The sequence below is a fragment of the Saccoglossus kowalevskii genome, chromosome 12 (assembly GCF_978046115.1).
Source record: "Saccoglossus kowalevskii chromosome 12, keSacKowa6.1, whole genome shotgun sequence".
NCBI lineage: Eukaryota > Metazoa > Hemichordata > Enteropneusta > Harrimaniidae > Saccoglossus > Saccoglossus kowalevskii.
In genome coordinates this window covers 18,423,867-18,568,045 of record NC_140652.1, presented here as the reverse complement: position 1 = coordinate 18,568,045, position 144,179 = coordinate 18,423,867, and the positions used below count along the sequence as shown (strand labels likewise).

The following is a 144,179-nucleotide window of genomic DNA, read 5'->3' as shown; positions in this document are numbered from 1 at the left end:
AAGGCTCACAATTTGCTGACAAAGATTTTGTCGATACTTTAGAATCTGAAATGTTAATTTATACCAGTAAATACGAGTGTAATATTATAATTGCAGGAGATTTTAATGGTAGAACAGGTTGCAAATCTGATGGTATTGATCTGGATTGCACATACTTGCCAATGGAGGGGTTTGAAAATATGGGACAATTTCAAAAGATGTGGTAGTAAATAATTATGGGATGGAATTACTTGAATTTTGTTCAGTGACTGGATTAAAAATTGTGAATGGGAGATTATTTCAGGAAAGAGGGAGTGGCAATTTCACTTTTATATCAGAACTTGGTACGAGTGTAATTGACTATGTGTTAACAACAGAGGAGGTTCTAGGTAAATTTACTGATTTTACAGTGGGCAATAGAGTTGAATCTGACCACATGCCTTTAGAATTTGTTGTAACTTACCAAAATGAGGTGGGGGTAAATCCAACTAGGGATAGTTCGGACAATTGTATTGTTAACAAAAATGACACATCTAGGTTAAGGTGGGAGCAACAGAAAAAACAGCAGTATCTTCATAACTTTCAAACTGAACCAATTGAACAATTAACTCTTACTTTTAACGATAGTATTATTATGGGAAACCTCGAGGAAGCAGCAGCGGGTTTGGTGAACATTGTCTCTTTGTGTGCCACTGACATAAAAACTGAGACCAACAATAATATTAAAAAGAGAGAAAATTTATGGTTCGATAAAGAGTGTTCGGCAACTAAAAAAGAAGTATTACGTGCACTAAATCAGTTTAGAAATTCTCAAAATGGGAAAAGTTTGGAATATTACTTAAAATTAAAAAAGAAATATAGAAAATTGATTAAAGAGAAAAAGTTAAATTATTTGGAAATAAGACAAAATGAACTTGTAAACTTAGCTGCTTATTCAAACTCACGGCAATTTTGGCAGAAATTTCGGCAACGAAACGAAAATGTGTCTAAAATTATTACCCAGAAAGAGTGGCATGATTATTTTAAACATCTGTTTAATAACAATTTTATAGGGGATGAGGATATGGCGGATTTATTTTTTTGATTCAGTAAATGATTATGTAACAAGGTTAAATTTTGATGACATTGAGAACACAGAGGTTGATAATACTGACCTTGACTGCCCTATCACACAAGAGGAAATTAAAAAGAGCATAAAGAAACTAAAAAATAATAAAGCCCCTGGGCAAGATGGAATTTTTTCTGAATTTTGGAAAGATGCACCACAGAAAATTGTTGAAATGTTATTTATTTTATTTAATGTATTACTTGAACAAGGTTATTTTCCTGAAAAGTGGGCAATTGGATTAATAACACCAGTGTATAAAAAAGGGCATAAGGATAACCCTGAAAATTATCGGAGCATTATGCTTTTAAATGTTATTAGTAAAATATATGTGAATATCCTGACAGAAAGATTGACAGTATGGTTTGATAAATATAGTAGAATTGTTGAAAATCAGAGTGGTTTTAGAAAGAAACGAAGCACATTAGATAATATGTTTATTCTGAGCACAATTATTGATAAATATGTATTTCATCTCAATAGTCGATTATATTGTGCTTTTATAGATTATGAAAAAGCATTCGATAGGGTCCACCATATTTCACTATTTTATAAATTAACAAAGGCAGGAATGAGAGGCAGACTATTAACAATTTTGTTCTCAATGTATACACATGTTAAGGCAGTAGTTAAAACCCCACATGGTGTGACTGATCTGTTTAAAATTGGAACAGACCTGCAACAAGGCTCAGTTATTTCCCCATTACTTTTTTGTTTTTATATAAATGATATAGAAAAAGCTCTTACACAAGGTGTTGAAACTGTAATCTATGTAAACACTTTAAAATTAATGTATTTATTATATGCTGATGACCTCGCATTATTTAGTAAATCTCCCATTGGTCTATAGCGTCTTCTAAATAAATTAGCAAATTACTGTGAAAGATGGAGGTTAACAGTAAATTTGAATAAATCAAAAATTGTTGTTTTTCGCAAATCGGGTAGACTAAAGAAATCTGAAAAGTGGTTTTGGAACGGGAATGAAATTGAAATAGTCTCAAAATATAACTATTTGGTTTTTGTTTTGTTTTCTAGTTCAGGTATCTGGTATCAGGCCCAAAAACACATTGCTGAACAAGCAATGAAAGCCATGCACAGTATTACCAGTATTCTTTATAAATATGATGGGTTCAAACCAGCTATTGCGTTTCATGTTTTTGACTGCAAAATTCTCCCAATCCTGCTTTATGGCAGTGCAATATGGGGAACACATAAATCTTACGATATAGAAACAGTACATCATAAATTTTGTAAATTTGTTTTAGGGGTACACCCAAAGGCCACAAACTCTGCTGTGAGGGGGGAGTTGGGAAGACATTTAATTAGAACACATGTGAACAAAGAAATAATTCGGTATTGGTTAAAATGTATAGGTGGTGATTCCTCTGTTTTAGTAAAAGAATGTTATGGCTATCAATATGACAGGGTACAGAGGGGATTTAATTGTTGGGCAACATGTGTTAAGGATTTGTTATGTAATTTTGGTTTTGCACACGTATGGGAAAGCCAGTATGTGAATAACCCAAATTGTTTTCTGCTACAGTTTAACCAACGGTGTCTAGATATTTCCCAGCAACAGTGGCATGATCAGATTGGTAATAGTTCAAAATTATGCACTTATTCTAAATTTAAAAAATTATTAGCCGGGGAAAAATACCTGGATTCCATTACTATAAGTGTTTTTAGAAAATCTCTCGCTTGTTTTAGAATATCTGCTCATGATTGAAAAGGGTAGTGCATTGGGAATACCACTTGACCAAAGATTGTGTCCTCTTGGTTGTAATCTCATTGAAAACGAGTTCCACTTTCTATTACAATGCCCCAAATTTGAGGAAATTAGAACTCGTTTTATACACAAGTTTTACTATTGCCCAGCGCTTGAATGGAAATTTATTTTGCTACTGCAATCTGAAAATACACATACAATACAAAATCTTGCAAAATACGTATTCTACTCTTTACAAAAACGTCATAGTTTGTTGGAGGGAAATTTAACTGAAATATAAATTTAATTTGGTATTCATAGGTGAAGTATAAGTTTGTAATAATCAGACAAGCAGTAGCAGTGATTATTCTTGTCAAACGATCTATTTATTTATTTGTGTTACATTTAAGTGTGTACATTATGGCCTATGGCCAATGGTACTGAATAAATATATATATATATATATTCTAATAAACTGTTTGTACAAGTTATTGTACTTGTCAGCACTTCTTTAGTCATACTGGCACATTTCTCCCCTGATCTTTTCGTTCATTTTGTCAAAATCAATTTTTAACTTACTCAAGTTTTAATATGTTTTGTTAATATCTCAATTGTTTTCTGTGAATGTTTTGTATTTGTTGTTTTTGCTGCAAATATTGATTCGCTAAGTCTTTTAGTTGTTTTGTGTCCCTTATTTTACTTTGTTTTGCCACCAAAAGTTTAATGTAATCTGTTACCATATTACTCCTATTTGCAGCCCCCTTCATGACATTTGTGATATGACCTCAAACTTAAATGACAGATTGGTACTTGACATTCCACACAGTAAAATCCATTAAGTATGTTTTATGAGAAGTGCCGTGCTATATAAAACAATTTGTTATCTAGTCTTCAAATACTAGAGAATGCGTTTTTTTTTCAAACTAAGTGTGAATGTCACACATAACAGAATTATAAATATATAGACTGCAAACTAATATTTAATTTAAACACGCCTGTCAATGCCTGTCTCGTATTAATTGTGGCAAATTTATTGAACAAAGTCAAATGAACTTGTGAATATAACTTTCACAATTGTATAATAAAAGGCAAGTTTATTGGAAGTAAATTATTGATATAAATGAATAATAATTTACTTTTGTCCTAAACTCTTACTCACGCGCTTGAATTTTTACAAATCTTACATCTTACAAGCAAAACTCATAATTGATTTTCTTTTTCCTTTCTTATCAATTAAGGAGCTACCAAATTCATTGGTTGCGAGGGTTTTGCATGTACAGGTCAATAAGTGAAAGCAAGAATGCGAAATGGAACTAAATTCTCTTTTCGGTGCGTCAGATTAAATAAGAATAAAAGAGAAGGAATTATCATACTCCATGTATTATGTAAACGGTCTACAGTGCAATTAAAAAAAACTATAACTATGAATCTCTGATCAATCTGTTGTCAAACGGCAATTAGTTGTTTCATCTGAGATAAAAAAAATACTTCGCAAATAATGATAACATGCTAAGTTAGAATAAGAGTTCACAATAGAAAGTGGAAAATCTTGCATAGCAATTCTGGAGCAGTTGTCGGAATGATTACTATTCCCAGCAGAACATAATACACAAAAATGAATTATCATGGTTTGCGAAATCTCCCTTCAAGGAGAGGATCAAATGTAATTGAGACAACAGAATATAAACAGAGATTAGTCAGAATGTTTAATGTTCAGGCAACAACCAAGAATGAAATGTATACAGAATAGAAGGAAAATCAACTTTTGTATGCGACTCACTAATATGGATTTAACTGTTAGACTGAGGTTTATTTGTCCATCTTAATGATATGCAATTTTTATTTTATTACCATCATTTAATCCTGTCTTATGAGTACCCAAGACGTGTGGATACATGAACAGTTAGTAGCTGTATATGACTTATATTAATACAATCTTTCATGAGTAATTAGGAGTGAGGACAACCTACGAGGTGGAGTTATTTTGTGTGCATGCGTTTCTCCATCGGCGCCCTCGGTGGTTGGCATTGACACTTGTTTTGAATAACAATGATTTTCTCTGCCGTGCATGTTTAGAATAATCAGTTGTATCTTAGACAATTTTTGTGTTATAAGTGAAACTTTCTGGGTGAGAGTGCAGTGTGGTAGTGCTGTTGCCCCCCCCCCCCTTCAATATCTGACTGCCGCCAAAACTCGCTGTTGTGTTGTTGCTATGGATATCTATAGATATGATATCTTTGTACCTGTTCAGAGTTTTATTTACTTGCAATGTTATCTAAGCTGATTGGTATAATAGTTGACATGATGATGAAACATTGTTACAAGGTCCAACATTAAATATATTAGGTCACACTGCCCCAGTTGGTATAGCATATCTACTCTACGTGAAATATATACTGTTTAAACGAAAAAAAAGTTTATAAAAAGCCAATAAAGCGAAAATAACACAACATATATGTAGGTGTGAGCTTATACTTTATAGTTAAGTATTATAGTAAAACTTTATAAATTAATTTATTGTCATAGTATAAATTTATCACAACCCACAGGTAGATTTTACAGCCCAGAAGGTAGACGCATTTGACACTACACGAACAGAAAGTACATTCTGTTATGTGACCTCAATGTCAAACATTGACAAACTGGACGCGTATGCGAGTGATGAATAAACAGGTGTCGCGGGCAAATTAATGACTGACACGATTTCCTGTGTGACCTCATGATATTTAAAACTGAGACAGTGTTTGTCTAGGGGGGAGATTGCTGCTCGAGATCTTGTCCAATAGATATCTACGCTTGGCATGACCCTGAAATCTGGCGGGCAGATCCATACTACCTTAGTCTAACCTGGCGTTTAACATCAGTCTGGAGTCCAAATTAGTAGGCAGTCTTGGCGTTGTAGATGCGAAAGTAGAGTTCTACGTTCATCTCGTTAGTTCCAGTCGCTGCCTATCTACAATTCACCGCCGACGACACCAACGAATACTCTCCGAGGTACTCACTAAAACGAAGGACCGTGAAGGACCGAAGGACTTAAACGGGTGTAATGATTATAAAACGCTGATACGAATTACGTTGTTATACGTTGCATTTGTTCACAAATTATGCAGTAGCGATTAAATTTACAAAAATACCTTAATAAATACATTACATGATAAATATAAAAGCGGAGGACCACAATTATATTATAAATATGAGCGAAGGACCTCGTTTTTATTGTAAATATGAGCGAATGACCGTAATTACGTGGCTAATATGAGCGAAGGACCACGTTTATATTATAAATATGAGCGAAGGTCCGTGATTACGTGACAAATATGAGCGAAGGATCATGATTACGTAACAAATATGAGCGAAGGACCACGTTTATATTATACATATGAGCGAAGGACCACGTTTATATTATGGATATGGGCGAAGGACCACAATTATATTATAAATAAGAGCGAAGGACCATGAGTACGTTATAAATATGAGCGAAGGACCACGTTTATATTTTAAATATGAGAGAAGGACCACGTTTATATTATAAATATGAGCGAAGGACCATGAGTACGTTATAAATATGAGCGAAGGACCACGTTTATATTATAAATATAAGCGAAGGTCCACGTTTATATTATAAATATGAGCGAAGGACCATGAGTACGTTATAAATATGATCGAAGGAACACGTTTATATTATAAATATGAGCGAAGGACCACGTTTATATTACAAACATGAGCGAAGGACCATGAGTACGTTATAAATATGATCGAAGGACCACGTTTATATGATAAATATGAGCGAAAGACCACGTTTATATTATAAATTAGAGCGAAGGACCATGAGTACGTTATAAATATGAGCGAAGGACCACGTTTATATTATAAATATGAGCGAAGGACCACGTTTATATTATAAATATGAGCGAAGGACCACGATTATAATATAAATATGAGCGAAGGACCACGTTTAAGAGCGAAGGACCATGATTAGGTGATAAATATGAGCGAAGGACGACATTTATATTGTAAATATGAGTGAAGGACCATGAGTACGTTATAAATATGAGCGAAGGACCACGTTTATAGTATAAATATGAGCGAAGGACCACGTTTATTTTATAAATAAGAGCGAAGGACCGTGATTACGTGACAAATATGAGCGAAGGACCACGTTTATATTATACATATGAGCGACGGACCATGAGTACGTTATAAATATGAGTGAAGGACCATGAGTACGTTATAAATATGAGCGAAGGACCACGTTTATAGTATAAATATGAGCGAGGGACCATGATTACGTGATAAATATGAGCGAAGGACCACGTTTATTTTATAAATAAGAGCGAAGGACCGTGATTACGTGACAAATATGAACGAAGGACCACGTTTATATTATACATATGAGCGACGGACCATGAGTACGTTATAAATATGAGCGAAGGACCACGTTTATATTATAAATATGAGCGAAGAACCACGTTTATATTATAAATATGAGCGAAGGACCATGAGTACGTTATAAATATGAGCGAAGGACCACGTTTATATTATAAATATGAGCGAAGGACCGTGATTACGTGACAAATATGAGCGAAGGATCATGATTACGTAACAAATATGAGCGAAGGACTACGTTTATATTATACATATGAGCAAAGGTCCACGTTTATATTATGGATATGGGCGAAGGACCACGATTATATTATAAATAAGAGCGAAGGACCATGAGTACGTTATAAATATGAGCGAAGGACCACGTTTATATTATAAATATGAGCGAAGGACCACGTTTATATTATAAATATGAGCGAAGGACCACGTTTATATTATAATTATGAGCGAAGGACCACGTTTATATTATAAATATGAGCGAAGGACCACGTTTATATTATAAATATGAGCGAAGGACCACGTTTATATTATAAATATGAGCGAAGGACCATGAGTACGTTATAAATATGATCGAAGGACCACGTTTATATTATAAAATTTAATATGAGCGAAGGACCACGTTTATATTATAAATATGAGCGAAGGACCACGTTTATAGTATAAATATGAGCGAAGGACCACGTTTATATTATAAATATGAGCGAAGGACCATGAGTACGTTATAAATATGAGCGAAGGACCACGTTTATAGTATAAATATGAGCGAAGAACCATGATTACGTGATAAATATGAGCGAAGGACCATGATTACGTGATAAATATGAGCGAAGGACCACGTTTATTTTATAAATAAAAGCGAAGGACCGTGATTGATTTAAATTTGCATGAGAAAGAACACGACTATCGTAAATGTTTTATGGCGCGAAATGTTAGTGTGATGAAAATGATATGCAAATGAGCGCGCTCCCAGAAAGTTAACATTGAGATTTTCGCTAACTGAAAACGTTCAAATACATAAAAACTAAACCCGAATCAACCATTTTATTTTGACAACGACGCATGTTGATTCAGGTATGCTGGTCGCAGGTAATTTTACGAGATCCGAATCTTGCTCTCTTGATAGTTAAGAAGCTATTTCAGAATACTTATGTCGTAAAAACTGAACCACTATTGACAAACAACTTCTAGCGCGATTCAAGGGTGATCGCCCTGTAAATGATGAATAATCCTTCTACGCAGCTATTTTCAAGATCATACTTTCGAAGAAAGCGCTTCCTCCAAATATTGAACTATTTATTTCCCAAAACTGTCATTCAAAGACTAAACTAACATTTGATGGCTTACAGGCGGTAAATAATTAACGCACGTGCAGTATGTGTAGTCGATTATAAAAACATGGACTTTGTTCAATATGACTTCCAAAATTTTTAGATTTTCCAAGTTGATCATAGAATCTTGGGAGAATAAATAGGTCAATACAATTCAAATTAAGAAAGTTCACAAACTATTCAAAGAAACTTAGTTTACAACTGGCCACCGTCGTGACCTCGATTGCTAACAGGCTACCGACTAGACAGCAGGTTAATACTAACATATTAACAAATCTGTTGCTCAATCGTGAGATATTATTGCACAGGGACATTTGATGCATCAGCACTTGCATGGCTTGACTTATTCGATAGAAATGCTGCAAGGGTAAATAGTACATGTAACTATCTCCTCATTGTGATCTAATGTCAATATGCAAAAGTGAATAAAAATTAAGTGTGTTTATAATTACATTATCGTACAATTGTTAAAAACGGTGCCATCCACCCTCATACCTTAATGTAATCACCTGAAATAAAGCATACCTCATAAATCTAAGACCTATTTACGTGCAGTTATACAACGAAAACAGATTGGAAGCGTTCGCATGTGTGACATAAGTGTGTATAACTTTTCAAGAAATATATATGAGAAACGGTAAGTTAAAACCTTTTCTAACTTTAGCTGCATGTGTAAATAGAAAGTATGTTGTGTAATTTGCAAGTAAAATAAGGCAACTATTAGTAATGTAGAAGAAACAGGTTATATATTTCGCGAGTGTGTCTCGATATACGGTGTTCGAGTTTGGCACAATATGGTTACGTGATTGCAAATCGTTTCGTTGTTCAAAAGTACGAATGTTTGTTACAGTTATAGATTCACGGCTCTGAGAATGTAGATGCACTCATTCTTGAGTTGTATTTTAGTCACGAATAAACATAAGAATACTTGCAGCTGACCCAGCTTTACTACCATAAATGATGCTCGTTTTCCATTGTGTTTGTGTGACAACACATAACTGATCGAGACCAACGCATGTTGTCTTAAAATGGCCGAGTCCAGAGAAAAACGCACACTGTTTGCTGTTGGTCAGTGAGCCCAACTAATTGTATTTTACAACAATGAGAGTCTAGTTATTTTTTTTTACAGCCGAAATAATTTTACAGGAAAAGGAAAGCATAATTAAATGAATAATCAAGACATTCTCACTAGGCTTGTGGTCTGCACATGCTTTGTTGCTACTAATATACGACCCCAAGCCCAACGCATGTTGTCTTAACATGGCCGAAATCCAGAGAAAAACTCAGATTGTTTTCTGTTGGGCAGTGAGCCCCGCTAATTGTATTTTACAACGAGAGTCTACTAATATACGACCCAAAGCCTAATAACTATCATCCCATTTGTTCTGTGATAAGTTGTGGATATTCGATAATCGCAATTTTAATAGGTTGAACTATGTAGTCCCACAAATCTCAATACTAAGTTACTGGTTAGTATCCCTTAGTATTTTCACAATAATTTGAACGGTTATTTGAAAGGTCTCTATTGTAACATTTTTTAACAATAATGTTGATGTCCAGTAAACAAGTAGACTTCCCAGCCCGCTATATTTCGTTGGATTCAGTTAGATATTTACATTTTTCAAAAGTTCGCGTACTTACGCATCAATAATGATAGACAATGATTGACTTATGGTTTAGGTCTAAACTCCACAAATCAAAATGTTATGCATGTGAGATATACGTCGAGCAACCTTGTATATACATGTCTCTCAAAAATAAGTCACCCTATTGTATTTGGCACAATAATAATGGCTACTGACTGGCTTGTCCTGGTAGACAAGAAAAATGCTGTTCAATGCATTGAAAAAATCCATTTTGAAATCCAGGTCATTCCCATTAAATCTCAGTCAGTGTGACATAAGACAAAGTAAACAAACAAAGAAGCCTAAATTCCATTCCAAAATGATTTAATAAAACAATAATGTCACACATGCAACATCTGTTACCAAGAAACCAGAAATACTATGGTGCATCTTGTCAGACAAGACATGGAACCACTGTGAACATGTATCAGAAATCCTGTCAAACACCAACTGGTTGCACGTAATTACACTCATCAGAACTCAAAACCACCCATGTTGCTGTAGCTATAAAGAATCTCAATCACAACACAGGGTTATATTTATTAAAAAATGGTTTAATATATATAATGCGTAATATATATATTGATTGGTAAATGGAAAATAAAGCATAATTTCAGTAAAATTGACACCTGTTGTTGAGAATAGACTCCAGACGAGTGGATAAGTTGCCTTGTAGACATTAATTTAATTTATAGTGGGGTGAACGGAATAGAGAGTGTGTGCTTATTTTGTATTATTGATGGTATGTTTGAACACCGAGTTTGCATTTTACCATGATCATTCCCATATATACAGAGGCTTCGACCAATGTCAGACTTGACTACCAGTTCGAAGGTGGGTGTTTTGAAAATGAGTGATGTGGCATGTGGCTAATTCCGAACTCTTCTTGACAATACAATCTGCTAGACGACCAGCAGAAACAGGCAAACATGTACAATAAATATTGTATAATTTGATTCAAGCAAAAATAATATTTTCTTGGAGCACTAAATGTGATAGTTGCCCAACTCCCTGTTCTGACATACCGGCATATAAACTGTGTTCTATCTTGTAAACATTTTTGAAACCATTGATTTGGGGAGCTCTCGTATACGATATTATTTTTTTTTTTTGTAAAAGAAATTTGTGATTGATAGTATCAAATACTTTGGTGAAGTCAATAAATATACCAACTGTTGTGTTTTCCTCGTCAAGTGTTTACCAGGTTTATTAGGAAAGGTTTTGTACTATAATTAGTACAAAAACCATAATGATACTCGTAAAATATATTATGTTTTCCTAAATCAAGAGGAAATTGGGATTTTTTTCAAGCACCTCGCAGTGATATTGTGGACTCCTTTTTTAAAAATTACGATTAACGATTTTTAAGGCATTTGAAAATTTATCAGTTGAAAAAGACAAATTAAAAATATAACTAATAGGTTTTGAAATTATTGGCTCACACAAGTAGTCTTGCTGACAATCCACCGTAGCCACACGTTTTTTAGGGTAAAAATTTCTAAGCATTAGTTTCACCCTATCTTTCGTTACCGGACTGAAAAAAATGAATGTATTTGAAAGCCGTTGAGGTAATTCTAGAAATTTGTTTGGGTTTTTTTTTTTATATATTTGTTGCAAGGTTCGGGTCAATATTTACAATATTTATTAAATGATTTGACAACATTCCTTTGAGTAAGTAAGATTTGCCCGTTTCAATCTTTAATTTCCTTGGTAAAGTTTTGTTTTTCGTAAATAATTTGTGTTTTTTTCCCCAATTAATCTTGCTATCACTGACGTAATTCATGACTTCATGATATCTTAGAGAGATGCAAGGAATGTATCTGAAATATTATTTCCTTTTGAAATATCTATATTAAAATCGACATAAAATAATGATTATACTATTTTCAAAATCACTAATATCAGAGCCAGGTTTTCGGTACACACAATACCTACAATTACTTTCTTTTTTACCAGATAGCACTTCAAACCGGAGACTTTCACAGTGGTTTACATCATAATTTAAAATATTGTACTCAAAGGATGAATGAATACACGCAATGCCCCCTCCAAATAGTCTACAATTGCATACAAAGAAATATGACGGTATAATAAATAAATTGGGGTTATTAGTCTGCCACGTTTCAACGACACTGAAGTGTTTTTATACACGTTTCATAAAATACTTGTAAGGCAGGAGACTATTATTTGCATACTTGTTTTTATATTCTAATTGTGACTAAATAACTACAAAAAGTCCCAGGAAAGTATATATTTTTGGAATCCCCAGACTACTAACTTTTCAAAAGTGTGTTTTTCACGACTGTATCTGCATTCTACGATGCGTTACTCAATCAAAGGTAAAAAAAATACTTCTTCTGTAAAAAAAAATAATTATACATTTATACTAGTGTTAAGAATTTTTTTTCTCACTTTTTCTAGTTGTTCAATAGTCTGGTAATTGAATGTGTCTTGTCAGTTTTATTCAAGCAACGAGTTTTAACAAGTAATGTGCTGAATTCTAATTTAAGTTTTAGTCACATTGTCGAAACTCAAACCACAACACGTTGGTAAATAATCCACGAAATAGTTTGTCTGAACACATTTAAGGTCGTCTCATTGCCACCTTAAAGCTGTGAAAAATTGGTGTTAATCCGACGAAAAGAAGTATACGTTATTGTTTGCAAAACATAAACTCCTAGAAAACGTGGATGAAGTCACAGCAAAGATTTTTAAGGTTGTTTATCGGCACAAGCGATTTGTTTTCACATCAAGGTCAGTTTTACATCTGTAGAGGCATCCAATTGTATAAGGTTTTGAAAACCAAAAAATAGGGGAATAGGATAGCTATAATTCGATAACATCGGCAGATCAAAACACCAAAATCAATGATTTTTTTAGTGACTGTGTGACCTTGTGTCTGACACAATCACAGGCAAATGACTAACCTGTGAAACAAACAGAGGTGCAGATCGATCAACGACTCAAGTGTCTGTAAACACTCATTGTGTGTCAGATAGCTACTGATAACACATCCTAACTTTATGGATTACATGAGATGGCGAAAAAGTGCAAGACTCCCCAAATGCAGACGAGTAACAGTTATTTTAGTTAAGAGCACGGTACAATCAAGCATATGCCGTTACTACCCCATGTGCGTTCCAAATTTAGCGGGAAAGCGGGGTGTTTTTCACCTTCTAAAGCGGGCCCGTGCGGGAAACAAGGCCCACTTTAAAATGCAAATATCTGCAATAAGCCCCAGGAATAAACTTGAAGGGTTGCTGCGTACGCTGTTGGCCCCTCTTGCAACAACCACTCCCATACACCGCCCTATGCCCCAAGAATTTGCTGACCCATAGCCCTGACCAGGTCGCAAACGCCCGCCCACCGGAACTATCCCGCCACTTCCAACACGAGCATATGGAAAGTCACCCCTTGGAGTCATCCACCCTTCCTAAATTCTTTTCGCGCCTTGGCCTCATTCGTATTCAGCTTCTGCTTTCTTAAGTTTAGTTTTCTGGGTTTTCTGCCCTGTGTTTATGCCGAAGTCACTCGAAGCCGAACACAAAATTTGGTACTGGTATCTGATGGAATAATAATCCTGGCAAAGTTGTGGGCATTGTGTATTAAACTATCAAATAAATGATCACATTGACAATCATGTCAATAGTTCTCATCTTTCGTCATCAAACAACGAATGACACCAACAGGAGTTGCATACACAGTAACCATAAGTAGCTTGTTTGAGCTGATCTCACTCCACTTGAGAGCAAAAAACGGCAGAGAATGCTCGCAATAGGAGGTAGCATGTTCTCAATATATGTCTGAAATATGGGGTGTTTTTTTTCTTCAATATGAATTTCTGAATACAGTTAGTATTTATAATTTTAGGTGGTACTAAAGTTACATTGCAATAGGGGGTATGGATTGCCAATATGCTGCCTATCATGCTAGGTGCCTATTATGTTTTAGTAAGAATGCACATGGTGTAAGGTTTTAATATAGGTGACCTCCACGGACCTAAACCCAAGGGTCGATCAGTCACAGCGCTCTCAGGTGTACCACAGACGCTCCCAGGACGGATAGTTTTGAAAACAATGTTCAGGGCTCAGATTACAATAGCATGGACGTACTAACACGTTTATTACTAGAGATGGTAGTCTGATTTCAGAGTAAGAACAATAACATTCATAATTCTTAGGACTTTTCAATACGTACAGTCGGATGTGTGTGTGTGTGATTGGAAATTGAATAATCCTGAATCATGAAGGTCATATTTTCGCATTAGTGTTTTTGTCTGAACTCTGTCTCAAAATGGAAGAACGCCATTTCCTATTAATTGTTTGCGCTCACTTGAAGAAAAGGGATGCGAGTATCAACATAACGAGGGGTGGTGAATAAACGATGCATTATCTTGTGTTAATCTTTAAAACTTGTGTTGTCGATTTTGGCAAACAGTTTGAGTTTGAGTTTGAGTTTGTTTTATTTCACCAGAAAATATATAATATACACAATAATAATAATTATAATAACAGTAATTCTGGTGAGGACCACAGATATAGTTCATACAAACTAGTCTAGTCTGTGGCCCCATAACACCGATGTTATTATTTAAATGCATAGCATACTTAACTTAAAGATAAATGAAAAATAATTATATACAGACTTTTGAACATGGCACGCTTAAACATTCATGAGATACAGTTTTAACGTATTTTTAAATATGTATCTGCTTTTGATAATTGTTATGGAATCAGGAAGTGAGTTCCAGTTTTTGGCTGCTGTATAGGTGATACTGTGTTGATTAGTAGTAAGATTCATTCTTGGAATATAATAATTGGAACTAGTAGCTTGACGTGTTGCATAGTTATGAGGAAAAGGTTTAAAGTAGTGGTCAACATTATGGGCAAACGAATTCTTATTAAGATCAAAAACAAACAGACAGGTGTGAAACTTACTGAGTTTATAGATGTCTAACATATTTAGTTTTTGAAATAGGAGGGCCGTGGGGCACGAAAATCTGAAAACGTTATCAAGCGAACAATTTTTTTTCTGGAGTAGTAGAATTTTGTCAAGAAAGGTTTTGTAGGTGTTACCTCATATTTCAATACAGTAAGTAATATGTGGTAAAATGAGAGAGTTGTAAAGCAGGATCAGAATAGATCGTGGGACAAAATGACGGAGTTTAGACAAAATACCAATTTTAGGTGAAATAGTTTTACAAATTTGTTCTATGTGTTGTTCCCAATTAAATGTATTATCAATTGTCACACCCAAGTACTTTGTAGACGAGACGCCCTCTATAGTTTTATTTTGGATCTTAACGTTACCACAAGTATGAATTGCTTTCTGGGGTGTTTTAATGAACATATAATTAGTTTTGTCTGCGTTGATGGTTAATTTATTTGCATTGCACCAGTTGCACACTTTCTGGAATTCAATGTTAAAGTGCCTGTGAAATGGCTGCTATTTTAACGCCTAACATTATCCATTGATACATAAATATTATTAATTTATATGTTTCTAAGCATAAATTATTTTTTTAAGTGAAAAAATATGTTTTAAACGCAGTCTACGGCAACTATATTGTTGTGTATTTTAAAACGAGGCTCCTCATTAGCTTCTCATTTGCTTACAGAAATTCCCCTTGTGACGTCAGAAGGGGAAGTCGCTGGGCAGCTTGCATTGCCGATACGTGTAACTAAGGCAAATTTCTTGTGCTGTTTTCTCATCTTTGACTAAATTGTCACTTATGTACGTGTTCGTCGAGGAAGAATGGACCATAATGAACACATAGTATCAAGTTTGTTGCATGGGGTTGAGTTAGATGCCAAAATGTGTTCGTTCTGGTGTAGCGGGTCACCGTGATTCTCACCGGGGATCGTCACCGGCGCACGTTTGTACACTGTCGCTGAACAAAATCAGGTTACTAGGCACGTCACTACACTGTTTTATTTCATCGATCGTCTGAGTAAAACAAAAAAAAACTTTCAAAGTTAAAATAAAAAGAGAACATATTTTGACATTCTAAACATTAAACTATAGTGATCAATAAATAAAATAATTAAAAAAAAACGAAAAATCACAGTTACTAAATAATGACAGCCGCGTGGAAATAAATTGACATTTTGTTGAAATAGATGAGCGCGTCGGGTCACGACGAGGATAAGTGCGTTAAAGGCGGCGTTTAATTGGATAAATTCAGAGTGGATTCGAGTTAGCGTGATCCATGGCGTGATTGTCATAATTATGACATCATATTAAAACTTTATTTGGTGGAAACACATTGACAGCACAAGCCCGGATTATTATTCCATAAATTATTACGCAGATCAAGCTGCAAGTAAAGGTAACAGAAATGTGAATTCGACATTCAACGACAATCACCGAACAATTCAGAAACGTTTGGCCTGCGAAAATGAAAACAATTAGCAGTGTGTAAGGGCTGTGTAATTTCCTGTTTGTCCGACTCATCGTTTTTCGTGTCACTGTCAAAATTATTGCTACCTTTTCCTTAAAACGGACTAAATGGTCTCTATAAAACGATAATCAGGATCGCAAAAAGTCAAATCATTTGAAAAACTTGCCCGACGTCTCTCCCTCTACTGAAATCCGCCTCGGTGATCATGGGCTGGTCCGGAATCTATTTCTTTCAAAAGTGCTGCGTCAGGTTGTCGGCGTTTCTCTTTAAACCTAGTTGTTTTTTTCATGGACGAGAACAGTTTTTAAAAAAAAAAAATCTGAAGTTAAGTGGACATTATATATGACGCTGTAAGGAGAAGGTCCACCCCAACCATTTCTCGTTGCTTTCACGGCGTTCGTCCACTGATGTCGCACCTTCGGATCGATTAGAAACGTGTGAATAATTACACTATGACTATACGTATCACTGCAACTGCACACAACACAACATCTAAAAACTCTCTCAAAAAAATAAAATAGAAAAAAAAAAAAAAAAGCCGACCGAAAAATATATATCGTTTAAAAGTATATTGAATGACCAGTGTTATTACGGCTCAGGGGTATGACTTCCTCTCATAGTTTGGCATTTGGTGCGCACTTTCGGCGAGAGTCGGAAATCCAAAAACAGTCGACTGTTTCAGGATAGGTGGGCGTGGTTACAACACGAGAAATATCATTTTCAGCCAAAAAATCAATAACTGCCCATTTCAGTGGGGCACAGATCTAAAATGGGAAACGTGTGGGTGGCCATTGCATAGGCACTTTAATGTTGTTGAGATCAATAACATTATCTCTAAAAACTTTGAAAAAGTTTGTGTCGTCCGCAAAAATGCGGAAATTGAAGACGCTAGAAGAGTTAGCAATATCATTTATATACAACAGAAATAAAATAGGGCCGAGAATTGATCCCTGTGGAACACCGCAGGATATATTTCTGGGGGGCGAAGTGCTCGTGTCAATTACAACATACTGTTTGCGATCGGAGAGATAGTTTGTAAACCACCGTAGTACTATACCCCTAAATCCATAATTTTCGAGTTTTCTGGTTAATATGGTATGGTCAATGGTATCAAATGCTTTTTTTAGGTCAATAAATATACCAATAGTGATATATCCACTGTCCAGATTTGTAGCTATGTCTTTGACCAAGTCAGCCAGGGCCAGTTTAGTATTGTGTTTTTTCCGAAAACCATACTGGAATTTTTGGAGTATTTCATATTTTTCTAAGTAATTAGTTATTTGTTTGCCGACAATTGTCTCAAAAACATTGCTAATGACAGGAAGAATCGAAATAGGCCTGTAGTTTCCCACATATGTGCTGGATCCTCGTTTAAATACTGGAGTAATCCTGGCCATTTTTAGCTTATCTGGGAAAATACCTTTTATAAATGAGCAGTTAATGATGTGAGCAAGGGGAGCTGAGATGATGAAAGATGACTGAATTACAAGTTTTGAGTGGATTAGATCGTAACCAACAGACTTTTTTGGGTCTAAATTATTGATCTCGGTGAAAACATCAGAAACAGGATGGAAAAAGAAAGAATTAGACTGGCATCTATTGAGATATTTGTTATGATCACCGTTGTTAGTTATGTTAGCAGCTAGATTCGGTCCAATATTAGTAAAGAATTCGACACATTCTTCGGCGATATCAGTGTTGTTAGTTAGAATGTTGTCATCAGCAGTGACGAGCTTTTGTGGAATGTTATTAGTGATTTTATTGAGAATTTCATTGATCACCTGTCATTTCTTATTATTATTAGCAGAGTTTAATTTATTAGTGTAGTAACGTTTCTTTGAGCAGTTTACGTAGAAGATTCCTATACTTTCGATAGTAAGTGCGTATCTGGATATTATGTGGATTTTTTTTTTCATTTTTGTGAAAAGTTTATATTTAGTTTTGGTTGATTTTAGCAAACCTTTCGACAGCCATGGCTTATTGGCATGTTTTTTGTTACAGTTAGCTGTTTTTTTCTACAGGTGCTCAGAGGAAATAGTGTGAAAAATCTCATAGAATGTGTTATACGCTTTGTTAGGATCCAAACAGTCATATACGGGTTGCCAAGAGACTTTGCCTAAATCGGTCAAAAATGTTTCCGAGTTGTAATTGTAAAAATCGAAAATGCCAGATGTAGATTTCAATATGAATACGTGATGTAGGTTTTTTATGGTGCCAAAGATCGGATAGTGATCAGTAACTTCGCTTTCGATAACCCCACATTCAATAAAAGAGTCGGAGATATTAGTTAACAGGTGATCAACGATAGTATTTGATGTGTCCGTTACTCTGGTGGGGCTGTTAATCAATTGAGTGAAGTTATATAAATTTAGAAGTGCAAGATAATTAGTAGCAGATGGGGAGTTAGTGGATGTGTCAATGTTAAAATCGCCGAGAAGAATACATGATTTACCTTTGGCCGACAACTGGTCAAGACATTCTTCCAAGCTAATTAAGAATTCGTGGTAGGGAGTGTTTGGTTTGCGGTAATTAACACCTACAACCAACTTTTTGTTATTAATGGTAGTTTCCACAAGGATCAATTCACAGTGCATAATTTTGATTGTATCTATGGTTTCAAAGGACAGAGAGATGTGTATATACAATGCAACACCTCCACCCCGTGAGTGTTGTCGATCACTTATAACTAGAGTGTATGATGGCATGTTGCAGAGGGAAGAATTAGAAATCGAATGCAACCATGTTTCAGTTAATCCCAAAAATAAAGCGCTTTGTTTTGTAATATTCAAAAAGGAAATTAATTCATCGTAGTGTTTCCCAAGGGATCTGATGTTGAAATGCATGAAAGAACACGGGTTTAGTGAAGTATTATGAATACACTGTTCAACTGAGAAAGATTGGCTGTTGCGATTATTATGATTAGTGTTACTATTTACATGGGTATCCATTAAAATGGTGATAGACAGCAATTAAAGTACAAAAACTAATTACATTATGCGCTAGACATCAGCGAGCTTGGTTATACGAACTGCGGGATCTCCAATGTTCTTTTTGACGAATATTTTTCCATTCACCGACCATATAAACCTCCACTCTTTGGATTTCCGTTGTTTGTTTGCCATATATAATAGTTCCGTATTTTCTTTGGTGAGGTTTTCGTTTATGTAGATCGGCGCTGCTTCTTCATAACCAATGTCACGAGTGTTCTTTCCCTTTAGATTTTTCCTGGCATCGTAGATTTCGTTTCTTGTTGTGCGCCTCATGAATTTTACTATAATTGTTGGTGGACGGTTGTTTGTGTTTTTGCGGGGGAGTCGATGTGATATATCAATGTCGTTGGGTGTGATGGTGACACCAACGACCTCCGCTACCTTGACTGCAATGTTATCAGTGTTCTCGACATCGGTCACAGGTATGCCTGAAATTTCTAGGTTGTTTCTGCGTGAGTATTGTTGCAGTGTTGCGAGTTCCTCTTTTGTTTCACTCAACGATTTTGTTAGGCGCTCGTTTTCAGTACGTAGTTGAATGATCTGCGTTTTGAGCTCATCAAAACAGTCACAGACAAAGGTAAAGGTAAAGATGTCTGGAGTTCTGTCACTTTGCTTTGCATGCCTGCCAAGCCATCCATTTTCTTTGTGAGAGTTGACAAAGTTGTTAGTATGCTGTCCAGTTTCATACCTTCGCTAACGTTGTAAAGGTGTTGTTGGTCGGTTTATTGATGGGGTCCCTGTTGTGCTTCTGTCCGCCATATTGGTAGTCGGTGATAGCGCTGGATCTTGGTTGAGTGGAAGTCTTTGGTTTTCACACTTTTTACACAAATTCAAATGCCCTTGGCATAGCTTCACTACACGGGTTTTACGGCAGTCATCGCAACGCATTTTGCACAGTAAAATTTGCAGAAAAACAGGATTAGTTTTACTTGGAACGGAGAGCCGACGTGAGACACGTGCTACCAAGGTGCGTGCGCAGGTGATGTGATGTGAGGCTGCCTTGCTTCCTTTCAGAAAATCAACATTTTAATCAATTTACATGACATTCTAGGTAATGTTGACTTAGCCATATGAAAGTAGTGCATTTCATCAATTAATAAATAAATGTGAAAATCCCAATTTTCAACACAAATAATAGTCTCGCTACCTTAAGCTGTTATTTCTTTTTTTTGCTTGACGAGCGTAAGACACAGACAACATGCAATAATAATCCACAGTAGAATGAGATGAACAAACGTTATAGTCTGCCACATAGTTAATATTGGAGGTGACCATTATTTCATTAGGGGTACACATGTCATAACTTGAGAAGAGTTAAAACCTATGATTTAAAAAATGGATTGATAAAAATGTTATCAGAAAGCATTATATTTTTAATGTTTTAAAACTTATGTTCGAATTACAGTAAATAAATAGTTTTTCTCTGTTTTCGAACCGGCCTTGATGCCGCGAGTTCCCATATAATGTCATAAGGTTTTTATTATATAGACCATATGACATAAATGAATTACTATGCTAGATAATGACGACATCACGTACACAAAATTGTTTCACACGCCGTTGTAGTGTTTGTTTAGAACCAACAACTTGCACGTTGATTGTATACATTATAAGGGTTTAACGGTGACACAGCTCTGGTAATCACGTGATTGCGACTGCAGCGATTGGATGATGGCATTTTTAGCCACGCGATTTTCTATAGTTGTCATACGAAGAAGTAGATGAGATGGCAGCGAGGAATTACCTCAGCCGACCTATATCAACTTAGCGGGTCACAGTTCCCGAACACAACGCCAGCATTAACTCAGAGTTCATACAATAGTCGATCTGACAGATAAGCTGTTTATCGAGTATTCTGGACCACGGTGCATGCTGTTGGATTCTGGGTTATATAGTTTTACAAGTAACCTGTAGAATGCTGTGTGGGTAATATTTTTATATTGATTTCTGTTGCATTTGCAGCAAATAGTTACCAAACAATGAGAAATATATAGGATTGGATATACCTCTCAGCTGGCTTCACATGCATAGTTCAAGACTGCCTAACCGGTGCTTATACCAGGATTTAGTTGCAGCACTGTGGTCTGTGGTTACAGCTTCATTTTCCGAGTAATCACAAGAAATTGACATTACAATAGAAAATAAAAGACTGGCACTCCCATACAATTAATAGCAAGTGAAATTCCTGGAATTGAAGCATAGATTTTGAAGTCACTGGTGTAGGCATTGAATAACTTCAAGTTGGCATAAAGACGAGGTAGTTTATTTAATCAGTGCTGAACTAGAGGTTGAAATTATAATTAAGTTCGTTGTCATATAATTTGTTTATTTAAATTTCTCCTGAATTCAAATAGAATACACTGGTGAAAGGATGTTTTTGAGGTGTGGTTACATTGTGTATGGAGTGGTAGGGTTGGGTGTCATATAATTTTTTTCATTTTCAACTCTCATGAAATCACACAGAATTTCATTTAATTTATGTTGGACGAAAAGTTTTCAAGCATACGGTGTGAATCAAATTTTCACTGTGCTGTGTCAAGTCTCAATAGAGTATGAGGGAAATGGCATTTTCACTGGAATTTATTTTAGCGGAAAAATGTTCACAGTGAAAGGAAGTATTCCACATTATTACATATATACTGCAGTTTATTTTGATTCGTCCTTGAAATCAAAATCGGCACTTCCACACCCCATATGCAAATGAGGTCTGAGAGCGAATAAAGTAGTCCGTTCAAGAGTAGCGTTTTTCGAAACATAGCAGAAATAAACAATATTTAGAAGTACGATACTTTACGTTTGGGTACATGAATATATTTGCCGAGTGAAATGAAATTTGAACAACAGTAACGGTACTTCTAAGCAGTAACTTATTTTGACTAAAACTAATTTGCATATCACCCATGCAATGATGTTTTTGGTATTTTCACGGTCAATATGCAAATGAACATGGTATTGGCGATTCGCTCCACTTGGATTGCCCTTAAAATCACTTTAATTTTGTGTATCTGTGTGTGATTTCTAGTGTTTTCACGTATTAATTCTTCTGTGATTTGTTTGGCTTGGCCGATTTCGCTCAAACTTAGCAGGTATGTCACACCTTCACCCTAGTTATCAGGAAATGTATCTCCTACAAATTTTGGATACAACACCTCAGACATAGCTCATTTTGCTCAGCTTGAGTGTGGGCACAAAGTTACTATTGGTAAAATCTGAAAACAAATTCTGACCACCGTTTCCATGGAAACAGCCAACAACTGAATTTGTTAATACCTTCACGTCAAATGTATCACACCCTACATTTCTATGATTAAAAAACATGGACGTAGCTCATTCTAATCCGCTTGAGTGTGGGCAACAATTTACTGAGATTTTTTTTGGCTTGGCTAATTTTGTTTATAATTGACAGGCAGGTCGTACCGTCACTAATTGGCAAAACAATCCTGGTCCACAGCTACCATGGCAACAGCCAAAAACTGTTTTTTGAATATTTTCGACCCCAAATGTATTACCTCTCACTAGTCTTGTATTCATGCCTTTTATTTTGGCTACGTTGCACACCGGTAAGAGATCACCGACGCCGACATTGTTACACTGTATCAACGTAATCCCGACGCAACTTTGAACTTTGAATGAACTGTAAATGCTGCCTGCAATCTAGAAAATACTATCGGTTGGAAATGATAAATTTAAGGGATTGCTCAGTTACTCTGGCCTGGGGGGGGGGGGTCGGCAGATTCCATTTTGTCAGCTGTAAATCTCAGTTGACCCACCCCTATCAACAACAAAAAGTGGGCGACCCACTAACATTATATTTTAAAACATGCTGACCCCCCCCCCCAAAAAAAAAAAACAAAGAAACATTAACAGTTTTGGCTCTGACATGATTACAAAATGTATGATGTGCATTGAAAATATGTGGTTTGCCGTAATGTTTAGTGTTTGCATTTAATACAGTCACCTTAGGAGGGGAGGGGAGGGGAAGCAAAAAACGACTACAGAAAAGGCTGCAGGAAGTAGGGAAATCTATGCTGCTAAAGATAGTAAATAAAAACAAAGCTGTGGAGTACTCACTTGATAAACGCCCTTATAAGATAGGAAAAGAGGATTTGAATCTAGGCGGTTTGAAAACTAATTTGGATTTATTATATCTTTCATATCTTATAGACCAGGAACGCTTTACACCTGAAGCACAGTCTATGCTTATGAAAACAAAGGACACTTTGATTTTTGTATAAATTTGTGTTGGATTTTGGTATTTTACAGAGCAAAATATGCATATTTAAAAGTTAAAAAAACAAAAAAAAACTATTTATTTATATACATGAATCCATTTAACTTTTTTGATTTGCTGAACAAAAACTGTCACTGCTCTTTGTACTAATTGCTGTGTTTTTCCGTCTCCAGCTACAATTGGATAAATCCAGTAAATATCTTATACAATGGTGACTTCAGACTTTAAATAAAATAATCTGATATCACATGGACTTGGGATGTGTTCAAAACTTAACTGTATAATTGCATGGGGCTCTGCCGCATTGCATAATGTGTTAGTTATTTGTCAACTTCAACCCCAAAATATTTAGCCTATAACATTTTTTGCATCAACAAATTTATAGGCAATATGGGTAATAGTTATTATTAAGAACACATTTGTACGATTAACTTTTTAATCTATTGTTCTGAAATAAAATTTAAAAAAATATATGCATAAGCGCGTGTGTGAATTGTGGAAAACAGGGTACCCCCCCCCCCATTCGCAAAATCAAAAACAGGGTAACCCCCCTACTGATCCACCTCCAGGCCGAAGTAACTGACCAATCCCTAACAACAGCATACGTCCTAGCAATAAAATAAAATGACTTCTAAGGACTGAATGTTTTTTTTGCGAACTTTGTATACGGTGCCCGGTTTTAGTTATAAACCGACGTTAGCTTCACGTTCATGTCCTACCATGATGGCAACAGCCGAAAACTTATAGCTAGTTTTTATATAGTGGAAGGGATCGCCAACCGGCTTGTTTTCATTGGCAAAATCGTTCAGCAACATGTTTGGCATATTAGGTGTACATCACATGGACTACTACGATTGAGAGAACTTTATGTATGTTGAATGAATTTTATAAACCCCGAAGGGCTCTTGGAAGATCCACCCGCAGTAAAATTAGCGATTGCCATGGAGGCGCAACCATCAACATCAAAATCCCAGGAGGTTTCTGCTGGCGACGTTACCCAGTTCCAAATAAAGATCACCAACGCCAAATAAGCAACATTTTAACCGGTAATCAAGATTAATTCAATCCACGGCTAACAAGCAACATCACAAGTGAAGTTGTAGCGTGAAGCTCAGCGACTACTGCTGACAATGTAAGTCATGCTTGCGTGCCTTTACCATTGTATTCAAACGAATCACGTGGTGTGCCGTTCTCTTTCAAACCCGGGATTCGATCAATAGGGGAGTTTCAGTAAAAAAACACATTACAAATCATGCAAATTCAACATTTTCAAACCAGTATACTAAAACAGAAATGCTCAGCGATGCAAAAGAAGGATAGATGTTACTTTTCATTATACACATCTCTGTTGATACTATTCCTCACATATTCTATTCCCAATTATACCTGCGTAAATGGATTAGCCTCTTTTGATGTTGACATTCAGACTAAAATCACGTGACAGGCTGTTAAAATTGGCTGTTGCATACACTATCGCCGGTCTGGAAAATGTGTTTAGTTAGCTCTCATTCAAGTAACATAGCAGATTTCCCAGTGGGAGTGAAACTATTCGACTCTGCCATTAAAAATAGGGGTGTTTTGAGCAAAAAACGAATAACCCTGGAGTGCACACAACACACTGAATTTCGGAACAAATCTTGCATTATTTACAGCAGCAGAATAGCACAGAAATATCAGACGAAACATGAAAACACTATATATATGTATTTCGGCCTGAACCCTCTCTATTGCAATTCCAGGAATTACCCCCCCCCCCCATATGTGCAACCATTTTCCACCTTGGTACTACCCAAGCCTGAAAACAAAATCTTAATACCACGCTGAAGCGTTTGGTAATAATTGGGTCGTAATGCAATTATTGCATATAGAGCACGCCAAACAAATTTCAGTGTGTAAATGAGAACAGTGAATACAAATTATACTGCAATCACGCATTGTGTAAAAATCGGTAGTTCATTATTGCAAATACGGTAGATTTTCACATTTAGTGGTCATACATTGGTAATTGCGTAATTTCATGTGATTCTGAATGTGAAGACTCTTAAACTTATATGTTTAATAATCAATTAATTATTTAAATATTATATGTTTAGACATGTTTAGACAGAAATTTAAGGTAACAATCAGCACTTCAATTGCATTTCTACTAACGTTATTACGTAGGTGTGTAAAAGTAGGATCTCTCTATATAAACACTGAAGTGCGGAATCAGTGTAATAAAAAAAACTTTTGACAAGGGCGTCACTATACAACAAATGGTTTCCATAGAAACAACCATTCCAAGTTTGCGTAGCATAGAGTTAGAGAAAAGGTGTGGTATTGTGACATAAATTGTAAGTGAAAAGTACAGAGCCCTGGCTGTGTGAAATACAAGCGCACATGTTTGGATACTTTGCAACAACCCATTGCACATGTTTATTTTTAAGACTGCTGATACAGTCACTGGATTGTGTTGTCAGCAGAAGTTGAGATACATACATCCTGTCTCCCCCTGTGCATAATGGTATGTCTCAGAGAGTGACATGGTGATTGTGAAAAACCTTGGAAAGTGCTGAGCCCAGTGTTGTTGGCAATGAAAATAGATATGAAATCATTGACCCGAGTCTCCTACTTTAAATTGGTAGAGCTTGGATTAAGAGTGGTTTATTCCACTACCAAAATTGGCATCCTCTGTACACTGATTTGTCGGCTATTTCGCGATAACCAATAATTTCGTTATATACATTTTATTATTTGCATGGCCATAAATTAGCTAGGGTATTTAAGTTGAGCCATAAGGGGAAATCTTTAGTCAGGAAGGTGACCTGACTTGATCCTGTAACATCTTGTGATGCTGATTCCTGACTCCAGTGAGCTGTACCCTATACAGGGGTACATATGCAGACGTGCTGTGCAGTAATCCCTGCTGATCAACAGGAACCACTGAAGCTCACTGCCTGAACTACTCCCGTTGTACCAGTGCTACCAGTAGCAGCAGATAGCAGTGCAGTTGCCGATACTCCCTGGACACAGAGCGCGAGTTTAAATTGTAGTGCAGCTGCTTCGACAGTGTGCCAGATACGAAGGAACGCAACATTGCACATTGCTGTCCAATGGAGAGTGGAGTGTTCCCTGCATCATCGATCAACTCTCTAATTTATTTTATTTTACAGTGTATCCCCCTCCTTGCTGGTTCCAGTGACCAGCATCCCTGTTATTTGTTTATTAAAGTACAGGAAACCGTATATATTGTGTTGTGTTGATTTGTTATAATCGTTACTGGTATATTTGTTTCTCTGCACAGTCTCAGTTGTGGTGATATACATTCACCAAACGATCCGCACTCTGTGACAGCGGACGAGCTGAGAGGGAGGAGACTTATAAGATAAGCACGCTACCAAAGACAAAGACTATTAGACCGGTATTAAAGACAAGCTCCCCGATCCTGAATACGGTGTAGCCCAATAAAGGCCCCCCGCATTTAACGTCACATTGGTGGCAGCGGTGAGATACAACTGGTGCAGAGGAGGTGAACCAGAGAAAGCAGATCAAGGCGACTCCAGTTACAGATCAAGAAATGGCAGAGAAAGATTCCAGTAGAAAGTATCCAGACTGAACCAGTAGCAGATCCAGAAATGGCAAAGCCGATTCCAGTAGAGAGTATCCAGATTGAACAAGTAGCTGATGCAGAAATTGCAAAGCCGATTCCAGTAGAGAGTATCCAGATTGAACCAGTAGCTGATGCAGAGCAAAGAAATGATCAGCAAATTTGTGTTGATACATTAGGAGAAATAAAGTTTGCACCGGTAGCAGCTGGTGATACTGCAGAGCTTAAAGATCCAGTGGAGACTGAAAAGGAGGGGGTTGTGCAGCCAGAGGGTAAAGCGAAAAGCTCCCACCACAGGTGACACAAACCTCTGGCTATGGGACCCAAAAAATGAATAAAGCTGAGCTGTTGACTGACAGTAGATTTACATCTGAAAAGCGGAGTAAGCCAGCAGTAGCAGGGAAAACAGATATACCATGTAGCCTGGAAACAGCCACACCACTGTACCGATCAGCATTGAGAGGGAGACCAGCTGACAGAGCACATGACTTATGGCTTGGGTACCCCCGGGCACAATCAACTGGCAGATGGCTGACAAACCCCACCTCAGATTTATTTGAGGAGGTAAAGGAGGATCCAGAGCTGGTAGTTAGACCAAAGTTGTACAGAGAAAAAGCACTGAAAGGAGAGGAGGCTTTCCATCAGAGAGGCATGTATCCTGTGACAAAGCCTAGCATAATTCCAGAAAAATTTAAAGGTGAAACGCCATGGAGATATTACAAAGACTATTTTGAGCAATGAGCAATTGTAAATAATTGGTATATGGTACACAAGTCCAGGTATTTAGCAGTGAGTTTGTCCAGTTTGGCGCACAAAGTGCTGACCCAAGAAACAGATGGTGGAGAAATACCACACCAAGAGTTAGTCGCAAGATTGGACAAGAGATTTGGTCCCAGTGGACAAGCAGATACCTATGCGGCAGAACTATGGTTTAGGCAGCACAAGAAAGATGAAAGTTTGTAAGAATTGGGTGAAGCTATACGTGATTTAACAGAGATGACCTACCCAGGTATGGACCCTGCTTCCCATGAAAGGCTGGGCAGGCAGTATTTCAAAAATGCAATCCCTGTGAAAGAAATAAGAGACGGTATATTTAGAGCAAATCCAAATACTTTTGACCAGGAGATACAGGCTACATTGGAGACTGAGCCACACGTGATGTCAGAATAACAAAGCGTAGCTGAGCAGTACTCCAAATTTAGCAGAATGCTGAATGCTGATTGTGACTCGGAACTGATGGAGCTGAATGAAGGAATGAAAGAAATGGGGGTAGGACAATTTCAACCAAGCCTGATAGCAGAACAGCCATGCAGTGGGGGAAAAGAAGGATCAAAGAGGTGGCGCCTGATAGGAATTAAGTGTTACAGATGTGGTGGACGGAGGCATATAAAGAGAAACTGTACCACCCCACCAAGCAGATACGCTGGAAACGCATCAAAACTAACCCCAGGGACCATGGCTGGGTCGGAAATGCAGACAGGCCCAGGCAACCCCAACAAGCAGTAAAAATGGTGCAGAGAAGGAGGGGCAGGGTACACAGTAAGGGGGAAAGAAACTAGAGGAACCAGATACTGAGACCCCCCCCCAAAAGGAAAGTAGACCCCTCCCTAACTTACATGACTATACTAGGGCGACAGGCGGGATATTTGCGGCAGACAAGGGAGGTGGATTGCAAAGATATTGTTAATAGATACTGGGGCATCAAAAACACTTCTGTAAAGAAAACAATATCAACAGGTGGCGCAGAGACCTGCATTGGAAGTAGAAAAGATGCTAAAAGCCAGTATTATTGAACCAAGTTGTAGTTCCTAGACCTTAGACGATATTATTATGTACGGCAGAGATGAATATGAGAAGTTAGAGCGTTTGGAAAAAGTATTGGACAGATTGCTGGTAGCCAGGTCAAGACCCAAGCCAAAGAAATGTGACCTGTGCAGAACCAGTGTAATGTATTCGGGTCATATAGTGTCAAAAGATGGTGTAGCGACGGATCCAGACAAAGCGAGAGAGCCATAAAGGAGTGGCCAACGCCAAAAAGTGTGAAGGATGTAAGAAGTTCCTTGGGAACGGCACCCTACTACCTGGTCTGTAAAAGGATTCGCCAAGATAGCAGTACCTTTGCATAGATTAACGGAGAAGAATAGAATGTTTAACTGGGATACAGAATGTGAGATTGCTTTCCAGGTATTAAAGGAGTGTCTGATGTCTGCCCAGTACTAGTGTATCCACAGGAAACGGGGGAATATGTGCTGGATACAGACGCAAGTGAAACGGGTATTAGTGCTGTCTTATCACAGATCCAGGATGAAAATGAAAAGGTGATAGCGTATGGCAGCAGGTTGCTTAGTAAAGCGGAAAGGAATTATTGCGTCACAAGGAAAGAATTACTGGTAATGGTGAATTTCGTGAGATACTACAGACAGTACTTGCACGGTAGGAAATTCACCATCAGGACTGATCATGCAGCTCTAAGGTGGTTGTTGAGTTTTAAGTGTCCAGGAGGAAAACTCGCCAAGTGGATCGAAGTCCTTGGGGAATCCGAGTATAAGGTTATAGGCCAGGGAAAATCCACGGGAAAACTGACGGGTTATAAGGAGACCATGCGGGAAATGTGGTTGGCAGGGGGAACATAGCGCTGTGATTTCCAGGGCCGGAGAGTATAGCAGTTCATTGCAGGGTATTCCCACTTGCATGAGGGACACAGAAAAGGTGAATATGGAAACAGGAATAGTGGACACCAAGATGGTGGAAGTGGAAATAGAGACCCAGGTATGGGCTGTCAGAATTCAACCTAAGGTGAGCAGTGATCAGATAAAGGAAGCCCAGACGGCTGATGCGGAAATAGGTCCAGTAAAGAGGGCGAAGGAATGCGGAATCAGACCAAAATAGGAAGAGATGTCACGGTTGGCGCCCGCCGTGAATGTTAATTGAGGAAGCTGGAAGCAACTCGGAATAAAGAAAGGTGGAAACTATGCGACGGTTGTGATAAAGACATTAGAAGAGATCGGATGAAAGCGAAAATTATGAACCAGTCAAAGTGCATTTTTGTTGAATCAGATAAGAAGGACATGAAATAGAAGTGAACTATAAACTGTGAGTGAATAACCCTGTATGGGAAATTTGCACTGCCGTGAAAAATGTATTTACCACCTTTATTTAGGTGGCATATATATATTTCCATTTGGATTTAGTGTAACTAGAAATTTAAAAGTATAAAAACCGCACTTGTGTGTGAAGGATTAACTATTCCATATTTAATTATTTTTGTTGTATTCATGAAAACTAGTTTTTATTTTATTTGTGGCCAGCAAGATCCCAAACCACATTCCTACTGCTGGGCTGCAGACCAGCATTTCTAGTTTGGGGAGAGAGGTTAAATTGACAAACAAAATGGCAGTCAAAAGTCAACTTGAGCTGTGACTTGTGTCCTTGATTTTGTGTACTATTTCAATTGAGAGAACAGACTTCAGATAATAATTACCACTAAATGTATAACCAATTTCAATTTTTCAAGATAATTTATGTCTGTGAAAAAATGCTATGAAATCAACCCCGGTGTGTTGAACTCAGGGGGGAATAATGTGACATAAATTGTAAGTGAAAAGTACAGAGCCCTGGCTGTGTGAAATAAAAGCGCACATGTTTTGATACTTTGCAACAACCCATTGCACATATTTATTTTTAAGACTGCTGATACAGTCACTGGATTGTGTTGTCAGCAGAAGTTGAGATACATACATCCTGTCTCCCCCTGTGCATAATGGTATGTCTCAGACAGTGACATGGTGATTGTGAAAAACATTGGAATGTGCTGAGCCCAGTGTTGTTGGCAATGAAAATAGATATGACATCATTGACCCGAGTCTCCTACTTTAAATTGGTAGAGCTTGGATTAAGAGTGGTTTATTCCACTACCAAAATTGGCATCCTCTGTACACTGATTTGTCGGCTATTTCGCGATAACCAATCATTTCGTTATATACATTTTATTATTTGCATGGCCATACATTAGCTAGGGTATTTAAGTTGAGCCATAAGGGGAAATCTTTAGTGAGGAAGGTGACCTGACTTGATCCTGTAACATCTTGTGATGCTGATTCTTGACTCCACTGAGCTGTACCCTATACAGGGGTACATATGCAGACGTGCTGTGCAGTAATCCCTGCTGATCAACAGGAACCACTGAAGCTCACTGCCTGAACTACTCCCGTTGTACCAGTGCTACCAGTAGCAGCAGATAGCAGTGCAGTTGCCGATACTCCCTGGACACAGAGCACGAGTTTAAATAGTAGTGCAGCTGCTTCGACAGTGTGCCAGATACGAAGGAACGCAACATTGCACATTGCTGTCCAATGGAGAGTGGAGTGTTCCCTGCAGCATCGATCAAGTCTCTAATTAATTTTATTTTACAGTGTATCCCCCTCCTTGCTGGTTCCAGTGACCAGCATCCCTGTTATTTGTTTATTAAAGTACAGGAAACCGTGTATATTGTGTTGTGTTGATTTGTTATAATCGTTACTGGTATATTTCTTTCTCTGCACAGTCTCAGTTGTGGTGATATACATTCACCAAACGATCCCCACCCTGTGACAGCGGACGAGCTGAGAGGGAGGAGACTTATAAGATAAGCACGCTACCAAAGACAAAGACTATTAGACCGGTATTAAAGACAAGCTCCCCGATCCTGAATACGGTGTAGCCCCATAAAGCCCCCCCCCCCGCATTTAACGTCACAGTATAATAATTTAATATAACATTTAATAACTTCACCAAACTTACCCCGTTACTAATTTTGCATTTTACAAATATATCTATGTTAAGTTACAATAGGTGATTTTCCGTACAATTGCGAGATCTCGCGAGATGCATGAAACACGCGCGTCAAAAGTCTGCCGCAAAAATCGAACGATTTGATTTTGAACTCGAATTTCCTTATTTCGTAGCTCACACCGACCGGCCAATCTTCGACAGAGGAATATTGCTTCCGAGTACCCTTACTTAATCGAAATTGCCTATCATCAAATGTGGACAGCACATTATTAAGCATGGAAATGTCCCCAAAATACTTTCGCGTTTGTCGAATCCCACGCGATGTTTGACGCCACTACGACGTTATGACCTTTGTTTGTCCTGTTTTTACGTTCGATTTCACGCATAACGCGTGATTCTCGCAGTGTACGGAAAATGGTCTATTACTGTGTATGATTTGTTTGCACTTTATTTAATTAAATTGCAATTAAATCGGAATCCTACACAGATGTTATTCAGAATAATACATCACAGTTTGTCACATTTAATATGAGATACCAGGTTCAAATGCGATAAACGCATTATAACGTTGTCGAATTATTGGATTAATGGAAACATTATACTATTAAGTATTATCGCGATCTGGCATGTGGTGTGCTGTCAAAGCAAGATTGAATGCCAACAGGTAGTGCTATATTCTTCCAGCTATCAATCACTAGAAATGGAAAGATTATTATGCAAATGTGTCTGTAATTATTTATTTATGTTATTATGTAGCCATATCTGATTGGAAATACTGACTTTCAAAGATAATTACCTCATTTAAATAATTTAAATAGCCATATTTGAAAATCTCATGTATTAACTATTTGGTACGTGGTAGAATATAATAACAATTTATAGATGTTGACAGTAAGTAAACATATAATTATATTGTTACGCCATTTTATTATAATTCAATACGCACTGCCATGCAAACCGATACCATATAAGAAAGCATGTGCAATGTGTCTAGTATTGTGTTTATTTATAAAAAAAAATGTTTTACATTTCAGTGGACAGCATCTGAAATAAGAATAAAATACTATCATAAGAAATGAATAAGAAAAGAGCAGCCATTAAGTGTTTGAAGTACGTATTCACATTTCTTCTGTCAATCACGACAATAGTCATTATTCTTAATGAATACCAGTCACCTATTACAGCTGCATTGATACCAAAGGTATGTCATGTTATGTTGCATATGTAAATAAAAACCATACAATGCATAGTTAATATAATCTAAGATGATGTATATGTATGTCATAAGTTATATGTTTTTAATTTTACAGTTTATACAATACCACAGTAAGATTCCATGTTTCATTATGCCTGCTTTTATCCGACCATCAACTGGTCCTCAACACAACTACATGCGCCTCAAAGATGCACTGGTCGCTGCCCGGTACAGAAACTGCTCTATTGCTACTTATCCAATTCCAGTTCATAAAACACAAGATAATGGATCTACTGTACGAAGTTGGAACGATACATTTGATGTTAAAAGTTTGGAGAGAACATCCTCGATCCCATTAATATCACCACAAACGTTTTATGAAAAGTGTCACGGAAAAGCAGCGTTCAGTATTTGTGAAGCACAGAAAATGTTAAATTTCAAGGAGATTACTGACAAATTAAAAGATGATATAGGACTGTCATTTCTCATTGATAACAATACAAATAAGGGTGGTTATGGCTGTGACACATTTTGGAACGCGCCGTGTGTTATCACCATCGACACTGTGTTACCAATTGCTGCTCGCATATTTTATAATACCCGATCATTTTTCGGCAGAGCTGCATACATAGAAAACATAGCAACAAATATTACCAATAAAATGTGTGATGGAAAACCGTATCTTGCGTTTCATTGGAGGAATAGGACTGGAGAAAGGTACAATAGTCATTTTAAATCAAACTATCATTACAATGAGTCTAACATGCAATGAATTGATGTATATCCCATTATTTGTGTTGTTAATATAACAAAGATTTGAAATAGAATTCATTTCCCAAAAAGTGAAAATCACCGAATGTTTTATGGAATGTTCTACACTGATAAATGAATTAACATAAGATTACACATACTTGTTTCAGATGTGACATATGGTACACGAATAAAAATCGCAGTCTGTGTGATTTTAAACTTCTGACCCTTCAGAATTCAAGTAAACAACTCGTGAACGTTATTAAAGACTACATGAACAAGGCGAAATTATTTTGTATGTATATAGCATTTCCGCCATTCACAAAGGTAATATTTTTAATGGAATATATTTTGCATATATAACAATATTTTAAATATTTTTGACCTGTAACATAAACATGTTAATCAGGTTTGTGCATTCGTATGATCATGTATTGAGGTAACAGAAACCGGCCAAAAATTTATCTATGATTCAGACATTATCTAAATATAAAAATTACAAAGCATGAACATATAACAATCTGTACATAATCTAAAATCTTAGATATAGGCAAATACGATAGGGCATATGCATTACCACCGTTTGCCCATTTCGCTTTTCGACCAAATTGACTATAAACACGTCTTGTGAAGACTGGACAAGGAGATCACATCTCTATTTTAGTTTACTTATTTTTCTATTTTACCTAGTGCAAAATAACTTTAGAAATGCTAAAAACAAACGCTGATAAAGAAAAACGCGCGATCGTCTGCGCTCCAGCGTTACTAATGTTCTGCATAATGTATACGTCATTTGCAGAATTTAAAGTTTTGAAAACGTTGTCACTGGTTGATCTGTACATATACGTGATCTGATGTGATAACGTTCCCCTTAAGTTCAATAACATGAACTCGGACATTAACACCGACATTAGTTTATTCTTGACAATGAGTACAAATGACTGGCTATTGCCATTATGTCACTGTGCACGCGTATCCACTCAAAACGTTTTGCGACGGCCTGTAATGTATCATACCACCAAATAGCCCATAATATATTTGTTGTTTGACAATTAGGTTTTTATGCATGTGGATCGGGCAATTGTATTAGACACTTAGACTATACCTGCTGCTTTTCTGTAAATAACCTATTTGAAAGCAGATTGCTGAACAGATAGAAAATAACCACAGCCGAAAAAAACATTCTTACCAAGCCTTTGTATATATAAAATATGCCAGCACCTACATGTGTCCACCTCAGATTAAAAAGCTGATATTCATTCCCTCAACACTCATATGGAATAAGAATTTCGTTGATGGATGAATTTTATTGTAAAATCAACTTCTATTTTGTGAACCAATGTAATTTTCATTTACTCGACTTGAAGTGTATTGCTTTATTATTGTATTTATGAATCACTACTTTGAACATTAATTATTATGTTGTTCTATTTTTTGCCAGAGAATACTCGATATTATTGGTGATAATATTCAAAACTACTTCACAAAGCAAGACATAATAAATTTAGTCCCAGATATTACAGAGTATAAAGATGATAATTACGTCATATCTTTGGTGGAACAAGAAATAGCCATTCGTAAGTGCGTTCATTTAATTCAAAAAATAATACAAAAAAACATCTAGTGATTGCTAAAAACTCACTAGTTGTAAAACGCTTGTAATTTATAACAGCAATATAAACACGATTACAAACAAATATGACTTTCAATGTGTTCATATGTTGATATATGCATTATGGCTCTCGCAATTACATTACGTTTTTGTTGATTCAGGTTTACTCCTAAAAATAAAATGAAAGCAGGGAGAGACATCACCTGCGCATGCGTCAGATGGCATAGCGTGTCATTGTTTACAAACAAGCATTTGCGTTTTTACTATAAATTGTCATCGGCGCCTGGGAACCAATTCCCGCGTGCGCGGGTGACGACCCTCCCGCTTGACCTGATAATATCAAATTTATAATTTTAATAATTTATAAGTAAATAATCGATTTAATCAAGTTAACTTTTTAATCTAAACTATTGTTTACACGTTCGAGTTTGTACATTAATTGCATATATTGTCGTCCACCGAGAACAATTGATTATGTTTTGTTGTACACTGTACAAACACAAGCAACATTTGCGATAGATTTTCTATCGTCTTATTATTTCAGGTGCTGCCGAATTCATTGGTTGCAAGGATTCCGCATGGACTGAGCAAGTTGTGAAAGCAAGAACACAAATACGGAAAAAAAGCGTCATGATTAATTCTCTTCGCGGTGTGCCACATGATGTAATTCTAATAAATTGAGTGTAAATGAGATGCAAAAAGCATACGCTATGTATGAATTAAAACGACTGTAATGTGTTGAATTTTTTAAATTGCCTAAATTTCTAAATATTATTTTTATAAGAAATCATTTTACGTTATTTGATTAAATGTGTCACTTTCAAATTCATTTTCATTATCGCATTACTGCAAATACTATTGTGTTGTGATGCCTTTCAATGTTGCGAATATAAATGAAGTCATAGAGAAGCTTATTAGTGTATTTTGTTCAGCGATAATTAACATGTTGGAAAGCAGGGTTATGAAATGGACCATGAATTTCTGCCAGGCATCATAATTAGTAAAGTTTCTTTCCTGTTAGAGTGTCGCCAGTCCTGTTTACTTTTGTGTTTGTTTTCTTTCTTGCTCTTGTTTTTACACTCTTTATAAAATAAAATACATAACAATATGATATAAGAAATAAAATACAATGTTAAACTTGGGAATTTTCACAATTTATTGATGATTTGCGCTATGAGTAATGACTCTCCAAGTTCGACATATTTTACTATAAAACAAATGCTTACCTGCACTGTTATCCTTAATCAGGAACGCAAATTCCGATTTCAACGATTCAACAATAGCTCATTTCACTTGGTCTCGTAGTATACATTATTAGCTTCCTCCCTTTCATTGCTTCCTTAGTTTTTTCCATATTTATAAACCCGTACAACAACTGTTAGTTAGTTCAGCTTCAGTACAACGTAAACAACGCTTAAATGGTGACTAAATAAAATAATCGTATTATATCATTTTACTATTTACTGATTATTGGATACTGAGTATAATTTATGTGAAAACACCTATACATTAAACGGTATTAAATGGTGCCGAACCACGCATGTGCAAAACAAACATGATGTTCAAAGTTTCAGTAATTATAAACCGAGAAAAGCCATTCCCAGCCTCTGAACAGGAGCTTGAGGTATTCCTGTGTTCAAAGTTCAAAAAGCTACAGGGCCTTTTTTGTCCCTCGCTAACATGGTACATCGAGTTCAGGGACCTGGCTTCTGTGATTCAGGCACAATGAACAGTCAAGCTCATGTAGCAGATGTCCAGTCCTCGAGGGAGAAAACGTTTTACCAGAAGTTCAATATCGAAAATGGTGCGGGGTCGGGTGTAAAGGGTTAACTTATGGTGTGATAAAACGCCCAGTGTATTAAAATAAAAAAACGTACACCCACGCTCTTCAAATTAAACACCGCATAGCAACAAACCTACTCCGGAAACGAATGCCCTTGTCAGATATAGTTAACATTTTCGTACAAAGTTCTGTTTCTATCATGAAGTTAACTACTGACGGTTAACCCAAATCACCACTATGATATGACTCCACGTTCACTGACAGTAAGTCTCGCAAATTGCGTAATCTGAGCGCCAGAATTATTGTTAGTCATGGTGGCGCCCATTCTTGAATTGCAGTTCACCACACAATGGAAATCAACTTAGTCCAGGTTATATCTCAGGTGAATAAGTCAACGACGTGTTACCCGTGACGGTTGTTTATAAGATCGATGCTTAATCGTGATATTTCTTACTGTACTATTACTATTATTAGCCATACGAGAAAAAAACTATACAAGATGCGTAAAACATGGTCTGCCAATTATTACATTGTATAATTGTTGATGAATATCGTATCTACATCAAACTGACCCAAGAGACTCAGAAAGTGGTGCTGTCGATAAGATAGGGTGTACGATAATGGATATTACCTGCAGAGGTGTTAATGAGGGCGTAATACACTAAGAAAAATACCTTTCACAAAACGACTCACGAGCTATATAAAGTGTCTTGCCAACGCAGAATTGGCAGTTGAACTTCACAAGGGCCAGTAGACCGAGTAAGGTCTCATGAGAAGAGCCTAACTATTGGAATAAAATGTCCAGACACCTAGGGGCCTGGTTTTTACTGTTGCGTGTCTCAATGCTACTCTTGTTGTGTACATAAGCATGCCACTGACTCTAGAGAGATTTCAAAGCGCTTTTGTTTGTGGATTCCGGCCCTGCAATACCATGAACGAACACTCTGCACGAATGTACGCCGCTTCATAAAGGTCACATTTATATGCTTAAGATGGCAACCAAATGAAATTCATGGAAAACCCTAATAGCGACATTACTGTAGTGATTTGTAATGGTAAATGAAATAAGGATAATGTTGGAAGATGTATTCACGCGAGATACTGTTACCATCACGAAAGTAGCGATTGCAGCAATTGGATAGTCGTATTTTTACCCTACCTTATACATTTTTTTCATATATTTCGTAACAGAAGAAGGGATGTTGGCAGCGGGGGTTACCTAAGCTGACCTATATCCGCTCAGCGAGTCACAGTACCTGGTGAATGCATTTTTATAAGTGACTCCGTCTCGCGTTGTAACATCCAGCATATTGAAGGAAATGATATAATGATATAATTTCTTTACAGAACATGAGTAAAAAAAAAGTATTCTATTTGCTTACGATGCTCTGTATAGATGAACATGGAATAGATAAGGAGAATGTGCGTAGTGGATTGCAATCATTCCACTCAATAAGACGCCAAATACATGCGCATTGTGTTTGTATCAAATACTTCTTGGGCCAGAGTAGGAGTTTTAAACAAACGATGGTTAGAAGCGAATATTGTGTCCCCATTGATATATCAGGAAAACGTATGTGTCTATAAACGTTGGAAGTTATGTAATCAGTCTATTTTATTTCACGGTGCTTTATTGGAATATATATTTTTGTGTTGGAAAATCGTGAAGATATTTAGACATGGTGTACTCTGCGAAGAGTACACGATTATGTAATTGACATCGCTTGTAAAGACAGGCTGCATCTTGTCTCCTGTACACAAGTTATGATCTCCCGTTACCAATTATCATGAGTCAATCTCTGACAGACTCGACTGATTGACTGATGCACAATGCTTGCGGATACCAAATCAATACAACTTAGATCTTTTGGGTTGACACAAGTATTTTTATAGTTAAGTACGTGAATTTAGCTGGGTATGAAAGGGTATAATTTATTTTTGGATTTAATTCCTTTTAACGATGGATGTGGTTTGGAAATACTTCACAATAACGACTGTATTCAGCTTCGAGCACTTTTTTCTCATAAGAAGACGTATCCATAGAAACCGCTATATTGTTACGTCTTCGAAGTATAGATACGAGAATCTGAGTACTGTCACAGTGATTTTTATTCCAGATTAGTTTGTCTCATTTTGTTCTTATTCAAACTAGATCAATAGAGAAGTAGTGGGTAAAATAATTTCTCAATGTTCGAAGTTATTCAAATGTTTTTTAAAGGGATCGACCTAACCGCGTTAGTAGAAGTAATTGGGAAGTCAGGTTGCATCCCAATATTTGAATTGCAATTTGCAGAAGTTGCCATGCGTAGTTTTTTTTATTGGGATTCTCTAAAATATGCAATGACATTAATAACATTGCGGAATTGTAGTGATATATCCATCAGCACTGCCAGCGGCATGCTGTTCACCAACTAACGAATAAGGTGCACCTCCCTCAAATTGGGAATCTATGTCAGAACAGAAATCCTCGAATAACTGTAGTATACTCGTACGAAAAATATTTTGCCCAGCTTTCCACAAAATGGACGCCTTTTTGTAGCGCAATGCTATGGATAAGAACTAAAACCTCCGTTGTCATGGAAACCAGCTTAGTTGTCTCTTTATTTCCAGAAAAGTAGCGATACGATATGTAAACAAAATATCAACATGTTAGATTTAGAAACATTTATGCAGTGAATTTCACTACAAACCATTTTTGTCATGACTAAAGGGCGGTAGTTGTTGCGCCACGCATGCGCGAGATATATGGGTCTCATATAAACAAAGATAGCGACTTTGACTATTGCACAGATCAACAAGTACAAAATGAGACGTTACCGAGCTTTAATTAGGTATTTTTAGGTGATTGAAAGGTGTCGAAGGAATCACCGGCGGTAATTAGTGCAAGTCGTGCCCAGGTCAAATCACATACTGGGGATTTCCATTAGAAGAGCGCATTGGATTGTGGGAAAATCAATGTTTATCAGCACAAAGTTTACACATGCGTGGCGAGACGACCACCGCCCTTTAAATTGTCACTTGTATTTAATTTCACTATTTTGATATGTAATCATATTTACAGGGTTTATTTAAATTCACAAATTTGTCAGTGTTATTTCACACTAGAAGAGCGCATTGGATTGTGGGAAAATCAATGTTTATCAACTCAATGTCGCACATGCTCAGCGCGACGACTGCCGCCCTTCAAGTATTTGCGTTCTGTGGACAACTAACTCGTGGACTGGACATTACAATAGGTAATCTCATATCAGTGAATATTCTGGCACTATCTTATCATTCCTTACGATACGTATTCACAATAACGCAATCATCACAGTAAGTCGATGCTTTCGTGATTCGGTGCAATGGGAACATTATTGATGGGATTGAGCGACGTATCAACGTTTCAGATGTAACGTTCAGTAAAAGTTAACAAAGCAACGAGATTGGATTATTTAATCGTTCGTTCTCACATTCAGTTCTCACGCGACAATTAAAATGAAAGAATGTGCGCGTTTATTTCTGGGGATTAATTTGGAAAACCTAGCATTAGTTGTAACCGCGACTCGTGTAAGTGTTCGCGCCGCCAGTACTGGGCTCAGGTTTAGTGTATGAAACGAAAGCAACTACGCTAGTTACTTCAACGGAGTGGTGGCGCTGTCAGTCGCTTTGGTGTTTTTTAAAACATTTTCTGTGATAAATACGTAACTTTGGCGACAGTGTTTATTCGAAGGGTGGTCAACTCGCTTTGCGGTCGAATTCGGCTTTACGCTTTGACACATACAACTTCAAATCACACATTCAGGTTGTCAATGACTGCATGTGCGTTGCCAATTTCAGAACACGGGCACACATGTTAGGCTTCGTTACGGAGATTCCCGAGAAATGTTGCAAATAGAGGGCAATTTAAAATTATCTCTAGTGAAAACAATTTCATGCTCCGCAACATAAAAAGACCAATAACCGCATGCGTGTACGGGTTTATCTGGAAAGAGGGAAATTAATCCTACCTTGAGCTGCTCTTTTTTTTAAATCCCACAGAAAGTTTCCCGTTTCCCCAATCTGATTAAAATCTGATGTAGTGTACGGGCTTTAATTATTTTGGCTATAAACTTATTTTAATTTTATTTTTTATTACTTTTGTTATTAATGCCTTTTTATTTTACTTTGATTTTTTGTAATTCCGCCCTACATACATCTGATCCGACGCCTACGTAAGTCCCGTTCAAATCTCGCGTAAGTAACAGCCAATCACAGGCCCCCTTTTATACAGGCTGTCGGTTGCTTACTTTTCAGTGTAGCGATACTCTACGGGCAATCTTTCCGTACATTATATTTTGCCCACTTGAATAAACCATTAATAGAAAATTGCTAGTATATTTTTATTTACAAAAGAAATTCCACAGCATTTTACAATTTTTGTCATTACATTGAATATTTTGTTCACTTCCAATAAATGTGTACATACACTTCCTGATACATCTTCGCCAGCCAAGGTTCGTTTATTCAGTCATCGCTTCAATTTTACATCAAACACTGGGCATAATTATCTAGAACGGAAGCAAAAAAATAAGTAAATCGTAATGATTAGAACACTGTAAACAGCTATAGTAAACAATGCAATTTTTAAATTGTATAACGGTCACCGGCCCACCGCATCGACGCAGAAAATTGGAGCAAAAACATATTTCCTGATCAATTGCGATGTGTTCCAAATAAAAAATATTTTATTCCAGTCCAAGTCAGCTCAATTACTTTAATAAAGAGTTATTGTATAATGTACAAAATGTTGATACATTTTGATGAATATTTACAGCTACGACTTCAATACCGTAGACGGTTTTGAACCGATCGTCAACAAAACATCACCCGTCTCCAGGGCAGGCGACTGGAAAAAGACACCGGTGTTCGGTCGAACCGGTGGAAACAAAATCGTCACTCCCAGAATAACTACGCAAAATAACGATCTAAACTCGAACCATTCGAGCCACAATATAAACATAAAAAAATGACTTTCGTTGCATTTGACAATGATAAACTTACCGAAAAGCCGTGTTCTTCTCGGTCGCTAACGTCGGTATAATCCGCCATTTTATTAGAGTGTGTTTGCCACCTGACTCTGCCCGGTGACGTCATCATGTGCGCTATAGAATAAGGTCTGTGATTCGTTGACTAAAATCGTCGACAGTGGTCTCGTTGAAATCTCGTTACATAGGCATCGGCTCAGATGTATGTAGGGCGGAATTACAAAAAATCAAAATCAAAGTAAAATAATAAAATAAAAAGGCATTAATAACAAAAGTAATAAAAAATAAAATTAAAATAAGTTTATAGCCAAAATAATTAAAGCCTGTACACTACATCAGATTTTAATCAGATTGCCGTTTCCCTTGGTTTAGTGGTATTTTTTTAGTGGTTGGGGGGGGGGGTGTTCAGTACCTTGGAAGAAACACGTGTATCCAAAGTGAAGACGAAAGCTGCACCAGCACAGAGATGTGAGAAGCAGCTCGTCTGCATTATTATCGTGTCATCACGACTTTCTGTATTTGTACTCGAATGGGGTTACCATATGTGCATCAACTAACAATTTAAATTAAAGCGGGAGAGTCGTTTCCTGCGCATGCGTCAGATGGCCATATCGTGTCATTGTTTACAAACAAGCGTCTACCCATGAGCCTTTGCGTTTTCAGCGTGTGTTGTTATCGTCGCTTGGGACTCAATTACCGCGCGTGCGCTGCTGACGACCCTCCCACTTTAACGACTCAAATCTAGGGATGCATTTATGAAAGGGAAGGAAAATACAACAAACGAAACCTGCCACTATTTCATCAGCGTCAATTTGTTAAGAACAGTTTTGCACCCCACCCCGTCTTGCTCGCAACGAAAACAAAAATACTTCAGCATCGTAATCGAGTTACAATCTCAGCAAGCACATTGTGATCAGTACAGGAAACCATGCCTGCTTTGAGTGAAGCGATCCTAATTTGTATTCTGACGCTGTTTATAGCAATATATAATCCCTTTTTAATGATATCGCCTTAAAGTTTATCTCGGAATCATGATCTCATTCCTTCCCTGACATTATTCGCTATTACCTAATAAAAAACTCCCATATTACATCACGATTTACACGAAATTTCAATTTAGAATTTATTTGGAATATGGCATTTGAAAAAAAAAAAAAAAACAATAAAAAAACAAAAAAATTATTTAAAAAAAAGCGGAATGCCATGTCGCTAGTTTGTTTCACAGTCTTACATGCAAAGAACACATTCTTTCGCGCAAAGGATTGTGGTCGAGTCAGGTCCGGGAAGTGAGATCCAGGGAACACGAGGCAATAATACAGTCTCCCGTTCAAATAAAGCCAATTAGTAGAAGTGCGATTGAGATGCAAGATCACGAGAGCGGGTTGCTAGTGACTCGTAAAAAATAGAGATCGCTTGTCTGATTAATATAATTAACCCACAGTATTTAAGTTGTCAGGGTTACCGCGCGCTGTCAGTGACTCAGCACGCGGCCATAATTGTTGTATGGAGACCGTACGATAATAATCAACAAATTGGTCTTATTGTTATTTCCAAGTTGATTATCACGAGCGTCCTTGGCGCGATTCCAAGTTTGTTTTGCTTAGCAACGTTGTCCCCGGGATGCCATCATCATGCGACGTTTTATTATCATTGGCCACTGCCGCGGAACTGAAACGAACATACGTGGCTGACTAAAACTGCAGGCGTATCGCCTGTTACTGCTAGCAGATGTGAACCAACAATCGACCAGCTGATAATCTTTCGAATCCTGTTTTGATGAAAACTGATCGTTCGTGTTCAAGACTAGAATATTATTCGATATCAGCCCTCGTGTTCAAGCACATGTCAATATGTATGGAAACACTGCATTGTTCAAGGCATCAATGACGTCACGTGTTCTATATCGAGCTCACGGCATCGTGCACGACTGCCTCACTTCGTTATAGGTAACACGATCGCCGTGTCAGGATCACTGCTCTTCACATACCAAATACATGTTGAGTGGTCTTCATTACAATCGTTTACACGCCGCGATCTTATTCTCGATATTATACGAACGACATTTGTCTGCTTTATTCGCTCCGCTGGTCTCCAGGGGAACGGTACAAGTCCTCCGGCAACATATCACGCTACGGACGTCAACGCATCGGCAATTCTGTAGACATTGCGGTAAGATATGCCTTAAATGTTACGTCATCTTTGCATCTTGATCATTATTACGAAATGCGTTTGATGAAATTTCCGTTTATGTGGAATATGTTTATTCCTATTCAACGTACTAGTATGTTTGCACTTTAGGTTGTTGTTGATGGACAATATTGTGACCATCGGGAGTGGATCAAGTTGAACGGTCCACGCACTCTGTGTTGGGCAGCGGCTGTAGATTTGTCGCAACAATAGTTAACAATCCCTTGACTCTGTCATTCCTTTTCGGTCAGCAATAATACCCTGCGGCTCACCATCATTCCGGGGTCTAATGCACTGCATGCGTCGTTGAGGTTGGAAAACATTTTTTTTTTAATTTTATATCAGATATATCAAATTAGCATGCTAAACACAAAAACCTATTTATTTTCTTCGAGTGTGCGGGGAAGACAGATCTCGTGAATATTTTTTTTCAAACTGGAGTAAAATGAGAATAAAGATAAGGATCGCGAATACACTGTCCCTGGTTACCCGTACAGGTGGTTCAAAGATGACCATCTGACAGCAATCAAATTTAAGCCAGGGAAAGATGATACCCGTAAATAAAGATATTGTAGATTGGATTGTATAAATATCATCTAATTATACTATCTTTGTGCCGTTGTCTTGGTAACCGCATAGTCTGTTCTCCTGTGTGATATATGATCTGAATACATAACAAATATGCGTTGTTTCTCTTATAATATAGAATATGAAATGTGCATGCATTTTGAACAACGATTATTTTTATTTCGATATGGCGGACCCCGATGTTGACTGTTTAATGTATTCAAAAGGAATGCCTCATCCGATCCAGTTTTAGCACCGCACGCCACCCGAATAGCCATTCGATGAGCAGCACTACGTAACCTACTATACTAATGTAACTCGCCGCGTACGGTTCAATGTTTAATTACACATCGGCGCCAACATACTAGTATCTTTGATTCATGTATTGTAACGAAATGTCATGTTCGGTGAATCAATACTGCATCAAGTCAAAAGCATCCGTATATCCTTATTTACCGCTTTTAAATCGAGGCTTGAATTCCATTAAATTATTGTGATATCAGTTCACCAACAGTTCAAAGTTCAACCATGTCACGCATGTGCATAATTATTAGTACTTTGTGTCCGGCGTAAACACTATATTGTGTGTCATACATATGGTGTCTGTGATAGCGTACGACTGAAAATGCCACTCAAAGTACTAGTATACAATAACTAGCCTTTTTTTCATGACAAGTACGTGAGACAACGATCACGAGATCGATGAACGGGTCATTGTTTACTTTCTCAAATCCGCTTCGACACCGCAATTAAATTGATGGACTAGATTGGTATACTGGATAAATTTGCGGCTATTCTGATAGTTATAAGACGTGGCTCATGTAATTATATTAGCAACAGATTCGTGTTAAACCTAGAAACGATAATGCAACGACTAGTATATCGGGAGAGAACAAACACGTGTATTTTATTGCATGGGATAGCGTGTGGTGCTATAATTTCATATGAGTCACGCCCTCTAGTGACCAAGCTATTCTGTGACGTCAATCGTTTCAATGAAAATTGTAAACGAAGAATAGCTACGCAACCAACCGAGTTATATATTTGAACAATCACATTAACACCAATCTACGTCAGCGCGCATAATACTATATGCGTTGTCAATTACCGTGGCATGGTTGAAGACGATACTCGTTATTACATTTTTATTTTGTGTTCATATTTGGCCCAAAAGCCCGTTTTTAAATGACACAAAAACATGTAATATCTAACAAAGTTACAAACAAATCAGTATCAGTGTTAGTCACGTGGTCGGTGATGAATTCAATGCGACAGTATATGTACTTAGTATGGAGAAATGTGTACAGGGTAATTTCCGTTTACTATTTTGACAAAATGGCGATATTTCTGAAAGGGTCATACTTATTATAGTTATAGTTCGCAAGACAATAATAAACCATAAATGTTGTTTCAGAATTACTTCACGTACGAGCTTGTGAAAGGTCGCACGCTACAATTGTCGACATTTCGTATTCGACATTTTGATATACTGTAATTTAAAATATAATGTTCATTATCTTTTGTGGACCTGGTTGAAACTTGGTTACCGGTAAGCAAAAACGATAGACCTTATAAACGTAGATGGCCGCTGTAATCTCGTTTAGAGCGAAAAAGACACGTGCCTCTAACGTCTATTACGATGAAATATTATGCTTACTTTTAACCATTCTGTACCCTCGGTCACAGGGAAATTTGAAAATGTCACATGACCATTGAGCTCAGGGTGTAAATCTAACTTAAGATAATCGAGTTAAATTGAAGTAAAATACTAATACGTATTTGCCGAAACTAAATCTTCGCTAAACTGAAGTACAATTATTAAATATGTGTAGCTAGCGTTAGATAATAACTACACTCTTCGAAATTTTACAGTTTCATGTCACGTGCTACATCTGGTTAGCTTTTATTGGAAATGTATATATGAGTGTGTCGCTAATGGGTCTGTTTGCTTTAACCACATTCCTGCAAATAGGTTTACTGTTTTAGTGTTCAGTCAGCACCTGTAGAGAGACAAGACTAATAGAAACCAACACCTCAAGAGCATAGTATGACATTTCTCACATGAATAGGGAATTTATTGTCTCAAACAAGTCACAGGCGAACGTAATACAAAAACTAGTGTGAGAAATACTTCCCATGCCCCCCGGTGTGTCGGATTCTTTTTCTCACATCAACTCAAAATACGTTATTAAACAGAGAAAACAAGTTTGATACGTATTTAGAGTATATGTAAGCCGGCTCAAATGAGTTAATGTATTATTCCGCACCACAAAACGTACTCCCTATCATCCGCTGAATGAACAATAACAATATATTTTGAACCTCATTACATGAAAACTGAAAACGTATCTACTCTTGCGGCTGACAAAGGCGAAACAGCTGACATTCCACCGCACGTGTGGACGTGATTATACATGTACTTCCAGTACAAAATCCGCGGCGAGTTCACTGTCGATTTCACTAATATTATCAAATCAGACGTTTAAAAAAACGTTCCATATACGCACATGTATAGAGTATGGGAACTCCCAGGGGTCAGGGATTTAAGAAATAAACAATCGCAACTTTTCAAGTTCGTGGGGGGCAATCAAGAAAGCGTTTTTCAAGTTTCAAACAAAATCACAATTTCGGTAGAGAAACGGTTCGAAACATATGACAAAAAGTAACTCTTGTCTGTAAAGACGTAACCCGTTTTCTGTTGTGAAATATATTTCGGAAGCGGTTCTGGGAATAGTGGCGACAAACCTTTCATATGATTGTCAGGGTAGTTAAATAATTTGCATACTTGATCCATTCTCTGGTCTCGTTTTGCTCGCCGCTATTTAGGCCTCATTCATAGCTTGGTGTTCGCGAAACAGAAATCGTCATTAACGTGGCCCAGTGAGAAAGCGCAGTCGACTGTGGTCTAACCACCACATTGCTTATCTAATGCATCAACACCACTCAGTCTCTGTGACAGTCTCAACGAATATGGCACACTGACAGTGATTATTTAGTCATGGAACCGTGCCATAATCCGCTTTACAGTGTTTATACCGTGGAACAGAGTTAATATTGGATATAGAAGGCAATACGTTGTTAGCGGCGTTTCTCGTATTTGGAATATCGAGGTTAGCAACCTGTGTTTTCGCATTTCGTAAGTGAGGTATTTATGTTTAAGAACTTGGTGAACAAAATGTGTTGCCGACATCATTAGGGAAGCCAGGATTTTGTTATTGGGCAATGTTGTTAGATCGTAGTGTTGTTCACGTTTGTGACACATTAATATTACAATTTGGCGCGAAAATACGCAGACGACGTTTCCGAGCCATGCGTAGTATCAAATATACCATAAAATATATGCTCGGAGCAAATAGCAATCGTGATCGATGTTCAAGTTATCTAAAATAATCAGGCACATCTTCCTCATTGATTACGGGAAAGCCATCCGAACGAAGCGTATTTGTAGTGAATTGCCGCTGCGTTACGTTCTCAGCCTGTTGTAATAGCGTAGGATATACTGCCAATACGACCGATGCCAACCCCTGTAAAAACAGCAAATATATGAAAATCTTTTTGTCATTTAATTTCTACGGTAAGAGCCAAATCTTGCCAGGGGGCGATTTGTGTACAACTTGAAATACGCTTTCCATTCAGACCTTTCATCACAAGAAATAGCGATTGGGGTTTTGGTGATTTTCAATGTTATTTTTAGCTGCTGAATGTAACTTCTAACTAATACCAGACCCAGTGTCTAATTTCAACATACCTTTTTGGCAGCATATATCCCTTTTCAAAAAAGTACACCCCCCCTCGCCCTCCTCTGCGCGTCATGTAAAAAGTAGACATCTTCCAACACAGTGGTGGAACATATAAGGAGCAGACGACAACCAATATAATGTACAGTCTGTCAATTTCTTATCAAAAAGTTTACTTCGTGCAGACTATGTCAATTAAGTTTATGTTTTGATGTCATTTGAACAAATAATTTCTGTTATTTTCATTGTTCTCAATAAATTATAAACACCTGCTGCAAACAAATGTAATCTATAAAACGACCACATATTAAACTAGGTCAAAGTTCAACGTTATTTGTACACTTAACGTCTTTATAAGTTTTCCACTTAGTGGAAATCGTTACCCGGATGTAGCTATGGGATCAAAGAATTTCAATAACTGTGAAGGGTTTTAATTATACATATCTTAACGATGAATGCGTTTTTTTTTTATCTGATGCTTTTCAGTTTATTTGTTTTATGTTTGACAATGGCTCCATTCTACAAATTTAATATTAATAAAGAACTCTTAATGACCACAATTCAGATTTCAAACTTCAAACTTCAACGACGGACAACTTAAGCCAGTGACTGTCACCAATGAAAAAAACACGGATTATGGTAAAAGGTGCTCCATATACTGGCGTAGATTGCACGGACTTTGACATGAACAGTCTCTAATTTCCAACCTTAGCGAATGTCGGCGTGAGTAAAACCCTTGTATCCCACTATAGCATTCTATCTATTTATACAGTCTAATATGTTTTAGAAGAAAATAATCCCTCCCTCAGACCGAGGCATAAAAGCAATCCCCTTCCATGACACTTGTCTATCAAAAGAGCGTCTTGTACTACGCACATATTAATAAATGTGCTGTTTGTCCCTACCCAGCGCAAAATCTGAGGGTGGGACACCGTAAAATATGAAAGTTTCCGTGGTAATATACATAAAGACTGTGCGCTTGCGCTTCTAATTATCTGTACGTATGAGTAAATACGGGCTCGTGGATATTATTATTGGATTGATCCAATGCTGCCAAACATGCCCAAATAAAAAAAAACAATCATAACCGCTTTACTGAATATTTGTATACTGATTGATAATATGTATAACAAAAGTTTGGAAGCATGATTGCATTCATTATGCATTAAGTAGGTTGTTCGCTACGACATGAATATCAATTGATGAATATTTATGTGGGAAAAAAACGGAGAACATCGTTATGTCTAAATCATTATGCAACAGGTGGGGATTTTAGAATTCGGTGGGGTTTATGTTTTTAATTTAATTATCCGGTGTCAAAGCTTGGAAAGGACAGGGCTGTTCGGTCAAGCTTCATAGAGTACTTCGGAATCAATGTTTAGAGATTATAAGTGTTATAGTGGGGGGGGCGTTGTGTCGTCACCGGAAGCGCTGTCCTAGCGTCAATGGCGTGGGAGTCGTCACCTGCGCATGCGTCAGATGGCCATAGCGTGTCATTGTTTACAAACAAGCGTCTACCTATGAGCCTTAGCGTTCTTAGCGCGTGTTGTTATCGGCGCTTGGGACTCAATTCCCGCGCGTGCGCAGGTGACGACCCTCCTGTTTTAAGAGTTGCGGGGTACAGTCTTTCACTAAAAGCATTGTTTATGTATCTGATAACATGCCTATATATGGTCAATCGGGTCGGATTTTATGGTTCATCAGATTGGCGTGTATGGTACTTTATTATGTACTACATAAGTACTACAGGGTCGTAGTATATGTATGGGATCAACAGGTGGGTTTGTAGGGCTATACAGGGTCGTGGTAATGTAGATTGGAGCTTAGGGTTAATCTGGTCACATGGGGTTTTATAGGGTCGAGGTATATGATTTATCGGGTTGTAGAATAGTAACCAGGTTCGTAGTACTAGTACATACATAGGGTTGACATGGCGAGGGTTTAGGGTTCATCGGGTCGGGATATTTGGCTCTATATGGCCGTGGTACATGTATGGGTTAAACAGGATGGCGTGTAGATTTAATCAGGGTCGTGCTGCATGCGATTGGTTCAACAAGTCAGGGATTAAGATCCATCATCTTGGGTATCACGTCGGATGCAGGGTTCCATAAGGTGCATGCATACTAGGGTGTCACCAATCTGATGTGGTACCCGCATACACGTATGACATGACAATTGCATTCAATTGTCTATGTCAATACGTGTTAACTTTCCCATGCTTATTACTTTAATGTTCACATTCCTACACCTATATGTAATATCTAATGTATTGTTTAAAGCCTAAACCATATTAACACTTTTATACACGCCGTGTCAAACGTCACCATGACTGTCTAGCACTCCTTATTTGGCATGTTAGTAAGTTCTAACCAATCACGTTGACTTGTGCTAGGCGTCGTAGTGACGTCACGATATACGAAAATGGGGTCATTTTCATCTTTTGTTGGACAGGACAGTGTCACCAAGTTGCATTGATGTTGTCATGACGATGCTATGGGGCGACGCCCTCACTGGCGGAGTCCACATGCCGTCATGACAACGCATGCAAAGTATTTAGACTATTGGTTGAACGATTAACACTGTCGTTTATAAAAATGGGGGGTCCAGCGTATTAAGGGAGAAGAGGACCGGGGGCGTATGGTGACGATTGTAGTGGTAATAAATATCTGGCTGTACAATACTGCTGATGTCTTAATGATTGAATGGTGCGTATAAGTGTCGAGCGATCCTAGTGTACCACTCACTGCCTTGCGAGTACCCATTCCCCGTTACAACCACTTCCCGTATATTCAACCTGACGAACCATCCACCCTTAACAACCCCAGATAGACGAAACCCGCATTGTTTACAAGGGTTCGAAAGGACGGGGTTTATGATTCTGTAGCTAGGTCGCTGAGGTTCACGATTTTTGGGGACAAACTTCAGTTTTGAGAGGGTCGTAGAATAAAGTTTCAACAGGGTCGAAGTTCATTGCCATAATTTGGATCTAGGGTTTATCTGGTCGAGGTAAAAGGTTGGAAAAGGTTGTGGCGTTCTGCGGATTCTGGGATTAGAGTTTAAGCAAGGTCGGGTTTAATAAACTTCGCCTATTGGTTTCTGTTTACAGATCAACAGAATTACAGCTCTGAGTTCAGAGAATGTCCACTCAGATTTCACTGCACTTCATTAAGTAGAGTATAACATGCACGTATAAAAAGTCGACCGAGACGCGATAATGAGTTTTGAAGTAGCTGCGGAAATTTACAACGACATGAAAAGAGGGATATAACAACAAATGGCTTCAAAAAAAATCGAATTACCATTTTCCTGAAAATACTTTGTGAAAAGCAGGCATACAGCCACAATCGCTCATTCTGAGTGAGTGAGTGAGTGAGTGAGTGAGTGAGTGAATGTGATTGTTATTAATTACATGTAATGCATATAGTGAATTCGACTACGTCATGAAAACTACGTCACGCCATTTCCCCTATATAATACACGTGCTTTCTGATTATCGTACAACATAGTGCAAAAAACAGATCGAAAATATGTTTATTTTATCATGATTTTAATTCTGGAAAACAATTTCAAAATGAGGCTCCGTCACATAGAAAATAATTAACTTCAGAGCAGTGTTATGTAATACTTAACCATCCCGGAATGACTTAATATCTCGGCGTGTGCATGTTTGTTCAACGTCGTGCTGTCATTATCTCCGTCCCCGATTTATATAAGTTATAACTACATGTATAGAGTAATTTAGACAACATAATCCTACAACCCTTGTGGCATACACGCTGTACTGATTGAATTTTAAAAATACAGGATGCATGCTACTGGGGTTGCTATGACAACTGACCTGTCGGTGGCTCGGATATTTCTATTTATCATGGTGCTGTGCGTCTAACGGAGACCATTGTTCGATACAATAGGTGATTGCAGTTACCTCTGAAGGATGAAATCTCCCCCAATATTGATCAAATAAGAACACGGTTGTTAGTCACACGTCAGATGAATGAGCCCCGATTTACTGACTTACAATGCATTTCATTTCAGAAATCACGATTGAACAAGTTTTAATACACGGAGATTTACAAAAAATTTATTTTTTTTTATTTTTTTTTATTTTTTTTATTTATTTATTTTTTTAATTTTTTTTTATTTTTTTTATTTTTATTTATTTATTCATCTATTTTTTTTATTTTTTTTTATTTAAAGTATGGCGGTAATAATGTGTACATGTTTCTGTTTCATAGACTAACACATGAACACAGAATGAAACGGAAAAATTATAGAAAAGACCATAAGCCATCGGAAAGTATATCAGATACAAGTTCGACTGTGGACGGCGCACTTGGAGATGGTTTATTTGTAGGCTTGCTTCCGCCAAATATAACTCAGTCTCGCGAATGGAAGCCAAGTGACAACAACGATGACGTAGATGAATTTGTGGAGACTTATAAAATACCCGGACCGTTCCAATGTACCAAAGGGAATTACATAAAGAAGATGTCTGATCGCGAGAAAGACAAATCGATAATTAAATCTCTCCTACCACCTAAGCCAATAACTGTTCCGTCCCAGATTCAGCCAATTAAAAGGCAACCGAAGGATCCGCGAACAGAATTATGGGAAGGTTCTTGGTTGAAGGCTTCTATCTGGCCGACACTTGGTGTGAGTGGATACGAACTTGAACAAATTTACAATTGTCGCTACGGAAACAATACGCCAGAGATTAGCTCTCGATTGTATCCCGTAGAGGATGATGGGAATGACGTAAATGTAAACATGTTGAAACACAAACAGATGGTATTTTGTGATCAGAAACTTTCTCGTCTGTCGCCTCGGAGTCGATGTACGAGTAGCATTAGTAATATATTTATGGACAACGGGGCGACGGTCCACCACAACAACATGTGTGACATTCTTGGCAAACGTTTTTGTCGGTCATGCTTAGAAATTGGATTTAAAAACTATTTTTCCGAGCAACAGTTACGAGTTTTCCCACATCTGCAGGTATCCAACTCTCAACCTTGGGCGTGTTGGCCGCCGGCACTGAGACGTAAGCATCTAACAGAAATGCAATCACTGCGGAGCGTCGCCAACGCGCCCGCAATAGTTGCTCACAGAAAAGCGAAATCGTCGTCTGAACCCCAGTGTACTCGGTCTGGACGATTTCAAATTTACCATGACAACGTCTTTATAACGCGCAGGGAAAGAACTTCGCCGTTACAAGGGCGTATTTCAAAGGTATTTTCAAATTCTGGTCGCAGCAGCAGGAGAAGAACGAATAACGAGTCGGAGGTCTCTGAGGCAGATTATCCGGGTTCGCATTCCACGGTTAGGGGGTGGAGTCCCCCTAGCCCACGATCTAGTGGGTATGTAAGCAATTCGCCGTCATCGCTTCCACTACGCCCGGAGTGCTTGATTGACGTCGAAAGCGCCACTGATAACCCTCCTCCATCCCCGGCCAGCATGGATGATGGCAGAGGAACGCCTTTGCTGGTACACCAGTGGAGAGACTGATCCACGGTCTGACTGTATCACTGAGATGTCTCTAACAAAATTGGGAAATGTGACAACAGTTGACAACACTACTATATTTTTTTCCGTTTTCGACAATGTGAAAATCTTTCGTTTTTATGGAGTACTATTACCGAGTAAATTAATATAAATATGAGTTATTCTTAGTATAAATCTGACTTTTCTTTTTCATAAAAAACGAAAAACTTTCACAATGTCGAAAACCGGAAGTCTTCATCGTAGCGTTTGACGAGGATAGCTCGAATAATGCCAAAAACTTGTGACAAGTTTAGTTGTGTACAAGAACTGCTATGTATTTTAAAGAGCGGTGGTCGTTGCGCTGCGCATGTGTGACATTTGTGTTGATAAACATTGATTTTCCCACAATCCAATGCGCTCTTCTAATGGAAATCGCAAGAATGAGGTTTGACCTGAGCGCGACTTACACTAAGTATCGTCCGCGACTCCTTCAATACCTTCCTATCATATTAAAAAAATACCTGATTAAAGCTTGGAAACGTCTCAGTTTGTACTCTTTTGATCTGTGCAACATTCAAAGTCGCAATCTTTGTTTATATGAGACCCATATATCTCGCGCATGCGTGGCGCGATGACTACCGCCATTTAAACCATGCATGTAATCGAAGTGTACTCTAGGAAATATTACTATTGCAAACAACATTGTATCAATGTGAATTGTATAGCTTTTTCTCACTGGCAATACGTCAGTATATGTATGCGCATGCGCTGAGACACCAAATAAACGAGTACACGATTTTTGGAATGCTGACTCCATTTTGTCCATGGCAGAACTAGAACGGGGGCTAAAAGACGGTGTACAAGAAATAAAAAAAAAAAAATGATCTTTTTTTTATCTGTAAATAATCTGCATTTTTAAAACAATTTAATTTATTTCATAATTATTATCATAATTTCAAAAAAAGTGACAAACTAACGCTGAACTGTTGCTGACAACTGATTTTATTTATTTATTTGATTGCCAGTGTGATGCTATGAATACATAGACTTTATTAGACGTGTCAGACGGAATAGAAATATTAGTACGACTGGTGTGTAAGTCGCGCTGCGCCCTCTAGCGGCGAAGCGATTTTTGTTAAAACAAAATTTTATGTTTCCTGCGTCCTTTGCGCGAAACACACACACATACAAATAGCGTTTACGCGCAAGGAACGTTGATCGGGACACTCGAATTGGAGCCTGGAACTCTTTTTTTTTTTTTAAAAACACTTTCCTGGAAGTAGCGAGACTGGGGTTCAAGCTCGACGCCTGCATTTATCATGGCGGCAAATCATGTCAATCATGTTGATATTCGGTAAAAGGGAATCTTACTTGGTCTATGATCCATTCATTCCAAATACAGAAATATCAAAAGCACACCCTATTTGCAGGTAAATTTGTAATTTTGAACGTCGTGTGTGTGGGGTACAGATTCACCCAGGAGATTTGCCAGCGTGTTTGCCGGGCAGATTCACAAAAAGAAACTGAGATTGAAAAATAACCCTTTTTAGCTCCGCTGTCGACTTTGTCGAGCGGAGCTTATCATATGTGTGATTGTCCGTCGTCCGTCGTCCGTCGTCCGTGTCAATGTTTTACTTTTTCGACTTCTTCTTGAAAACTACAAGCCTGAATGCTTTGATACTTGGTGTATATGTACCTTGGGTAGACCTCTCTCAGATTTGGTTATTTCATTATGATATCATCAATTCTCTAATTTTGGTGAATATTTTTGTCATTTTGGGTAAAAAGTGATATTTTCAACTTCTTGTTAAAAACCGCAAGTCCAATTGCTTTGATATTACATATATAGGTACTACATGTGGTCCTCTCTCAGATTTGTTCATTTTGTAATGATATCTTTAATTCTCTAATTTTGATGAATATTTTTGTCATTTTTGGTAAAAAGTGATATTTTCGACTTCTTGTTGAAAACCGCAAGTCCAATTCCTTTGATATTACATATATAGGTACTACATGTGGACCTCTCTCAGATTTGGTTATTTCATTATGATATCATCAATTCTCTAATTTTGGTGAATATTTTTGTCATTTTGGGTAAAAAGTGATATTTTCAACTTCTTGTTAAAAACCGCAAGTCCAATTGCTTTGATATTACATATATAGGTACTATATGTGGTCCTCTCTCAGATTTGTTCATTTTGTAATGATATCTTTAATTCTCTAATTTTGGTGAATATTTTTGTCATTTTTGGTAAAAAGTGTTATTTTCGACTTCTTGTTGAAAACCGCAAGTCCAATTGCTTTGATATTACATATATAGGTACTACATGTGAACCTCTCTCAGATTTGTTCATTTTGTAATGATATCTTTAATTCTCTAATTTTGGTGAATATTTTTGTCATTTTTGGTAAAAAGTGATATTTTCAACTTCTTGTTAAAAACCGCAAGTCCAATTGCTTTGATATTACATATATAGGTACTATATGTGGTCCTCTCTCAGATTTGTTCATTTTGTAATGATATCTTTAATTCTCTAATTTTGGTGAATATTTTTGTCATTTTTGGTAAAAAGTGATATTTTCGACTTCTTGTTGAAAACCGCAAGTCCAATTGCTTTGATATTACATATATAGGTACTACATGTGGACCTCTCTCAGATTTGTTCATTTTCTAATGATATCTTCTGTTCTTTAATTGCCATGTGCATTGCTAACAGCGGAGCTATCTCAGCCGACAGGCTGCTTGTTTGCGTTTTTTTCATAATTTTTGAGAAAAAGAAGACGTTTTTCGATTCATGGTAGCCCCAAACACCAACTATCTGCTTGAGAATCACCCATGATACGCCTCTGTGTGTTGCAGCATTCATATCTCAAAAACATTCACATTGTCACGTGAAAAAGCGTTTGTTATATATACTAGTAATTACGACACAACGAAAAAGCACAACGTCGCTAGCGGGCGCGATCTTTTAAGATATATATGTATTGTAAGTACAATTGTAGTACATTATAGCTCAGACAACTAATACATTATTATTTATTATTAATAAATTATTATTTATTGGTTGTCTGGGATTATAGCCACAATGGGAACTGCCTGAACAAGTGTTTGTTTTCGAGAGACCGATCAAATGTATACTTACTAGTATAGACTGTCGACAGTTCTCGGGCCCAAAGCGAGGGCCGTACTCACTTGAAATGCCTTTAGTATTTCGTTAAAACGTCTACGGCGTTTGAAAGTGACTTTTTATTAGGCCCGAGAACTATCGACAGTCTAGTATACATACGCAGCACTATTTTGGATATTCTGTACCAATGATTGCGCCCTCTATTAGTGCTTGTCGTCTGCGGTCATTCGTGTATTTTTTACTTTTAATTTATACCGAGCACAGATAAAGGGAAGTACATTTTATTTATGTCGCATGAGGGCGTATCGTGCGATTTTTATTTTATTATTTAAGGCGGTGTTCGTCGCGTAGTGCGTGTTCGAATTTCATGTAAATAAACAATGTATTTTATACGCGTTGTATACGTCGCTATGAGTCCCTTATCGAACAGGACGCGGTGGTCGAAGTAAAATACTTAGCCAGTGACAAATCCTGCCTCCTGATGGCGCTATTACTGCACTAGCTGAATATCGCCCGTTATGGTGGGACTATCACTAATAGAAAGCTCGAAAATTGCATTACGACTACATTATATTGGAAGTGTAACACGTCATATTGAAAGAAAACTATGGAAGAGTCACTGGAAAATTAAAATTGTGAAATATTGAAAATTTAATTTTATTTGTTCAACGTATTTCTAGGTCGCTGAATGATTATAGCATATAATGGTACATTACACAGTGTACAGATATAAATATAAATAAACCCACCTAATTTAAATAAAATAGAATAACAAATTTACAAATTCCATGTCAGGGCTCCATCCCTGGTTTGGTTGGCCTTGTACATATAGATAGGTATATAAGCACCACAGTTAAATCGGATGTCATTAAATTCTTGATTTTTTAACGGTTGCAATATGCCAAAAATATTTTGTTAAATCATTTAAGGTGACATGTTGTATGGAAAACTCGAGGATGAGATGGAATGTGTTCTCGATTGTATTTAACGAACAAAACGTTCACGTTTTCTCATTCACTTCTATACTTACATTGCACATTTAAGTTGCTCCGCATCATTTAATAATTTATATGGTAATTCCTTAAAGAACGATTATGTAGACAACGTCTGCCGGACATCTGAGCTTACAACACCCAGAGCAATCTGAATTAAAACATCTCGGAAGGGTTTCCCTGTGAGTAATTCATAATTTCTGATTTAGAGATAGTAGACGAAAATGCATGCCAGCAACTGTTCTGGAAATGCATGCCAATGTTGCCTTTCTAGACACCTTTTTTGCACATGTAAATTACATTACTGTAAAATTCTTAATATTAGCTGAAATAAATTTTTCGCTGAAAAGCATTTTTGGGTGTTTTTACTAGCTGGATATAGCCTCATGGTGGCGCTATCACTACTAGAAAGCTCGAAAATTGCATCACATTAAATTCAGATAAACGTAAGACAAACTCAAAGTTGCCAATTTATTGAAAGTATAAAACGTCATATTAAAAGAAAACTAATATCGCAAATTTAATTTTATTTGTTTAATGTTTTTCTAGGCCGCATACCCGAATGATTATAGCATATAATGGTACATTACACAGTTTACAGATATAAATATCAATAAACCCACCTAATTTAAATAAAAGAGAATAACAAATTTACAAATTCCATGTCAGGGCTCCATCCCTGGTTTGGTTGGCCTTGTACATATAGATAGGTATATAAGCACTACAGTTAAATCGGATGTCATTAAATTCTTGATTTTTTAACGGTTGCAATATGCCAAAAATATTTTTTTAAATCATTTAAGGTGACATGTTGTATGGAAAACTCAAGGATGCGATGGAATGTGTCCTCGATTGTATTTAACGAACACAACGTTCACGTTTTCTCATTCACTTCTAAACTTTGCATTGCACATTTTAAGTTGCTGCGCATAACGACTTTACAAATATATCGCCATTGGCGTGTGTGAAAATTGACCCAGTCGTGACAATTTTATTATTTTTATAATGATAGTTACTTGAAGGAATATAGAATCTTTTGTATTGACGCGAAATTGTGTGATAATTTCGCGTCAGGCCACGGCTAAGAAGAAAACAATTCTAAAATTACCACGGCTGGGCCAGTCTAGCTTGTATGTGAAAATATTGTTGATGTGTGGGTGAAAATGCAGTGGTGGAGAAGCATTTGTTGTCTTTAGCATGGAGCTAAACTGGCCACAGTCGGGCGATTTTTTCAAACATAGGTGTAATTTTTAATTAAAAAATTATGTTCTCACTCGCCGTGAAATCACGTTAGTTTTTGCAATCACGTTAAAATTGACAATTAATTATATATTTTTTTGTAAAACAAAAAAGAAGTCCCGACTTTGCCATTCTAGCAATGGGCTTGTAGTTTTACGTATAATAATGGGATGTTATGATTGCACCTTCATGGTACCGTGGTTACCTCAATTGGAAATCTGTATAAAAAAAGGTCGACAATTTCAACATTTAATAATAAAATCAATATAATTCAATTTTTTTTCAATTAAGGGATAGCAATAGCAAAATTGCCTGATTGTTTTTCATTTTCAGTGACTCGGGCAGGAACGAAAGAGGTACTCGTGCATGTCTCCGTCACTTTTTAACGGTAGTCCATCCGGGTTAAGGTCCTTTCCGCCTGGTGCATTATGTTAGTCACCATAAGTGGCGTAATGACCACTAATGCTGCTGAAACATCGAAGGGATACTGAACACTATAAAGGTCAGAGAACGCATGAGGAGATAACAGTACAATGATTTGAAACTTTATTAGGGATTGGGCACTTATAAAATGACCCAGCAAGATTTTGACATTGGGATTGCTCTCAATGCTATAAGATCAGAAAAACTGACTATCTACTTGTTTCAAAATATTTTTCGAGTAACTGTAGGCGTTTGTCACAGTCTAGACGTTTACACATCATGCGCGTTCTTACGTTCCTATGTTCTACCTGTACGTTATAACACTTTTTTCTATGCTATCGATAAAGAGCCATTGCTCGAAACGTCTAGCTATTTTTAATAGTTATTTAGGACTACGATTACCAAATATTTTCTTCTATATATCATGGGTATATATCTGCATAGAATGCTAGACCTGACAAGATTTTGGTAGAAATCCACTAAAACTGAATTATTGTGGTCAATTTGGACATCAAGTCTTTTGTATATTTGTTGAACATATTCTTGCCTGTGGTGTGTGCAGTAATTTGCATATGACAAAATGTGTATTTGATTGCAGTGTGCAAGGCACACAATGGGAGTCACTGCAGTTTTGTTCTTCTACATGTCTACATCTACATGTCCACCAAAGATGCTTTGTGATAATACACAGACCTGATAAAGGTTTCACTGGAAATCTATGTATGTTACCAATATATAACAGTGTTTTAATTAAAGTACCTCACGCTCAAATGGAATGCCATTCTTCTTTGCCAAAAAACTGTTGAGCGACAGGCCAATTTTTCTAATATAATTATATTATAGCAATTTAATGTGCTTTCCTGGCATCAGTGAGAACCTTATCCAATGTTCCAAAGAAATTGCATTCATAAATGAATTTCTGGCATCCCCATTGAATCTGGGTGAACCTGTTCCTGTTCCTGAAAGAGTGAAGACCTATCATGCATTGACGCTGCAGTTTCGGCGTCTTCTACACCGATCTGAAGCCGGGAGTTTGTTCGAAATTTCAAACGTTTCGAAGTCAATCGTCGATTGGCACGTATTTTACGGATATATTTAAGCGTTCCAGAGACCTGTTTACTAAATAATGATAAATGAAACTTAGAAAACTTGTAAGAACAAACTGGGCCCAAATTGCAATAAGTTTACGCTGCTAGAGTCTGGTTCGGATGGAGTTCTACGCGTGATTTTATTGCGCTCAAGGACGTTCTATTTTCGAACTAGTTGAAACCGGAAATAACGCAACTACTTTCGAACTTCAAACACAAATTTGATTATCGTTATTATGTGTTAGTATCTGTTGTTTCAAAGATTGAATTATGTATGACAATAATATTTCACTCTATAAACAATATTTCACTAAAATATGTGATTCAAAGGCAACCCAAATTGTAAAAAGCAATATCAAGTTCCGCGTATAAACACTGTTGTAAAGAGGCGGCGGAGCGGAATTTTAGCCCAAATCGGCTAGTAAGGCGTCATATGACACAGGTTTTTCGCTGGTTCCCGGCGTCCTTTGCGAATGGTAGGTAGGATTGTGTCTTGGTACGCCATGACACTTGAGGCGGGAACCAGCCAACACAGGTTTGTGCTGGGACAGCGCTTCCGGTGACGACACAACGAAGGCGTCATATGACACAGGTTTGTGCTGGAACAGCGCTTCCGGTGACTACACAACGCATGTTGTTACTATTCAGTGATTGTATCCATAGTAACCATATGTCGCATATTTTTCTGGGGTGCAAAATTATTATAAAAAGGAACTTCTTTAAAGAAATGTATGCAGTTGCCACAGAAGTTTAAATTAAATTCACAATAGCAACAAGTGAGAAATAATATTCAAATTGTAGTACAATTTCTCAAGAAAGTAGATGTGTGATCTTTAGGGATCATGCACAAGGTTGAATGAAAAAACAAAACAAAGGCATCATCATTTTCGAAATCATGCGATTAGGTACTGCTTGAACAACACTGCAAAAGCACAATGATCTGAATGTTAAAAGCAACACTTTTACTAGCAGAGGATAGAGTTTACCATGGTTTAAAGCGGCTTTCCTACTTCATATTTTACATAGACCACCTACCATTGTGATCACCACGAAAACTTATAAAATCCAATGCCTTGAAAACAAATCCTGAAAGGCCAGAACTTGAAAGAAAGCCAGTACTGAAAGTTGTGGCGTGTAATCATCAAATCAAACAGTTTTCATTGTCGTAATCACTTAATGCCACTTTAATTTAATTTAGAAAACATTGTTAAAATTGATTTCAAGATTCTGTTGAATAAATTTTCTCATGAACTGCACAGAAATCAAAAGCCCTTATGATCCATACACACAAGCATTGACAGATTTCCCACAAGTCTTACAAGTGAGAGTGAAAAATTTTAATCATTTTAAATAAAACAAGCAGCCTGTCGGCTGAGATAGCTCCGCTGTTAGCAATGCACATGGCAATTAAAGAACAGAAGATATCATTAGAAAATTAACAAATTTGAGAGAGGTCCACATGTAGTACCTATATGTATAATATATCAAAGCAATTGGACTTGCGGTTTTCAACAAGAAGTCGAAAATATCACTTTTTACCAAAAATTACAAAAATATTCATCAAAATTAGAGAATTAAAGATATCATCATGAAATGAACAAATCTGAGAGAGGTCCACATGTAGTACCTATATATGTAATATCAAAGCAATTGGACTTGCTGTTTTTAACAAGAAGTCGAAAATATCACTATTTACGAAAAATGGCAAAAATATTCACCGAAATTAGAGAATTAAAGATATCATTACAAAATGAACAAATCTGAGAGAGGTCCACATGTAGTACCTATATATGTAATATCAAAGCAATTGGACTTGCGGTTTTCAACAAGAAGTCGAAAATATCACTTTTTACCAAAAATTACAAAAATATTCACCAAAATTAGAGAATTAAAGATATCATTACAAAATGAACAAATCTGAGAGAGGTCCACATGTAGTACCTATATATGTAATATCAAAGCAATTGGACTTGCGGTTTTCAACAAGAAGTCGAAAATATCACTTTTTACCAAAAATGACAAAAATATTCACCAAAATTAGAGAATTAAAGATATCATTACAAAATGAACAAATCTGAGAGAGATCCAAATGTAGTACCTATATATGTAATATCAAAGCAATTGCACTTGCGGTTTTCAACAAGAAGTCGAAAATATCACTTTTTACTAAAATGACAAAAATATTCACCAAAATTAGAGAATTGAAGATATCATCATGAAATGAACAAATCTGAGAGAGGTCTACCCAAGGTACATATACACCAAGTATCAAAGCATTCAGGCTTGTAGTTTTCAAGAAGAAGTCGAAAAAGTAAAACATTGACACGGACGACGACGACGGAGACGGACAATCACTCATATGATAAGCTCCGCTCGACAAAGTCGACAGCGGAGCTAACAAAAGAGACAAGCATATTATCTAGATATGTTTATTTCTACTGTTGATTCACGCTGTATATATATATACAAACAAAGAAAACACAAATATTTACATGCACCAGTCACGATAAATAAAAAAAATTAAGAATGAATAAATTAATGAATTAGCAACTAATCCATTTTTTCATTAATTTATGTAAAATACAATAATTGTCTCTTCAGTAACAAACAAATTGAAATATAAATGCTAATTGAATTGATTTAAGAAATTAAAATTGTTCATACCATCATCTGTGACAAAAGTGACAAATGTTAACAGGTATATTGTATTTTTGAAATTATCTACTATGAAATTAACATTTGTTCATATGATGTACTTTGAAATTAGACATTGATACATTTTATTTGAAATTGATAAATACTGATACTTTGTATAATGAAATGAACATTTGTTCATTGTACTTGAAAATTAAGGGACGATGTCAAAAGATCGATGTTGGATAAAAAACTTAATTCCTTTAGTTTTTTCCCCAAACACCCCCACCCCCCACTGCAACTTAATTTATAAATATTGATCATGGCGTCAGGCTACATTCATCATTAAATACAAACTGATAATCAGACAGTAGTATGGCATAGGACTTGGTTGTAATAATGAAGGGGAGTATACGCATGCGCAAACTACTTTTCTGGGTTCTGCACATGCTTTAGGTCCATGCCCTGAAAATGAAATAGGACCTTATTTGACGCACATATTTACACTCGGACCAAGCCATTTTCTCGTCTTGGATATGTGTTTTTTCATTTACTGTTATTTTTGACTTCATTAAAGAATAACATCGTTTTTGTAGGATGGAAACTTTTTGAGGTCAAAACCCCCTCACCACCAAACTAAAGCAAATAAGTTTTTTATCTGACATCGAACTTTTGACGTGGTCCCTATAAACACTGATACATTGCATTTGGACATTGACAAGTGTTGATCATTTACAATAAAACAGACAAACATTGAGTGTAACTTGTGAAATTGTATCATGAAATTAACAACAAAATTATGGAAACAACAAATGCTGCCTGCTACAATGATCTGGTGAAATCTTTTGCATGCAAATTCAACTCCAAAAACTAAAGGATGCTTAGCAAAAGATATCTAGATGTGTTTTTTTTAACATTTTCACCACAAAACTTTCTCGCACAATTTTTTTCTGCATATTTTTCTTATATTCTTCAATATTTATGGAAAGGAACCCTAATTTTGAAACCGACAGACAAAATTTGGGTTAAACTTCAGTTTTTACTCAAAAAAAAAATTGGCTATTTTTCTCCCAATCTTCTGGATAAAAGTGGAAATGCATGTTCAATTTTAATGGTTTCCGCGGTAACCATCGCAATATAACAATAAATTCTTTATTTTTTTCAAACATCATGTATACCTATTGACCTGTCAGTTAAAGGGGGTGGTCGTTATGGAATACGTGTAAGATTTTCATGTAAAGAAACAATGTATTTTACACACGTTGTGCATGTCGCTAGGAATCCCATAACGAACAGGACAGTGTGTGACTACCACAGCCCTTTAACCATTCAGAAAAGTCATGAGAATAGGTAAAAATATGAGAAAAGGTCACTCGGTACAAACTTACATAACATCAACATAATTCAACCCTGTTGGTTTAGATTTCATTGCTAAAATATTTAAGCAGTTGTGTAAATTAAACCACTATTCCAGCCAGCATCCCGTATTTGTGGACAAGCATTGGTTTGGTTTCAGACATTGAAATAGAAAGAAAAATGAACTGGTCATTGAATACTTCAATTAAAATTATCAAATTTTGAAATTACAATTCAAATACAAACGTTTCCACATTCTTGTCTATTAATACATTACAGAACATCATTTGTATAAACGTGTCACTTTGTAATGAGGAATCAAACTGAGGACAGTCCCAAACTTCCCTTTTTTTAATGTCCAAACAAAAGCTAAAAAAAAATTGTGAAAATAAAGCAAATATTAAGCTTCTCAAGGTTTCCTTAGAATCACTGCAAGAGAGGTGATCTGTGATTGGTTTAATGGATGGTGTTGGGTATGGCTAGCCAATCAGGCATACTCTTTTATCTTGTTCTAGTTGCCAGAACTTATGCAAGAGAGGTGATCCCTGATTGGTTTTGTTTTTTTAACATAATGACCAAAAGTATAGCGAGCAGAATTTATCTTCTCCATTTCCAAATAACACTACAAAAAAATTAAAAATTAAATAGGGCTGAAAAAAGTCAAAAAATTAATTCAGGCTTAACCTTCTAAGCACCAAAGTCAACTTCAGGCACCATCCACGAAATAGTTTCATTTATAGTCTGCTATTTTTTGAACATAAAATGTTTCGAAAATTTTTAACTGCTGGATCAAAAGCTGGAAGTAATGTCACACTTTATCTATTTGGTTCAAAATTAAGATTGAATTTAGCATAAATTACAGAAACTGAACAAATTTACCCAAATTTGAACAGGGAAGAAAAATTACCGCTCAAAGGCTTTATAATCATCCAAAGCATTAAAGAGTGGTAGCCATCGCACCAGGCGTGCGCAAGATATATGGGTCTCATAAGATGGCGACTTTGATTTTGCGCAAATCAACGAGTACAAACTGAGACGTTACCAAGCTTTAATTAGGTATTTTTTTAGGTGATTGGAAAGTATTGAAAGAGTCAACTGCGGTAATTAGTGCAAGTCGCACCCGGGTCAAACCTCATACTTGCGATTCCATTAGAAAGGCGCACTGGATTGTGAGAAAATCAAAATCAACACAAATTTCGCACATACGCAGCACGATAACTACCACCCCGTTAAATTGTCACTTGTATTTAATTTCAATATTTTGATATTTAATCACATTTACTGGGTTTATTTATATTCATAAATTTGTCAGTGATATTTCACATGGATTTAATTTAAAGAATTTTATGAAAATAGCGAAATTAAAACCCCTTGAATAATTAATGGGGTTCTCAAACCTTGTAAAACCTGGTTTAGGTACCAACAAATGAGCATGTGTATTGTAGTAATGAATTGCTCGTTGCAAAATGGATAAAGTCTTTTTCTCTCAAGCTGGATCTCGTAAGTTCAAATCCCAACCAAATTTGGATAATTTTTTTACTAAAATTCTGAACAGTGTGTTCTTTTGAGTTGAGGTTGGGTTCAGAGGTGAGGTTGGGTTCAGAGGTGAGGTTTTGTGCAAGGTTAAGTTTTGTGGCCGGTTAACGCAATTTACTGAAACTTGTATTTGTTATGAATCATTCATAACCATTGAAATGCAAATTTGTTTACTCTGATATCTCTCAAGTATTTCCTTTGCTGATTCGTCTATTGTCATCTTAGTAAGGTGTTATAATTAGAATTTGACCAAAAATAGAATAAAGCATACTCAAGTTTAAATTTCAGAATAGATTCAAGTGGTGAGAAAATTTTTTTTGTTATTTTAGTTTCAACAGTTTTTTCTTATCATAAATATTACCATATTAGCTGACACGTTTTGATATTATTGCTGATTCATTAGTATTAATTTGACAGGTATATAATCCTAGTCCAAACAATTTTTTATTATTACCAAATATGGTAATGTCAAGTAAATTCTCCTTACATACCAATATATAGCTTAATTCAAAATGTTCCTTTCAATACCATATAAGGTAATATGCAAATAACCAGATACATTTAAGATCAAATGCTGATAGAAATTTACGTGGTGATGAACCCTTTAAACGTCAGTTATTTTTTTTCACACTTCATAAAAATAAACCTGCATAACTGATTCCATATTTTTTCAAAACTTTTGACCAAGATATGTAGCCCATGAGTAGACTTGACCATCTGATCAAAAATTAATAAAAAAATTATAGAAATGTAAGTAAAATTGTAAAAAATTTGGCGAGAAAAAAATACAGCTTTCAAAGGGCATCCACACTTCATTCAGAATTATGTAAAATGTGATAGGCTGGCAGTGTTCAACATGATACCTAAACTGCATGATGGTTCGAAAATATTGAAAACAAACAAGTGAAAATCATTGTCATAAACAATTTCACAAAATTAATGGCAAGTTTTTTTTTTTTTGTGCAAATAGGAATGACAGCACTGACACTTTTTTTTTTATCATCGACAACTGATTGGACGTAGAAGACATTTGCCAAAACACAATCACCTTGACAACATAGAAGCACAATTAGGTCACAATTGCAAAAAGATGCAAACAGATTAATACAAATCCTGAAAATTTATGGTGTTCTGTTCAAGGAAATGAATAGATTTTAGACTAGTTGGCTTCCTGGCGTTTTTGTTATTTTGAGACGTACATATTTCTCAACAGCTCGCCGATATTTTTGTGGCAAATTAAGCTACCACTAATTAACACATTGAACCATTTGTTGACACTAAATGGTAGCTATATTGAAATAGCATGTTTATCACTGTTTCAATGATGCTTAAAATGCACTCCCAGTTCTGTGTATACAAGCACTATGACACTATAGAGAAAGTGAAATCAATCCAAATTTGGAAACGTGAGACATTAATCAGTCGCAAAATAAACAATGTTTAATACTGCATGTATTTCTCAATAGTTTGTACTTTGACATTTTGTTTAATATACGGCAATATTTGCATGTTTCAGTGTCAAATGACATTTTGGCATGAGTACATCATAAATCGATTTCAATTGCATAATAATCATTGAGATAAGTCGTCCAAATATCCAGGTATCACACCATTAATTAGTAGGTACATTTTAACAATTATAACATCATCAAATTTTGAAAAAGTGCAATTTGTATGCACGATGTAATGATCATACTCATGAACCAACCTTGACCTTGTCTATTGACTAGAACCCTAACAACCAGCGGTTGAAATAACATTTTAAATACAAATTTTAACAGTTTCTTTTCATACAAAAACATGATATTATACTGCAGAATACTGGAGAGAGTGAGAGAGACTGTTACCAGATCACTGGATCATCACATCTGATTGAAAAAGACACGTACGTGTACTGTTCATTGTCGACGAATTAGATAAAACTAAGCACATTCTTCACATTCATGATACAAAAACTTGACAAATGAATTGCAGTAAGCTGATTCCCGTTATCTCCTTGCAAGCGCTACACATGCTAAAATAGATACAGCAGCGATAATAGCGACAGCACCAACAGCTTTCCACCCTGGTTCTTCTAGTTGATAATAAAGAGCAGCCGCCTGCAAGGAAAATATTTATAACGTTACAAATCTAGGGTTCGTAGCTGACTGACTAACTAACTGACGATACCTTCTAGTAAGGGACAACGTCAAAAGATCGATGTTGGATAAAAAACTTAATTCCTTTAGTTTTTTTCAAAACCCCCCTAACCCCCACTGAAACTTAATTGATAAATATTGATCATGGCATCAGACTACATTCACCATTAAATACAAATTGATAATCGGACAGTAGTATTGCATACCAGTTGGTTGTCGGGTGGATGTAAAAAGATTTTACAAATGCACCTCATTTGACGCACAGATTTACACTCGAACCAAACCATTTTCTGTTGTTTTTTTTCCTTTTCGGTTATTTCTGTCCATGATTGGATAGAAAAAAAACACAACTTCAAATACTCCAAGATTTTTTTGACTTCATTAAAAAATAAAATCGTTTTTGTAAGATGGAAACTTTTTGAGGTAAAGCCCCCCCCACCCCCAAACTAAAGAAATAAGTTTTTTATCCAACATCGATCTTTTGACGTCGTTCCTAACCATACCTGAGAGTTTGAGGTGGGTGAAATCTGACTATTTCAAAGTTTGTATTCTTTTTATTTCATTTCAAATTTGTATTGCAATTAACATCCCTCAAAGTTTTGCAAACTGCCATGCACATCGACCAGAAATAGAATCTAATTTGTTTCTGGCCTAACTACATTTATAAACACCAGTTTCGTAATTTATCATTTATTTGATTTCTATCAAAAATGAATCATTCATATAAACACGCATATCTACTTACCCATCCACCCTGTCTGGCTATCCATTGGGCGATCTTCTCACCAATTATAAATTTCACTACAAATTCTATTATTTTACTAAAAAAACCTCGAAAACCTTTTTGTATAACGTCCATTGCTATTCTGTACCCAAACATCAACAAAGCCACGATTCTTCCCCAGTTAATACCATCGAAAAAGATCCTTTAAGAAATAGAAAAAGAACTACAAAATATAAATTAACAGCAGGCACGGAAAAAATACCTCTCACATTATTATTGCTGATGGTGATTGACGCAATTTCGACAGACGAATTTTCTGAAATATTGCCAAGTTATTCTTTGTGATTGCAGATTTGAAATTCTGAAGAGAAAACTGAAGAAGTTTTAATATTATAAATCTCAATTGTATGTGCTTTGACCAAATTTTAATTCTGACAGAATAGGGCTTAATGCAATCACAAACTCATTGTTACCATAGAAACAAGCTCAGGTACTACCACTTAGTTGTATTTGCTTTTTTGTGATGTATGCAATCGAGTGTTATAATTTACTTGGCATTCCACCTATTAACCACAAGAGGGCACTGTTTTAACATCGTTACCTTGTTCACACATCTCAGAATTAAACATTGAACTTAGATCAAGACCAGCCCTCTCTAACTCTGAACTAACCTGTTGACATGTATTTTTTAACAGCGGGTTAAAATAAACCCAGGGTCAAAACCGGTTTTTGCTACAAGTGTGAACACTGTAAAGGAAATCAAGCCAGGGTGCTTGATACAATAATTGATATTGAACCTATGAATTAATCATGTAAAATTAACATTGTGAGTGGACAACTTAAAGGACGGTGGTCGTCGCGCAGTGCGTGGTCTGATTTCATGTAAATAAACAATGTATTTTACAAGCGTTGTATACGTCGCTATGAGTCCCATATCAAGCAGGACGCAGCGCGACGACCACCGCCCTTTAAAGTCAGTACTCAAATTTCTTATTCTACACTACAAAATGTAGTCCCCATCTACAACAACGAAGTATTCAATTCAAGGACTTACTTTCTGGCAATGTTTGCAAAATGCTCGTACGCTGTTGTCGGCGTGATGTCTAACGCTCTGATCATGTGCCGAAACTCACCAGAATAGCGTGCGTTGATATCATCCCCAATCTGTGCCAGTCTTCTTCCAACCTCTGCTGTTGGACTGAAAAAAAAAAGTGATCTGGTGTCTGAGATAAGTGATTCATTACAATTATTACCCATTTTGCGTACACAAAGAAATACGGGGGGGGGGGGGGGGGGGGGGGGTCTCCAAAAATTGACGTTGATCATGTAAACACACATCTTTATGACATGAGATTCATGCAGATTTATTTTATTTTATGTTAATTATATTTTCACCTGAATTTTTTTACTGGCACATGGCTGCCAATCTAGAAATATCTCTCTTGAACAAAGCCAAATCTCTTCAAAACTGTCTGAATTTGATGAGAGATAATCAGTTATTAATCATCGTAAAAAGTAAGGTCAGTACTGCCTCTGCTATATCTCAAATCCTTGTCCCCATCCTGTCTAATGTAAAGAACAATCCTATTACCTGTACGCAAGTACAGAAAATATAAGGAGTACCTAGAAACCAAATTTCAGACATAAAACTAACCTGAGCGGGTTCGTGGTGAATCCCTGGAATTCAGGCACTGATGGCGTCTCACTGTCTTGTTGGAAGTCTGTTTGAAATCGTTGAAACATAAAATTACGGATTATGCCCTCAGCTTGTTCGCTAACGTTCTCTTCGGTATCTGGTGGCAACTCATTTTGTGCTCCCTCTTCAGTCGTAGTAGTTGTGGAGGTTGGCCGGTTACTGGCCATCTTTGTATTATCTGTGTTAGTACAAAATATAAATTGGTTGATTATGTTGGTCGTGTCATTGGAAAAACAACTTTCTAGTGCCTACTGGTATACTCAGGGAATCTAACCTGGATCAAGGACTGAGCTTCACAGATGGATCAAAGAAAATAGCTTTTAGGCCCAAGGTTATTGCTATGATACTGAGGCAATTTTCTTAATTTTGGCTTGAAAATGGGTGTTCACTTAACTTTCAAGTTCAGACCTTCTGGATCTATAGATTTTTATGCTAAATTTTAAGCAATATAAACACATACCAATTTGATGTTTGACGAGAATTTATACTAATGTATGAAATGTCTAAGTTTGTAAACGAATGGATAACAACTTTTTGAGTTATTGCAATCACAAGAACTGTTAACGATGACGTTGACAACGACGATGACAACGAAGACATATTATACAATGTGCTTTCCTTTTCATTAAAGGCAAAAATAAATGCCTAATTTTTAATTGCTGCAATAACTAGACTATTGATTTTAAATTCACACATTTGTTTTGAAATGAGATATATATTGGCAGTTATGGTTTAATGATTTCCTGGGTGAGAAAAGATATCATTTCCAGTGATGAGATTTGTGATACAATAGTTACACTATTAAACATCAAGTGGTAAATGGCACCACAATACAGCAGCCCAGCAGAGCCATATCAGAAGTTTTAAAAACATATTTTTTATACTGTACATAATTTTGGGCGTTCTACATGTATCACAGGAATAATGTTTAATAATTTAAATAAACAATAAGTTTTCACACATGTTGTATATATTACAGTGGAGGATGTCTTTAACTCTCAATCTGGCTTTCAGCTGACGTCGCCTTTTCATAAAAACTTGCAATTTTCAAAGTGAGCAATGTCGCACCTTCCTTGTGATTTTGAAAGCTATAAATCTTATGTTTGCTCTAACAGTAATGTCTGTCATACATGTCTGGGAATCATATTAAATACAGTGCAACAGTAGCTGGAATTCAATTTTTTTTCTAGTAGTAATACTAGAATTTGTTTTAGTGAAAATTTAATTAATTTAGTTAACCTTTAGTTGAATCATTTTTCCCAAAAAATCTTGGTGTAAAATTGTGCCTACTTTTCTGTAATTTTTTAAATGATTTTCCAAATTGTGGAAAGAATTAGGCAGGTTGTATTTTGAGAAAGGGTAGAAAAGTTGACTTTGGCGCACAGCGGAATAAATAAACAATCGTACAGATGATCTAGTCTGTGCACCTGGTGTCCATATTAAATAGATAATAAACAAATAGATTTAACATGATACATTAATTTCCGATAAAGATTTGCATAAATTTCACCAGCTGTACAATTTGACCTTCATTATTGAGAGCAAATGTATAAATTTCATAGACACATGAACTGCACACAGACTATGGGAATAACATGTACATGTATTTTAGAAAACAAACGCATACATTGTACATGTTATACAACATAATCTTAAAAAGTTACAATAACAAATATCTTTACTTTAGTTAAAATGATAAAATTCATTATGCTGCTCTTCAAATCTCCTCCAGATTAGCCTAGTCCCCGTAATCTTGGTAATGTAGAAAAATTTTTTAAATATACTCACCTTTTTAAAAATTTTCAGTATTTAGGAAAAAAAATTCTGCAAAAAAAAAAGCAAAGAACAAATTTATAAAATAGGTTAATTTTATCTAAAAATCCACTCTCATTAACCAGCCTCACACACATTAAAATGAAGCAGGTGGAGATGATTTCATCATTGCTATTTTAAAATCAAACATGTTCAAACGTGCATGCTAAGCATCGACAGATGCTCTTTTGTTCGCAGATTAATTCAGTCATAGTAATATATAGCTGGTACATATAACATTGTTTTTTCATTAACATCATTTTATCCTTGCTTCCGTTCTGAGTCATGTTTCATATTTAGAAAGAAAAACATTTCCTTGTAGGATATATTTAAATATGAAGGCCATCTGTAAATTTAGAACATATATTGCTCAACGAATGTGTAATCTACACCATCTTGAACATGTTCATCAGTCAATGTTTAGTTAACAGTGATTTTTTTTAGTTTATAATGTTGATGTTTGTTGTTGGTCAGTGCCCTCTAAGATAAAAAGTATAATGTGTCACTGACTGACACACAGAGGTTTCCGATGATGCAACTAGATATGATCCCTCTCCGGGGTGTCATTGACTTAATAGAAAACAATACCACTGAAAAAGTTGCAGAGGAAAAATATCTCATCATCGTTACAGAATTTGCAATAGGGAGGACAATGAAAGAGAAATCAATAAAAATCAGGATTGATTCCTAAAGACACTTGAAGTCTCTTGAGGAATAAATATACAGGGTTTGATCCACACTCTAGTAACGCCTACACATGTAGGTAAGTGGTCTTTATAGCAACATCAATTGGGTTTGCAATTGGCTAATAAAAATGCTTTTAATACGAACACTGGAGAACTATGATTGTGGGAAGCTCTTGTCAGGGGAGATCCCTGTGTATTGAGCCAACCTGACGATGAATGTATGTTATGTTTTTAAGATGCTCAACTGATAAAGTGAATCAGTTTCACTTCAAATTACTCAAAATCTTGTTAACATACATGCATCAGTGAGATGCACATGACTTTATGATTAATAGAAATAAATAACAAATCCAAGAATGTAATTACATTTTTTTTTTAAAACAAGATGTTTGGATGAGAGGTATCATCTAAACGAGCAGCTCTCCTCGATCTTGGGGAATTCAAAAACCAAATTTTTCATCGTTGATTTGTTCGTCTCACTCTCACATTGCGTTTATGCTTTCAGGCAACGTATACGTATGTAAACAATTAATACAAGTACTACCAGTAGTAATGTTCAACAAGATAACTGTTGACAAGTACGTGCCACTGTCTAATCAAAGCAATACCTGTACTTAAAAACAAGTATTCCTTTTAAGTACATTGAAAATCGCTAAGTAAATACAATATAAATTTAGATTAAACCGAAACACAAAAAGAGACCAAACAAACTGTAATGTGAAGTTTTAATCTATGGCAAAAAGACTTGAAATGATATTTGTGTCCGATTCAAGTAGACGAGTACACAACTACCATAAAATTTCTATTAGAAGCTGCATCCCTAATAGAAGTCGCACCCATTTTTTTTAAACAATTGAGAACAAAAATTCATCATTTCTCATATGTGTAGATGCTCTAATAGAGGTCGCATCCCCTCTATTGCATTGTACCATTTTAATAGAAGCCTAATACAGATTTTACAGTAATAACAATGGCAGTAACGACACTTAAGAAAGGGTGTCACTGTGATTTTCAGAAATTTTATGGTTCATAAATAATCGAATCGGGAACATTAATAACGACTAAAATGCAGCTGTTTACGTACCATATAAACCATGAGTGTATACTTCACATGTGGTTTAAGTAGCGTTATACCACTCTAGTCAAATTGGGGAATTTCGGCCAATCAAATTGTCGTCTAGCTTACTTCATAGTTAATTTGTTGCATATTTAATGTTGTTGGGACTTTCAGCTTGTATATCATTGGCCAAAACACACACATATAAAAACAACTATATAGGTAACGCTAAATAACAATTCTGTGTTTCCGGTAACCCTACCTACCTATTTTGGAGGTTTAAATTAAAAAGTTTATTTTATGCAAATAAGATCTTAATCATTTATTTCTATGCAGATTAGCTATGGTCTTTCAGCCAATGTATTTCTTTCTTCTTGCTGTGAATGACTAGTAGTTAGTTGTATTAAGGGAATATATTCTGAAGCTAACTCAGATGTCATTTTTCACATAGGTAGTTGAACTATCATTATATTCTCACAAAAACCTATGAGTACAACTCGTTGGGGAAAATAAAATAAAAAAATAAAATAATATAAAAATTTCTTCCTATCTACGCATTATTTTTTTTAGATCATTATCAAAAACAATGATTTGGTTTTTTTTGGGACTAACACGATACTAAATGCAGCTACCCAAGTACTGCCTGGTACAAAGCAAAATAAACTATATTTATCAATCATTCTTGGAAAAGTAAACTTGTATCTACAAGCACATTTTGTCAACAACTTCAGAAATTGTGTAAATTTCCTGTATTTTGTTTGATCGTTAATATATATACATACATGGTCAGTGTCATGTTCAGAGCAAAGAGTATGAGCCAATGTATGTATTTTCACAGTACAATGTACATTATGGAAGACAAAACTAATGCTTAAAAACAGAATTCATAAACTTAGACCCAAAGCTTTTTGAAAAAAAACTTCACCAAAAAAAAAAGGCAAAATATTTTTAACTTTTAAAACTGGAAATTAAAAAAAAATATATTAATGCAAGAAAAAAAATTGATGTTAAAAATTTCTTATGTTTGACCACAGAAACAAACACTTTTCAACAGCTACAAAAATTGACATAAATGAAATTAACCAGAGACGGGAATAATTTTCTTTGAAACGCAGTAAATTCCAAAATAAAATCGGCTACAAAACAGAACTTGCATAATGGTAGGTGAGAGGCGCGTGAGTATGACATCTTTGTATTGTGTCTTTTGTATACAACCAGTTTGGTAAATAGAACAAATGCCAGTGTTTTGAGATGTAAAAAATATCAAGGGATTATAGGTCCAGATGAAAAGTGTCTTAGAGCTTGGTATCAATCAGAGCCATACAATATTAGGGGAATTATATACATGTGTTTTTGTCACGTGCACATTTCCAAAGCACAAAAAGATGAAATGCCTTCGGGTTTGGCACCTGCTTCAGTTTAAATTACAAAATAGTGTGTCATTAGACCTGAACCACAGCAATCAAACTCAAAATACAAACATGTACATGTGAAGCGCGCAAGCAAAAAAAAAAAAAGTTAATTTGTTGGAAATTTTCAATAAGGCTAATAAATACAAACAATCAACATTGGTAACTTCTCCTCATCTAAACAGCATTTTTCACATTTAAGGCATAGCTTTGTGCCCTAAATTTTTGTAAACAAATGCATTTCCAACAGTTTAATGGACATGATGTGAAAGAAACAAGCAAAAAAACACAAACAGGTAAATTAAAACGTAATACCTACATATTCAGCACAGAAAAAGGGCATACAAATGAGAAAACAGCCAAAGTCAGTGTCCCACCAGTGATGAATAGATTTTGAAACAACCTGACTTTTCACTTATAGCCAAGGACACAATAAGGAATCATCATGTGGGTTTGGATACTATAAATTACCCATGATGCAATACGAAAAAGTCCCACAGCCAATGAGGCTTCTTGGAATGATTGAGGATTGGGTGTGGACCCATGAGGTCATCAATAGTCTGAAACTAACTATAGATGGCGCTCTTCAAACAATCATTGTTCCCACATAATAGGATTGTTGATAGCACAGGGACCAACAAAGACATTGTTTAGTCAAACCATACTGGAATACTGCATACTAGTACCGTAACCTGTTGTTATTTATTGTTGTAAAATTAAAAAAAATAAATAAATAGAATAAACTGTTAAATAACATCCTGTTTCAATGAATTTTAATTAAAATGTGTACAAAGCAGCAAGTTTTGTCAGTTTTTAATAAAAAAAAAATTCCATAAGCATTCATCAAGGTTAAGGCAGATTAGTTGCCTACATCAGACTGAACAGAGATTCGGGACAATGTCACTTAGTTGTCAGAGAAAGTAAGCAAATAAACAAATTGTTCAAATAAAAGTAGAGAATGCTTTTGCTTTGATCAGAAGAGTTAAATAATTTTGGCTTGCAATAACATATTTATACTGCTGAATGCCACAAAACAGTTTTTTTTTTTATTTTAATATAAATTATCTTAAGATGCCAATAAGTATATTTTACATTTCTTGTTAATCATATCAATTTTTGGCTAAAATATTTTCAGATGTATTTACAACCAAATGATAATGAAATTCAAAATTTCAGAGAAAAAAAAAGAGATGAACAAGATAGAAAGTTGCCATCATTACAGCATACTAAACAGTAACGTTCACGTTTAGGTGGCTTTGCTTGAACTAAGATCAAAAAGTTAAAACTATCTTTTAGCAAAAAATACTAAAGAGAGTAAAAGTGTTAAAAATTAGAAATGAATATAGCAAAATTAGAAAAAAAGTTGAAAAATAATACTGTGATTTTTTTTGGGGTCAAAAATGTAAACACATCGGTAAAACAATCATTTTTTTCATAGTTACAAAAGTCCATGAAGTGAACTGTTCATGTTTCAAATATTTCAGATCAAGTCCACAGGAAATACAATGAAAAACATACCGAATTCTTTTGTTCCTACCTAGTTGCAAGCCAGCAGAGGTTACTGATCCTAGTTGTTAGTAGTGTCTGGTACAGTGTGTAGGCCCACTTCCTATTTTGTTTACAATTTCACAACATTTTCCCTTTTTATATTGAGTTGGTCAGGACACCTTATTAACATAATCATTTCACAGGCTATTTTGTTTTCAGTTCAGTAAGCAGAGAAAGTATTGTTTGAATCAGTCAATGAATTGACGCTAATATGAGTCATCACTCCATATATGGAATATCACTCCATATCAGGGAACAAGATAACATGATTAATATTCCATATTTGGCGCCTCATACTATATTAGGAGGATTATAATTAGCATAATTTAACAAGCAGAATCCAAATGCAGGTGATGACTTCATAGTAGTTTGCATGTTTGATGCAAAGTGGGCCAGGCTTTAGATCTAATTTGCATAATGAGACAGGCTGTTTTTATAATGACTTCAGTGACTGAGGCAGTCAGTGGAAAAGCATTTTGATGACAATGAAGTGAGAATAGCCACAGGATGAGGTTTGTTAATCAATTCATAGAGGAACTTCTTTGTATGCTAATTAGGTGGAAGAATAAACATGGACATATTAGACAAAGTGTTCATGATACCTCTACTGTTTAAAAAAGGACTCCCTCCCCTTTTCCAATTAATAAACCATTCAACAGATCCCTTACTATAAAGGGTTAACCATCACAATTCTAGGAGGGGGAAAGTGGAAAAAAAAAACTTTAGACTTGAACCCTAATTTTGGGGCTAACACATAAAATTTGAGTAAATTTTCAGATTATTTGGCTATTTTTGTCCTAATCCTCTGGAGGAAAGCACAGATTACAAATGTATAAAAGAGACTATTTTGTAAATTTGTTATGAAAAGAGGGAGCTGGTGGTGAAAAGGGGATAATAAACCATTCAATTCAACAGATCCCTTGCTATAAAGGGATAACTATCACACAATCTGGGAGGGGCATTGAGAAAAACATGTTTGGTTTTCATAAATATACTTTTTTTGTTTTGTTTTTGTTAATTTTCCTCAGGTAGATTTGTTTTTCTTTCAAAAGTTTCATAGTGCAGAATTTTTTTATAATATCCACTGCTGAAAATTGTCAATTTCTAATGCAATAATTCACCTACCCCGCTGTTTCCTGCCATAATCTTGCCATAATCTTTTCTCTAATTTATCTCTACTTTAAAAGATAAAAAACATCACAATTGTGGTACACTTTTATGTAAACAATGTGGGTTTAAATGGATAGTTTTGGTTGTATAGGACTGTGCTGAATCTGACGTTTATCCTTTTTTTTTTGTGTTTAAAAAAAAATTTTTTTTTATTGTAAACAACGTAATACCAGTAAGGCTTGAAAAACTGAAGCACCTTGTGGGAAGAACAAAGTTGACTACTAATTGCGATACTAGAGTTTGGGAAATATTATGGAAAATATTGAAATCAGTATTTTAGTAATAAATTTTAAAAGTGCAGATATTAGATAAAACACAGTCCCTCTATAATGATAGAGGGACTGTGGATACAATATTTCTAATTTTACCAAAATACACCTGTAAAAAGCTTTGAATTGGTGGACTTTATTTTATCACAAATAACATTTAATTAGTGTGGTCATTTTGAAATCGTACATAATTTTAAAACAGTTTTGTTTTTATTTAGTATTAAATTTTAATTAAGTTTTTTTACATCTGATATTTTACCTCTTTTTCCGAAGCATTATCAATTTTGCACCACCCTACCTGCTAACTGTCATCTGGTTGACCTTCAATGAAGGTCAAACATTCTCAATGTAAATTTCATACATGCACACAAAAATTAACAGTTTGCACATTTTAATTTTTTTTTAAATTTAGTTTGGATCAGATGAACACTATTCTCCATTGGCAACAGGTCCACAAACAAACTGCTAGCCATCATAACACACACAGGGTGGAACATTAGAAACTGAGGGGGGGGTGATAGAAAAACTATGCAACTATGTTTTCTTCAATTTTGTGTTTATTTTTTTTTACAATGATAAATTAGCTGATATATCTTTTTAATTCCTTTATGTGTCTTTTTTTCCCCCTAACAAATAGGTGTGTACATTTTTTTGGTTCTGTTATTGACCCTGCAGGGTTTTTTTGATGAATTTTTTCTGTGCAATTTGTTTTTTCTCTCTAATTGAGCGGACTTTCTAATGATCCTCCCCTACAGGATAAAATGAAAATCACTGCTTACACTTTCAGGTCAATTTTTTTATTACCAATTGCGGAAATCAAACATCCTCCAAATTACAAATACCATTGATATTGCTAATATTTATTTTTAAAGCAGGGCACCAAACCAAAGTATCTCATCATTTATATATATAGTAATTTATTGAAAATTAATGGGTTATAAATTACCCGTTAATTTTGTCACCATTGAACTGTTGAGTGATTCATCTACCACGAAAGCCATCAGACTGGACCAGTATAAGTTGATTAATTAGCAGTTACCGTATTTGCTCTATTTGTAATTAATTTCTCAGTGTAGCATATTCTTTGGGTTTTAAATTCACGGTTTTATCATTTAGATAATGTATTCTATGCTAAATTTTACATATTCACTGGGTTTTAATTTAGCGCATTTTCCAGTCAGCGAAATAAGCCAAATTAAAACCCAGTGAATAATTAACCCTTTTACAGTATGGAGAATTCTTTATTTTATATCATATGGTAATTTCTACTTACGTTTTTTTTAATCTGTATAAAACATGAACGTGTTGGTCATTCTGTGAATGTTTTGAAGTCTTTTTATCAGTTAGCTCAAGTTAGCTCAATCAATAGAATATACAGCCAATGTCAATAGATTAGCCAAGGTGTTACAAATAGATTAAGTATTGGAAAATTAAATTCTGCATACTGTAAATTACTTTATTTTAGCTGAAAAAGCTTTTTGTATGGAATTTATTTTTACTAATTTTTGATGAGTTGACTGTAAAATATAGGAAAAAAGGTATATTTGCTGCATCTTATTTTCACTGAATCATTCCTTCAGCGAAAATAAATTCTAAGTGAAAATAAAGTATTTTAAAGTTTTGATGTCTCTAAGGCATGTTTTTTGGTTCATTTAGTGTCCTTCTTTAGACAAATCCTATAATATTTTTGTTGAGGAAAAAAAAAAACTGAATCCCAAATTGTAATATATTTGTAGCCAACAATATACCCACTAATTTCTTTTTTATTTTGATTATACATTTTTTTTTTATTTCAGAGAACTATATACATGCTGTGAGGGTTTATTCTGTGTCTTCCTATTTAAACTTACTTTTTTAATTCATTAAAACATGTAATTAACAGACAATTAACCTATTCCACTATAAGTGAAAATCTTGTCAAAAAAATTTATCTAGTAAAATCTAATAATCCTATCAGAGAAGAGAATAGAAATAAATAGCCAGCAAATTTAGCTACTGGGGTATTTGCCAAACATGATTTTTACAATCAGATTAAATTTGTTTTCAACCAAATCCACTGCAATCGTTAACTTTTGGCAAAAGAAAATTTTTGTTTTCTTAAAAGAAATAATCATATTTTAAATTTTTGGATCAAAGTGTGTAGACAATATTCAATTCTGTCTTTTTGGTCTAAAATTAACACTGTGATTGCAACAAATTTGCAGTTTGCAGAATTTGTATAAAAAGTTTGCTGGCAATTTGAGGCATGAAAAATGTCTGATGGAGACAGATAAATAAATAATTAACTATACAAAAAATATTTCAAGATTATGAAGCAAAAACAACTTATTATTACCACTAATTATTGGTAAAAGATTTGATTTGTTGCTGTCAAATTCATAAGTGGTATTCAGTTGCTCATATGTACGTAGAGAATCAGCTAACTGAATGATTTCCTGAGGATTCCAAATTCTGAATGATTCTCATGATTGCCTCGCTGGATAAATCAAACACCTGACAAAAAAAAAAAATGAAATTCCAACATACAACGCAGATTAATAAAGCAGGCCACGCTTTCTGGCTGCATCGCTGTATTTTCCCATGCATACAACGCCAGGGAAAGACCACTTAGAAGGATTCCCACTCCTCTAATAGCATACTGATACCTTTTTAGCGGCGATGACACATGTCATCCTTCCATACTGTCTGCACAAATCTGCATTTTCCCATCAAACTGCCTCCTGCGAGATTTGCTCATTTGGTATTCGGAAGCTGGAGTCAGATTGGAATGATGTTGGAGACTGCCTGGGGGTCATTTAGAAAGATGAGATGATGGTACATTATCCCAGACACTTTCATTGATGTTTTATTACCATCTCCTCACCGATATTGCAGGTGAGTATGACATAGACATCCTCAGTTACCGTGTGAATGTGTACGTGTGCTTAGGCCCACATCAAAATATTCAGGTTTCTTGTCACTTCTTGTCAATTAAAAACGTGAGTATCACAGCCTTTTTTTTTAAGAATGTTAGAAAAAATGAAAGGAATATTCATTTTTTTATTAAAAAATATGATAATTTGATAACATTTAAATTAAAAATTACAAATAAAAGGTCACTCACAAGTGTCTAGCAAACAAATTAACCTGAAACATTTTTGTTTTTTCTTGATCCAGCTTTGTATAATTTTTTTATTTTTAAGACACTGCCTACCAATTACTGTAGTTACATTTTGCATGCTTACATCTACCATATGGCAAATAATGGTTTAAAAATGATGCTGTAGCAGAATTTTTGCGATATTAAATAATCAAAGTAATTTTCTGTGTGCTCACAAAAAAATTCAACATCTGTATTTTGAAAACCAAAGCTAGAATACAATTTAATGAAGGGAGAGAACAATCAGAAAGTACCAATCTCCATAAATTTTACAGGTTATTAAGTACCAATAATAGCCTAGAGTCATGTATTCTTCAAGATCTGAACCTTCCTACATTTACTAAGAAAGAAGATGCAACAATGGTTACATGTATCTGTTGATCTTAAAATTTGATTGATTCATTGAAAATTCCACACATAGAATACTAGTATTCAAACTAGCCAATAAATAGACAATATTTTGAATAAAATTTGTATGGTCAATAATATAAACCAAGGATTGTTTCTAGGCATCGTAACAAACATCTTAAATCAATTCTAGGCAAATAATACGACTACTAACTATCAATTACCGGTACTACACGTACATGTACATTTTGACAGAACAGAGATTATAACATGACACATAGGTTTTTACAAAATGTACAGAATTTGCATAATCATAAGGGTTTGTAAGGCATGTCAAGACAAATTCAAATTTACTCTACTGAGCATGTTACTGAACATACTGTATATGCAATGCATTATGGGATAGAACTCCTATCATGGATACTATCAGGGATTTACATGAGCCTGTAAGCAAGTGGTGTGATATACCCTGACAATGAAGAAGAGTCACTGCAACTATGAGATGATAACATAATGACAAGTGTTCGTCTCCAAGTATTTTATCATGTCCTATACAGCGTGGATTCCATACATACACTGTACATGTACTGATATTTGAGACAACTTAAAGCGAGAGGGTCGTCACCTGCACATGCGTCAGATGGCCATAGCGTGTCATTGTTGACAAACAAGCGATACCCATGAGCCTTTGCGGTTTTAGCGTGTGTTGTTATCGTCGTTTGGGACTCAATTCCCGCGCATGCGCAGGTGACAACCCTCCCACTATAAACCTTAGAAACCAGTGCAAAAATGTTTATTTCGCTATGTTTCCAAGACAGTTTGGCATAATAATAACAATATAAAGATGACTTAATCTTCAAAGGCCCAAATAAAAAGGCCATTTTGATTTGTTGCAACATACCCACGTAAGTGTTGTTTATTTTGTTTCAATGACACTTAATAAGTAGCTGGTACTTAATTCCTGAGGGCTCCTTAGAAGAGAGAAATTACGGTAACCGAATATTCTCTAGCTATCACATTGTGTGTGTACTGCATATTTATAAGTTAGAGACTGACCATACAAAACTCTGGGAAGGAAGAGAATAGAAAAACTTTTTTTCTTCAATTACATTTGTACATACGGTAAGCAAAATTTGTACTATTGTAATTTATTTGTTTGCTTTCCTCAATCAAATATGTTTCTTTTTTTAATAAATACTGTAAAATACTTTATTTTAGCTAGAATTAATTTTTGCTGAGAAGGTTTTTGGGCATATTGTACAGAATTTATTTTCACTGATTTTTGATGAGTTGAATGTAAATATAGGAAAAAAGGTATATTTGCTGGATTTAAATTTCACGGAATCATCCCTTCAGCAAAATTAGCGAATATAAATTTCAAGTAAAAATTAAGTATTCCACAGTATATTTATTTTTTTATAATATATTCTTATTAGAATTTTATTTCTAAAATTACCTACATGTACATGTATTGCGAACAGTTAACTAAACAAGACAGTTACATGTACATGTATATTACATATATCCCAGATGATGACATTTTACCAAATAGATATGCTGTAAGCCAGACAAAATGGCAGTTGACTTAAAGCATAATAACACAAACTTTGATACGCTGAAAAAACAAGACAACAAACAAGCTGCTCACTGATTGGTCAAATTAGGTTGCTAGGGTCGAGTAGCCATTGAATCAGGACCAATCCTGTAAGCACTTTCGCATCGACTCCAGAACGGTGTACAGTACACCGCTGTGAAAAGACTTTTTAGGTATTGTGTATGTACATGTAATTTAATTTCACTGATTTTTGACGAGTTGAATGTAAAATATAGAAAAACAGGTATATTTTCGCTTGATTTTATTTATCACTGAACCATTCCTTTCAGCGTAAATAGCGAGAATTAATTCCAAGCGAAAAGTATTTTACAGTACATGTATGTGATCTTCTAGAATAACAATAGAACTCATTGTTTGCTTGACAAGTTCGTGTTCTGCTAAGTAAGAGCAGCGATGGCTGTAATAGCAAATGCGCTTTCATTGGCGTCACTCATATACTCACGTCATACAAATGTAACACATAAGAACCACATAATATACGTATGCACAAGAATTGCCAATATTGTCATATTATCATAGTTATATGACAATATCCAAGCTTAATAAAACAAAAAAACACCTGTTATTGCATTGTATATGTGAATGAAGTATTTGGAAAACATTAATCACTTCAAATGATGTCAAATACAGTCTGGTACCAGTCAGCTGGCATACATGTACATGTGATAATAAAACAAAAGTGATCAATTTACAGATATTTACTATATTTGGGAAGGCACCTTGATGCGGCTTGAAATAAAACAAGCAGCCCATCGGCTGAGATAGCTCAGCTGTTAGCAATGCACATTTCAATTAAAGAACTGAAGACATCATTAGAAAATGAACAATATGTATAGTATCAAAGCAATCGAACTTACAGTTTTTAACAAGAAGTCGAAAATATCACTTTCTACCAAAAATGACCAAAATATTCACCAAAATTAGAGAATTGAAGATATCATCACGAAATGAACAAATCTAAGAAAGGTCTACATGTAGTATCTATATATGTAATATCAAAGCAATTGAACTTTTGTTTTTTAACAAGAAGTCGAAAATATCACTTTTTACCAAAAATTACAAAAATATTCACCAAAATTAGAGAATTGAAGATATCATCACGAAATGAACAAATCTGAGAGAGGTTCACATGTAGTACCTATATATGTAGTATCAAAGCAATTGGACTTGCGGTTTTTAACAAGAAGTCGAAAATATCACTTTTTACCAAAAATGATAAAAATATTCACCAAAATTAGAGAATTAAAGATATCATTACAAAATGAACAAATCTGAGAGAGGTCCACATGTAGTACCTATATATGTAATATCAAAGCAATTGCACTTGCGGTTTTTAACAAGAAGTCGAAAATATCACTTTTTACCAAAAATGACAAAAATATTCACCAAAATTAGAGAATTGAAGATATCAACATGAAATGAACAAACCTAAGAGAGGTCTACCCAAGGTACATATACACCAAGTATCAAAGCATTCAGGCTTGTAGTTTTCAAGAAGAAGTCGAAAAAGTAAAACATTGACACGGACGACGGAGGACAATCACTCATATGATAAGCTCCGCACGACAAAGTCGACAGCGGAGCTAACAAGCAGCCTCTCAACTGAGATCGCTTCATTGTTAGGAATGCACATTTCAATTAAAGATATCATCACAAAATGAACAAATCTGAGGGAATTTAAGTCCCCCTGTAATACCTTTATGTATAATATCAAATCAAACAGACTGGAAGTCAAAAATATCATTTATTACCCAAAACGACAAAAATATTCATCAAAATTAGAGAATTAAAGATATCATCACGTTGACGTAGACGTCAAAGGACAATCACTCATACCGGTATGATAAGTTCTGCTCAACAAAGTTGACAGTGGAGCTACTGGTAATAAAAAGGCAAATTAAGAAACAGGTTTTTCAGAATTCTACAAATCAGGAAAATCACAGCCAAACATATTGTTTGGGCAACATTTTCTCAGTTTTCCAACTTGTCTGGTTATTTAGTTTCTAGTCATATTCAAGATTGTGCCCCCAAGTATAAATATCAGTGAATTAATCACATTTATTTCATTATCACGTGTACGGCAGCTGACTACGATATGAGAGTAACGTAATATTTAGCTGGCCTAAAGCAACATGTACACATATCTAATTGTGCAGAGTAATTTGCCGGAACATGTCGCAAATTCTCAATTTAAAACGGAAAGTCAATGAAAAGCAAGCTAAGAACCAGCCAGCTAAGAAGTTACGCTGTGACTATACTGTATATCAATAAAACGTACATGTATACAAGACGCATCAGATTACGTAGCAACGAACATTTAGTTACTCTGCCGATGAAAATCCACCTCTTTGAAAAAAAAAAAAAAAATGTAAACCTCACACCTATGATCAATACGTGTAACATCAGGTGAGAATGAATAATTAAATCCCATTGTTAGAGAAAACCTTGATAAAAATGCTGGTACTGCAGGATGCTCAGAGTTTTATCTCAGATACAACAAGATTTATATGCATACTACCAGGTAAAAACGTCTTTTATTGTTCTACTTTGCCGAATCGGGCAATGTGAATAAACATCTATTCAGATAGATTTATTTTTACCCAGGTGAGCGATGTCAGAACAATAGTTATTGTTTGGCTATAATGGAATTCATAAATGTACATATTTGACAGTGAAGGATCGATTCAAAGGAAACTACTTTCAAAATGCTTTAAAACATCTGTGCTCTTTAAATTCCATGTAATGAATACTTTTTATGATTTTTATTAATAATAAATTATTTTGAAAGTGATATTGTATACTATAATAATTGTAAGATTTGTCAATACTAGTTAATAATCTGCCAAAAAAAGAAATTTTTTTTTTGTTTCTCAACCTAGGGGAAATTGATGTATACAGTATATGTGATATTGAATAATTTTAATTAATATAAAAAATAAATCACCTCCACCTCAATTTTCCCCAAGGACGAGAAACAAAATACTTTCACTAAGGTCCTAGGAAGTTACAGCGACTTTCACTCAGGTCCGAGGAAGTTACAATGACTTTCACTGAGGTCCTAGGGAGTTACAGTGACTTTCCTTGATGTCCTAGGAAGTTACAGCGACTTTAATTGAGGTCCTAGGGAGTTACAGTGACTTTTACTGAGGTCCGAGGAAGTCACAATGACTTTCACTGAAGTCCTGGGGAGTTACAGTGACTTTAATTGAGGTCCAAGGGAGTTACAGTGACTTTAATTGAGGTCCTAGGGAGTTACAGTGACTTTTACTGAGGTCCGAGGAAGTCACAATGACTTTCACTGAGGTCCTAGGGAGTTACAGTGACTTTCACTGAAGTCCTAGGGAGTTACAGTGACTTTCACTGAGGTCCAAGGGAGTTACAGTGACTTTCATTGAGGTCCTAGGAAGTTACGGTGACTTTCATTGACGTCCTAGGAAGTTACAGTGACTTTAATTGAGGTCCTAGGGAGTTACAGTGAATTTCACTGAGGTCCTAGGGAGTTACAGTGACTTTCACTGAGGTCCTAGGGAGTTATAGTGACTTTCACTGAGATCCTAAAAAGTTACAGTGACTTTCACTGAGGTTCTATGCAGTTTTATTGACTTTCATTGAGGTCCAATGGAGTTACAGTGACTTTCACTGAGGTTCTAGGGAGTTACAGTGACTTTCACTGAGGTCCTAGGGAGTTACAGTGACTTTCATTGAGGTCCTAGCTAGGCAGTTAAAATGACTTTCATTGAGGTCCTAGGGAATTACAGTGACTTTCACTGAGGTCCTAGGGAGTTACAGTGACTTTCACTGATGTCCTAGGGAGCTACAGTGACTTTCATTGAGGTCCTAGGCAGTTACAATGACTTTCATTGAGGTCCTAGGGAGTTACAGTGACTTTCACCGAGGTCCTAGGGAGTTACAGTGACTTTCACTGAGGTCCTAGGGAATTACAGTGACTTTCACTGAAGTCCTGGGGAGTTACAGTGACTTTCACTGAGGTCCTAGGCAGTTACAGTGACTTTCACTGAGGTCCTAGGGAGTTACAGTGACTTTCACTGAGGTCCTAGGGAGTTACAGTGACTTTCACTGAGGTCCAAGGGAGTTACAGTGACTTTCACTGAGGTCCTAGGGATTTACAGTGACTTTCACTGAGGTCCTAGGGAGTTACAGTGACTTTCACTGAGGTCCTAGGCAGTTACAGTGACTTTCACTGAGGTCCTAGGGAGTTACAGTGACTTTCACTGAGGTCCTAGGGAGTTACAGTGACTTTCACTGAGGTCCTAAGGAGTTACAGTGACTTTCACTAAGGTCATAGGGAGTTACAGTGACTTTCACTGAGAACCTAAATGAATCTTTATTGGTTTAATTTTGAAAGCACCGACACTGAAAATCCAGGTGAGTACCCCTCCCCCCACACCCACCCCTGCGAATATCACATACATTGTATCTTCTTCTACTTCAATACAACATTTAGAACTACAGAATATTGTACATTTGTAACTGAAAGTAGTAGATGTATTTATAAAAACATTACATATTCAACGGTATCCTACTCGGCCCAAAAATGTTAACACCTCTTGTAAAATAGCGCCCCTTTGTAAGTTACCTATTTATGTGCTAATTTTGATATATATTTTTCTCTGAACTATGCTATCAGTGATTATTTGTTCACTGTCCAACCAACCCAACACAACTTTCTCACACCTATGGTGGCAATTAACAGATAAAAGTACCCTGAACCTTTTGGGGGGATTAAGTTTTTAACGAGCGTGTAGTATATCAATGGGGTGGTTATAATGATCTGACAGACACTATAGACTGATAAAAAATGTCAACATCAAATTGCTCAAAAAAACATGATGCTATTTTTATTATTTTTAGCAATTCTATCGAAAGTGACCTATTTCCAGTTAGAATTCCCTTTCCAGGACACTACCAGCACCATCGACCACTAGGAGGGCAATGAGCATCAATCAGCTCAATAACTTTCATCAAAATTAAAGTCCCATGGGATAAAAACTGAACACGACATAGTGCAACGATTATTGCTGAATGAAGGTTATACTAATTCAAGCTTAAAGTGAGAGGGTCGTCACCTGCACACGCGTGAGAATTGAGTCCAAAGCGACGATAACAACACGCGCTAAAAATGCAAAGACTCATGGGTAGATGCTTGTTTGTAAACAACGACACGCTATGGCCATCTGGCGCACGCGCAGGTGACGACTCCCCCGCTTTAATATAACTTGAATATTCACAGATATTTGGGCATATGATGAAATAGAGAAATTTCAGTCTTAAAATAACACAAGTCAGTGGATTCTTCCGAAGCACCTGTTTTATTTAAAATATGGTTATTAAGACTTCAGAATTTATGCAAATTAGATAATTATTATGCATGGTTTTAATCTCGAAGTAATGACCTGAGGAATAACTAAAAATTTGCAAATTTATGCAGATTTGGTAAACAAAATGCATAAATTTTAACTCTGAAATAACATTTCTGAATTGCCCAAGAACCCTTACACATGTACATGTTATATGTATTAAATTTCACTGAAATCTGTCAAGTAGTTCTTTAAATATCTTGTTGAATTTATGCAAATTAGGTATTTAATTATTCATCTAATTTCTTTCTTCAGTAGGATCTTCTTGTACCATGGTGAAAGAGAATGATAATTCCGTGAACATCCAGGTATTATGAATTATGAATTAAACAGCCAAAAAATCATTTAAGCAAAAATGTATATATAAAATTATTTTACACCAATACAGCGTACTCTCATTAAACATTGAATTAAACAGTTTATAGTTTTTCTAAATACAGAACAATTATGATGATTTATGTTTTTAGATAATCTCACTATAAATGCTTAGCACTAGACCTAAAATTCACTGAGATGAATAATTGATGCCATTGTTTAAAATCCCGACCTGATGAATATCTGAATGCATTGATGCCATTTCAAATTTTCTTTCTTCACAACTAGTCTACAGTGTGTGCTTCATAAACAGGACTGAATTTTTTAGGAATTCAGAGTCAAAATGGAATCCCCTGAAATCAGTTTGAGACAGCTTGGAGAATTCCTGGGAGGAGAAAATTGTACATGACTGCAAAGCTTACATGTACAAATGTACATGTACTTTAGACACAAACAAAAATGACGTTGCCCCATATTACAAAATGTACCTTCACTTTTACACTCATTTTGTTTTATTAAATGTGAATTTCATTACACGAAATTACAAAACTATAGTAAGATGTTATCAAACTCACTATATCAATGTATGATTTTGTGATGTGCCAATGACATGCCAGTGAATTAACATAACTACATGTAGTTCCATCACAGCAAATCTTTGTGTGTCTGTGTCGCGTCAAGTACCCCCCCCCCCCCCCCTTCCCTCACACACACAGGGAGTCTTTGGTAATGTATTTGGTCTCTGGTGATGTATTTCTAGAAACATTGGTCTTGAAATTTGATTCTTTCAGAATCCGCAAGTTCAAGCAATGGAATACAAAAACACACTGAAATCCATGGTTGTAGAATATTGTACTGACTAAGGTTAAATGTTACGCCAAATTTCAGTCATGTAGAAATCAGCCTGGTATACACATTATCACCTACTTTTGAATTAAATACCTACTACTGGTATTTTTTTCTCATGAAGTATTTAGATGTACTAAATTTAAAAAATTTCCAGTCATTTTAGTGAAATGTGGACTTTTTTGTTGAAAAACTTCCAATTTATGAACCAGAAAATGTTTCTATATTTTTTTGGGTTCAATTATCAAGTGGCAGTGAAGCACCCATGGTTATACTGTATGCACGACCCACACCTAAAATCCAGGGGAATACCCCTCCATCTCTTTCTGATGTAATAGTTTTAAAAGTTTACACTATTTAATACAATATTGTACATTAGATTACAATATTGTACACTTGTAATTTTATTGTGAAGCAACTATTTTGAGCCCTAGAACTAAAGACCCTAGCAACAGTGGTTACTATGCAAGAAGGTACATTTATGTGAAGCATACATGTACATGTATAATCAATTTAGTTCAATTTATTAATAAATAGCTAATTGAGTAATCAATTATTTTTGTGGTAGTGTGACATTTTAAATCAATCGATGAGTGAAATTATTATTTTGAATGAAATTGTTCGTTCAGTGATAAATTCAAACTATGGTGCATTGTCCTGAGATGACCTAACATTGGCAATCTGCCAATTGGCCACAAGCCAAGTACACTCAGCTACATCTGTACAAAATATTGCATGATGGGAAGGGGGTTGAAATCCCAATATTGTTGTTGCGCTTAATTTAACACTGAATCTAGCTTCTAAAATAACTGTAAAAAAAAAAAAAAAAAATAGAAATCTAATAAACTGCAAATGCAAGATAAACTATAAACAATTGCAGGGATTGAAAATTAATGCAAGCATGGATGGACATGTGACATTTGTATAAACATATATAGAAACAATTTCTGATGTTTTTATGACATAATAGTCAATAATACTTGCAAATTGATGAGATAATATGGTTTTATTGCTTCCGTTTAAAAATATTTAGCATTTTTACAGTTATATGTACGTACATGTAAAGTGCCCCAAATACATGTACGTAACTTGAAAAATGTTTGAATTTTTCCTGTGATTGTAGACACAACATGCCTGTACTGCATGCATTAAACTGGAATACTGGAATTAAACCCATGTCACTTTTGCAGATAATACATGTATGAACAATTAATCCACTGTTTTACATGTATGAACGCTGTCATGCAGTCAAAAAACAATTCTTAACAAATAATAATTAAAACATATAATGGTTGACTTTTATTTGCATCAACTTTTCACAAACTAAATCTGCATAATATTTTTCATATTTTTTTTAACAATTTTGATAAAGAACTGCAGCCAACGGGAAAAGACGCTTATTTTTGTCAAAAACTAACAAAGAAATTATAGAAAAATATATAAAAACATGCAAAATGCTGCCCCAAAATTATGGCAAGAAAAAATGGTGTTCAAAAAAACTGATTGGGATATTCAGAATTTTAGATTTCCTTCATACAATTCATCCAACATTTAAGATTTTCTTGCTAGATTTTATTGTTCATAAAAACCAAACAATCTCGTGTTATGACCTCATTGTACCATTCATTTACCATTTCATACCTTTCATTAACATATGGTGTATGGGAAAGTAAAACAACAGAAGCATGTATTAAGTACTAATTAGAGTTTCGAAAGCAAAAATCAAAATTTCATAATTTCTTTTCCACTTTTCCACAATTATCCAAAAAAGCTTAAAAATCCACAAATGAGATTAAATTTTACAGGGGCTGAATCAAGTAAATTTTCTTTAAGTTGTGAAGGGCAATAGAAAGAACTTGTACATTTTTGTATGTACGAATAAGAAGAACCTTATTAAAAATTGTTCTCTAGAAGTGGAGAAAAAACAACTGTATAAGAGAAAGTAACAACTGAGTAACTGAGAAAGAGTACAACTGAGGTGGTCCCTGGATGACCTTTCTAAACATTCTCCATTCATAAAAACTATAACAGATTTTATGAATGAATCCAGAGTGGGAAAACAACATTTCCTAAATTAGCATCCCATAATAATCAGGTCAGGTGATCCTTGTTTGTTACAATCTTGGCAGCCCGCCAACTGGCAAGACGCCAAAACATATCCTCTTCCCTTCCACGTGGTGTTGTTTACATCAGAAACTGCAGATGCCGATTTTTTTCTTTCTTTCTATAATTCTATGAACATTTGTGGCACATTGCAAGTGTTTTAATTGAAATTACCGATCATTTACGGTAGACTTATTTGTATTTTTTATATTTTTCAAAAATTATAATGTAAATGTAATAAGAAAGAAAATAAACAAAATACGATATCAACGCTTTAATTTTGGTCATCGCTGTGAGGAAATTTTGAAAGAAGCTTGGCTTTCGATCACACTTCAACAGTCGGAAATAACAGATTTTAATAAATTGTGTCATTTTTAAATAATTTCATAAAATCGTCATCTTTTAAAAGCATGTGATTACCGACAGCAATGTATTCTAAGCAACAAGAAAACATATCACATAATATAATGTGTATGTTAGGGTAGCTCATTTCAATTTCTAATTTTCTGACAAGTTAATGATTTTTGGCTTACCGTACCTTTATTTGAGAAGGGGCTAATCAAATTAAAAATTGGGGAAGAGAATCAAAATAATCGCTAGTATTTGGATGAGCAGTAAATTTGTTAAAAAATAAATGTTTATTTTCAACGATTAACAGAATTGAGGCTATCAAGTATTTCATTAGAAGCGCTTTCGTCTTGATCAAGTTACATGTTCATCCAGTGAACCTTACACTTCAAATTCCTGCTATATATATACACATGTTTTGTTTTGACTAGAGACAAAATATCCTCTCTCTGTATACTGACACTCAGTCCTGACACCTGACAGTTTTAGCACCAGGCTGACCCTGTTCTGACACCACCTGTATTCCTTGCTGCCCCACCAGAATGCTGAGCTTCCCCACCTGAAAGCCCAGCTTCCCACCTGAATGCCCAGTGACCAACCTGAATGCCTAACTTCCCACCTCTTAATGCCTAGTTGTAACACCTGAATGCCCAACTGCCCCCGCTAGAATGCCAATCTACTCAACATGAATGCCCAGCTTCTCTCATCTGAATGCCTAGTTGTCCCCCCTGAATACCTAGCTGCCACACCTGAAGGCCAAGTTGCCCCACTTGAATGCCTAACTGCCCCCACCTGAATGCCTAATTGCTCACACCTGAATGCTTAACTGCTCACACCTGAATGCCTACATGTAACTGCTCACACCTGAATGCCTAACTGCTCACACCTGAATGCCTAACTGCACCACTTGAAAGTCTAACTGCACCACCACCACCTAAATATTTCTCTGCACCACCTGAATGCCTAGCTGCACCACCTGAATGCCTACTTTGTAGCTGCCCCGCCCAAATACTTCTCTGCATCACCTGAGTGCCGCACTGCACTACCTGAATGCCCAAGCTGCCACACCTCAATGCCGAGCTACACCACCTGAATAGCTCTCTGCACCACCTGAATAGCTCTTTGCCCAACCCGAATACCTCTCTGTACCACCTGAATAGCTCTCTGTACCACCTGAATTGCTCTTTGCCCAACTTGAATAGCTCTCTGCACCACCCGAATAGCTCTCTGCCCAACCTGAATAGCTCTCTGTACCACCTGAATTGCTCTTTGCCCCACATGAATAGCTCTCTGTACCACCTGAATGCCTCTCTGCACCACCTGAATGCCTCTCTGCACCACCTGAATAGCTTTCTGCACCACCTGAATAGCTCTCTGTACCACCTGAATTGCTCTTTGCCCAACCTGAATAGCTCTCTGTACCACCTGAATTGCTCTTTGCCCCACATGAATAGCTCTCTGCACCACCTGAATACCTCTCTGCACCACCTGAATACCTCTCTGCACCACCTGAATACCTCTCTGCACCACCTGAATACCTCTCTGCACCACCTGAATAGCTCTCTGCACCACCTGAATACCTCACTGCACCACCTGAATACCTGTCTGCACCACCGAATGCTGAGCTCCACCACCAGAATACCTGTCTGCACCACCAGAATACCTGTCTGCACCACCTGAATAGCTCACTGCACCACCTGAATACCTGTCTGCACCACCTGAATACCTCTCTGCACCACCGAATGCTGAGCTCCACCACCAGAATACCTGTCTGCCCCACCTGAATACCTGTCTGCACCACCTGAATAGCTCTCTGCACCACCTGAATACCTCACTGCACCACCTGAATACCTGTCTGCACCACCAGAATAGCTCTCTGCACCACCTGAATTGCTCTCTGCACCACCAGAATAGCTCTCTGCACCACCTGAATTGCTCTCTGCACCACCTGAATTGCTCTCTGCACCACCTGAATACCTCACTGCACCACCTGAATACCTCTCTGCACCACCTGAATACCTGTCTGCACCACCTGAATTGCTCTCTGCACCACCTGAATACCTCACTGCACCACCTGAATACCTGTCTGCACCATACGAATAGCTCTCTGCACCACCTGAATACCTGTCTGCACCACCAGAATAGCTCTCTGCACCACCTGAACAGCTCTTTGCACCACCTGAGTTGCTCTCTGCACCACCTGAGTGCCTCACTGCACTACCTGAATACCTGTCTGCACCACCTGAATACCTGTCTGCACCACCTGAATAGCTCTCTGCACCACCTGAATAACTCTCGGCACCACCTGAATACCTCTCGGCACCACCTGAATGCCTCTCGGCACCACCTGAATACCTCTCTGCACCACCTGAATACCTCTCGGCACCACCTGAATACCTCACTGCACCACCTGAATAGCTCTCTGCACCACCTGAATACCTCACTGCACCACCTGAATACCTGTCTGCACCACCAGAATAGCTCTCTGCACCACCTGAATAGCTCTTTGCACCACCTGAGTTGCTCTCTGCACCACCTGAATACCTGTCTGCACCACCTGAATACCTGTCTGCACCACCTGAATAGCTCTCTGCACCACCTGAATAGCTCTCGGCACCACCTGAATACCTCTCAGCACCACCTGAATGCCTCTCGGCACCACCTGAATACCTCTCTGCACCACCTGAATGCCGAGATGCCCTTCTAGAATGTATACCTGTCCCAATTGAATGCTAAGACACTGTCTTTTAAAATAATTAAATATTCCCTTAACAATTTGAATTAGTCTTAAGATAATAAAGTGCAAGCCACCTGTTAAAGAAATCTAGGGGACGTACCGAACAATAAAGATGTACAAATGTACTTGTACAAATCTATTTTGTTAACAACACAACAGCAGAGCATTATATAACCAGCAACTTATTTTATAGCGATACGGCAATCCCTAAAAATAGATGATTTACAAGCGATATGCTGAAAATATAGAAAGCCATGTACATGTAAAAACAAAATGGCAATAAATATTGTAAAATTATTATATACACATCTAATAACATTATTCATGTTGTTCTCCACTATGACATTTTTTGAATGCTCTAATATTTTCCCCATTTTGCACATAACATTTCTGCAAATTTGTACATACTTTTGTTAAATTCCTTATTTAAATTTAGACATAATGGATGAAATATCTTATTTACAACAGATCTTGATGAAAATGTGTGTTACAGAGGAATTTATAGGTGTTAATGATATCTATTTGTAAAGTGCGTGTCATGTAGAAACACTTTTCTATGTTTACATGTACATCAAATGCAGCAACAATAAACACGTATATGTAAGTGCAGTTGTAGCATGAAACTAATTTTCTCTGACATTTTGGGCCATTAACTTTTATTAAAAGTTACCCAAATAAAAAAAAAAGCTGTGTAATAATACAGCTGTTGCAGCATCTCTCCCATCCTGACAGCTTTCAAGTCTGTTACAACTTGTTCCACATTTATTCGCTAAAACAACTAACGATAACAGACAGGAATCTTCATCATATTAACATCAAGTATTAATATTTTTTTCTATTAGTTGGTAGGTTTACATATAGAAGCATTTTATTGGAGTCAAACTTTTGAACCTCCTGCAAATTGACAGGAAACTATCTCTTATGCATTTGTGGCCAAACATTTTTTTGGTACAAATATGTTTTAGATACTATGAGATTATTACAAATAAAGTAAGTCATGCTCAAAGGCAGTTTGGTTGTCATATCAACTAACATATTGTGGATGTACATGTACAGACTACATGTACATGTATATAGGCTTGTTCACAAATGCTAAGAAAAAGAAAACAGGTTAAAGAAAAGAAAAAAGAACAGGTTAAACCTGCAATCTGTTCAAAGGGTGCAGTGGATTACATTTAACAAAACATGACTTTGTCCCCATCGTTTTTAATGAAAGTACATGTGTATGAATGTATGGCAGTACATTGTATGTCTCGTGATACACTGTACAAATGTATGTGCACGCAATCTCAGAAAATGTTTTAACAGGCGATAGGAATATTATTGTTATACAACAGATTTGAACCAAATCCATCAATGAATACCTTGTATAAAGCCACAAAGGATTGAAATTGTTTTATTATTTATTCTGATTGGCAGGCGTGACAATCCTAAAGTTGGGCAATCCTAAAATGGCTGTCTGTCAGCCATACCCATGATCAAATGGTAATGAAAATTGATACATATACATGTACAAGTCATCATACGTGATCATGAATGCGATCAGTCAAAGCATGTACCAGAGTGGCTCCGAATACACAGACAAACAAATCCCTCGACTAGGATTTTTAGTTTACATTGTAGATGGTCAGTCCAATCAAAGTTGAACCTCTGAAGGTTTATTGGAGCCAAAATTGGCTCTAGAAGAACACATTTATACACTCGTTTTTACTGTTGGGCTCTGTTGAAACGCTTTTGTGTGAATGAGGCAAAGCCAATATGCACAGAATACAGAAAGCCACGAACAATGTACATGTGGAAACAACTGGTAATTAATATTTTATAACACTTACACAGACATCTGTTGACATCATTTATGCTTTTCTGCTCGACAAAAATTGATGAACACCATATTTTCTCCTTATCAATATTTTAGGTCAATTTTTTGCAAATTATTACATACTTTAATTCGTTGATTTTCTTTGTTAATTCAGCAGTACATGTACATGGACGTAATATGTTGCTTGGCAACAGATCTTGATCAAAAAATTTCACAAAATTGTGAAAAATGACAAATATCTTTGTAGGCAGAAGGTCAACTGACCTTGGAAATTAAGCGATTTCTGTTTGGTATATGTATCCTATAAATTTATGATGTATTTTAACGGTCGTACAATACTTTTTTTTTATTATAGAGTCATGGGTATAAGCTGCTAAATAAAAACATGCTTTTCTTTGAAACAAGGTCAGTGCTTATTACATGTACCTGGTAGTCCCTGTTTGTATATATCTGTGTATCCAAGCCATATCTCACACATGCTTGGACCAATCAAATTTGAACTTCACACATGCATCATATCGGATTATATGAAGATGCATTTTATTCACGATCTGATTTAAGATGGCCGAAGGACAGCCATTTTAATGCCAAAAATGCATCCACATTTTCACCATTCCAGAACCGAATCTAAGTCGTGAATATGGTCCATACATTGAACATAATGGGACTTTGATGCACGTCATTTTTAGTCTTCGTTTCAGACAAAGTCCAAAATCAGGAAGTATTAATTTGGGTTCTGTCTGTTCATGAGTTCAAAGCCATATCAGGGTCATGCTTTGATTGATCGCATTCAAACTTAACACACAACCCATGTACGATGACTTGTACATGTATCAATTTTCACTACCATTTGATCATGGGTATGGCTGACAGGCGGCCATTTTGGGATTTCACAACTGATTCCAGTTTGTGTCATGCCTGTCAATCAGAATAAATAATGAAACAATTTCAATCCGTTGTGGCTTTATTTAAGGTATTCATTGATGGATTTGGGTCAAATCTGTTGCATAACAGTAATATTCCCATTGCCTGTTAAAACATTTTGAGAGATTGCTTGTACATATTATGAGACATACAATATACAGCCATACATGCACATGTATGATGATGTATACACATGCACTTGAATATACTCTTCATTAAAAACGATCGGGACCACATCAAGTAATCCACTGTGACAGATCACAGATTAAACCCACTGACAAGTAAAATTTACAAAAGGATACATGTATGACAACCAAATTGCCTTTGAGCATAATTTACTTTTTTGTCATAATCTCAGTGTCGTAATTCACTAAGATATAAAACATATTTAAACAACAAACTATTCACATGTAGCACATTGTAATTAACTGTAATGTATTTAATAATAAAGTGAACGACTTGAGGTTTTAGTGAAGGAACAATTAAGATTTGATGATAGTCCAAGAAAATCTAATTAATCAAGTAATTAATTTTCCTCCTGTGCAGAGTGTCATGGAAAACTACTAAAACTATTACAATCGAAAACAAACATTTACGCACATAATCTTTGAGCTCTCATTAAATTTTACATCAATTAAAGAGTTTCCAGTTACAAATATAGGTTTCTATGCTCCATATTTATTCACTGGTTTCCCTGGATCCCGGCATTCTGAGCTATCCAACATTTACGCTGCAAAATCAACCGGGTAAAGGGCGAAACTCATAACTTGTCTATTGGTACCGATTTCATTAACCGATATACATCAGTATATCGGTTAACGAGTGTTTAACATTGTTAGCACCAACGGAGCTCTCGAATGAAATTACCATTGATAGCATGATTGTCCGTGCGCTACTCATTACCTACCGATTTTTTGTTGCAAATAAGCTCAATTATAATTTTGGTCATTTAATGTATTTCCTTCTGCAAGCATGTAGTGAAGTGAAGTGAAGTACTGTAAAGGGGGTAATTATTCACTGGGTTTTAATTTAGCTTATTTCGCTGACTGGAAAAATGCGCTAAATTAAAACCCAGTGAATATGTAAAATTTAGCATAGAACACATTATCTAAATGATAAAACTGTGAATTTAAAACCCACTGAATATGCCTGAAATGGTAAATCAGTGAAATTTAAACCCAGTGAAAATTAGTCATTTTACAGTACTTAGATGTATCAAGCAAATTATATACATTGAAAACTAGCTTAGATGTTGTGTCTGTAGTTAAACCATGATTATATTCTCACAAAAACCTGGGAAAAATGTAAAAATTAAAATAAAAAAAAATTCCCTGCAGGAATACCAAGTATCAAATTTGTTTTATTTGGCTTAAATCAGAAGAAAAAAAATATGTATATTAACAATACTAACAAGATGCCACTGAAATCTTTCCAGAATATACATCACTGAGCAGACTTTCCAGAGTCAATACAAAAATTTCATCACAGAAGCCATAGAAAAATAACACGTAAATGATGATTTTGTGAGAGGTAAATGAAACCTTTGTTTCTCTGTTTTATTTTTTTTTTATTTTTTGCATCTATATTGCATGGACACATAAGTGAGAATCAGAGATAAAATAAAACAACCTTTAGTTTATTTCTTTATTTGATTGAACCATCCAAAGAAACACTCTGACACAAAATAGTTCTCTCATTTCAAAATATTACATAATATTAACTGGTACCAACTCCACACTACACACATCACTATAGCATTGCTATTATTACAGTCACAACACAGCAACCATTGAGAACACAACAGAAAGCACATGGCCTAAACTGGCAAGGTGCCAACATATTACAATATGAAATAGATCATATGTTCAAATTTCAAGGTCATTTCTCACTCAGATGTAAACAAATTAGGGTGATATAGGGACCATACCAAACTACTGCACAGTGACTGGTGGCATCTACTTGCCTGTGGCCTTTAATATTTTTAAGGGGTAAATAATCCAACAGATCAACAACAAAAATATCTACAATTATTTGTTCATACATAAAAATAGAAGTGAAAAAAACACCCCAGCATTTTAATCATCTACAGGGTCAAAAGGTCAATCTTTGCAATTCAGAAAGGGGTATCCAATTTGGAAGGATACAGAGAATAACAATGGGCACAGATCAATATCACCACTAGAGGGCGCTTGTGGAAACAAAGAAAACAAAAACCTGATATCCTGTGTCAATATTCGCAAGGATGTCAGAATTAGTTTATCAGATCTGTGTGAGTAAATAAGAGAATTGTAGAAGACACATTCTAAGGAATTAGAATCTTGTGTGTTGATTTTTTCAGGACCAATAATTCTAAAAATGCCATAGAGAAATTGAGAATACAAGTCATTGAAAATGACACAGTCCCTGTTAAATTTTGGAAAGTTCTCTTTGTGCTCGTCATATTAAAGCAGAGGGGTTGTCGCGAGCCTGTCCTTGATAGTTGAGTTCCAAGTGGCGTATACAACAGATTGTTTATTTACATCAAAACACGTGTTCCGTGTAATAGTAATATGGCCAAAAATAAAAACAGCCGTTATTCGTCCATCTTTGATCTGATTATGAAACACACTGATATGTATGATGTATGTGCCAATACGAATGAAAATGGTACATAAATTGTGAAAATATAGTAGTAAGGCCAAAAAGTCAGATGGCTGTCAATCGGCAATCCTTGACCAGATTTTGAAACAAATTGTCATGGACATGCATCCTAACATGTATAAAGTACATTTATGTGCTAAATTTGAATGAAAACTGACAGAGCACACATAAAAAAAAACAAAAAACAAAATGCCTGCCAGTTGACCATCTTTGATCCAATTGCGAAATAAATCGTCATGAACATGTATCTTAACATGTATAATCTATGTACCAAGTTTGAATGACAACTGACAAAGCATGTCCAAAATACAACATTTTCAAAAAACAAGATGGCTGCTAGTCGGCCATCTTGAATCAAAGCGCTTAAACCACTGCATGTGCATATGTCCCACATACATGTAAGGTACTAGGCACATGCAAAGAATGAACGGAATCAGTCCACAGGATTCTGAAATATGACTCTGGACAGACTGATGCACGGACGGACGGACACACGGACTGACGGACAGACTCAGGGACTCAGGAACTCACGGCCGGCCGGGGACATGTATCCTAACATGTATGATCTATGTACTAAATTTGAATGAAAACTGACAAAGCATGTCCAAAATACGACATTTTCAAAAAACAAGATGGCTGCCAGTCGGCCATCATTGATTCAATTGTAAAAATAAATTGTCATGGACATGTATCCTAACATGTATAATCTATGTACCAAGTTTGAATGAAAACTGACAAAGCATGTTCAAAATACGCCATTTCCAAAAAACAAGATGGCTGCCAGTCGGCTATTTTGAATCAAATCGCTAAACCACTGCATGTGCATATGTTCCACATAAAGTACTAGGCACGAGCAAAGAATGAATGGAATCGGTCCAAGGGATTCTGAGATACGACTCCGGACGGACGCACGAACACACAGACGCACGGACGGAGACCAAATTATAAGTCCCCGTTTTCGGACTTCGTCCAAACGGGGACTAAAAATATTTGACTATAAAGAGAACCTAGGCATTCAATTCAAGACGCATCTTGCAACTCCACAGCCTTCAGGAATTTGAATCATGATGTACATTTTATAAAACATTGTGCAAGATAATTTACGAATGATTAATTTTTGGTACAAATCTGTGCATAATAATGAAGCAAATTGGAATAAACATGTATGTACTTCAGTACTGTTCAGCTCACTGTATAAATTTACAAACAGACGAACAGCTATGCCCTGTCACGAATAACGCTTACATTTGCATGATAAAACGACGGGATTTCAACTTGATGTCTTTACTATTATTAGCCTATAAGTAATCCTTTAGCTATTGAGGAAATACGATAGTAGTTTTGGAGAGAATACACTCAAACTCATACATGTATACACAATCATGCATGTGCAAGTAATGTGATATGCATTTACGCAGAGCTTGGACTGGCGCAACAACGGTCCAATTTCGTCACCTTTGCACCTCGGGACTTATTGAAAGAAAAATAATATGGCAATGTTATGTCACCAGATTATGAAATGTACATTCATATATAAACAGGATCAAAGTTCAACACTCTTATTCAAAGCACAATATAAATATGAGAAGTTTTCTAGTTCCAACAGATGTACATGTGCTGTTATATGCACATGTTGGACAGTTCAATATTTAGAACAGTGACATCAAATAATACTGAATGATGAATTATATAGAATACCATATTTACAATACAACATCTGGAAAGTGAACATGATATATTACACTGTAAATTATGACTAAATATATATGTACTGGTAGTAAAATTGATGTACAACCTTGCCCTTCATGAAGAAGTTACTTTGGGCTTATGGGAGTGGGGAACGGAATGGTTAGGGTCTAACTTGATGCAACAGAATTACAGCAGGCACTGCGAACTTATACTAAAAACAAAACAAAAAAAATGCTATATCCTATCAATTTTCCTTTCCACTCATAAGTGGTGTTTGTTGGACTTTGCCGTCAGAAACTTGTATATCAACATCGTACTATACAGTTACTTGACAAGGGTAAGAGAACTAGAAAGGAAATTGTACACTTTTGAAAAAATAATTATTCAGGATCGTTAGCTTGTTCTGATCGAAAGAGACAAAGTCAAAACAAAAACCGCTGAGAATGTTCCAAAAGATATTGCAATGTTCCACATGATAGGGAGATTTAGTCATCACCTGCTATCAAGAAGTCAATGGGAAATTAAGGATCAATAAAAAAGTTCAAAACTGCTTTTTCAAAGTGTTTGCATCGGTCTTTTGATTTAGAATATAGTGCAAAACAGATACAAGATAAAATATAATAAACAAGCAGCCTATCGGCTGAGATAGCTCCACTGTTAGTGTTAGCAATGCACATTCCAATTAAAGAACTGAAGACATCATTAGAAAATGAACAATATGTATAGTATCAAAGCAATCGGACTTGCAGTTTTTAAACAAGAAGTCGAAAATATCACTTTTTACCAAAAATATTCACCAAAATTAGAGAACTGAAGATATCATCACAAAATGAGCAAATCTGAGAAAGGTCTACATGTAGTATCTATATATGTAATATCAAAGCAATTGAACTATTGGTTTTTAACAAGAAGTCAAAAATATCACTTTTTACCAAAAATGACAAAAATATTCACCAAAATTAGAGAATTGAAGATATCATTACAAAATGAACAAATCTAAGAGAGGTCCACATGTAGTACCTATATATGTAATATCAAAGCAATTGCACTTGCGGTTTTTAACAAGAAGTCGAAAATATCACTCTTTACCAAAAATGACAAACATATTCACCAAAATTAGAGAATTGAAGATATCAACATGAAATGAACAAACCTAAGAGAAGCCTACCCAAGGTACATATACACCAAGTATCAAAGCATTCAGGCTTGTAGTTTTCAAGAAGAAGTCGAAAAAGTAAAACATTGACACGAACGACTGAGGACTATCACTCATATGATAAGCTTCGCTCGACAAAGTCGACAGCAGAGCTGAAAAAGTTTGAACAGTTTTTCATCAAATGTCAAAGTACCGTAGACAGTAACTACCAGTAAGTGGAATCAGAGGGCAATGCATCTTCAAATATTTGGGGAGAGGGGTGGGAGGGAGAGCTTAGAGCAAACTAGAATCCACTGAGTATACTTGACTCCAGTAGTGATTCACAAGTCATTCAATTATGTAAATTACAAAAAATTCAAAACTGTTGGGGTATCACAGAGACATATCAAACGACTATCAACCTGGTTCAAAAGCTACTCTGAATTTGTCTACAGTATATATGTAAATACTAGTACAAGAACTCAAACATACGGTATACCAACCATCATGATGGCATGACTTTCTGAGATACCAATACGAGTTCTACCTTACTTTTTGTAATACAATTTAGTGAAAGGGAATGTCACATTTGCCGCTAGTCATTTTTAATAGTACACATAACGCAATATGCACGAAATATGTTCTTTAGGTGTACATGTATATAATAAATAAATTGTTACTGGTATAGGTCGTTAAATCGAGAATGTATCATCATCCCTCATACCCTCAGGCAATAACCATCTATCATACTCGTATTTCTATTACAACACATTGCCCTCCCCTCAATGGCAAATGGATCAAAAAGTCCCAGCATGCATCAGGGTTTAGGGGATGTTAAATTGTGGATTATTGGCAGTTAAGGCTACATAGCTACACATGGGATACAAATTAAGACTTACAGTAAAGCATTCATAGAACTGAGCATTTTTAGATTCTCTGGCTAAGAAGAAGTTGATTTTTGTTGAATTTGGTAAGTAAAATGTAGATAAAAAGGTACTATACTTTATTTTCGCTATTTTTGCTGAAGGGATGATTCTGTGAAAATAAAATCCAGCGAATATACTTTTTTTCCTATAATTCACATTAAACTCATCTAAAAATCAGTGAAAATAAATTCCATACAAAACGCCCAAAAAGCCTTTTCAGCGAAAATTAATTCCAGCGAAAATAAAGTACTCCACAATATATTAGTAGGATTTTATGCACCCTGTCTCAGCTCTTCATCAAACATAAAGTGCTTTACAGTATATTGTATATAATAAGCAATCGATTGGCATTTACTGACAGCGCACTTTTGCTATATAAGATACACATCTTCAATCCATATAAAAACAAACTTTGCAAGTTAATTTGACCACAGGTAAACTCCTCAGTCTTTCATTTACGTTTTGGAATACATCAAAGCATGTCTTCAAAAATGCTTGGAGAGTGAAAAATAGTTCTCTTAAAAGCAGTGAACCTAATTTGATTGTGTCACAAATAATTTTGCATGTGTAAATAAAAAAAAAAAAAAAAAATTGAGGAGAGTAGCTCCTCTGTGCAAAAGGTTGTGTGAGAAATTACTGTTCACCTTATAAGGATATAGAATGTACATGTATGTAGGTCTGGTACACATGTTATTATAGAGAGGATCTGGCAAGGAATACTTATTAATATTAGGCTTAAAGCAATTAATACAATGACTGCCTGAGCTACATGTCCATGTGTATACACATGTACAGTATATGTTGTGTGTAGCAAATATGAATATTGACTATCGGTAGATGTATTACATCAAACAAGGCAAAAGTGGGACAGTTCTAACATTTGTGGTCAACGACCCGAAACTCAGAACATGTACAATGTATAATGTGATTGCCAATATGGGTACATGTATCAAGGTCGTGCACCTTCTCAAGGTCACGGATTATCTGTACCTCAAGATGTCAGAGTCTATCTCTGAAATTAACTAAATATAAATAATGAAAATGCATTTTGTAAATACTGATTCCTGTCTCATATTGTTTTACATGTAATCACAAAATAATAGGCCATCACTGACATGCATGCATGTAAGCATAAACAAGTCAGCATACATTTAAAATTAAGATAATTTAATTACCATTCATAATTAAATTAAATAACGATATTACTACCATGGAAGCCTAGAGTTCAGATTATGGTTGGGACAAACCATTAGTAAACATAGGGAGATCAGCATTAGCTTTGAGGGGATGAAATACTTTATACAATACATATTTGTGGTTATTCATCCTGTTCTCTGGAATATGCAAATGAGGAAACTCATTAAAATCTTTCAGGAGGCAAGATGGGAAGGAAGTAATCCCACATGTCATTATTCGGCTTCTGTTGAAATTCATATCCAAAAAGTTTATTTTTTATGTATTTGTACTGGGAAATGCAATGGACATTTAAGGATCTGTATTGTTCATAATGAGATTAACTTGAAGGTAAATATGCACAAGTTCAGTGAGTGACAAAACAAGTACACGATAGAAAAAAATTGATATTGTATCTTTGCATGATGGGTAACCAACAATGCTTTTTAATAATGTGATCAGTAATCAGATGGCTAGAGCGCAAAGTACAATTTATTTGGTGAATGTAAACCTATACAATTATCTATGGGTACAAGTATGAATTGTGTTAACCACATATTCAGTTTCCTTGGCCCCAAAATATTATATGCGTATTAACCCCGGTATATGTATATTTATACATGTACAAGAAGAGATCCCATTTGTAATTAAGGCCACATATCTTTTACTTATTAAATTGTCAATTCCTCTACATTTTTTCACAGTGGCAGTGAAGGCAATTTAGTTTGCTTTATTGACTTCGCAATAAACAGAAACAGAAACCTCTAGTAAAGTGAGAATGTTTCTAAAACATACTCATACCCCCTTATCCTCCCAGAACTTAAAATGCCTAACACGGGTGAGTGAACCATACATTTCACAAACATCAAACATCCCTATAATCACCAAAGTTCACATCAGTCGATTACCTACAGAAATTGCATGAAACCAGAAAAAAGAAAAATTTTAACTTTTAAGTGAACATTGTAATGATGTAAGTGTCAAGAGTTCTATAATTAGACCATGTGTAAATACACACATGATAAATAAGAAGTACATTTACTGAGTTAGTTTCATGGTCATGTGAGTAGGTAAATATCAATTAAAAAAACAAATGCTGACACCACCTGTGCAAAAGGCCATGAATGGAATTGTGATACACCATTAAGTACTTTGATATTATGTCTCCTTTCTTTCAAAGCCTTGGAAAACGACATTCACAATCGTGTACATGTATCTAGTTTCAAATATCACAAGTGTAGTTGCTGCTGTCTAAAATTTTTATTAAATTTTTTTTACAGTTTGAGTTGGATCCCATGCATGTTTGAGTTGTATACACGAACTTTCATATAATCTGCACAACAACCAAAGCACTTTTAAAATCTTAATGAAATAATACGAGGTGCGGAAAGTATACACGAACACGATATAACGATCAAATTGAACATTACGCAACAAAGGTCGCTGCGTCCCTGAATGCAGGCAGCGTGCATATTTTGCAATAATATCAAGAGAAACGTATACTCCTTTTTTCCTGCTTGTAGTATTTAGAGATATTTAGAGATGGGTTCATTGCCAATAGTGCTAGCAAATGTATTGACAGCATAAGTAATTTTACTAAGACTTTTATGTATTTTCTTTTGTCTCGTGTGTGTACTTGTGTGTATTATATTTAATGTCTTTTGATCACAGATAATGTAACAAAATATATTATTTAGTGTCAAATAAAATATACTATACTATACTATAGCCCGAAATGGCAACGAAAAATGTTTTGACCTGTGAGAACGTTTGTGTTCAGTGACTGAATTGTTTTCGTCATGCACTATATGTCCAATGTGAACAAAAAAAAGTGAAGAAATTGATTGATGTCAACGACCTTGCATAAATCAATTCATACCTAATAGTTTTATTTTATATATCTGTACACAATGGAAACTTGTGTCTTTTTCGTTAAAAATTATAGAATTATAGAAAAACAAAACTATGGCAAGAACTATCCTGGCATTCCGGACTCTTCAAACTTTTGCAGGATGGCAGTTCAAACATTTTGAAAAATTAGAAAATTCACAATATGTCAAGATACAGAAAAGTCAGTATGCTAATTGTATTCATTCATATGCAAAATAGCTTGAAAGGCCTGAACATTTCACCTACTTTTTGACTTCAGAATGAACGCTTCTACAAATACAAAAGGTGGTCGATGCTAATGAACAGTGAAAAAGACCTTCGAATGACACGGCATGCACACAGTAAATGAAGAGAAAACATCCTGTTTACGTTAATTTAATACAGAAAATGAAACGAAAACTGATGGATGGGTTCGGTGAAAGGCGGTGTCAGCCTGTGGACGTGATACAGCAATGTGCAGAATAAACAAATACTGTGAAAGACTATTTTCGCTTGGAATTAATTTTCGCTTAAGGGGCGATTCAATGAAAATAAAATCCAGTGAATATACTTTTTCTCTCTTATTTTGCATTCAACTAACCAAAAGTCAGTGAAAATAAATTCCATACAAAACACTCAAAAAGTCTTTTCAGCGAAAATTAATTCCAGCTAAAATAAAGTATTTTACAGTAAATCATACCACCTCATACAAATACATTGATCACTAATAGTTACTTAACTTGGCTGACAGTCTTTGTTACGTTAATTTTTATAGAATAAACTTATGTTATATTTATCAAGGTGCTATGGCATGGCTGGCACAAAAATATTTCACAAAATAACAATAAAACATTATTATATTCATAAATCAACAATGTATACAATAAATAAGACTTTCCAAGCAATGTAGCATTATAAAAGTATCTCTGAACAACTATCTGTGTGAGCATAAGTGAATGTTTGAATATTATTAATTTATTAATTAATATGCAATGTTTTGAATACTTATTAATTTTTAGTTGCTTTATTTTACACTATTTTTACCTTACTGTATCCACAGCAGATTACAGTTGCGTAATAAACTATTATTATTACTATTAAGTTATTAATCATTGGTGGTTGACTGGAATGAGGATAGATATTTTTTCTGTAACAAATATTTTCCAATTTTTTTCCACCATTTTAAAACAATCAATAAATAACATGGTAATTTGGAAATATATTAATGATAACTCTTCAGATCGTAGGACTCCCTAATACCCTGAAGATGAACTTATTTCCTGTTTCATCAGTAGGTCAATGACCTCACTGATTCATTACCATTACAAAATAGAACATTCTTTTGACTACCTTATGAAGAGTTCCCTCAACCCATTCACCAATTCAGCAAAGAATAAAATTATAGATAAGTGGCTGAAACCCCCAAAATTGGCTAAATACAAAACATTGAGTTGATGTTCAGTTTTGGCTAAAAGTTTTTTCAACTGGGATGGGGGGTCCTGTTATTTCAGTGAAAGGTGATTGGCCAACAGGTCATTCACCTAAAGAAACATCAACAAGAAACTGATAGCCACCTATTAGTAATGAGGGTGATTTATGTCGCCTGGCAACAGAGATGTCAATTCAATACAGCAGAATTATCAATAGTAGAGTGTTCAAGGCCATAACTATGTGTCAAGTACTGCATAGCAACCTCTCTCTAATTGTGGAGCTCAAACTGGAGTCTACTAAAAAATCAATAATTTACATGTTAAAAAACAACAAAAATATTTGACTTTTTTTTTTCAGGATATGATGCAGAAAGTATCATCTTTAGATGTACAACTGGATTTACCTGCCCATGGATGTACAGAATAGTGGGAGATGGGGGAGTCAACCTTTTTTACCACTTTTTCTGTAAAAATATGATTAAATTTCTCGTGTAAACAAAACAGTTAAGGTTCAGTGCTCAGTTCACACTGCTCCTTCTAAAAAAATTGATATAGCACACTTTTGCAAAACATAAAAAAAGAAGAAATGACGACAATAAAAAAAACACAACAGTAAATCATCGTTATAATCTCATTGCAAGAGAAGATCATGAGTTGTAAAACAGTGGGCATTCAAGAATTATGTTCTTTCACGTTTTTATTGACTCCAGTAAAACAGCAATCAAATTGGTTACAGCATTCACACTGTAAACCGATTAATTTTCGCTGCTAGAAATTTCCATAATTTGAAATTTTGCATAAATCGTCAGCACCATAGAAACTCCACTGCTACAAAATGTTTACTGATTTGAAAAAAATATGCTTTAATTAAAACAGTTTACAATACACAATAATTAATTATCATGTACAAAATTAAAAACAATATATCTTAATTGGACAATGATTATATAATATTATTTAATATTAAGTTTTAATTGATGAATTGAAAAATGTCTATTGTACTCAAAACTATGTGCGTTTAGGAATGCGAGTTATTAACTTATTTTTAACAGTATATTGTCAGTATAATTTCGCTTGCAGTTATTAAATGTTTTCCGAAATGTTTTGAGTTTGGACACGTGAGAGGGCGTTGACCTTATTAACCGTAATCTGTCTGCCAGGCGAAGTCACGTGTCTGGTTGTGTTGCGCGAACACGATCAATGTTATTTTACATAGCAGACACATCAAGCGCATATTGATTTTATAGTGTGGACAGCGCGATAAACGATATCAAATTTAAAACAATTATATTCTGAAAAAGAGAAAAAAACAGTCGCCTAGACTGATCCAGTTCAGTTGGAGAAGTCGGACATGTCACAGTCGAGGACACACAAAGGGGATCAAATGAAACGGTGCATGCGATCTAGATACATCGCCGATTTGACATATTATAGCAAAAAATGGTGGATCTTACCTTTATATAATTGTCTCTAAGATAATGGAATATCGTGGTAATTCAGTCGTAGCCAGGTAATAATTTTTTCCTCGGCTCACACAGACACGGGTCTCAGCTGATCTGCTGTCAATTTCAATATGGCGGCTAAATGCTAAATAGATGACGTCATCCATACAACAAGGTATTTACTTCCGCATTACTTGTTTTTGTTATCATGTTCCCACGGATTTTTATTTCATGTTAGTCGAATGAAAAATCATGACGAAATATTCGACCTTCACATCCAACGTTTCAGTGCTTGGTTAATAAATAAACTTATTTTATAAAAAAGGAAAGCACAGTGAAATAACTCGATTGAGGGCGCTCATGTAGGAAAGTTACTCCTTGTACTGGTATTTGAAACAGTGACGAGGCTTGTTTGATTTAGCGAGAGTGCCTGAATATGATCAATATTTTTAATAGGAAAATGAGCATAATGCATACAAATGAGGTTCACAATTAAAAAAAAAAAAAAAAAAAAAACTATTTTGGATAATTTATGACTTTGTTGAAAGTTTAAAACGGCCAATCAGGAAAGAATAATGTTGTCGCTATAGTAGCATAGTGGTCGTTGCATCAGACTAATGATCAGTATATCCAAGTTCAAATCCTACCTGGGGTTGAACACAAAAAAGGCTCGAAACAGATTACAGAGGCGGCGGCGGCACGGAATTTTGCATTGGGGGGGGGGGGGGTATCTGCTCACCAACCTTCAACTCAGGGGCATGCTCCCCCTTTAGAATTTTGAAATATAGACCCTCTGTAACGCTATTTACAAAAAAAATTTTTGAGGGGGCGAATTTTGACAATTCAGAGTACCATAAATACATTTTTTTAGTTTATGCGTGTTTCTAATACAACAGTACAGATACAGTATATTTATCATCCTCGCCAGCCAAGGACCATTTATTGAGCACAAGCCTTAACCTTAAAATTGTGAGCATTATAAATGGCCGGTTTTAGAAAAACTGTGTGGTTCAAACGATGTATATTTACGTGCTATTGGTAACATGCATATACTTGTGCCATTTCTCCATGGTATACTTGTCTTCTTCAAAACAAGTGAAACACAGACATACTGTAAAATACTTGATATTAGCTGGAATTAATTTTTGCTGAAAACACTTTTTAAGTGTTTTGTATGGAATTTATTTTCACTCATTTTTGACAAGTTGAATGTAACACATAGGAAAAAAAATGTATATTCGCTGGATCTTATTTTCACTGAATCATCCCTTCAGAGCGAAAATACCGAAAATTAATTCCAAGCGAAAATAAAGTATTCTACAGTAGTACCTGAATTCATCTGGGGATGCGTTCAGGAAGAGTTCCATCAGTTACCAACAAGCAAGTGACAACACCCGTATGGATTGGCAATATAAATGAGAAGACGCTAAACCAACGAACATGATGCATTTACTCGGTTTATTATGTACATCATAATAGCAATGCAACATAAATAAATAAAGTGCAATATATATCGCCTATTTTACATATTCATATTACACCTAGGCTGGTTACAATACTTCTATGAATTGTGCTGAACCCCAAAAAAGTAAAATAAACTAACAGTTATTTTAGACAACCAAAGTTGTGCGTACTATATATTTATGAAATAAATAAATAAAGAAATACAGAGAATTACCTACAGACAAATAGATACTACAGCTACATGTTTTTAACATTTCACAGTGCAGTTACTACGACAACATAGATTGAAACACTCAAATAACATTCTTGTTTTTGTTTTTTCCAATCGTTTTCATCCACAATGAATACAAAAAAACACACTTTATTTATTATCAATTTGACAAATGTATGTATACCCTTCATTATCAAATTACAAAATTTTACTCCAACACAGTGTATTATGGGATAGATTTGATAGCAGGCGTACATTTCCTCAACAAAGGACGATCATTGGTGGAAACTGCGAAATATGATAAAATGTACTTTTATAAAATCACAGAGAAATCAACGTCATTATCCCTCGACTGCAGTTTTCACCAGACACAATAGTGTAGTCTTGAATTTCGGTGGTGTATTTCACTGTATTTTACACATGTGTGTACTAATAATAATAAAATAAATGTGACCAATTTACCAATATTCACTAAATGTGATGGCTATCTTAATTCCAGCGTGAACTTATTTTTAATGTGATTCAAGATGGCCGCCTCGATAAAGTAAATATCAGTCCCATTTATTTTATTATCACTTGTACTTCAACTGGCTGTGATGGGATTCATGTCAAGCATGACTTAACGTAATGACCTCCCACTGTCAACACATTGCCAGCTGACGCCGCTTTTTCCCTATTCATATTAACTACCCACGAAGACTTTCAGCGGGCGGTATTTTAAAACCTCAGTATTAATTCTTGGACTCAAGGAGAACAAAACAACGAATTAAATCAAAGCAGATTATATCCAAAGTAACAATAAAATGATCACAGAACGAAACATAAATACTTTATGAATATACAATAAAATTATGACAATATATTGTCTATTGAAAGCACATCTCCACTATAATTAACGCATTGATACCTATAGTGCGGTAAGCCGCCATACATAACACAGTGACAATTATAGTACCGCATAAATAAAACATGAAGTACCGGTACATTTTCTACACCCACCAAAGTATTAATTATTTCACCACCAGTTCCCTCTTTTCATCACAAATTAACAAAATAGTCCCATTTATAGTCTGCACTTTCCTTCAGAAGATTAGAACAAAAGTAGCCAAATCTTTTGAGTAAAAACCGAAAATTGCCTCAAATTTTTTCTGTTGGCTCAAAAATCAGGGCTCATTTTTGAGCATATAGAAGAATAAAAAGAAAAAGTGCAGAAAAATTTGGCAAAGAAAGTCTGGTGGTGAAAAGGTTCAAGTTGTTCTTATTATTCTGACAGCACTGGAAGAAAAGTGTGGCTGCTCTTTTTGAGAGGGGAGGGGTTAATTATATGACATCCCAATAGCATTGACTTATAACCACAAAACATAATAGTAAGAATGGACTGAGCGTGCTTAAAGCTGACAATGAGTATCTGTAAAATATCTTTATCTAAAATTTTGTTGTAAAAACTTGTGCACACCTGAACTGTGAATCTCATTGGTTGTTTGAACTGATAAGTGAATCTCATTGATTGTTTGAACTGACCTGATGAATCTCATTGGGTTTTGAACTGATTAATGAATCTCATTGGTTGTTTGAATTGACCTGATGAATCTCATTGGTTGTTTGAACTGATTAATAAATCTCATTGGTTGTTTGAACTGACCTGATGAATCTCATTGGTTGTTTGAACTGATTAATAAATCTCATTGGTTGTTTGAATTGACCTGATGAATCTCATTGGTTGTTTGAACTGATTAATGAATCTCATTGGTTGTTTGAATTGACCTGATGAATCTCATTGGTTTTTTGAACTGATTAATGAATCTCATTGGTTGTTTGAATTGACCTGATGAATCTCATTGGTTGTTTGAACTGATTAATGAATCTCATTGGTTGTTTGAATTGACCTGATGAATCTCATTGGTTTTTTGAACTGATTAATAAATCTCATTGATTGTTTGAACTGACCTGATGAATCTCATTGGTTGTTTGAACTGATTAATGAATCTCATTGGTTGTTTGAATTGACCTGATGAATCTCATTGGTTGTTTAAACTGACTTGGAAAATCTCATTGGTTGTTTCAAATAACCTGGTAAATCCTACTGGTTGTTTGAGCTGACTAGTAATCTCATTACTTATATGAAATGATTTGGGGAATTTCAATTTGAATCTGATTGGAGAATCTGATTGGTTGTTTGACAATTACAAACATATCAACAATATTCTATTTAAAAACATTGCATTAAATGGTAAGAAAACTTGCTTTGAAAACATATTTCAATCAAATCTGTCATAAAAATCTGTTTTACTATTTCAAAATATCCTGGCATTCCCATATATGGTATAATTTCTGCTATGTATTTTCAGCCAATTAGAAATAACTTCACACTTCCAAATATGGTCTTGCTAGAGTCTGATTTCATATATCGTATGTATTATCAGTGCTGAGAAAAATTTGGTACTTTTCATCTTATTGGATATTCACCCACTGGTGTATATTGCCTATAACTACGTCAAATGTTTGTCAACCAATTAAAGTGTACATTACTAAAAAGGGCCTTGTCACTTTGATTGGTTGCACATTTAGTTATACATTAAAACAACCCAAATTACTTGCTATGGCAGATTTTAATTTGATTGCAACTGTTTGGCCAGACAAAAAAAATCCTCGTTTATCAGACCGTCTCTGTTTTTATTTTGACTTGTGGCAAAAATTGACCATGCTGTCTAAAATTTGGGCCAAGCATTGTTTGTGTGCCTTTCCAACAGCTTTAATAGCCATCGTTCGTTTCTACATTTTAAAGAACATATGCAAATTGTGCTTGCCTCAAGGTTTTTAAAAAGGAAATCCGATAAACAAAATGTTTGTTTTTTCTAGCTAAGTATGTCTGTAAATTCAAAATTGGGATAATGTAATGCACATTTAGTGCATATGACAGTATTTTGATAGAGCTCGTCTATCTTAGATTGTATTCACCTCTGAGCAAAATGGACTCAACCAAAGAGCACACCAGGCAAGGACCTGTACACTGCCAGTCATGTCAAAACAGGGGTGTTCCTCTATGCTGCCTTTGGAGGGGGCCTTGACAGTCTTCCCACATAAACTGGTTTGCCGCACCAAGCAAGCTGCCACACAAAGTGATATCACGTTTTTAAAAAACCATTTAGTGCTGTGTGCATAAATAACAGAAAAGAAAGCAATATCTTATACATTGTGACAATGACAAATTTATGTTTGCAAGCGCTGCTTTCAAAAAGATTTGGTGGTTGAGGGCGTCCTAATTTAATACCAGAATGAGGCTAGAATTTAGATGTACTAGCAACCAAGGTGGTTCGAATTTTATCAGAGACGAACACATGATGAGCGTGGAATTGCTTTGATATTTTTAGATTTCAAAAACAAAGTTTTACAAAAAGGGAAAATTTTTCCTTTTAGCATGTTTTCATGTTGAAACAAGTGTAATACAGGCAAGTCTCTCTCTGGAGGAATGAGAAATTAGGTGCCCTCAACACAGACAAATTTTTACATACAGTGTTTTTTTTCTTTTAAAACATGTAACACTTGCAGATGAAATGAAGGTTCTGTTCTACAATAAATGTGTTGTTTTATCATGGTCGTCATTCAAGTAACATGATATGAACATATACATGTATGAAACTTGCTATCATGAAATGGATGATTATTGGTTAGTTATAGACCTGATCCACAATTAAGTACCGGTACAGTCACAGAGAGAGTTTATGAATACGCAGTTGTGTCTCGGATCTAGATAATCAGTGGTAAGTAGTGAACTGGTAAGTCACAGACTTAGATCCACAACTGGGATTATGAATTCACAGTTGTGTCTCGGATCTAGATGATCGGTGGTAAGTTGTAGACTGGTAAGTCACAGACTTAGATCCACAACTGGGATTATGAATTCACAGTTGTGTCTCAGATCTAGATGATCGGTGGTAAGTTGTAGACTGGTAAGTCACAGACTTTGATCCACAACTGGGATTATGAATTCACAGTTGTGTCTCGGATCTAGATGATCGGTGGTAAGTTGTAGACTGGTAAGTCACAGACTTAGATCCACAACTGGGATTATGAATTCACAGTTGTGTCTCGGATCTAGATGATCGGTGGTAAGTTGTAGACTGGTAAGTCACAGACTGAGATCCACAACTGGGATTATGAATTCACAGTTGCATCTTGGATCTAGATGATCAGTGGTAAGTTGTAGACTGGTAAGTCACAGACTGAGATCCACAACTGGGATTATGAATTCGCAGTTGCATCTTGGATCTAGATGATCGGTGGTAAGTTGTAGACTGGTAAGTCACAGACTGAGATCTACAACTGGGATTATGAATTCACAGTTGCATCTTGGATCTAGATGATCAGTGGTAAGTTGTAGACTGGTAAGTCACAGACTGAGATCCACAACTGGGATTATGAATTCACAGTTGCATCTTGGATCTAGATGATCAGTGGTAAGTTGTAGACTGGTAAGTCACAGACTGAGATCCACAACTGGGATTATGAATTCATAGTTGCAATAGGATCTTGATGATCGGTTTAGACTGATACATTAATACATACATGTAGATACATTGTAGCTTTCAACAATTGCCGGTATATTCAACAATTATCACTGTGAATTTGTCGAACTACCTGATGTTTGTTGCCCGTGTTTCTCATTGTTGATAAAAATCCTCATTTACCGGTATTACAAATACATCCACTGATTCAATAAAAAAGGAATAAGCCCAAAATGAGTTTGTTCGTAAATTAAAAGCTCTGATAATGAAGTTATTGTGATTCCACAAACTGGAGATGTGCTTCCAATAAGAATGAATATCGTACATTACACATGATATATTTCTACACTACATAGTATGTGATATATTAAACAGAAACAAATTAAGTTAGTAATAATCTATATTGTATATATACATCGCTATCAAAAACACGTCACATAATACATACCCACGTTACTGCAAAACGACAATATAAGTTTTTCATTTTTCAAAAAATTCTGCGCTATTATTTTTTTAATTTTATTCCTGAAATCAATTGCTTCGTCGCCCCTTCTCTCACTCATTGTTGGTAACTTCAAATTCAAAAATTGACCTTTTATAAAATCTCTCCAAAATAATGTTTGTGAAACGTTTACTTCATATTGCCAACATAGATCTCTTTGCCAAAAACAGAAGAATTTTAGAAAGTTCTACTTATGAAATTAGCTAAAGTTTTCCAGAAAATGTTTAATAAATTGAGTTAATGCTAGTATTAGTCGGTATATGCTAATACACACATATGTGAAAATGGCAGTGGAAAAGTTTTCTTTTCTAAAATGTGACATGTATATTGTAATATTATGCATAATGATTAAATGCCCTACATAGGGATGTTCTCAAAAAACACACACACACACACACACAAAGAAATGATAATCTCAAGAAAAGTTGAGTATTGTCAAATTAGTGACCACAAAATGTTAATTAAATCATCATAGACCCTATGCAGCATGTATCAAAATTTCGCGTTAACAAAAAACGTATTTTTGTCGAAGTTTATACGTTGCGCGGTATACGCAATGGCTAGCATTGCTATGGCAATTAAAGTTCCATTACTGCTTGGTGAATAGTGAAACATCACTCTCAAAATACGCTAAAACATAAAATGTTTAAAAATGCATACATTTTAGCTAAAAATATAACATAATAAAAAAGGATATCCTGTCCTGCTCACTAAAATTTTTAAAGTACTGGGGGGTCTTATCCCTTAAACAGACAAACCTACTATGTAACTGACCTGCAAGAATTCTTCCTAACTCAGTGAGTGTCTGTTGTTTACAAATCTAACTTAATTCAGGAGATCCACATAAATTCAGCATCTGTAGCTAATTTCCCCCAAAAAACATCCACAATCCCAAAATGTGATGATGGTATACATATTCATATCGATAATGGTATGATACCTCACACACAGACTTGCAAAGTGAGAATGCAACTTCAACTTCAAATGAAAACTTTTGGACTTATGAATATTTATAAGTTATAAGGATTCCTGAACAAAATAATCATCTAGTTGGATACAAAGTTACAAAACCATCATCAGGTTTACATTGATTCTAAAGTAATTGTTCTCTTCGAGTTTTCTGATGGATGCAAGCAAAAAAAAATATTTGCTGATGTTTAGAAGTGCCACTCTCATAGATTGTATACTGGATCATTAACATTAATTATAACCATAGTGAAGTTATTTACGTAAGCACTACTAATAATGAAGCAAATAGAGTACATGTCTACTGTGTAACAAGAGCGGTGGTCGTAGTAACAATGTTTGTTACAGATACAAATCTGAAATCTACGTGTCATTTCACATGTACTGTTAAATTATCGTTAGATGCAATATCTAAAATGAGACCTCTTTCTTAGAACCATTCATGGTACACAATCTTTCCTGTGGGTATAAATGCACCCAACTCGTAACAACTAAACAATTATTACTTTTTTTAGTTCAGTAATCTTCGTGAAAGTTGTCTCCTCAGAAACCAAGTCAAATCAATGTTACTAACCCTTGACCTTCATTGTTTACCTCTGGTACATCAGTTTTACACCATTCAAGAAAATCCTCTTGTAGTATTATTTGTGCAATTGTATCTGCTGACTGGCATTTTAGCATAGCACCAGTTGTGGATCTGGATTGTATAAACTGAGCTACTCCTTTTTCAATGAAATTCATTATTGTTATTTTTTTTTTGAGAACATCCCTTAAAAGTTGTCATTACATAACCTGAGCCACTAACATATAGAAAGATAAAAATATAAGTATAGGAAATGATAATTAGCTTGAATTATCAACTGTTTTCAAATGTACTCTTTGTGTGATACGAGATAATGCCGGTCCACCAGCTTTCTCGTCAGAAATCAATAATACTGTAGCTGATGGACGGGTTATTACTCTCAGTTTAAAGTTTTTGGGCTTAAAGGGCCATATGCTGCATTTTTTAGCAAGTTTTTAGTTGATGTAATATTGGACTAAACCATTTTGACAGTGAATGAATACTAACATCACCGAGAAAATTGAAAAATGATTTTTGTTTTACAAAAAAAACATTTTTCAGCTATTTGGATGACATGTATGCCATGTTCCATAACTTATCACTGTGTTTTTATGTATATGTTACCTCAAAGTTGGTTCTGTCTCATATTACACAGATTATAAAAATATGGAAAAAAAAATGAAAAAAAAATGCAGCAAATGCTTCTTTAAAAGAGTTGAGCAGAAAAAAAAAATTACCACACCCCATTGCAACGATAAATATCACCATTGTATAGTGGTTAATTTTTTACTTTTGGATTGTTCCAAGTGCAATCCAAATTTGAGGGGTGGTAGGTACTCATCACTGAATGACATCACATCAATCCATTAATAAAAGTATGTTGTAAGTTTTTTGTTATGGCTGGAAGTCTAGATTTATTCAAACAACAGGGCTTTCAATTTAGAAAAATGAAGGGGGGAGTGGCATCTTTAGACACAGTGGAAAGTGAACAGCGCCCTCTGGTGTTTGGAAATTCAGATATTCTGACTCAGTTGTTGAGCATAGTTATTGTTAATAGAGGGCGATAGACAAATTGATTACAAAATGTTTTTTCAAAAAGTCCCCGTAATTTTAGTTTTATAATACAAAAATATTTGTAAGAAATATAACAAAATTTACATTGATAAATGTACTGCTGTAAGAAATATACAACATCGTAACAATCATGAAAATCAGAATGCCTTGTGAGTAAATAGTCGTGTACTTCTCTAGATGTATTTTAATAATTTATATGTGGAGAAATAAAATCTTGGTCAAGTTCATTTTTTAAAACCAGTGGGTCATCCATCAGTCACTATCTTCACATCAAATGCATCTATCCACTGAACCCCCTCCCCCTCAGTAGAAAGTGATAATGAGAATGCCCTGTACCCACAATGCACAATCGTTTATCAAACAGGAAGTGACATCATTTAGTGACAAGCACTTTTACAGACAGTTTTATATGTCGTTAAATTGAAACCGTGGTCCTCCTGCTCTGGGGACCCCAACTCTGAATTATGAAAAAAAAATAGGGTAGAACAAGACAAAAATATTAATAAACATTGGCTGAAAAAGTTAATATTTCAAGATTTATATACACTTGCTAAGTCTGACTAAGCGTGTGCAGTCTACGGTAATATACGGTTATTGAAAAATACAACCTGCTATGACAGAGTAGCATTGCCGTTGGTTTAATTATACTGCACAGTACTGCATGTTTTCTAATATACTGTATTAACTGATGCTAAGAGTTTATAATCCAACAACCACAAAGTACGTGCACAGACAGGAGTATCGTCTAATACTTCAGAGATTGATGCGTCAATACTCTCATGCTCATATCACATTTGCTCTGTTACTAGTTTATATAAACTGAGGTGTCAAAAGAAGTAATATTCAAATGATACAGTATATAATTTATGCATTTTTTGGTTTGGTTTACAATGCTTTGATGCACTTCAAATAGAGCAAATATGGTATGCAGTATTCTTAAAAATAAACGCATTTTCATTATCTCAATCAAAAGTAAAGCCCTGTTAGGCATGATTGTCTCTGCTCATTCATATCTGTAAGACACTCAATGATTGGTTGTTAACAGATCAGTCGACCAATCACATAGTGTTTCTGTCCAATTCATTTTTCAATATACTCTTTGATTGGCTGATCACAATAGCGCCTGGTTAATCCTAAAGCAACTCCATCTATGCCTTGGATTACGTAATTGCACATAAACAAAAACAGCGTTTTACGCCAAGGAATAAATAAACATAAACTTACATTGTATATACACTACAATATATGAATATATAATTTTACAACACAATTACAGAAAAAAAAAATCACATATCATGATGAAGAGATTTAGTCTGACTTTATCAGCTGATGAAAATGTAATAATGAAGAGCTAAGGATGATGGGTAGTATTGGTTGTTAAGGAAGTGACATCACACATTAAGCAATCAATTGTTAAAAAAATGGCGGTCTGTGTTCTGCTCAATATCAGGACCTATAATAGAATAGCTACATGTACACATCACTTGTCGTTAAAGCTGCAGATAGATTGTAAAATAGTGTAGAGCTTAGGCTGCCAGCAGCTCTGTCTCTGTGAAATAGTACAAGGAATTGCCTCCAATGATGCATTGTTACAAAAGTTAGTGGTGAATTAAAGTAGCATTTCATTTTAAGCCTAGGAGATTAAATAAATAAATAATGACTACAGTGGTACATATAGATGATGGTAAGACAGTTTTTATTTCAACTCCAAAATTCAAATACTAGTAACACATGCATTTCTGAATCCAACCTCAAAGTTGAAAGGTCCAAAATTTAGGATAAAAATCAAAACATGCTAATATTTTTTGAATATTACAATCAATTACGAGGTTTGAAAATGTTTTGTAAAGGCAAAGATGCGGTTCATATTTAAATGTTCTGTAAACAAACTACCGTATTTGCACTTCAGTATTCCTCTATTAGTAGAGTATGTGTTATATTTTAATGAATCAGGATTCAGCAAATGTAACTTTTAGTTCATTTGTACTTTTATTGGAGATGTGCTTTTAATAGAACAAATACGGTATGGATTTTACGCATCATGTATATGTCATATGGTATCTATATTGAACATGACGAGACATAACGACTTTTTTCAACTTAGTCTGCAGTGTCTTTTTTTTTCTTTTATTTAGAAACACGGTTGCTAATGTAATATTATGTTTCCATCACGTTCAGATGACCTGTAATATATTTTTAATTGCAATTTAAAACACTTAGTTGCCATGGTAATGAAATTGACAACTGAGAAGGCTATGAAAAATACATGAATCCATCTTTAAAGTTTTTTGAATCAGTTATTTCACTGAGTGCTACTGAGATGTAATTATGAATTGAGATTATGCAAAGCATCATAGGAAGCAATTCTAACTATAGAGGGACAGGACAGATTACATCAGATACTACTTTGGTGTACACAGGGGTAACTATGAATAAGAGTGAACACCGCCCTCTATGGCAAGATATGGATTTGGTGTATGTACTCTTGAATGCCGGTTGGCACATGTTGAAATATATTATGGTCTAGCTACCTCTTGACGCTATAAATAGAAACATAGCCAACCCTGCTCCAAACCAGGCATATTTGCATACTGTTTCAACGATGTCGTTGACGGTTTCTCTTGCTCTCTGGGATGCTCTTTCATCATCGAAAAATTCCAGGAAAGAATCCTAGCGGAGAAAGAAAATGTGAATCATTGTTTTTATGAGATTTTTCAAACAAAGGGAAATGGAAATACTGAAACTCAAACAATTTTGATTTAAATTTTCATTCATGCATCACAGTATGAGCCAGTGTTACTGTAAAAGAATTAATTATTCACTGGGTTTTAATTTTGCTTAGTTCGCTGACTGGAAAATACGCTAAATTAAAACCCAGTGAATATGTAAAATTTAGCATAGAACACATTATCTAAATGATAAAACCGTGAATTTAAAACCCACTGAATATGCCTGAAATGGTAGATCATCAAAATTTAAACCCAGTGAAAATTAGTCATTTTACAGTACATAACCAAATCAACTATTGCATTCATGTTGGGAGTTGATAGTATTTCATACTCCATAAATACAAATTTTAGGTTTTTGAAAGACTGACTCATTTGTGTTGATTTTATGTTTTCTGTAGCAGCGGCATTGGACCAATAAACCTTACAGATTCACTCTGCGATAGTAATATTTAGATTATCAAGCAACATATTTGATGTGCCAGACAGAGCGCCCTCTAAGGCAATATGGCACATAAGCGACGCAAAACAAGTGTTAACAAGTTATGCCTCATTCTGTCAACTTACCCATCCCCCATGTTGTTTAATCTATGTCAATAGTTTATCCTAATAACCTAGGGAGTACATAAACTGTCAACTTACCTATCCCCCATATTGATTAATCTATGTCAGTAGTTTATCCTAATAGCTTAGGGAGTACATAAACTGTACACTTACCCATCCCCCATGTTGATTAATCCATGTCAGCAGTTTATCCTAATAACCTAGGGAGTACATAAACTGTCAACTTACCTATCCCCCATATTGATTAATCTATGTCAGTAGTTTATCCTAATAGCCTAGGGAGTACATAAACTGTCAACTTACCCATCCCCCATGTTGATTAATCCATGTCAGTAGTTTATCCTAATAACCTAGGAAGTACATAAACTGTCAACTTACCCATCCCCCATGTTGATTAATCCATGTCAGTAGTTTATCCTAATAACCTAGGGAGTACATAAACTGTCAACTTACCCATCCCCCATGTTGATTAATCCATGTCAGTAGTTTATCCTAATAACCTAGGAAGTACATAAACTGTCAACTTACCCATCCCCCATGTTGATTAATCCATGTCAGTAGTTTATCCTAATAACCTAGGGAGTACATAAACTGTCAACTTACCCATCCCCCATGTTGATTAATCCATGTCAGTAGTTTATCCTAATAGCCTAGGGAGTACATAAACTGTCAACTTACCCATCCCCCATGTTGATTAATCCATGTCAGTAGTTTATCCTAATAACCTAGGGAGTACATAAACTGTCAACTTACCCATCCCCCATGTTGATTATTCCATGTCAGTAGTTTATCCTAATAACCTAGGAAGTACATAAACTGTCAACTTACCCATCCCCCATGTTGATTAATCCATGTCAGTAGTTTATCCTAATAACCTAGGGAGTACATAAACTGTCAACTTACCCATCCCCCATGTTGATTAATCCATGTCAGTAGTTTATCCTAATAACCTAGGAAGTACATAAACTGTCAACTTACCCATCCCCCATGTTGATTAATCCATGTCAGTAGTTTATCCTAATAACCTAGGGAGTACATAAACTGTCAACTTACCCATCCCCCATGTTGATTAATCCATGTCAGTAGTTTATCCTAATAACCTAGGGAGTACATAAACTGTCAACTTACCCATCCCCCATGTTGATTAATCCATGTCAGCAGTTTATCCTAATAACCTAGGGAGTACATAAACTTTCAACTTACCCATCCCCCATGTTGATTAATCCATGTCAGTAGTTTATCCTAATAACCTAGGGAGTACATAAACTGTCAACTTACCCATCCCCCATGTTGATTAATCCATGTCAGCAGTTTATCCTAATAACCTAGGGAGTACATAAACTGTCAACTTACCCATCCCCCATGTTGATTATTCCATGTCAGTAGTTTATCCTAATAACCTAGGGAGTACATAAACTGTCAACTTACCCATCCCCCATGTTGATTAATCCATGTCAGCAGTTTATCCTAATAACCTAGGGAGTACATAAACTTTCAACTTACCCATCCCCCCATGTTGATTAATCCATGTCAGTAGTTTATCCTAATAACCTAGGGAGTACATAAACTGTCAACTTACCCATCCCCATGTTGTTTAATCCATGTCAATAGTTTATCCTAATAACCTAGGGAGTACATAAACTTTCAACTTACCCATCCCCCATGTTGATTAATCCATGTCAGTAGTTTATCCTAATAACCTAGGGAGTACATAAACTGTCAACTTACCCATCCCCCCATGTTGATTAATCCATGTCAGTAGTTTATCCTAATAACCTAGGGAGTACATAAACTGTCAACTTACCCATCCCCATGTTGTTTAATCCATGTCAATAGTTTATCCTAATAACCTAGGGAGTACATAAACTGTCAACTTACCCATCCCCCATGTTGTTTAATCCATGTCAATAGTTTATCCTAATAACCTAGGGAGTACATAAACTGTCAAATTACCCATCCCCCATGTTGATTAATCCATGTCAATAGTTTATCCTAATAACCTAGGGAGTACATAAACTGTCATCTTACCCATCCCTCATGTTGTTTAATCCATGTCAGTAGTTTATCCTAATAACCTAGGGAGTACATAAACTGTCAACTTACCCATCCCCATGTTGTTTAATCCATGTCAATAGTTTATCCTAATACTAATAACCTAGGGAGTATATAAACTGTCAACTTACCCATCCCCCATGTTGATTAATCCACGCCAGTAGTTTGTCGTTGATATACCTTACTGTCCATCCAATCACACTTGCTACAAAATCCTCAAGTCCATATGATGCACAGTATACAGCGAGTCGTCCACTGAAAGAAATTAATGCAGCTATCCTTCCCCATGATATACCTACAACAAAAACAGATAATAAATATTGAGCTCAAAGAGTACTCCAATGAACAAGAATCTTTTTCAATTACGATTGAGTTACCATTGAGCACATATTATTAGTTGCATAAAACTTGTTTGGTTTAATTTTCGATAACATTTATGTGCTGTTAGTTGGAGACTTTATAATTCCAGGTAGTTTTAAATTAATGTTATTTTAAATTATCATTTCAGATTTCTGAAATTAAATTAAAAGTTAATTTTCCATTGCACCATAAAATACTGTGAACCACGCTACATCTCACCTCCCTCAGGACAGCCTGTATCCCGGAACAGCTCGTCACATAGATCTCGGAATTTTGCGTAAGCTGTAGTCGGTCTCAGATCAAGCTGCTCACAGCAATTAGCAAAGAACTGGGGATTATTGGCTTCAATTTCTTGACCTGTGACAGAAAATGTGTTGTTAATTTGAAATTTGACCCGTACATAGTAGGATGAATTGTGTGGTCAAATATATGGCCAATATACTAGTACATTACTTTATAAACAAACAAACAAATAAACAAACACTGTAAGAATATAAAATAAATCTTAGACAAATGTTAAATATTATAAGTTTAATTTTTGTGTTCTGTTAAAATATCATTGAAATATATATTAGTTATCAACATACCGACTCTACGGACTCTTGCAGCTACCTCACAAAATGGCTGTCTACTGACGTGATGATAAGCTGCCAGTTCAATATTATTAAGTCTCAACCTGTGAACACAGTAGTCTTCTATATACCGCTGGGTTTCCTGAGCCGCTACAGACTCAGACATCTGAAACGATAAACAAACAGGATATCAGAACAGATACAAAACAAGATTTAATACATAGAGTTGAGATTTTAGCGGCTGATGCACAGACTAACAGACAATAGATGTATAAGGTAAAACCACAGATCACAACTTTACAGGATTTTGTAAACTTGTTTTGATATAGCAGTATTAACGAATAATACATACTTCATTACAGATGAAGGAAATAATCAGGTGATTGTATGTAATCAATATGGGAAGTTTATAACTGGTTTCGGTGAAAAGGAATTACAACATCTATGTGGAATCGCTATCAACCCTAATAATGCTATTATATATGTGGTTGATAATGAGGCATAATGTACAAGGTTGTACCAATTACAAGGTTACGGATACATTCCGCCGGTTGGTAGTGAGGACCAAGAAGTATTAGTCGAGTTTGAATATCCACGATTTCTAGCTTTTAATAGTGCTGGATGTTTAAAGTGTAACTGAATTGGGACAATTGACTTTTTTTGTGTGCAAAATTTATTTATAAAACCATTATGAAAAAAAATCAAGTGAAAAATGTACATAAATTAAGTAAACGATCAATAATAATGTTCTGGATAAGGACACGCCCACGTTCAGTTTCTTGGTCGACTCAGAGCGAGGCTCCAATTAGAGTACCTAATTAGCATACAAGGGTACTTTGTGACGTCACGGGGGGAACTTGTCATCTCACAATGGCCGCTATACGTATGCAGTGCTCGGAAAGCGACACGGAATCTATGTTATCGTCTGACGAGAGTTATGAAATCGAAGAGTATGATGACAATGAGAGATGTCACGATTTTGTTTTAGAGTGCCAGGGACAAATTGGCCCATACAGGTTTGAACCTGCAAGAAAAGTACGCGATGTGGGTGATCGTGTACCTTCCCAAAATGACCGTGACACAGAGTTTGAACATGTGACCGGCTTGGTTTCCAGTTTCTGTCTTTTGTTCATCCAAATTCTAAACACATATCAGTGTGCAATTTTCAGTTTCTTGATCTTCTGAAGAAATCATGTAAAGACACAAAGTACGTGAACGGTGAATGCGTCCAGTGCTTACATTTTCCAATCGCCATTTTGTGTTTTGTTGTTGTTGTTCCACAATCGATCTAGTTATTTCGACTCTGGCATAATAACATGAATACATTCTAAACTTTTCAAGCAAATTAATATTCATATTCTACATGGAAAATATTATTCTTCTGGTTATTTACACAGTTATTTCCGAAACCCAAATAATTCATAACGAATCCAGATGGTGGATCAACAAATGATTCGGGCGTAAAATGGACACTGCAAATAACGGTATATGGAGAAGGTCCATCCCAATGTTTCCTGGTGTTCTTGACGGCTTTGGTCCACTGATGTCATAAATTCGAATCCTTTGGGAACCCATAAAGACTTACGCGATCGCCGTGTGTGTTACTACACCCGCCAACAACACAGCGTTTCCCCATGAAAACGATCGTGGTAACTCGTTGTATATGATGGTAACTCGTAAGAATTCTCGATCTTGGTAACTCGTTGTATATGTTTACGAAACGCGTGCGTATGGAAAATGATAAACAATCCTGTCTGCTAGCTAGCTCATGCTTTATGCTCCCGTTGGTGGCGCCATTTCGGTTACACTCGTAATGCCGAAAAAACTCGAAGGTGATGGGAGAGGGGGGCGTGGCGCGATTTCGGAATATCATTGACTGTTTACCCAATTTATATATCCTTTTCACTTGATTTCTTTTCATAATGTTGTTTATAAATAAATTTTGCACACAAAAAAAGTCAATTGTCCCAATTCAGTTACACTTTAATAGTCTCTGATTCAGGTATGTACCATTCTATCAAGGTTCTCACATTTGATGGAGTGTTCATGTTTGCATTTAATTGTCCAATGAACACTTCAATTCCCAAGAGAATTTCTACTGATAAAAATGATAATATTTACATATGTGACAGTGATGGAGTACATATGCTTAACAGTAAAGGTGAATTTATTACAAGCATTGACAGTGGTGACATAATACGTTACCCTAGGTGCATTAATGCAGTCACTGATGATGACCGAGTGGCAATAACTGACGAAAATAGAATCATACTACATGTCATATATTTTAACCTGTTACAACATGTCATATTTTGACAACTGTTATGACATGTTATATATACGATCAACTTTTGACAGTTTCAAGTGGGCATAATGTCACAAATTTAGAGTCAAAACTTAAAAACAGTAAAAAATTGGAAAATTGGATCACTTAACTTCCAAGCTAACTGTCAGCTGAATTTGCTTTTTTATAAAAATTGTTTGAAATAAATATCATTGATACAATAATTTCAATTTAGGCCAGACTTTTATTATCCCTTGTTTCGCGAACCCGTCGAATGAACAAGAGCCGAAAATGAAATAAAAATAAAATTTCTCGCACCCGCCGACTTGTTAGTGCAAAAAATTGCTAAAAAAACTTAATTTTATCTTCATTTTTTTCCACCCATCGCATAACAAACCCAAGTTTCATTTTCGTGGGAGTGTCATGATCAAAGTGCCGAAGTCTTGCGCAGATGAGAAACAAGGTTATACATGGAATAAAATTTATTTCATTTCTTCTTTCCGATCAATGATCTCACAGACAATTCTTTGAGAATCACACAAATCAAATGGTAAAAAGGAATTAATTTTTTTTTTTTTTCGTTCTCCTCAAAAAAATTGCCATATAAAAACTCAAGAAACAAGGAATAAAAAAAGTCTGGCCTTAATTTTTGAGCAACTGAAGTGTGATGGTCGTCGCGCTGCGCATGTCCGACATTTGTGTTGATAAACATTGATTTTCCCATAATCCAATGCACTTTTTTAATGGAAATCACAGGTATGAGGTTTGACCTGGGAGCGACTTGCACTGATGAATACCGCCGATGACTCCTTCGATACCTTCCATCACCTAAAAATTACCAAAGCAAAGTTTGGAAACGTCTCATTTTGCACTCGTTAATCTGCGCAACAGTTAAAGTTGCCATCTTTGTTTATAGGAGACCCATATATCTTGCGCATGCATGGCACGACGACTACCACGTTTTAAGATATGCGACAGTTTCAAAAGCAAACTAAGCTAGCCAATCAGATGTTAGCTAAATATTAAGTTATTCTCAGACTGTACTGTACATGTATACTATAATAAGAATATTAACACCTCACAACACCAAATTTAATAAGTTGATTCAATACAAAACACTGTGCCATCAGGCATATCGGAGAAAGTTTGTCAATCTTATACAAATCTTTAAAAATTACATATACATGTATAACAAAGTTGAAAACAAAAATACAGATTAACCCTTAGAGTGCCAAATTTTTTTTCCAACTTAAATTGGTTCACATTTTCTGTAATTTTTACTGAATTCAATCTTAATTTTTGACCAAATAGACAAAATGTGACATTGTTTTTAGTTTTGATAAAAAGATTTTGAATTTTTCACAACATTTTATGCAGAAAAGTGCAGACTGTATTTGAAACTATTTTGTGAATGGTGCCTGATGTTGGCTTTGGTGCTCAAAGGTTAGTGATATGCAAATTACCTTTAATATGTGCAGACGGTATATAGAACTATTTAGTGAATGGTGCCTGAAGTTGGCTTTGGTGCTCAAAGTTTTAAAGGTTTAATTCATATTACAGATAAAGGGTTTATTGAATTGAACCTAAACAGGTACATTTATATAGCCTCATAACATCATACCACGGTAATCTTGTCCATATTGTTGTTTTACTTGTATTTTTTTAAGACTTGTATAATATTGACAGAGCTTTCGCGAAAACATGTATGTCTTATTGCATGTTATCGAAATAGTATTATTATTGCCAATGGCCTATTTTCATTTTATTTTATTTTCACTACCACTACATTTTGCAAAAAACGTATGGAACATTTAAAACCCCTGGTAAATTCTTGTGTTACATTCAAATCAGAAGATGTTTTAAGTTGACTAAAGAATCCTTTTGTATTTTTGTCTATTTATTACCCATGAGTCTCCTTGATCATTTACGCTATAAGTAGATATCTCATCAAATGCATTCAATCTCCTTTCAAGTAACCTTCCACAGATTTATATTATGAAGAACACAGGTAGTGTAATTGTCACAATTGTTTTGCACAGAATTTTTTATATCATATTCTTTTTCCGTTAGCAGGGAAATCATCATAATGGCAGCACTGACCATTGTGATAATTATTGTGATTGGTCAATGTGCTTTTCACTGTCATTCAAAATCTTAAAACTAAACATTTACATATTTCTATTGTGTTAGTACTGAGTAACATTAGACACAATATACTGTAAAGGGGTTAATTATTCACTGGGTTTTAATTTGGCTTATTTCGCTGACTGGAAAAATGCGCTAAATTAAAACCCAGTGAATATGCAAAATTGTGCATAGAACACATTATCTAAATGATAAAACCGTGAATTTAAAACCCACTGAATATGCCTGAAATGGAAAATCAGTGAAATTTAAACCCAGTGAAAATTAGTCATTTTACAGTATCCCTTATTTTCATAATGAAATAAATTCCAAATGTATATTACTGATTCCTAAATCAGTTCTTATCCACCAATCAGATCACAGGATTGAAACCTGTATATTCATCTGGATTCGTTCAATAGCTATTATTATTTGGAATAGATTAAACTTACTTTTAAGCAATCTTTACTGATGATGAAATAGTTGACATGCCTTAAACTGGTTATAAAATTACACGCCCCCTTATTCTGGTTTAAACTGGTTATAAAATGACACGCCCCCTTATTCTGGTTTATGTCCACAATCCACTTATCTTACGACTTCACAACCTGATATAAGAGACAAATCATTGTTTGATGCAAACTTATCTGTGTCACTATGGTAACCAACCAAATTTCTTCATTTAACATTTCCCTTAATTATTACTTTTTTCTCTAAAATATTCAGCAGATTGGTGTTTTAATAGCAAAAAGTTGGTAATATTTAATTCACAGATGTTGGATAAGTAGGGCCTGTCATTTAGGATATGAACAGACAATTAGGTGAGCTCCCTCTTGCCCTTTAGAGTAAACACCATATTTTTTTCAGGAAAACTTTGTGCAAATTTCACACATTTTTCGTATAACTGCCAAGAAAGGATCTGCCACAACACATCTGATGAAGTCAAGAGCGAACCTAATTTTTTTGTTATTTAGCAATATTCCCATGGCTACTTTTTCATATCTTCCGATAAGTCAAAATACTATATTATGAATAAAACCTCAAAACGACCTGTAAAATATCACCCCTGACAGAGGACAAGTTGATGAATGGTAGTCAAGTTTGTGCTTTTGTGATGTCAGGGAATATTGTTTTCTTTAAATATTTATTGCGCCAGGCGACATTTCTGGACATTGAACTTTTTTTAAGTGTTAATTTTAAGTGCCTAAGTGAACCAGTCTCCCAAACCAGGTCAGGTCAGGTCAGGTCAGGTCAGGTCAGGTCAGGGGGTGTGGCTTACTTTTCATTCCTGGACAGATGAGATCTCAGTTCAATCAAATTCCTTTCTCCAAAGAAATTTCCCTAAAAAAAAAAATAATACATTTAATTATTCAGTCATCATATGACTGACTCCTCACTTTCTGAATTTTACAGTCAGAAGTTTTACTTCTGTTACACGGTAAATGGCAAACTTCCCAGGACTGACGAATGGGAACCTGGGACCATTGTCTAAATTAGTAAGTGAATGTGAATGAAAGCAATGCAATACCATCAATAAACATGTTTTTTTTTTAAATATATGAAACAAGGTATGTGATTGGTTGAATTATGTTGAGTCAGATGCCTGAACCAATCATCTGCTTGCGTGACATCAGCGGTGAGGTGAAAGTTGTCCCATGACAGTTTATCAGGTTTGCTAGCAACCTTGAAACAGTGATGCTGAGTTGTCAGACTTTCAGAATTGCAATTATATCACCATTGCATCGAGATGTTGATATTCAAATTTTTAGCTTTGAAGTGGCCACCCACTTAAAATATGTTTCTATTTTCTATTTTTTTTTCAAATGTACACAAGGTCAGTATAATGTAGACATGGCTGGATGAATGTTGATTATTGTATACAAGCAACTGTATAGGCAGTCTCGCGTTTACCAAGTGCTATGTTTGCGGTAAATATACGTACGATTAAACAGATCAGATAAACTAAATGACATAGTTCACTGCTGTTACTAAATATGTCCCAAGTCGGTTGTCTAAAAAACCCGGAATGTGAAATTAAAAATATTTCGACATATGGGTTGTTTAATATATATGTAATATTGCATTAATGGACTTAGTTTTTATATTATTAATATTATTTATTTTATTATAATCGCAATTTGTAGTTGTGTGGACACTCATTTTAATAATGTGGATGAAATAATAGGCAGAAAGCGCATGTTTCCGCTTGGGAGCGCACTTCAAGTCTTGGATCGATGTGTACACTTAAGTCCTGTGACATCCTTGTTGCTTCCGAATATTTTTAATTTCACGTTCCGGTTCCAGGTTTTTTTGGACAACCTCCCAAGCCTGTTAATACAACAACTCATTGGCAGCATTGTCACATCAGCTAGATTGCAAGATACTACTGATCAGTGAGCAGCACTTGAAATCAGACATTTACATGCTGGTGGGCATAAATGTAAACATATGACGACACGTAATAAAACACAGGTAATCAATGTAATAGGAATCAATTTACAAAATGGATATTTTTCATTCATCTAGTACACAGAAGTAATATAATATGGTATAGATTGGTAGTACGGTGATATATGTGCTGGTTTGCCAACATACAAGATTATCTTTCATTTTATATTCGACTAATTACAGAAAGTAAATAACTCCTACGAAACGAATGAAATTGATATTGATACCACTGATATGAGACATAGCGGTAAATTACAAAACATAAAAGAAAGTATTGATAACTTATCATACACAGACTTACTGAGTACATGCAATGGACACTATTATTTGGCTTTTGGATTATCCCCAAATCAGGAGATACCGTATATTCCACATTTCTGCAGTGAGTTATTTTTTAAAAATTTCTCAGTAAATTTTTTAGGTGTGAAATTTTTTTAACAGATGCAATGTTCTTCTTTTTGTGAATGTGTTAACTACCTAGCAACATGCTAGGCTACCTAGCAACAGGTAGAACAAAATGTAAAAGTTAATAAGAACAACAGAAAGACAACTCAGCTGCATAGCTGCGTTTTTAAAAGATTGTGAGTGTGACAAACATGGGACAGCTACATGTAGACTACACAAGACAGTAGAGAAACATGAATTATCAGTTGAAAAAGATGATTTTTTGCTGATACAAGTTAGTTGAAAGATGATGGTACTTTTGTTTGAGGGGAATTTTTTACACTGCGAGTTGGAATCGTGTACGAGCGACATACTGTGACTCTTGGCATTTAGAGCATTCAAAATATGTCCTACCTTCGAGTTATCAACTATGCGCAAGTGCACAACCAATAAATGCAAACATGCTATCAAACCCAACTAGGAGACTTTTATCCTATTTTTCCATGTACGAGAAAAAAAATATAAAACATTGGTATTCCAGATTCAAAATGAACAGAGAGTTTGCTCTATGGCTGTTCAAAATGCACATAGTCCGCATAAACTACATGCAATTTGAGTTTGAAGGAATGTCTCCTGATTTAGACTTACCAGTGCATTTAGTTCCTAATCTGGTGAATTCTATCGTTTGTCGGGAAATTTAATTTGCTGACTAATGCAGACAAAATGAATAATGTGCGGGAAAATAACAGGCATGCTTACAGTCAGGAACAGAAGAACAGTCACATCAAATTGTCACCTCGAAAAGTTACGACATATGAAACTTGAAATACAGACAACATTTTTTTTTTAAATCGTGGCAAGAACCAATTTTCATCACAGGATGTACAGCAAACATAGCAATACCATTTTTGCTCTATTAGAAGCGAGAGCAGGCTTACGCACACAACCATTTATGCAAACTCATTTAAATAAGTATGTGCAATTCTAATACAGCGAAGTAAGATGAATGGCAGTACTTTTCGAAGTTAGTATCGCTATAACGACTGATCACCAACTACATCAGTGTATACATGTATGTTGTTCATTCACAGTTGTTATCTGCATAGCAAATTATGTACATATGATATACAACTGGACTAATCATACTGAGAACGTATACTAGCATTAAATTCACAATGTTGTACACATGTATATGATAAGTTATGTCTCCCCCATCATCCAATCAATGGTAACATGGTTTCTTTTACAGATACATTGTGTATAGACCATAAAGTCAACTGAGGTTGAACTTTGATAACCGTGGTGACAGAACAATGACTGTAATCCGAAAAAGAAATACTTTTATAATATATGTAGTAAGCCATCTATTGACAGAAATCTTTTTCAAATTTAGCGAAATACGAATAATTACAACAATTTGTAGAAGTGAACATTTCAATGAATGCAGTAATTTTTCACGTCAAAAACATTTTGTAAATCAATTTTTTTTTTTAAATTTCCAAATAACTTTGGACAAAAATGATGTGCTAGTAATTTCCTATGTATTACAGGTAAGCAGTGAAGAAATTCTGGCACTCAAAATTTTATATTAAACTGTCATGAATTCCCTCAAAAAACAATTTTGCAAACACTTCCGTTGGCAAAAATTCGAGGCATCACATTACTACGTACATGTGTCCTCTTGCTGACTTGACAACACCACGGTTACCAGTCAGCTCTTAGATCATGTGACCTGCTATTTTACAATATCATGACAGTTCTATTTATAGCGACCTAGTTTAAAAAGTAAAAATAGGTCAGTTGGTGTTACTCCATTCACAATACATGTTTCAGGGTAATCAATTGATTCCAGCTATATAGACATCAAGACAATAATGTAGGAATTCCCTTCTTTGGATAAAATTGAATAGAATATATAATACAACAAATTTTATATTTCTATTTCAGTAATTGTTAAAACTCGGTCCCACTATTTACAGTGTCACTCAATGTCAACAACATAATTCACCATGAATCAATAATTCAAGTTGACCTTTATAAACAAAGACAAACAGATGTTTCAACGATTTCTGGCAAACTATTTTATTTCGTATTTGTATATCACGTGTATAATGTGCGTATCCCCACAGTGTGATGTAATACAGGACAGATCGAAAATGAAAACCTCACATATATACTGCTAAATTTGTTTCAATGTACGCAATGCCCGAAGGTTGTCCATAGCTTTCAGGCTAATATATGGACTGATAACTATGGATTTTAGTAAAAACATACAGAAACAGCTAAAAGAACTATACATGACAGCCACGAAATGTGAATTACCAGTTGAAAAAAATGTTTTCTTGCAGAGAACCAAAAATGGCAAGCTCATTATTTAATGCAGTCCCTCTGAAATAACATTTGATATTGAAAATAATCATAGAAAATTGAAGCAAATATTACAAACAAGTGAAATCTCCACAAAATGTATTTAATAGATTTGTGTGAAATAGAACACTGTGGCATCAACAAGATTAGCATACGAAGCCCACGCAATGATATTTATTCATATACAGTGTTATTTCAGAAATAGTTCCACTTTCAACACTCTGCCATTTTTTTTACTGTGATAAATATATAAACCCATGATATTTTTTCTTTGGTTGACATCAGCATACACTTGTTATCACCGCCAACATGAACATGAACAAAAATGCGTTAATTTTGTAACTGTTGGATCATCTAAATATAACAGTATTTTTAAAACCTCAGGCGCTGGTCGATGAACAATTATATTTCTTAAAAGAAATATAATTGTTAATCGACCAGTGCCTGAGGTTTTGAGTCGGTCAGAGTTAGTCACATGTTATAAAGGTTGCCACTTGGTATAACTTATTCATTTAGCGCCAGTTCATTGATACCGTAACACTAGCCCATGATGTCACTTGTATCAACATGCTCTACAAACATGTGATATCAGGTGATAACCTCATAAAAGTGTCACAGTCGTTGTGCACAGTCGTTGTGCGAATTCCTTATAAACATTGTATTCACACTGTATCACATGCATTGTATATGAAACACTACACTGTATAAACCACAGGGATTTTTTTAAACAAGGAAACTTACCAGGAATCACATGTGGCCACAGTCTTCAACTGTGACCTGTCTGATAGTAATTTTGGCCTCAAGGAAGCCATAGAAAGCTCCATTTTAACCCTGGTAGGGATAACCCTATCTCCCCCACTTGGTGGCGCCACTGAATTTCCATGCTCCCTCTTGCAGTTTTTTTCTAGAAAAACCACAGAACCAGCAGCGGGTGTCCCAGGGTTTCCATCGTCGTAACAAATTACATATTATATTATCGAATAGTCACATGTTCACTGTTCTTTCTCTCATGTTTTCTAACATTTTCAGCAATGATAATAGTTTTTTTCTACTGTCTTTTGAGCCATGTGCATTATTTTATAACAAGCACCTAAAAACTATAAAACTCACTTGATACAGAGAAAAATCCCTTTCGTCCAGAAACACCTCGTTGGAATAAATCAGCGATTTGCAGAATCAGGGGAAAAAGAAAATTGTCAAGGTTTTACTGAAACATGTCACCATACATGTAATGTACAACAGCTGGTAAAGGCACACATCACATATGTATGAATACCCCTGGATACTGCATCAATAAAAATACATTGCAATCCTTGAAATGCTTTATATTTCCTGCTGACTCAGTTACAGTGAGTTTCATTAAGGCATGAATATTTATTTCAATGGAAGTTTATGAAATATTTATTGAACACTTTGCCTGGATGGCCCTTGCGATTCATTCAAAACTAAAGAAGATGCTTTTATTTTATTAAAAAACTATTTGGAAACACCCAACATCTTTCAGTCGTTGGCCGATTTACTGCAATATGAAATGTATGCATCCATGAAAGCATTGTGATTGGTTGAGCTGTTTTCAACCATCATTTGAAATTTATAAAGCATTTATAGATATTTTTTTATAAAAAAACATTCATGCCTTGATGAAATGGAGTGTATTAGATATTGTTTTTTTTTAATTTATTTACTTATTTAACAGATGTTTTGTCTAAGCCAGAGAACAGTTAGTACACTTTTTTATGAGCAATTACAGACAGAATATATTGCGTATATATCGAGTTTGGGAATACGTGACAGGGCTGTGTGACCATCTTCCTTTAAGCTGGCATTTTAACACACTATCCCGGTGCCAGGCAATTCAAGTCAAACACAATTACCTCAAACGAACCTGAACCAAAGATTCCCCAAATCAAATCCATCAGTGCACACAGGATATTTAGATCTGATTGTTATACTATCACATATGTAGTTATATGACAGGCACATACTCTGATACTTAAACGGATCAAGTATAAACTAACAAATTGAGAGACCTCATTGATATAGTTGACAAGGATTACAGCTGAAGAAATCAAGAAGCATGTACACATTTATCGATGTGTGTCATTGGGTCATTCTATTACCATATTCATCAACATGCCCTCAACAAGCTAACCATTCGATCCATTGTCATATTTGCGTGCATACACGCACAACTGGAACGTTGGGATATAATTTACAATATTGTTCATTTTGCATAATTAATCGACGAAGTCATGACATTGAACTCAGAAATATTTAGCACATTCTGTAGCTGAGACTGACTGTGGCATATGAATAATGAACAAAATTAATTTATATGAAACACTTTTCAAAAAAATGTCATCAATATCATCGAAAAAGAATTTCCAAAACAGTCATAGACCCCTTGTATATATGGTCCTAAATACGTGTTCACAAACTGAACATAAACTCTATAACATATTGCTACATTAATGTAATCTGTAATTATTGATAATATTAGTATTGTTAATTATTTTTTGCATGGAGGAGTGTATTTATAATTAGTACTACCCATCCTCCTACTCATTTAACAGTATTTTTTAAGTGGAAATACAAAACCAATCCTTTAATTTGTCCATTCCTGAATTGTATAAGGCATACACGTAATTATTTGCTAGGTTTTATCTCTGCTTATTTCACTAATTGCTCAATGCACTAAGTGATTATTCAAATTTAATCTTAGAAAGTATTTGTTTTCTTAACAAATCAACTTAAACCTAGTGAATATCTCTACAACTTTAAATTAAGCCTGTTGCTACGTGCGTGCTGTGTGCATGCAAATAGTCAAAATGGCCTACAAAAGCGCTGTTCAGACCCACCTCGCATTCTATTGTCTTGGCATTGCATATTGACTGTTGTGAGTAAAACCACATGTATTTATTGAAAAAACCTATAATTTTTTCGCACTGAGTGTGTATTTTGAGCCAAGGAAATGACTGTCCAGGCAAAAATACTTACTAATATAAAATATGATTTTCCTGGGCCAAATACCTCAATACCAAATAGCTCAGATGCCATACTGATAATCATTGTTTTACTTCAGAACAAGGTTTAACCAGAATATTATTGAGAGGTATATTTGACACATTGCGGGCAACACGTATGTTAGACTATACAATTTACCTGACAGGGGGTATCAGCTGTGATTACACAAGTGTGCTTACAAGTTACATATGAGACACAACCTCAAAAAACAATAACCAAGGTCTTTACAGTCTAGAACAACAAAATACAGCATCACTGAGGTCAATATTTAAGTCGTTTGGTTCTGCAGACAGCAAATAATAAGATCCTGTACTTGAGGCACTTATGAACGCTATTTTGTTGTCCCTTTTAGCTATCAACTCTAAAATTTAACCCAATCACCGTCCCTCAACACCCAATGCAACATTTAGTGGTTTCCAATATAAAGGTAAACCAAGAATTCCTTGCAAATATGTGTTGTCTGTAGCTCGGGTCAACAACTGTATGATTGAAATAAAACATTAGCTAATTACATATACAAATGATGTAATTCCGTCAGATCTAAAGTGAAAGTTAAACTCCTCAATATGAAGACTAGATATTATTTGGCACAGCACTGTGACGGCAGAGGTACGGATTACTAACTTCATGAATAGCATAACAATGACGTAATAACAACAAACTTACCTGTTCAACTTGTTACGTAACAGCGTATTGTGACCAACACACGGAGCAAGTCAGACACTGATATATCAGGGGGTAAACGCAATAATTTCTCGAAACTGAAAGGTCAAGCCGACGGCAATTTGAAAATGTTCTTCGCTTAAGTTTGACATGTGACATTCGAATGACATTTTACTGTTTCTGCCCACGCGTATTTTTAGTCTCTCGCTGAGGAAAGTGGGCGCTACTGAAAGTCACACGGCATCAGTGAATCGTGGGCACAATCGATCTCGAAATAAAATAATTCACAACCGGAATTACAAATACTTCCTGTGATTTGTGTGGGATTGTTTCAATTATCACTACGTGGAATACTTTTACAAATCGCCGACGTATACTTTTAATGTTACATGTTTGACGTTTCTATGTGACAGTGCTTTACACTTGATGGAATATCAAGCTCAGCTGTCAACAGGAGAACAACACACACCTCCCCGTTCCCAGGGATATTTGGGGGAATTACGCACTCGATCGGTTTAGTCATATTAATATTATCAAAATGTGTCGATCCAGTAAAATTCTCAGGAATGTTTTACATACCCTTCCCAATCGATCTAAAGTGACGACGGCGGCTTTCCTTACCATACAACCATTTTCTAAATGATGAGATCGGCCATATTGAAGTAAGTGCAACGGTTCAACCGATGGTGGCGCTATTCAATAAACAGACACCCACAACATTGCGGGGTTAAAGGTTAAACTAAAACGAGTTAGACAAAGATGATCGGATTAGTTGATGGACGGAATTTGACCCTAGATACTGTCTTTAATGGTCACATTCCCAAATTCTTGAAAAAGTATGCATAACTGTTCGAAATTATGCCAATCGAAAGTAAAAGTAAAAATAGATGATGATGTCAACTTTCTATTTAGGAATACTCTATAAACTGGGATGGGATGGACTGTAAGATTTAGTAAAAAAAAACTAAATTTATAGTGACTGGAAAGAAGAAATAAATTACGTTGACTGCATAATATAACGGAACCGGGGAAAATATTAATACAGGTACATGTGAATAAAATATTTCGGGTTGTCGGCCTTGTGTACTATTCCTATCCTCAGTGTACGTATGCGGTCTAGTTGTGACGCTGACAACTGATTGGTAGTGCTAAAGTTAAAAATTAAAATGAAGTAAAAAGTTAAAAAAATAAAAAAATAATGCATTGTAACTGCATTTTACACTTCATTCGTCGAGTTTATTTTCTAAGGGGCTTTCCAATAACCACCAGGTACCGTAAAGAGGCATTGATTTTACGACAATGGGGTTTAGACCCGTATAACATGGCCGTTACATACACACTCAGTGTACTTCAATTTCGTTACACTGTATTATTACTTAGTTATAATTTTTAACTTTGGCGTTCTCAGTTTCTGTGTAATATTACATCGCATTCTGGTATATTTACGCTTTTTTCTTCTGTACGAAGTATAACACGGAAAATAGTTTCGTCAACCTTTCACTATTAGCAGTAACATTGATTAGGGGGTCGATCATTCTACATCATGGGATGGCCAGAAAAAATTGCAAGCTAGACGCACAGAGTTTTTTTTTTTTTGCAGAGAAAACATGATGTTGGAACATTCAAGAGAATTAAAAATATTCAGATAGGACGATGCCAAAAAAAGTGCAGCGTCCGTGCTCTTCCAGCCACCGCCTACAACCCCATGATTTCAAATGTTTGACCCCTAGTGCTTCCTACTATTGGGATAAGTGGAATGGTAGTTTAATGGGTTTAACGGGAATGGGTGGGGAATAGTTAGTATAACCACGTCTATATCACCACTTGTATTCTCTCAGTTCCAAGTCCAGTTATTTTTTTAATGGTGTAATTATTACATTCTGACGGAGGTTTCGATTGAGTTTACGTCATACTAAAAGTTGTTATGAAGACCTGGTATCAGGATCACGCGAGTATACCGTTGGTGGCAGCACACATAATAAATAATGTTAACCGCGTTTCGCAGTATAGACTGAGGTTAACTATTGTCTGTTCGTGATGACAATGGCGTATTTAATGAAACTTTCAATTTCTATCTGGTGGCGTTACACATTTGTTTTGTTTAAACGTTTTGGCATGAGAAACCATGATGTAAGAGCTATTAACAGAGTGTTTTTTGTTTCAGGTCTGAGCCTGAGCCTGAGCCTGAGCCTGGGCCTGGAAAACGTCCTATTAGGCTGAAGAAGTATTACTTTGTTGAATCGCACAGCGAAAATACTACTGTAACAATCAAGAACTTTGCGTATATCAAGAATGGAAACACAATTATCGGCAAGGAAGAGTCACTTTTATATTTGTTTCCCTTATTTGTTTGAATGTTTGCTTAGAGTCATGTTTATACAATTACCTGGTCGCATGTTACAGCGGGTTACGGTTATCCAACCATCCATCTTTTTATTGATAGTCTATCCCAGCATAATTTTTGTTGAATCCAGGGAAGACTCTGTATCTGTAAAAATGTTTTGAAGTCGCTTTGTATGAAATTATGTACAGTTTTGTTAATTTCAAGAGTTTTTAATTTGCTATGTTATTTACGAAAACCACAAGTTATTTTTTATTTCTCAGTTAAAACTGAGCAGTACAAGCAGGATAATACAGTCGCTATTTCTCGACTCGATTGAGTTGCGTGTCCTGCATCCGTTATATTCACATCATCTGAATATCTCTTTAGGTCAAGCGTCTTCGTGAAGTGCGTGGCGATGATGCTTTAGAGTTTGGCATTCATTCTTTGCGGACAGGAGGTGCAACTGCCGCATCTAACGCAGGTTTAGGGCCAGACCAGGGCCTGGGTCGGGGCCAGGGCCGGTCATATACCGCAAAGATGGCGTTGCTGTTGACTCGCTGACTAGTCAGTTGTCAGTTTCGCAAACTTTGTAGGTGTACGGGCCCGTTCTTTTTTATCTACGTGGCCGCACCTGGCATGAACCTTACCTTATGTGAGTGTGTGTTGTACATTGACGAGTCTAGTAAAGACATATTGTTAACCACGTTTCGCAGTATAGCGGTTAATTATTGTCTGTTCGTGATGGCAAACAGACGGGTATGGTATGTGGGGTCATGTGACAAGGGGTATTTAAGTGGAGGACTGAAGGTTGAATGTCAGTCTAGGCCAGTCTCGCTACAGTGCAGTTTTCAACTGGTTGTTTTGTAAGTCTGTTAATGCAGGTGCAGCCAATGGAGCTGTTCATCGGAAAAGCTGTTCCAAGGGATTTTTGTTGAGGGCAGGTGATTTTTTTCGATTTTTTGTAGGGGACGGGAAATATCAGCACCCCCCAGTGGGCAGGGCAGAATAAAAAAAAATGCAAGGACAGGGAAACTTTTTTTTAGTGGGTAGGATACTTACATTAAAAAATATCGCAGGGTGGGCAAACCAGCGTTTAGGGCAGGGTATAATAAAAAGAGAGTAGACTTTTTCAATTTATTGCTCGTTGGCTGCACCCGTTAATGCTTGTTGTATAATACAGGGCGACACCCGCCACCTTCCCCTGGGCACGTTCGACAGTGCAACGGGTACAGGTTTCCATGTATTTTTTGTCCCCAAAGGATTTTTTTTATTCCTGGTTATTCCTGGGGGCGGTCGGCGTGCCAGTAACGGGGTTACTATTGTTGTCGATGTTTTTGTCAGCTATTTTTAATGTTTTAGTGAGTAATGTCAGTGGCATTTGCCGAGCATCAATAGTCGATTTTTTTTGCAGTCCATGCAGGTTATTTTTTCTCGCATTTAGTTTATTTCAATCTGAACACTACATGCAATATAATGGCAGCCGTTTTTAGTCGGCTTTATTAGAATGTTTTGTTGAATAAATGGTTCGCCGGACCGACTGCACATACGTGGCCGCACCTGGCATGAACCTTACCTTATGTAATTGTGTGTTATACATTGTCGGATGTGACGAGTCTAGTAAAGACTTATATGCGCCCAGTATATGCCTCGCATATGACGTAGCCGTGTGATGTGGCCGCTGCGCGGAACAGTGGTCACAACAGTGGTCTGAGTAGATCACACAAGTCGAGAACGTGGGATTATAGCGCAGCCCAAAACGTGTCGTTGTGATCGTAGTCAAGAACATGTCATTGTCATTTAGAA

General features: G+C 35.6%; 2 protein-coding genes across 6 annotated transcripts; both read right to left on the bottom strand.

Moving 5' to 3' along the window:
* Positions 1-63,703: 63,703 nt before the first annotated feature.
* LOC102803398 (bcl-2 homologous antagonist/killer-like) lies at positions 63,704-111,365 on the bottom strand. 4 transcript variants are annotated; one of them, XM_085506468.1, is made up of 6 exons: positions 111,214-111,365; positions 73,163-73,198; positions 71,333-71,552; positions 70,733-70,876; positions 69,700-69,880; positions 63,704-68,915 (listed from the first exon to the last, which is right to left on the bottom strand). In XM_085506468.1, exons 3-6 carry the CDS (start codon positions 71,539-71,541, stop codon positions 68,805-68,807), a joined length of 645 nt encoding a protein of 214 aa, XP_085362594.1. In that variant the 5' UTR covers positions 71,542-71,552; positions 73,163-73,198; positions 111,214-111,365; the 3' UTR covers positions 63,704-68,804. The 4 variants fall into 4 exon arrangements, with proteins under 4 accessions (XP_085362594.1, XP_085362596.1, XP_085362595.1 ...); XM_085506470.1 differs by lacking the exon at positions 111,214-111,365 and adding an exon at positions 77,857-78,012; XM_085506469.1 differs by lacking the exon at positions 111,214-111,365 and adding an exon at positions 77,876-78,012.
* Positions 111,366-112,640: 1,275 nt separating this feature from the next.
* Positions 112,641-140,717, bottom strand: LOC102803518 (anti-apoptotic protein NR13-like). 2 transcript variants are annotated; one of them, XM_085506467.1, is made up of 7 exons: positions 140,633-140,713; positions 132,447-132,508; positions 126,775-126,925; positions 126,407-126,544; positions 125,959-126,122; positions 123,017-123,155; positions 112,641-116,027 (listed from the first exon to the last, which is right to left on the bottom strand). In XM_085506467.1, the coding sequence occupies exons 3-7, from the start codon at positions 126,923-126,925 to the stop codon at positions 116,002-116,004; spliced, it is 618 nt and encodes a 205-aa protein (XP_085362593.1). In that variant the 5' UTR covers positions 132,447-132,508; positions 140,633-140,713; the 3' UTR covers positions 112,641-116,001. The 2 variants fall into 2 exon arrangements, with proteins under 2 accessions (XP_085362593.1, XP_085362592.1); XM_085506466.1 differs by lacking the exon at positions 132,447-132,508 and having other exon boundaries at positions 140,633-140,717.
* Between the last annotated feature and the right edge of the window lie 3,462 nt (positions 140,718-144,179).

What these genes read in the sequence shown, in the direction of transcription:
- LOC102803398 (XM_085506468.1), bottom strand. Translation starts at nt 71,541, where the DNA reads ATGGCCAGTAACCGGCCAACCTCCACAACTACTACGACTGAAGAGGGA. An exon ending in TTTGCAAACATTGCCAGAAA is followed by an intron (nt 69,881 to 70,732) that starts GTAAGTCCTTGA and finishes TATTTCTTAAAG; the next exon opens with GATCTTTTTCGATGGTATTA. An exon ending in TAGCCAGACAGGGTGGATGG is followed by an intron (nt 68,916 to 69,699) that starts GTAAGTAGATAT and finishes TTTTCCTTGCAG; the next exon opens with GCGGCTGCTCTTTATTATCA.
- LOC102803518 (XM_085506466.1), bottom strand. Translation starts at nt 140,677, where the DNA reads ATGGTAAGGAAAGCCGCCGTCGTCACTTTAGATCGATTGGGAAGG. An exon ending in TGCAAGAGTCCGTAGAGTCG is followed by an intron (nt 126,545 to 126,774) that starts GTATGTTGATAA and finishes TTTCTGTCACAG; the next exon opens with GTCAAGAAATTGAAGCCAAT. An exon ending in TACAGGCTGTCCTGAGGGAG is followed by an intron (nt 126,123 to 126,406) that starts GTGAGATGTAGC and finishes TTTTTGTTGTAG; the next exon opens with GTATATCATGGGGAAGGATA.